General features: G+C 33.3%; 6 protein-coding genes across 7 annotated transcripts; 1 reads left to right on the top strand and 5 right to left on the bottom strand.

Annotated features, from left to right (window-relative positions):
- Positions 1–6,820: 6,820 nt before the first annotated feature.
- On the top strand, positions 6,821–7,404 carry LOC115986678 (pectinesterase inhibitor-like). Its single transcript, XM_031109913.1, has one exon. It carries the CDS (start codon positions 6,861–6,863, stop codon positions 7,398–7,400), a length of 540 nt encoding a protein of 179 aa, XP_030965773.1. The 5' UTR covers positions 6,821–6,860; the 3' UTR covers positions 7,401–7,404.
- A 23,916-nt stretch (positions 7,405–31,320) lies between these two features.
- Positions 31,321–32,829, bottom strand: LOC115985043 (UPF0481 protein At3g47200-like). Its single transcript, XM_031108018.1, has one exon. The coding sequence runs from the start codon at positions 32,827–32,829 to the stop codon at positions 31,321–31,323; it is 1,509 nt and encodes a 502-aa protein (XP_030963878.1).
- A 40,943-nt stretch (positions 32,830–73,772) lies between these two features.
- LOC115986581 (UPF0481 protein At3g47200-like) lies at positions 73,773–136,119 on the bottom strand. Of its 2 annotated transcripts, none has more exons than XM_031109726.1 (2): positions 136,024–136,119; positions 73,773–75,541 (listed from the first exon to the last, which is right to left on the bottom strand). In XM_031109726.1, exon 2 carries the CDS (start codon positions 75,410–75,412, stop codon positions 73,874–73,876), a length of 1,539 nt encoding a protein of 512 aa, XP_030965586.1. In that variant the 5' UTR covers positions 75,413–75,541; positions 136,024–136,119; the 3' UTR covers positions 73,773–73,873. The 2 variants fall into 2 exon arrangements, with proteins under 2 accessions (XP_030965586.1, XP_030965587.1); XM_031109727.1 differs by lacking the exon at positions 136,024–136,119 and adding an exon at positions 79,405–79,502.
- LOC115985042 lies at positions 114,785–116,533 on the bottom strand. Its single transcript, XM_031108017.1, has 6 exons — positions 116,369–116,533; positions 116,042–116,244; positions 115,846–115,924; positions 115,285–115,770; positions 115,063–115,209; positions 114,785–114,943 (listed from the first exon to the last, which is right to left on the bottom strand). The coding sequence occupies exons 1-6, from the start codon at positions 116,531–116,533 to the stop codon at positions 114,836–114,838; spliced, it is 1,188 nt and encodes a 395-aa protein (XP_030963877.1). The 3' UTR covers positions 114,785–114,835.
- Positions 121,808–125,769, bottom strand: LOC115985040 (probable E3 ubiquitin-protein ligase makorin-1). The gene is made up of 3 exons (XM_031108016.1): positions 125,705–125,769; positions 125,278–125,347; positions 121,808–123,185 (listed from the first exon to the last, which is right to left on the bottom strand). The coding sequence occupies exons 1-3, from the start codon at positions 125,767–125,769 to the stop codon at positions 122,877–122,879; spliced, it is 444 nt and encodes a 147-aa protein (XP_030963876.1). The 3' UTR covers positions 121,808–122,876.
- LOC115985039 lies at positions 129,882–132,269 on the bottom strand. The gene is made up of 4 exons (XM_031108015.1): positions 132,205–132,269; positions 131,517–131,950; positions 130,607–130,686; positions 129,882–130,547 (listed from the first exon to the last, which is right to left on the bottom strand). The coding sequence occupies exons 1-4, from the start codon at positions 132,267–132,269 to the stop codon at positions 129,882–129,884; spliced, it is 1,245 nt and encodes a 414-aa protein (XP_030963875.1).
- Positions 136,120–144,179: the final 8,060 nt, after the last annotated feature.

Raw genomic sequence — 144,179 nt, 5'->3', positions numbered from 1 at the left:
TCAGACCGAATAATACTGATGAAGAGATTACTATATTAATTGCTGATCTGACACAATCGGATAAAGCATGGAGTCAAATATTATGTATATGAGATTGTTTTGGTATTAGACAGATTCTTTTTCTTCTCTTTTAGTTTTATACTCTTGCATAGCCTGTTTGTTCTTCTTTTTTTGTTATTACTATTTTTTTTTTAATCTGAATGCAACCAAATGACCAATCTTGGGAACTCTGGCATATATATATATTTATATATGTTTTATTTAGTTATTAGGTGTCTATGTGTTGGTAGGAATTGGAGCATGACTATAAGAAGAAGAATGAAAAGCCACTTCAATCAGCATATTTTATAATTTTAATGAGAACCAAAATAGTCACAATGAATTTAAAAGGAGATATGCAAAACTTGAAATCTTTGACTTTCAATTCTTTTATTCATTTGTATATTATATGACTAAACATGTACCAAACATTGACTTTGTTATCATGTGATTGTTCATAATTGTTGGCTCATTCTAAGAATCACAATGTGTATCACTATTGAACTCTTTTCTTTGTAAAAAAAGGGGGGTATTTGGTATCAAATGCCAACTAGTAAAAATAAGCTGAGTGGATGTGTTTTATTTGATTAAATGATGGAGATTGCTAACAAATTGTTTCTTATGATTTGGTGTTTATTTGTGGCTTACACATTACAAATAGGTGTTGAATTTTGAAACTTTGCTTAGTTTTAATAGTTGAGGGATGGTAGAGAGGAAGGTGCTAAACAAATACTAAGCACCTATCTTCAACTTTGAGGATTTTGAGGGGTCAAGCACACATGATGCTCCCCATAAATAGATGTTATTGGTGACAATTATTTATTGAAGGTTTTGATTCTACATCAAATGTGCAGATGCTTTGCTGAGCTTACCATCAAGACTAATCCACAAAATTTCAACTATATTGTTAAGTCTGGTGCTACCAGAAATTTTGAACCTATGTGAAGAGGATGAGGTAAAATAAAATAAATAAAAATAAAAGTCTTGCAATCTTTTTCCCATATAACATGGTTTTTGACTAAATATTTTGATTATTCTTTTGATTCATTAGGTAGCAGAGACAATAACCATAAAAAAGAAGTTGGAGAGACGGAAGATGCAATGAAATCTTTAGACAACAAAAACCTTGGATTTACAAATAAAAATGGACATCATTACTACACTAGATGGGATGAAATTATGAAGGTATTATTTGCTTTCCCAATTCTATTTTTATTTATTAGGCTAGGGTATCTTCTCACAATGCCACAAATGGAGTCTTTAAGTCCCAAATAGCCTTTGTAAATTTTAAGATTGCATGATGATAGATCAAAGTAGAAGGTCATGAAGGTTGTCTCTGGCCTTTTAGGTATAGGTTTTTATTTTTTTGGGATGCTCTTCAAAGCATATACTTGGTTATGTGATGGCAATGTTGCTTTTAAATTTTCCTTCAAATTCACTCACTTTCTTAAAGTGATTTCTATTTTCTTTAGTTTATAATATCTGGGTCTTTATTTTTCGTTTAACTTTTATGGTTGTAGCTCTTTTTCTTGTATTTCATTGACTTAGTCGGCAGACAAGGTGTCCTCACATGGTACTACTCTTTCTTATAAATTTTCAGCTTCAATCTTCTTGGGTTTAATCCTTATTCAAATATGTTAAAACTTTTAAGTTTTTTTTTTTTTTGTTTTTTTTTTTTTTTTTTTTAAATTGGTGGTAGCTACGACTTGAGTGAGATTCTTGCAAAATATGCAAAAAGTTAGTAGTAGGGGATGATGGATTGGATTTGAGCTGCAAAAGACTTGGCTCTATCAGGTTTCCAAAATCTCAAAGTTGTTGTTGTTGTTTTGTTGTTATTGTTTTTTTTTTTTTTTTTTTTTTTTTTTAAATCATCACTCCCATGTCATAGGTAATTTAAAAGATGTTACCATATAATAATAATAGAAAGTTAAAACAAAAAAAAGGTTATTTAGAAGATGTTGAACCACTAGGGCAAGGTAGGTAAATGAGATCTATCAAGTATTTATCTTCCTATTTAATTTTTTTAATTGCAAGCATATAAAACAGGAAGTCATGAAGTTTTTGGTTGCAATAGTGAAACCTGGGATGGTATTTAACATTTTATGGCTTTTATAGAAATTATGAACTTGAAGCAAGGGAATCAATTTTGTAGCCAATTTGTGGTGGGTGTGATCTCTTATCCCTTAATTTTTATCAAAGACAACATTTCTTGTGGCTGGAATGTCAAAGTTTACTTCATGCCTTTTCATTTCATTTTTTACAATTTTGTGGAAATTTACAAGGTTGTTTTGGTGTTACAATGAAGAAGAAAGTTCTTGGGAATGATGAGTTTTTGTTGAAATTTGTTGAGACAAAGGGTAGGGGGAGTTTTGAGAGTTTGATGAAGTAAGAGGATGGTAGTTTAGGTAGTGCTTCTGAGATTGAATGGGAGAGTAGTGGAATTGAAGTTAAATAGGACGAAAGAAAGAATCTTTTTTATGGTGTGGCAGTGGTATCTTCTGCATCATCACAATTTGGCATGTTCCAACCTCTATGATTGGTGAGAGCATGTATTGGTAACTGTTTCTTCACTATGTTGGCGTGCTTGATATAGTAGTATGTAATGGAAATGTACGGTGCTCAGGACAACCCCAGAGCCACACTTCCTATTTTGAACTCATGATAGATGCTTCCAAGACACCTATAGCAATTAGGCTTGAGCTTGGTGGAGAAATGCATTTATTGTGTATGAAGATGTGTGTGTGGATCATGTATGATTCCTTCTAAAATTTGATGTTTAGCTGGCTTTAAGTTTGTTTGTCATGTTTTCTCTTATATTTTTCAGTTGTTCGTGGAAACAAATAGCATGGTAGAAACATAATTAGTGTGCTTTTGTTTAGCTTATAAGAACAATACAAGTAGCTTTTTTTTTCTCAAGATATGTATATTTTTGTTTTGTCTTATTAAAAGGTTTATTCTTAAATTTCATTTGAGATTAAAGTTAAAAATGATTGGCCTTTTTAATTTATCATTATCCTTTTATTGAATCAAATGTATTTATAACTAAGTGTACATTTTTTTTAAAGAAAGGAAAAAAAAAAAAAAAAAACTAATTGTACCAATGAAATTAAACTTATAAGGAAAAGTGGCCTATGAGTAAGTGGAGAAACGAATGGTGATTAGAAAACAAGTCCAAAGGGCTTAAAACATTATACATACTTGTGCTACACTTCTATTATTTGTATGGCACACACATTGCCTATATAAATTATAAAGACGACTAATTATAGACAATATTTTACAGGCTTTACATTTGATGCTTTGACCTTCTGATTTTTAATAACTAGTCTTTTCAACATAATTGGAATAACTTGTATACTCTCTGCATATTCAACAATCTTGGTGTAAATACCCAACAAAAAAATTGCCTAAAAAATTAGATATGTTCCAAAAGGGTAGCTATGTCAGTTTGGAAATAACTTATTTAACTTTTTAATATAAGTGTGCTAGAAAATTTGAAGGTTTAAAAAGCTGTAAATAAAAACTAAAAAGTTGAAAGTTGGTTTATAAGCTAGTAACAAGGACCTCGAGGAAACAAGGAGATGGAAGATTAACCACATTACAAGACATGGAAATATAGTTGGTCATAAGCTAGCCACATTGCAAGAAAAAAGGTCTATTACAACTGAAACAATCGTTACAATAATTACAAAGTTGTTGCAATAAGGTGTTATTGCAATGATGAAAAAGTTGTTGCAAGCCGTTGTAATATACTCTGAGGCAAAAGGTTTATACAACAAAAAAATCTCGTTATAATAAATCATAAATATTGCAACAAACAAGTTGATGCAATAACTTCTTTATTACAACAAATAACTTTATGGCAATAGCTTATTGCTTCAAAGGTTTTGTGAAAAATGTCATAGCTTACTACAACAAACAACCTTGTTGCAATAGGTTGAGGTTTTATTTTTATTTTTATTTTTTTTTATTACTCTATATATAATATAGACATTATATTTAGGAACTACAATTTAAAGATACAAATTAAATAAATGCAAACGTCAAAGTACTCCATCAAATTGATATGTCAAAGAACACAAATATATACATAACTTGTTGAATTTACAATCAAACACATAGTTTCAAAAGTAAATATACACAAATATATACATAACTTATAAGAAAAGTTCCTTTCAGAAAGTGATATCCATGCATGCTTCACAACCACTTCATTGGCCTCCACTCTATACAATTGAAAAAAAAAAAAAAAAAAAAAAAAAACATGTTTGCAATCTATATATGTCTCAATAGAAGCTAAAAAGAAGAAAATATTTAACCAATAGAAGAACATGAAAAAGTATGGAGATTTTGGGTGTGGCATGTTGTGGGTCTTTGGAGATTTCAGGGTGTGGCTAGCTAGACTTTGGAATTTGATGATTTTGCTTGTGTCTGAGAAAATATGGTCTTTGGGATTTATTATTTTGTATTTAAGCTGAATTTTTTGGGTCTGTTTTTGAAGAAAATTTATAGGTTTACGGGTTCATTGGAGATTGGTTTGTTTATTGGGTTTATGGGCTTGAAAGGGTGTCCACGGGTCGGTCTAGGTTGGTTTGGGTCGGGTTTGTGCCCAACCCATGATTGACCTGACAAAATCGAGTGGAGGAAGTTCAAACCTATCGCCGACTTATGAGGGAGTTGATCAGAGCGACTGGATTCGAGCTAGAAAGCGGTCGGTATAAATCGTCCACTGGAAAAATCTGGCCAAAATAGTTTTTTTCATACTAAATTTTGCCAGATTTGCTAGAGATCTCATTGAATTTGGTGAGATCTTGCTAGATACAATGAGATTTCCACCAAATCTGGCTGAGATCTCACTAGATTCGATGAGATATCCCTAAATCTATCATAAATCTCATTGAATCTAAAGTATTTTGACCAAAAACTCACCCAAAAAAGCTTGAATCGCCATATTTTGGTAAGGTTCCAGTCGAGTTGGTCGAGGCTTTTAGAGGAGAGAACTCGCCAACTGACCCACCGAAGTTGGTTTATGGGATTTGTAACCCACCGCCGATCGTTGGAGCGGGTTTTTGAGAACTGTAATCCATCGCTGATCGCCGGAGCTCTCGAGTCAGTTGAATATGTCTTGATTTGGGGAAGAGCAAGTTCTTATGTTTTTCCCAAAAATAAAATAATGAAAAGCAACAAAAAATATTTTATTAACTATTGATAATTTTAGATTACAAAAATTTAAACATTTTGTTGATGACTTAACAATTGATATTTGCTTTTCTGAAAATTTTGCAAGTATGAAAGATATAAAAAGAAAATGTAATCTAATGGTAGATTTGTCAAAATTCACCTCCAATAAAAAGCATATTGAGTGGAGTTGTAGTCTTAAATTACAACCACTCCTTTTTCTTTTTTTCATATATGTAAATATGAGATATGAAATTTTCTAATTATGATAGTTATTAATAGACATTTATTATGATTTTTTCTGTATACAAAATATTAAATATGCAATTAAATATTAATTATGATATTTATTAATAGATATTTATTATAATTTTGTCTTTATATGGAATATTAGATATGCAACTTGATAATAATTATGATAGCTATTAATAGAAATTTATTATAATTACTCCCTTCATTCTAATTTGTTTGTCCTGTTTGAAAAGTCAAACTTTTTAAAAGAACAATATTTATTATCTTGTCTGCCTTATAAAAATGTATAAATTTACAAAACTATCCTTAAATAAATTTATCAGCTTTTTTAAAAAGAGTTATTCTTAATGAAGCAACTAAAAGGTGCCCCAATTAAATTGATTTTTTTTTAAAAAAAAATATTAGTTAGTTTTCTTTTTAAATAGTTTTGAAAATAAAGTAGGGGTATAATAGGAATATTAGTAAACTAATAATTTTTATTTTTAAAAATAGGACAATATTTTGGGACATCCCAAAATGGAATAGAGGACAAACAAACTGGAATGAAGATAGTATATCTTTATACGGAATAATAAATATGCAATTTGATAATTATGAGAGTTATTAATAAATATTTATTATGATAGTGTTTTTGTTCAAAGAAAATATAATGGGGAATTATTTAATTGCGGATTTAAATAAAGAATAGAGTTTAAATTCAAATAGAAAATACACATATCATAATATTGACATGTAAAATTGTGAAACCATGAAAAATTATGTGGCAAAATAATATTCAATCAACCAAAAGCCAAACTTACTCAGTTTAGGCCGTGTTTGTAAACGTGGCTATAGGAAATGCAGGTCTATCCTATAGCCGCATTTTTGGGGTCTATAGCCGCGTTTCAAAAAAAGCGGCTATAGACCCCTTTTTTTGTAGTGGAGTAATGTATTTTCTTTTAGAGTTCGGTTAACTAATACTCTTAGAGCATTTGTTAATGGACCATTTTGAAAAGATTTTGATATCACTTTCATGAGAAATATAAAAATCTATCAAAAAAATTAATATATTTTTCCTTGTGCCATAAAAGTTTTTAAAAATATTTCCTAAACTAATACCTTAAGGCATCAGTTAACTTTTCCTTTGTTTTATTTTATAACTAATATGTTTCTTAGACTAATGATAAAAAATAATAATCTTGGAGTAGACTTCATTGGTCGGAATTCTATTGTATCTATATAATATTTTAACAAAAAAAAAAAAAAAATCATAGAGGTAAGGATGTAATTTTCACAAAGTAATGATAAATTGTGTCCGTTATCAAAAAAGATTAGTTTAAATGCTTCTATTGTTTTATTTCACAATACGTTCCTTTCAATAAATCAAACCCAACAATTGGTGTTAGTGAAGGATGACAGAAATGGCTCCTTCTTTTTGTGCCTCCTTCTTTTTCTCTCTTTCGCTAGCAATCCTGTGGATTTGCCCAACATATGCTCGGCTAAGTGTGAAGGTATCAGAAAATGAGCTTAAACTGATTTGCTCTTCTCACGAAGACCCTCCTTTCTGTTTGCAAGCCCTCAAATCTGATCCTCAGACACCCCTTGTCGATCTTGTTGGCCTTACCAATATTTCAATTCACTTGGTAGATGTTGCTGCTAATAAAACCCTTGCCCTTATTCGCTCACTCATCAAGACTGCAGACTCCGAATTGAAAAAGCATTTAGACGATTGCCTCGAAATGTATGATATTACTATTAGCGAAACAGAAGATGCAAAAACTGCGTTGAAAGCTCATGACTACGAAATGGTAAATGTTGCATCTGATAGTTGCATGACTAATGCTGAAACGTGTACCGATACAACAACTAGTGCACCGCCTCTCCAACAAGAGAACAAAAATATGCGTTATCTCTGTGAGACATTTGTGGTTGTTTCTAATCATCTTTTATGAGATTGTCTAGTTAAATATTTTTGTACGCGGGCCATGCAAAATAGTATATTTGATATTATCGGTCATTTTCTATTGAAAAAAAAATAAAAATTTTATCTTGGTTTTTGTTGATTCAAGTTGAGGACAGGTACAGATGAGGCATGATCTCCTCTTAGAAACAAGGGCATCTCCACGTTTAACTCAGTAGTCATAAGATCACCCTAACTTGCAAATATATATATATATATATATATATATATATTAAACCAATTTATTTTAACCATCCATATAAAATTATTAAACACCCTGACTTGAGAATCACAAGAATTTTAACTCAACAAAATTAAAAAAAAAATGTTACAATAAAATTTATTGTCAAAATATTATAGATGTAGTATTATTCTTATTACTAGATCATGGGTTTTGTGAGAACCCAAAGGACCCGTGGCACCATGAGAACACTCTTATAAAAGAGTAGTGGGCAAGAGCCCAACAATGAAAGAAGAAAAGAAAAAGCCTTGAATAAGGTGAGCAAGACCCAAGAAAATGGTACAAATGAAAATCTCCTCGAAGGGGATCCCAAAAACCCCAGCAAAAAGAGGAAGCAAGCCCATGGAAAGGAGAGAAAGAGGAGACATACAGATGGGTGTGAAGGCCCAAGGCGCTGGGCTGTTACAGTTCAAAGGAATAAAGTTGTGCATGTGCCCTTACCATCAGCTATAGCTTTTGGTCTAGTGGGTAAGCACTTGGTCCTAACAATTGGTATGGGTGAGACTGCCTAGGGCCAATCAAGCTTCAGCACAAAAAATTTGTGTTCATTGAGTTAGGCTTAACTATGAATATTGAAAAAGGAACATATCAAAAATAAATTTACCAATGGGAATTAAAATGGCAAATAAGATACTATGTAACATCATCCCTACAGATAACATCATCTCAATATACGGCACAATCAAAAAGGATAAATGTGTGATGTGCAAAGGTATCACATAATTATCAGTGAATAAGGTAAAAAAGATAAACACATAAATGAAGGTTGATGAACTTTCCCTGAGTTAGAATCCAAAAATATGAATATCTAAAATTCAGTTTGCGAAGAAAAGCCAAAAAATCTGATGAGCTAACACAACTGTGACACCATGTTCCCACAGTTATATAGGTAAGGATCAAAGAAAAAGAAAGAACTTACTAATTATAATCTAGCTAATTAGCTATAGGTCAACTGGCACTAACGGAAATAAAGTTTTTTTTTTTTTTTTTTTTTTTTTCACCATCACAATTTAGTGCAGAGGGTTCATTGTTGAACAAACAAATAAAGCTATTTAATACTTAAAAATAAAAAATAAAAAATCCCCCGAATGCCAAGGTAGCAGATGAGACCAAAACAGTATTGGTCATGGTCTAATGTCTCAGAGAGGTCCACTTGCCTCCACTACAATTTCAAGCCCTGAGTCTCCTAGATGGCCTAAGGTCGGGAAGTACAGATTAGATATTGCATATTCGGAGTCAGTTCACAGAGGATATTGATCTCTTCATCATTGCTGATGGTAAGATGGAATGTACAGTTCATGTTTCTTCCCCGCAGTTCTTGAAGTTCAAGAATCAAACATACCAGTTCTCTGACACAATTAGAAATAGAAACTAAGAGTGAGTCTTATTATTGTGTCCCTTTGGTTTTCACCCTATGGTACAAAAACTAAGAATGAGTGTTATTATTGTGCATTTTTTGTTTTTTGGCACAAAAATTAAAAAGTTGAATGCAACACACGGCAGAAAATTACCCCATAATTGAAACCTAATTGAAAATTTAATTGGATTTTCTATTAACTTTGGGTTTAAATATATACTAACTAGTTTATAACCCATGCATATATATAGATACACATAAAAATATATAATTAAATGCATAGTATAATTCCTAAATAATTTTTCTTTTTTGCTTTTTGAGAAAAAAATTCTTACGTGAGTTAAATGATATTTATTGTCATTATTTTATACACACACACACACATATATATATATATATATACATGATAGATATTTTTATATTTTGTTAACTCTTAAAAAAGCCTTGTAAGAATATTATTTAGTAGAAAATGCAGATTGTTCATGGTTGTTTATATATTTATTTTTTTATTTACAGTTTATTAATTACGGAATCTTTAGTTTTTATACTCAATACTCATGTAAATAGATATTTAATTATGATATGATACCACATTTGGCACAAAAATTAAGAAATAATTTAGATATATGGTGCAAAATTGGACTTTAACGGTAGAATCTAACTGGATAGGTAATTTTGTGACACGTATCCCATCTAAATTCTTTAATTTTTTTTTTTGCCAAAATGAATGATGCATTAACACTTGACACAAAATTCAAGAAGAGCACTATAATGACACTCGAACCTCTTAAAACCAGGTTTAAGATTCCAAATTAGATTTCAATTAAAGTCTAATTTAATGCCAAGTGTACAATTCAATTTCTTAATTTTAGTACAACTATTTAGAACACTATAAGAAATGAAAAATGAAATTAAAAAGGCAATAAGTACTTTTCAATTATACTATAATTTTGTATTAGTTAGATTTACACATAAATTTAGACATCTAAACTCAAATATCCAGATATAGTGTACAGTTGTAATTGTTCTTAATTTCTCATGTATATGCATGGGGTCACACACTAGTTATATATATAATCAGTATCCTCTACAATGCACAAAAAAGTTTAATAAAATATGATTTATCTAAAACTTTTACTTTTATTTTTACATAAAATTTAACTACAAACTTGGTTGTAGTCTAAGACTACAACCCTGTCTTAAAAAAATATCATAACTACATATTTTCAAAATGAAAATTTTGAATTGCATATTTTTTATGTTCTTAACAAGTTTATCAAATTTCATGCCAATCAGATATAATTTACTATTTGATCCATAAACTTATTTTTTATGTATTGTGGGGGCCAGTCGATCAACAGGCCCATTAAGGTCAGGATCGTTGGGCCTGTGGCCCATCTGAGGATGCATATTCGTCCGAGGAGGCCAGGTCAGGTCATAAGACAATTACCGAGGGGGGGTGGTAGTCAATATCATGAAAGTAGAGTTCCATATTCGTCCGAGGACACTATACTCCTCGGCAGTATGCGTCCAAGGACGATCAGGACGCGGTCTTGTTACAACTGGATCTCGGAATTATGTCACCACTGAAGATGGGATAACAGACCAAGGGTAAGAAAGAAAAGACAAACAAATATCTATAACTACAGCTGCTTCCGCATTGATTACCTCTCAACCAACTCTCTGGCCGCATTAATATGGAGATGATACCTGAACAGTAAGGAGGCAACCTTACAGCTGCCCATAGGAAGTTCCAGGAGGTGTTAGATGGGACAGAAAGAAATCTCCAGAACCCAACCTACACGTGTGTGGTGAGGATGGAACACAGAAGATGGTATATAAACTGAAAGAAGAACATGTAAGAAGGGGGATCAGAACATAAGAGAAAGAAAAAAAGTACAGACTGAGGAAGGAGAACAAAAGAGAAACAGAAGAACAATATCGATTGCGAAAACAAAAACGATCGTTGCGCCAACTCTAAGCCTTCTATATACGTGAGGGCGAATCTTTTCATTCCAAAAAAGTTAATCTAGTTCTTAACACTCACGCTCTACAAATCATATTATTTGGGCCTATTTACGTGCAAACCCAATATCGTTTTGGGCCGTTACAAATCGTGTCCTTACATGTATAATTTTAGATTTCAAAAACATAAAATTTAAACATATCGTTGATGATATAACTATTGATATTTGATTTTCTTAAAATTTTGCAAGCATGAAGGATATAAAAAGAAAATATATTTCAAATGTGAATTTGTCAAAATTTACATCCAATAAAAAAATATCGAGTGAAAATGTAACCTTAATTAAATTACAACAAAGTTTGATGCCAAATTTTGTCCTTTATTTTTTGTGTAAATATGAGATATGAAATTTTATAACTATGATAGTTATTAATAGACATTTTTTATGATTTTATCTATATATGAAATATTAAATATGCAATTAGATAATAATTATGATAGTTATTAATAGACATTTATTATAATTCTATATGGAAAACTGTTTATTCCTTTTTTTAACAAAAATATAATGCGGAAATATTTAATTGAGGATTTAAATAAAGAATAGAATTTAAATAAAAAGTATGCGTATCATAATATTGACGAGCAAAATTGTGAAACCCAAAAAATTATGTGGCAAAATATTGTTAACTCAACCAAAAGCCAAATGTATTCAATATTATATAGATTTTTTTTATGGAAATTTTATATAGGTTATAAATTATATATATATGACATTTTATTCACATTAATTACAAGTAATGTATTTTCTTTCAAGGTTCGATTTATTAGTGCTCTCAAGGCATTTGTTAATGAACCATTCTGAGAAAGTTTTGATATTACTTTCATGGAAAATATAAAAATCTGTAAAAAAAAAAAATTCAATTATTTTTTTCCTTATATTAAAAATGTTTCTAAAAATATTTCCTAAGGGAACTTTCCCTTTGTTTTATTTTATAACTGTGGGGGCCAACTATCTAGAAAGTAATATTAAAACTGTATGAATTGGGCCTATGGCCCGATCCAAGGATATCAACCAATCCGAGGATGGTTAAATAAGGTTACAATGGGAACGGTATAAGAAGAAGAAATAAAGATTATATGTGATAGTCCAAAATACGTCCGAGGAGAAAATTCATCTCGGAAACGAGGATCCGAGGTCGGTAAGAATGTCTTATCATCCCAGGCATCCTTCAAGGTTGCATCACAACTAAGAGTTGGGCATTGGATAAGGGATGAGTAAAGGGTGACAATAAATATCTTCAAAAGCTGCTACCTCCACATTAAATGCCTCCCCACTAGCTCTCTAGCCGCATTAATGTGGAGGCGATACCTAAACAGTGATCAAGCAGCCTTACAGTTACTAGTTAAAGGTTCTGGGAGGTGTTGAATGGGACAAGAAGGAGTTCCTAGAATCCAATTTAAACGTGTATGGTAAGGTTGATACCAAGATTGTAGTATATAGCATGGGAAGGTGGCCTAAAGGAAAAGGACCAGAAAAAATCAAGAAATCTTTCTAATAATATTGTGAACTCTTGTATCTTTGTTCATCAATGAAACATTATAATATAAGCACCTCAGGTCATTCTGATAACAAATTTCTTATCTTATTTGTATTTAATGCTCTTAAATCAGCAAAATTTAATTGTCTTTCTTCTGGATTAGATCTAGTTCTTTTATCTACACTCTACAAATTCATTGTTTGGGCTTGTTAAGCTGAAACCCAATCATGTACTAGGTCCAATCCAAATTCAGTCTTTACAATAACTAATTAATTTCTTAGCCTGATGATAAAATGTAATAATTTGAGAGTGGACATCATAAATCGAAATTTTATTGTGTCTATTTAATAATAAATTGTGCCCGTTATCAAAGATTGAGTTTAAATGCTTCCATTGTTTTATTTCACAATACGTTCCTTTCAAGAAATCAAACCCAACAATTGCCATTAGTGAAGGATGACAGAAATGGCCCCTTCTGCAGCGGAGCCATCGCCATCTCTGCGCTTGAATGGTTCTCCCTGGCCATGCAGCAAAGGAAAATTTCTTTCTCTAAATCGAGCTCGGGACATTCAATGAAAAAGGATGACCCGATGTTTTGCCCTTTCTCCCCCCAAAAAGGCCCGGATCCTCTATTTATTTATAGGAGAATTTGTCTGCCCCACTTTCCTCCCCCACGGAAAGAGCTCGTTCGCCAAGTCTGAACTCCCACTTTCTCCTCGATGACGGCTCTCCTCGATGCTAGCAACCGCGTTTGACCCTTTTCCGTGCTGGGGTTTGTTTTTCTCTCGTTCACATTGATATCCCGGGTTCAGTTCAAGTTGTTGCAAAAGAATTCGTGAAGGGGTGGAATGAGCTTACCTTTTAGAGAAAGGGGAAAGGGCTTTTTTTTTATCTGAGTAAGACTCTCCCCTTACCACTTACAAAATAGGGGGCTATGAGTCTAGATACTCTTCGCTTGAAAAGGCATGCCTTGCGCTTGTCTGGGCCACGCAGAGACTTGGACACTACATGCTAACCTACCAAGTCTGGCTTTTGTCCAGGATGGACCCATTGAAGTCTCTGTTCGAGAAGCCAGCACTATCAAGTGAAGGATGACAGAAATGGCCCCTTCTTTTTGTGCCTCCTTCTTTCTCTCTCTTTTGCTAGCAATCCTGTTGATTTGCCCAACAAATGCTCGGCTAATGTAAAGGTATTAGAGAATGTGCTTAAAGAAATTTGCTCTTCTCACGAAGACCCTCCTATCTGTTTGCAAGCCCTCAAATCTGATCCTCCTACACCTTTTGTCGATCTCGTTGGCCTTACCAATATTTCAATTCACTTGGTATATATTGCCGCTAATACTTGCCCTTATTCGCTTACTCATCAACAAGACTGCAGACCCCAAATTGAGAAAGCAATTAGATGATTGCCTCAAAATCTATGATATTTCTATTAGAGAAATAGAAGATGCAAAAACTGCGTTGAAAGCTCATGACTACCTAACAGTAAATGTTGCATCTGACAGTTGCATGACTAATGCTGAAACCTGTAGTGATACATTAGCAACTAGTGCACCCCCTCTCCCACAAGAGAATAAAAATATGTATTATCTTTGTGAGACATTTGTCGTTGTTTCTAATCATCTATTATGAGATTGTCTAGTTAAATATTTATGTACATATGGGCATGCAAAATAGTACATTTGATATTATCGGCCACTTTCTATATAATACAAATAAAAATTGTCTCCGTTTTTCTTGATTCGAGTTGTGGACAGGTGATAGATGTGGCATGATCTCCTCTTTGGAACAGGGGCCATAAAATCACCCTAACTTGGAAAAAAAATGTATATATTTATTTACAAAAAAATTATATATTAAATTAACTTATTTTGACCACCCTAATAAAAATATTGAACACCCAGACTTGAGAATCACAAGATTTTGAGTTCAACAAAAATAAGAATAATGCTACATTCACAATATTTTCACAATAATTTCACAAAAAAAATCATATGTGATATTCTAATTTGAGCTCAAATACATACATAATTTTTTTACCCAATAATAACAACTTGTTGCATAAGATTTGTTGTGAAAATATTATGGATGTAGTATTATTCTTATTACCAGATCATAGGCCTTATGAGAACCCAAAGGACGCATGGTTCTATGAGAACACTATTACAAAATGTACGTTTTTAGATCCTTTAAAATACAAGTTGTTTAACTGTGAGAGACCGTGCCCCCGGCCCGTTTTTATAGGATGTTGGGCCAAACCCGTGTGAATGGGTGGTGTCGTGTTATTGCCTCTCAAAATGGAGGTTCGACTAGTTATATTTTTCCCTTTATATTAAGGGTTTTACAATGGAGTCGTCACTTATTTAATTATTGGAAAAATAAGAAAACCATAAATGAAAATTTCCTCATTTTATTAATTTGAAATTGAATTTACAATGATTATAGGAAAATTACATGGCTTTGGTCCTAGATACAATCTAAGATAAAATACATGGCTTTGTTTCCTAGTTACAATCTAAAAATTGAAAATTACATGGATAAGCATTTGATCTACTAACCTTTGATCTAAGTTCGGAGGCTATGTTACAAGGTGGGAAGGTGTTAGGCACCCACCTTGCCCGGAAAAACCGGTCTTCTAGATTATGGTGGCCAACATTCATATCACATCATCCAATATGTCAATCAATTTACATGTTGAATTTAATGTGTGTGCATGTGATAAACCCTAATTCAATTTATTAAGCATTGCATTTGGATTAAAAAATAAATTCTAGTGAATGTGTGTGGATGGTGATAACCTAAATTCAAGGATTTAAAAGAATTATTAAACAAACATGTTTTTCATATTTTTGATGTGAATCTAAGATTAAATCTAGTGATATGTATGAACATATGATGAACAACCAAGAACATGTGAAGAACACATAAGAACAATTAAAAACATTCAAACATATTCAAGGGAATTATCATGCTTTAATCTTAAATTCTCATCATGGCAACATAAACAAATAGTTAGGGATGGGGATTATACCTTTATGCAAGATTCATATGGCAGAGAAGGGGACTCTTGATGGAAGTCCTAAGGGTGGAGGAAAAGAAGAGCTAGGAGAGGAAAAATGAGTCTCACTTAATACCTTGAGTTTCAGGAAGACCAAGATATGACAAGACTACTCAACTTCACTAGAACTCAAGAGAGGAGAAGAGAGGGGGGGTTTTTGTGTTTTGGAATGAAGGAGATGGGGGGTTTATATAGTAGTGGTGGAGGAAATATGAATAGAAGGCCATTTAATGAGGGTTGACAAAGAATCATAAACCTAGACCTCATTTTAGCATTGGGGGAAATTTGGTGCATTAAATGGAAAGATTGGTGGGAGTGAGGAGTAAGCCAAAATTCGGTTTTCCCGTAGCTGCTGTAACAGCCTATAGAGCCAACTTTGAAAAATCATATTTACCTCAATTCTGATCGGAATTGTCTCATTCTTATGCTCAAATTGAAGCCCCGGATGTCTAGTTTCTGGGAAAAAGAACCTCATTCACAGATTCAAAATATTCTGAGAGATATTGATGAAATGGTGAGCAGAGGTCATTTGTTAGAAAATAGTTTCAGCACAATTAACACCAATAGGTCCCCAAATTAGCTCCCAATTAACATTAAATGGCTCCAATCACTCCCATTTCAGACTTAATTGGTTCCAAATTTACTCTAATTAAAAGATAATTGAACAAATTACTCATTGAATAATTAATGTTTAACTAACTAGTTAATTAGGTGTGTGTAACCTTACTATAAAATGTAGTCCTAATCAACCAAATTATGACACATCATCGATCTCAAATTGATTATACTTATAACAAATTGAAATCAATTGTTCATAATCACATATAGTCAGACTCAATTTGTGATAGTGCATCTCAGCCATTAAAACTTGATTTGATGATAACTTTCAATCTAATGGTCCGATTAAGGCTCATGACCAGCCGATTTAATCGTTATAACATCAAGATCACTTTGGTGAAATGAGATTAAGGATCTGATGACTAGAATCAAGATGCATATTTCTAATGTAAAATTACCCTTTTATCCTCCATGTGAGGTTAAATGCAGGTTGCAAAATAGGGTGTCAACAGAATGCCCCTCATTGGTAGAGCTTGAAAAGCGAATGCCAATGTATGAAAGAGACACCTAACTTTGCAATCAATATTTAACAGTGGTGAATGTATGATGCATGAAAATAGAAATTCAGCTGGTTATGTTCTGGATCAAAATGTGGACTGAATCTCGAGGGAGATTGCCTACGTACCTCTTAGTGGGAGGATCAGGTCTAAACGTAGTTCATCCATGCAACCTTTTTTTTTTTTTTTTTTTTTGGAAAAGAAGAAAAAAAAATTTGAGTACAAGACATGCTTACCAGTGGTCTGATGGATTGAAGTTTGGACGTACTTCCTAGAGGTTCGTTGAAATTGAATTTGGACGTGCTTCTCGGAGGTCTGATGGATTGAAGTTTGGACGTGCTTCCCAGAGGTCCAATGGATTGAAGTTTTGGACGTGCTTCCCAGAGGTCCGATGGATTGGAATCTTGGACGTGCTTCCCAGAGATCCAAGGATTTGAGTTTTGGACGTGCTTCCCAGAGGCCCAATAGATTGAAGTTTGGACGTGCTTCCCAGAGGTCCGATGGATTGAAGTTTTGGACATGCTTCCCAGAGGTCCGATGGATTGAAGTTTTGGACATGCTTCCCAGAGGTCCGATAGATTGAAGTTTGGACGTGCTTCCTAGAGGTCCGATGGATTGAATTTGAACGTGCTTCCCAGAGGTCCGATGGTTTGAAGTTTGGACGTGCTTCCCAGAGGTCCAATGGATTTGAATTTGGACGTGCTTCCCAGAGATCCGATGGATTGAAGTTATGGACGTGCTTCCCAGAGGTCCAATGGTTTGAAGTTTGGATGTGCTTCCCAGAGGTCCTGGATTTGAATTTAGACGTGCTTCCCAGAGGTCTAATGGATTGAAGTTATGGATGTGCTTCCCAGAGGTCCATTGAAATTGAATTTTGGACGTGCTTCCCAGAGGTCCGATGGATTGAAGTTTGGACGTGCTTCCTAGAGGTCTGATGGATTGAAGTTATGGACGTGCTTCCCAGAGGTCCGATGGTTTAAAGTTTGGACGTGCTTCCCAGAGGTCCAATGGAATTGAAAGGTATTATTCATATCAATGTGTGTGGGCCTTTTACCCTAATACCTACAAAATAAATACTTTCAATTAGTAACAGAGTAATTCATTGAAAAGACTTTGGCATACCTGGTGAATGCCCCTAGTTTGGGACATATTCCATGCTTCGATGAATGCTGAGGGTGGACAATTGACTTGATGTTGCACCACTGGAGAATATGGAAGAGGATGATAGTTTTCTGTTCCTGAAGAAGAATTTAATGAAGATTTTTTTTTTGAATATGGAAAACTTGAATTTTCTTTCGAAGGAATTGAAAATTTTGATTGATGAAATTTTTTATTTTTTATTTTTTTTGAAAAATTTGGAAATCTTGAATTTTTTCAAGGAATTGAAAATTTTGATTGATGATTTTTTTTTTTTTTTTTTTTTTTTTTTTTTTTTTTTTTTTTTTTTTTTTTTTTTTTTGTGAACAACCTAAGAAGTATGAGCCCAATGCCCCTAGTCCTAAGGCCCCTTTTTGAAAATTTCTTTTTTTTTTTTTTTTTTTTTTTTTTTGGAAAGAATTAGAAAGAATTGATTCTTTTTTTTTTTTTTTTTTTTTTGAAATATGAAGATTTGTTCATTATCAAAAAGAAGGTGAAGATGAAGATGGAGTAAAAGTGATGAAGATTTATTCATGATGATTTTTTTTTTTTTTTTTTTTGAAAAACATATCCTTTGAATGCTAATAACTTTTGCTGGAAGTTGATGCAGATTGCTGGATAAGTCCTTGCTCAATTCCTACAAAAAGATGATTTCAATTAGCAACGGATTTATTCATTGAAATGAATTGGAAGTACTTACCCAATGCCCCTAGTTTTGGGCATATTCACTGCTTGGATTGAACCTGAGTTCATTTGATGTTGCGACCATTGGGGAACATGAAAGAAGATCATGGTCCGCCATCCTTGGTTCCTGCAAAAAGGCTTTCTTTCTCTAGCTTGTTAGAAACCAATTATCATGAAAACTTGCATACAATATAAATAGGCCAATGCTTTAAGTTTAAACATGTTTAATGCAAAACAAATGAACTTAGCCTAACATACACCCAAACAATTTTGTCACATTGTTTTGACTTTGTTCTCCAAGGTTGTTTGGGTGAATGGGACCGGGCATTTGAAAGGCTGCCTACGTACCTCTTTCATAGAGGGTCAGGTCAAGACGTAGTTCAAGAGAATTGGATTTTGAAAAAGAATGATTTTTTTTTTTTTAAATGAGATTTCTCTTTCTTTCTTCTTCTTCTTCTTCTTCCCTTTTTTATTTATTTTATTTTATTATGAACAAGAGATGATCCTTTGAACAACCATTTTGGCAAATCAAAGTATTTAAGAGTCAAACAAATCTCTTTGATTAGGAAGGATCAAGATCATTAAACTCATGTAATCAAATTTGCCTCTTCCTTTTGAACATCGTTAGATTAAGTCTCCAAAGGCAATTAAGAAATGAAATGTGATAATATTTATGAATCACATTGTTGGGTGCAAACAAGGGGAGTGCTCTAAGTTTGGAAGTCCTTTTGAGTCATTTTGAGGATTTGAGAATTTGAGAAATTTTGTCTTCGGACATATCATCCTGTGGGGTTTGACAATTTTAAGCATTTTTCCTTTTTAATTTAAGAGAAAGATATTATTATAGTTTAAGATGCGCCTACAACTAGCAAGACTTCAAGGAGGTCTTTACTCATGGGTTGTAATGTAGGCTGGGTTGGGGTTATGAAATGGAAGATATAAAAGGCTCAAAATTCCCTATGATGTTTCCCCCGAGTATGCATTACTCAAAAATCAAGTATTGGAGGAGTTTTCTCATTTCTTCTTTGTTATCTTCTCACTAGTCTTCATTGGTCACCTGTATCAACAATCATTTTTATGCTCATTCCTCCTGAATCATACCTCTAGACTTTCATTTTGTAAAATTCTTCTCTTTTTAGATTACATCTTCAAGTTTCCAATTTGCTAGGATTTTACCCTTTTTTTTTTTTCTTTTCTTTGGCCCTAACTTTTGCCTAGGCCTCCCTTTTGGGTTTTCAGCCTAGCGGGCTTTCTTTTCTTTTCTTTCCTTTTTTGCCCTAACTTTTGCCTAGACCGCCCTTTTGGGTTTTCAGCCTAGTGGGCTTCTTTTCTTTTTATTTTATTTTATTTTTTTTTTTTTTTTTTTTTTTTTTTTTTTTTTTTTTTTTTTTTTTTTTTTTTTTTTTTTGTTTGTTCTTTCATCTCTTGATTGAATGAACTTTTGGGGACCTTTTGGTCATTTTGATGCACTCTCTAGCCTCAATGCACTTGCACCTTTCTGTGCTTGATGAATCTTTTCCTTTTTTGATGAAATCTCTTTTGGATGAACCTTTTACTCTTCTTGGAACTTGATGCGCATTTTGTTTTCTCTCACATTGATGGAATTTCATTGCTCTTTCCTTGATTGAGTGAAAACTCCTTTTACTTTGATGATCTCTTATCTTTAGCTTAATGAATTCTCCACCTGTCTTTCATGTCTTCTAGGAGAGCTTTATCAATTAGCTTCAAAGCTACAAGATCGACTCCTCCTCAACATGAGATTTAAGCATGCATACTTTGAATTTTCCCACCCTAGGTTTAGATTTTAGTGGGTTCATGTGAAAAAGAGGCTAAGTGTTTAAAGGCTCAAATGGGCTAGCAATGGATAATGAACATTCTTGGTAATAGGAAATAATTTGGTTTAACCAAAGATGGCCTCCTATCCCTAGTAATGCTTGCTTATAGGCACAGTGACTCTTACTCTTTTAATATATTCATCTTAAAGAAATAGAACAAATGCTCTAATGTTTGTGAAACAAAAGAATTTTGAAAATTGGATCAAGTGCATGGATTCTTAGGATTTTCCAATGGATGGATTCTTTTTGATTGCCTTTTAAGACCATTTCTTTTTATATTCTTAGTCAAGTAGCAAAAGTTTTTACATGGATCGAATGAAATTAATCATTTCTTGGTACAAGTTGATTGCTTAAGCCTTTAAACATTAAGATTTAGAAAATGTTTTGTCAAAAGGATCCTCATGTACCATTTTGAAAAGGAGATTTTTTTTCTTTTTTTATTTTTTAACCTTGAAAGAAAAAATTAGGTCTTTTTGAAAAAGTCACTAGGAAGTTCAATGGTCCTAGTTCAAAGATTTTTTTTTTTTTTTAAATGACTTAAGGGCTCAATGACCCTAGTCCAAAGACATTTTTCATTTGAAAAATTCTCTTTTTTTTTTTTTTGGGAAAGATTTGGAAATCTTGATTTTTTTTTTTGAATTTTTTTGTTTTAAATATATATACACGAACAAAGCTCATTAGATGCTACACGAAATTTTTAAATTCAAAAAAAAAACATAGAAACAAACTTTAAGCTTAACCATGATGTTGGAAACCAAATGTGGAGTAAGGCAAAGTTAGGTCACTTGCTTCTTCTTGGTCCATTTAGGATGCTTGAGGCTTGGTGTACTTGAATCTTGATTATGATGAAATGGCTTGGGCTTGCACTTGAAAGGTTTGAACCATATGATCCTTTGGTATTTGCTTGAAATGGCTTGACCTTACACTTGGAAGACATGTATCTTGTGAACTTTTGGCCCTTGATGTTGATCATGTGAATACACCTTTGATGGGCTCAAGTGTTGGGCTTAGAATGATTCCAGAAACAATTTTGGGTTTTCATACCAAGTAGAGTTCAATTACAGGCCTTTGGGCTTGAGTTCATTCATAGCATACAAGGTTCAAACAATTATGATAGGCTCAAGCGTTGGACTTAGGCTAATCATGGTTCAAACAACGGCCAAACACATGCATAATGTAATGCAATTTACATGGACCGACCTAAAGGTAGGTTCTATGGGTCATTACAACATGGGTAGAAGGTAGGTTAAAGGTCCCCACAAGCTAGGACGTCGTACCTCCCAACTTGTGACATCAGGAGCGCCACGTTGGTCCGAACGGTACAGTTTGTGCCTATGAACCACCATGGCATAACCATGATGATCCTTGTCACGGTGGGTGGTAAGTTCACCGCTGGGTATGTGAGTCTCAGGAAGACCACAATCCACGGTTAATACTACCGGGCTTCCGGGCTAACACACAAATAAAATAAATTTCATTCAAGCAAATGATGCATGACATGCAAAATAATGACATATTAGACATATTATATACAAAAAAACAATAAAAAAAACAATGACATGGTTGGCCACCATAATCGAATTGAAGCTTAGCCCTCAATATCCCCAGTGGAGTCGCCACTGTGAGAGATCGCGCCCCCGGCCTGTTTTTATAGGATGTTGGCCAAACCTATGTGAATGGGTGGAGTCGTGTTATTGCCTCTCAAAATGGAGGTTCGACTAGTTATATTTTTCCCTTTAGATTAAGGGTTTTACAATGGAGTCGCCACTTATTTAATTATTGGAAAAATAAGAAAACCATAAATGAAAATTTTCTCATTTTATTAATGTGAAATTGAATTTACATTGATCATAGGAAAATTACATGGTTTTGGTCCTAGATACAATCTAAGATAAAATACAAGACTTTGTTTCCTAGTTACAATCTAAAAATTGAAAATTACATGGATAAGCATTTGATCTACTAACCCTTGATCTAAGCTCGGAGGCTATGTTACAAGGTGGGAAGGTGTTAGGCACCCACCTTATCCGGTGAAACCGGTCTTTTAGACTATGGTGTCCAACATTCATATCACATCATCCAATATGTCAATCAATTTACATGTTGAATTTAATGTGTGTGCATGTGATAAACCCTAATTCAATTTATTAAGTATTGCATTTGGATTAAAAAATAAATTCTAGTGAATGTGTGTGGATGGTGATAACCTAGATTCAAGGATTTGAAAGAATTATTAAACAAACATGTTTTTCATATTTTTGATGTGAATCTAAGATTAAATCTAGTGATATGTATGAACATGTGATGAACAACCAAGAACATGTGAAGAACACATATAAGAACAATTAAAAACATTCAAACATATTCAAGGGAATTATCATGCTTTAATCTTAAATTCTCATCATGGCAACATAAACAAACAGTTAGGGAAGGAGATTATACCTTCATGCAAGATTCATATGGCAGAGGAAGGGACTCTTGATGGAGGTCCTAAGGGTGGAGGAAAAGAAGAGCTAGGAGAGGAAGAATGAGTCTCACTCAATACCTTAAGTCTCAGGAAGGCTAAGATATGACAAGACTACTCAACTTCACTAGAACTCAAGAGAGGAGAAGAGAGGGGGGGTTTTTGTGTTTTGGAATGAAGGAGATGGGGGGTTTATATAGTAGTGGTGGAGGAAATATGAATGGAAGGCCATTTAATGAGGGCTGACAAAGAATCATGAACCTAGACCTCATTTTAGCCTTGGGGGAAATCTGGTGCATTAAATGGAAAGATTGGTGGGAGTGAGGAGCAAGCCAAAATTCGGTTTTCTCGTAGCTGCTGTAACAGCCTATAGAGCCAACTTTGAAAAATCATATCTACTTCAATTCTGATCGTAATTGTCTCATTCTTATGCTCAAATTGAAGCTCCAGATGTCTAGTTTCTGGGAAAAATAACCTCATTCACAGATTCAAAATATTATGGGAAATATCGATGAAATGGTGAGCAGAGGTCATTTGTTAGAAAATAGTTTCAGCACAATTAACACCAATAGTCCCCAAATTAGCTCCCAATTAACATTAAATGGCTCCAATCACTCTCATTTCAGACTTAATTCGTTCCAAATTTACTTTAATTAAAAGATAACTGAACAAATTACTCATTGAATAATTAATATTTAACTATCTAGTTAATTAGGTGTGTGCAACCTTACCATAAAATGTAGTCCTAACCAATCAAATTATGACACATCATCGATCTCAAATTGATTATACTTATAACCAATTGAAATCAATTGTTCATAATCACATATAGTCGGACTCAATTTGTGATAGTGCATCTCAGCCATTAAAACTTGATTTGATGATAACTTTCAATCTAATGGTCCGATTAGGGCTCATGACCAGCCGATTTAATTGTTACAACATCAAGATCACTTTGGTGAAATGAGATTAAGGATCTGATGACTAGAATCAAGATGCATATTTCCAATGTGAAATTACCCTTTTATCCTCCATGTGAGGTTAAATGCGGGTTGCAAAATAGGGTGTCAACATTAACCTAGTTATTTAGCCAAGTGATTACTTAGATAAATTATTCAGATCTAGGTTAACACTATAAAATCATATCATGTAAATAATGTGGAAATATAAAGAACACACGATATGATAACCCAAGAAAACCAAATTGGTAAAAAACTTGGGGAAGATTTAACCTAGCTATCCTTAAGGTAAAACAAATCCACTATGAAATAATTGAAGTTTGTACAATAGAACTTAGACTACTAACATCCTATTGCTACCTCAAGTAGAAAACTTACTACCACACCATGTGACAGCTCTGAATCCACAGATTACTTCTTTCTTTGATCCACTGCAACCACACGTTTTCCTACTTGTGACTTTGAGACTCCACTCAAAGATTTCAAATCTTCTTTAAGTTCCTTATGCAGCAATTGAAGTGATCACCAAGTTTTTGACATGAATCTTGATTTTGATAACCTAAGTGTGTATGAAGGTAAACACCTCTAGATCTCACAAGAGATTCAACACATAGCACTTCAAAGACTTCTAAAACGTAGTCAGGGTTTTTCCTTTTAAACTTGGAGTAAAAAATAAAACCTTACACGTCATATGAGCTTGGGCTGAATTGGAAATTCTGTAGAAATAATAATTTGCATGAGGTTCGATCGATCGAGTCTAATTTTCGATTGATCGAGCCTTACAGATTTAGTCCAATAAATTTTGCAATCACTCGATTCCAATTTTATAAATAAACATACTTTGAGCAAGTCTAAATCTAGACTAAATGTTTTGATCATGGTTTGCTAACACAATACAAATTGAAGTTTTAATACATTTAGTTTCTAAAGTCTTAGAACCTAACACAAAAGAGTTTAAAGGATCACAAAGAGTGGGCAAGAGCCCAACAGTGAAAGAAGAAAAGAGAAAACCATGTATAAGGTGAGCAAGACCCAAGAAAATGGTACAAATGAAATTGTCCTCAAAAGGGATCCCAAAAACCCCAGCAAAAAAGGAAGCAAACCCATGGAAAGGAAAGAAAGAGGAGACACAAATGGGTGTGAAGGCCCATAAATGAGTGTGAAAAAACCCACAAATGGAATTAGTTGTGCTCGTAAAGGACCCAAGAAGAGGAAGACAAAAAAATGAGTAAAAATAAGTCCTGAGACTCAATTCTGTAAGGTTGAATTTATTCAACCATCTAATTGGCTTTATTCCGTGCCAAATTTGCTTGTAATTCAGCATTTAGTAACCCTGTATTTAGGTGGGTTTGATGTAAGGGTAGTGAGTGAGATAGAGTGAAGTTTGCTCAAGAGTGTGCAAGAAAACAGAGACTCGCGGCTGGGACTCGCGGGTGAACTCGCGGCTGCAAGCCACCAGAAGCAGCACACGTGCCAAGCATGCTGGAAGATGACAGTCATGCTAGCTGGAGCACTACAGGACAAAACAGACACAACTGGCCATACGGTTATCTCGCGACTGGATCTCGCGACTTAGTCAAGCCGCGAGGTCAAGCCGCGAGCCACCCCTGTTTTGTAAAACCTGACGTTTCACATTCTTTCCACCTCCAGTATAAATACCCCTATTACCCACGATTGAAAGGGAGCTTCCAGAGAGAATTTTGAGAGAGAACCCTAAAGAAAACCAGATTGTTTCAACCCACAATCTCTACCTTAGATCTCTTCAAATTCCTCAACTCTCTTCCTCTCCATTGTCAAATCCTTGAGAGGCATTATACCAAACCAGGTTCTCACCATCTCATCATTGTGAGACTGCTGTTGGATTTCTGGGAAGCAGTTAGGAAGGAACCATCTTCATTGGTTGATGCTACGGTCTAGTAGCGGAATCCGGAAAGCTAGAAAAGAAAAAGGCTTCGGCGCAACCTCGTTGGAGCAAGAAACTTGGAGGGCTTAGGTGCACTGGGTAGATTAGGCTTGGAGGGTCTATTGCTGTCCTTGTATCCCAACTATATTTTCTAGTGGATTGATTACCGCTTGGAGGGCGGCGGAGAGGTTTTTCGCCGAGGGCTTCGGTTTCCTCTTCGATAACACATCGCGTGTTGTCTTTGTGTTTGCATCTTCCTTCCTCTATATCTTTGCCTTTTTATTTATCTGCTGTGGATTTTAATCTGTTATGGCTTAGATAGTATTTAATCAATTTCGTATGATAGCATATGTTAAGTTTCCGCACACTAGTTGTTTGACATATTGCTTGAATTGATTAAGTTGTTATTTGGGGGTCTAAACGTTCAAAGGTGTTTTTACACGTTTTTGAACTTTCAAATTCCATGAATGAAATTCCACAAAAACAGATCCACAAAAGTAGTTCCACCAAAGTAAACATCATGAGTTATGGAACTGAAAAAGACCAAACAAGGGCATCATCTCTCTAATTCGTGGTCCAAACCCATGGAAAATCTCAATTTTGCAATAAGGAAGAAGTGGTTTAGTTAGTGGGGGAGTGGTTTCCAGTGAATGGTGGAACTTGTAGTTTTTCCCTTAGTTAATGTGTTAGCTTGGAATGCATGAACCAATGATTTGACTTGGTTCCACCGCATGCATGTTATCTCTCTACTATTCCCTCTCAATTTTTCCTATCAATCAAGTTGTCATCTATTACATTAAATGCCCTACCTACTCCTTTGACTTTCGATTAAGGCATCTTCCTTTTGTAGCTAAAGCCAAATGCTCTTTCCAAGTTATAATTGTCAAAATAAGCTAAGTTTGCAGGCAACCCTCTGTCCAATGTAAGTCTACTGGACTACTTTAGATTCATGGCAGAAAGCCATAGTTTAGCCAGCAAACCAAAGGCATTTCTGTCTAGAGGAAACAAACCATATCTACTATAAAAAGAACACCAAAGAATAACAAAAGGGAGAAGAAGAGGGAAGAAGAAACGGGGAATTCCAAAAGAGGAGATGGCTTTATCCTACTTCTTCCAAATCTTCAAAAATATCACTTAGCCTCTAAAAGACCTTCTACAAAAACATGCACACATCAGTTCTCACTCTCTCCCATTCAAATAAAATCTTCTTCTTACTATGCATATTATTATATTTTACATTTCTTGGTGCTTCAGTAGAAGTTTCCATGGACTATGTTAACTTAAATGTTTTACAATAAGAGTTCTTTAGTAGAATATCATAATAATACCACACTACAACACCACTCTTGAGAAACTGCATCATCTCTCCCAAGGAACTACTGTAGAATATTAGAATAGTACCACACTAGAGTTTTGCAAAGGAACCACTACAACATCGCTCTAAAAGAACTACTACAAAATGTTAGAATAGTACCCCACTAGAGTTCTCTGGTGGAACCATAGCAACATTGTTCTCTGGAAACTGTAACATCACTCCCAAGGAACTGATAAAGAATGTCAAAACAATACCATATCAGAATTTTGTGAAGGAACTACCACAACATTGTTGCCGCGGAACCGCTAAAGAATGTCATATGGTACCATATCAAAGTTCAACAAAGGAGCTCCATTGCAAAATTATTTCACAATAAAATACAAGATTAGCCTTAAATATTCTATTTTTAATCTCCTTTCTATTGTGAATATTATAAAATATTGGTTTACTCATTTTATAGGGGGAAAAGTCATTTTACAACATTTAAACACTTACAAGGTTATTTTATTGCTTAGGAGAAAGCGTGGCCATAACATGCCAAAGGGTGACCTGTTGGCACAAGTTCCAATCTAGACTTCCTAAACAACCTTGGGTCTAATTGCCAACATATCGAAGTACAGCACATGTATTGGTTAAAAAACAAATCTCAACAAAAAGAACAAATAGGATTAGAAATAAACAAAGAAAAATCAGGATTAAGATGTAAGACTATTAATATAAATTTTTTTAATAATAAATTATATATACACATAATGCATTTAAAGGGAAGGAGAAAGTAGCTCCTAAGTCTTGAGACATGAACATTTGCAAATATAATCTAATGTTGTCCAACAATCATTTCGTGAATTCTAGTTAGTTCAGCTAGTAAAGTTTTTTTGTCGTCAAAGAAGGGATATGTGTTTGAATCCCTACTATAACAAAAACTAATTAATATCTTGACCTAATAATAAAGAGTGATTATCATGTAACAAATATCACAATGTACATATCTCATAAGAAAGTGTACAATCACTAATGTATAGAAACCAAAAAGAACTTAATTAATATACATACACACACACACACACACACACACATATATATATATATATATATATATATATAATTTGATTTGATTTGATTGGTTTTGTACAAATTCTCACATGAAGAAGAACAACAACAATTTTTTTTTTTTTTTTTTTTTAAGAAGTAGTAGCAACGTTCTTTTATTTTGTATTTTTCCTTCTAGATTAAAATACTACTTTATTTTCCCTTTTTTCTCCTTTGCTTTTATATTATTTTCAAAAGTAGTAGCAATGTTCTTTCTATTTTTTTTATTATAAAACTTGACCTACAGAAAGGATCGATAATCAATTATTTATACGGTAAGATATATTTACAACAAATATTATTACAAAAAACCAAATTTTATTATTAAAAAAATTTCAACAAAATTTTTTTTCCTGCATAGAATGGATTTTAGAGTTCCTCTCTATAAATTCGAGGAGCCTCTGATAAATTTAATAGTTTACGTTCATCTTTTTTCATTTTGTGTTGTCATTCTTTGCGTATGGAATATAATGATAGATCACCACATCCATACTTATCCATGTATTAATTGAAAATGTGGTTATTTCTCACTCTGTCATACTCAGAAAACAATACATGACCACATTTTCCAACCATGTCATCAATACCTAAAATGGACTCTCTCTCAAGTCACAATAATGCTCGACTGAAACGAAACGAAGACTTTTTTTTTTTTTTTTTTTTTTGAGAAACATGAAAAACGAAGACTTTGTTAAGATGCAAGGAAATAAATTATGTCTTCAAACGACACCGTGTCAGCTTAATGGAATAACAAAGATGCTCACATAACCGACTAGAGCACAGTCGTTCTACTAAAGTAACAAAGTTGTTCTACTAAAGTAAAGCACAGCCGTTTTGATTCAAGCAAAGGAACACAAAGATGCTCATATAACTGACTAGAGCACGTGTGAATATGAAACCAATCAGCTTTGGACACATGGCAGAAGTTAGTTACTACAAAGTTTGTATTTCCAGTTTTCCTGCTTAGTTGGATCATATTTATTTAGAGCATTTACATCAACTCATACAAGGCTTTATGTTTATTTTAACGTAAAAACTTTTTTTTTTCCTATTTTACATACTTACTTTTCAAAACATCTCCCATCAAATTATTTATTTTACACTACATTTCATTAAAATATTTTTTTTTTCTTGATTTTTTAAATCGTTTATATTTTTTCATACACAACAATCATCATCCACTCTCTTTCTTCTTACTTGAAATACGTAAAGAAAGAATAAACAATTAAGTACAAAATGAATAATATCAGTATAAATTTACTCAGTTATTATAACAAATTTATAAATTTACATAATCATACATAGATCGATGTAGGTTATTTTTAGGCAAAATTGTGTAAATTCTGCATATTCTTTTATTAAAGACAGATTAATGTAAATGCTCTTAATTAGTTCATCTTCTTCATTTTGATGCTTTTGTATATATATGAAAACAGAGCTTTACTTTTAATTATTCATTCTTACTGTTTGGTTAATAAGGGAATTGGTTATATTTAGTATTTACTTTGAATTTCCTTAGAGAGAGAAAGAGTGAGAAGCCCACACACAGAAACAACTCTTAAATGTAACAAGAAAGACCATTTCTAATGTGTGTTTTACTGCATACCAGAATGATCAGAGTGTCGCTCTCATCCTGGCTGGCGACACTCTCAACAGTTAAATGGGTCACAAGTGAAAGTAGGGTAGAAGCCAGAAATTTTTTCTAGACGGGACCAAGCTATATAAAATAAAGTTCTTAAGTTCAAAAAAAAAAAATTTAATTAATTAATTAAAGATTCATAATTAAAAAGTAAAAACAATGTTTTATTTCATAAATTTATTTTTAGACTCGGATTGTTTTAATTTTAATCCTAACTTCAATTTTATATGGCTCAACTTTGAAACGTTCACCGAGTCCATTAACGTGGATATTAGTTGTTGTAATTTAAGATCACATTTTAATGTATTTATTTAGGTTCACAACTTTGATCTTTCTAGGGGTTTCACGATCATAAGTTTCAGCATTTGAAATATAGAAATGAGTGATGGCCTCAAAATCCTGAACACTTTTTCTCTTCATATATGAATCTGTGAATGATTTTGCCATAAATTACTCCAACTACAAAATATAAATTAAAATTTATAATCTAGTTATATAGACTTAAAAAACATTGCAGAACTGAATATCTCTCTATAATAATTCCGCATACTAGTATCATTCCTATCAATATGATCAAATTTGGGATACAAATAAAATATAATAATGTTAGGGCCATATTTTTCATTAGTTGGCATATCCTTTGACAAAATATAATTTACTTGTATTTGGATAGTTCTAACTGGATTCTAAAATATCATGAAATATGTCTCACATACAAAACAAGGGGTATTATTAAAGATATGAAGATTGCACCAAGAAACAAGTGTGAAAAGTTGAAAAGAGTGAACCTCAACACAAGCTTGATACAAGTTTCTATCAAAGATTTAATGAACCTCGATACAAGCTCAATACTACTTGATCTATCGAGCTTCAAAGATCCAGAATTCCAATTTTTTTTTTTTTTTTTTTTGGCCCATGATGACTTGGAGTTCTAAGGTTTTAATTCATTCACTAAACTTCTAGATAATATAAACGGATTATTTTATAGCCGTCATCATACACAGAGACTCACATAGAGAATCTATACACTTATTGTGAAGCTACTATGTTTTATGTGCCTTTGAGTTTTGTGATCTAAGTGCTTCCTTCTATTCAAGTGTATTGAAGAACTTAGCATCTAAGAATAAGTTTCAAGTTGCTGGGAGTTAGTTACATATTGGATCCGTGCAAAAGGAATAAGTCTACAAAATCAAGACCAATTAAGGATTGGCATGAGAATTTTACTATAGCTATGTACTTTGAAAGGTTTTCTCCATTAATCAACAAATCACCGTGTCAATTTATTTTCCGCTAAATTCTAGATTATTTGGTTATTTATTCATGCCTCCATGATATTACATGTAATTTGACCTAATTAATCAACCTAGGTAACTAAATTAATTAATTGGGGTCAACCAATAACTCAACAAATAACCTCTTTTTTTTTTTTTTTTTTTTTTTTAAGGTAATGAACTTACTTCAGCACTTCAAAGAAAAACAGTTTCAATATGTATTAAAGTTTCAATACCTTACGTTGGTCAAAAAAAAAAAGTTTCAATACCTTACAAATTAGAACTTTCTAGAAAGGAAAGGATATCACAAACTAAACAGATTGACAATACCGAATACAATTACAAGCGATTGCCAATCTTCCAACTATTTGATAAAATCACAAAGAAAATTCTTAAATATTCTTGAGGACAAAAGGCCTTAAGAAATTCAAGAAAAGTTACAAGCAGGACTATGACCCCAATAAAAGTTGCAGTGCCTCTCCAAATATCACCAAAATATATTGTTCTCAAGGATCCCATATTACGGTTACAATCGTTGTCATAGTAGTCATTCAGCTCTTGAGCGAGTTCATAGTAACAGGATCTCTTTTGCTCTATTTGTAGGCCAAGTCTGTTCACCATAGTGGCAACTGCTTTATTGCTGCCTAACTTATTAACAATAATCCCTTTCTCAACAAGCAACTCCACATCATCTCTAGTGTTGATAAGAAAATCCAATAGCACTATATAATTGCATATGTAAGTTTTAAATGGATAATGACACAGCTCCAGTGCCATGAGGTTTCGGAAAATGCCTTCAGTTTCATCATGTACCGCCAAGCATGGGACTTCTAAGAAAGTTTGCGTATTCACCAAGCATAGAAAGTAGTCCAAGCACGGTAAGCAATGCAAGAGCCATGAGCAAGTGAAGCAAGGAAATATTTCCGTAAGCTTACTTTTCTTGAAATTTATGTCGAGTAACCGTCTTCTCTCTTCAGGCTTTTTGAATACCACTCCTGCCTCATCTAGCTTTTTTGCATTATGAAGAGTTTCAATAGGTGGTCCAGTATTTTCAAAATAGGTTGGATAGTAGAAATGTCTCATCAAATCAGTAAAATGTTTTACTTCTAATTCCTTCTCATCAATGATTGTTTCTTTCTCCTCGATATTGGGAAAAAGGTACTTACTTACAAGCATAAGAAAGGAACCATATTTGTTTTGTTCAGGATTGAAAAATTTTGCATATAACTCGTCAAGAATAAAAAATGGAAGTTGATTCTCAAGTAATAGCAAGTCTTGTGTTATGTGCTTCCTCAGCAATGGTGTACTCGTTATACAATCGTTTCTATCTTCTTTCCCATTGCTTCCAGCTTCTCCACTGGCGTTGCTTTCATTTTCTCTACACACAGTAGACTTCAAGAAGTGCTCAATGATAAATGCAGAATCCAATAGAACCATTTTCACGAAATCTTCGCTGCTAATATAAAAAATCTCATCATAACAACGACGGATCTTTAGTTCATTTGCTTCAATAACACTTGCAATATCCTTGTGGTCCTTGTGGTCTTTCCCAGTACGATAGCAAAATTCCCTGAGATATCTTAGTTTCAGCATTTCCATGGCACATAGTTCATTTTCACCGTGGTGAAGAGGGCCTATGGAAATTAACTTTGGAGTGTTGGCTTCTTTGTTTACCCTGCGAAGTTTCTTAGGGACTCTGTAGATGCTACATTCATTCCACTGGGCTGGCTCCATGACCAGTGGAATGTCAATGGCCAACTCTTCGCATCTCATTTCTTTTGCAGTTGTATCTAGAAACGAAAGAACTTCTTTTCTAAGTGAATCAGCAGCAGTAACAAGCTTGGCCATCTTTTCCAATAATCAACAAGTTGACTTTTCCTAGTGACAAATAAACAACAATCATCCCGTCAAAAAAATAAAAATAAAATAAACAACAATCATAATCACTAGAATAGAATCATTAATTCCAAAGCTTATTTCAATTAAAACACAAAAATAATAATGATGAACTCGTGAAGAGCCTTGTAGCTTGATATTTCCAACAGAGGTTCAAATTTCCCTCCCCTGTTATTGTAAGTTTGTAACAATCATATTATCAAACTCGTAGTCACCTGCCACCATTAAGGATGAAATTCTAATTGGGCTACAATATATATATATATACATATATGTATATATATATATATATATATATATATTAAAGGTAAAAGGTCAAAGATGAAAATAATCTCAGGGTTTAAGGCTCAAAAATGTACTTTGGTCTTATTAAAAGTTATCCAATTCGTAAATTTACATTTGACTATTTGAAAAAAAAAATGATTTTGTTATCGAATGTCTCAAGGGTATTAATTTGTTAGTGAACTATTTTAAGAAAGTTTTTATTAAAAAAAAAGAAAAAGAAAAAAGTAACTACTATTTTTTAGCCTTAAATAATGTGGTAGTGAGTTTTAATTTACACATTTTATTTAGTTAGTAGGTGATGTGGTAGTTTCTTTTTTTTTTTAAAAAAAGTTATTAAAGTACTGGAGGGAAAGCAAGCTCTTCCTATAAAAGTGGCATCAAAACTTTCCTAAAATAATTTATTAAAAAATTCCTTAAGGACCCCAGTTAACTAGACCCATAAAAAAATTATATATAAAAAAAAAAAAAAAAAACCTTTAAAGTTTGTTAAGATTCTGTAATAGAATGGTTTTAAGTTTTCATGTACGTATCACAATTGTCTATTAAGTAATACATGAGAAATTTATTGACAAATATGTTTATAATATGATGATATGAACATTATATTCAGCCAAGAAATGTAAAAGATACAAGAAATATTCAAAAAAAAAAATTTTCAATAAACTCACACGCCACAAGCAAAACTGCATGCGGCAGTTACTTGCACGGAGCGAGTTATAAGGAAAGAAATCTTCAAAAATTAACTTTACATTTCGAATGTACAAGTTCATGTTAGAGCAGGAGAATTGTTCACCTATTGGAGCTTTTTATGTAATAACAAATCAATAGTCTAGTATCAAATAAGTGAAGACATGAATAAATCAATATTAAGACAAAATGAAAACAAAAAAAAAAAAAAAAAAAAAAAAAAAAAAAAAAAAAAAAAAAAAGTCTTCTAATATTTGAGAGGATTTTTTTTTTTTTTTTTTTTGGAATAGTCAATTGTGAGTGGTGAAAAAATAATGGTAAATCCATGTAAAAAGTAGTGAACAAAAATTATTTACCACTCACAATCAACTATTTCAACATGTTATAAAATTAAATATCCCCAAATTTATTAATGTTTTTATTTTGGATGCCCCATATGAGTTGAAAATGACTTCTATTATTAAAATGACTTTTATGAGAGAGAAATGCTATGTTCACGTTAATTTTACAACAAATTCTAAGAGACAGGTTGTTATGAGTAATTATTAATTGATAAAAAGTAATTTTAGTGGAGGGTTCAAATTTGAACCAATAACAATTTACCACCTATAATTTATATTAAAGTGTTGTAAAAAATGTTATCCACTTAGCATTTCTATGTATGAAAAGGTGAATAGAAATAGCATCAATAAATCTTCTTTCTAATCACAAATTAAAAAAATAAATTGTATGAAGCTTTATTTTGACGAAAACTGTAACCTTAAATAAGCCGAGGTGATATATGGAGTTTTTATATAGTTTTTTAGATCAATTGAACAAAACTAATTTACAGTCACATCTATTTTTATCCATATATTGAGATAAAAGTTACTATATTTTATCCAAAACAATAATAATAATTATAATAATTTTGCCTCTTCTCTCCAATTATAATCTAATTATATACAATCTGTTTTCTTTTCATCTTTTTTTTCTTGGTGAATTTCTTTAATGTATTATTTTAGGACAAATTTTAATTACAAAATTGGTTAAAGCCTAAGACTACAACCTAATTCAATAAAATAAACATTATTACATATTTTGAAAATCTAACCGTTGAATTGCATGTTTTTTGTACTCTTAATACACATGTCAAATTGTGTGTCAATCAGATATTAATTACTATATGATTTATAAGTTTATATTTAATACATAATTTTAAATTACAAAAACTTGTAATTGAAACAATTTATTGATGACATAGCTATTGATATTTAATTTTTTAGAAATTTTGCAAGTACGGAGGAAATTACAAGAAGATATAATCTAATGATAAATTTGTCAAAATTCACCTCCTATAAAAAGATATTGAGTAAGGTAGTAGGTTTAGGTTACAACCAATTTTATAACTTAACTTTGTCATTTTAATTGAAATATTAATTTTTCTATGAAGAAGATAAGGTTTAAACAAAATGGGAAAAAAGAACATTATTATTACTATTATCTTTAAAAACTAATATAAAAAGCCTAATAGAAACTTAAATATTTTATATAATAATTTATTCTCCTTCATAAAATTTATACAATAAGCAATAAAAAAAATTGGGATAATTACATAGTAACATAAATTTACATTAGTAGGCTTGGTGTCTATATTATAACTATTAATAATATTCTCGTTCATAGGTGAAATTTTAACTTAAAAAGAAAAAAAAATCAAATTACAACTTATTCATGCAAAAAATCCTTTATAGGTAAACAAAATATAGTAAATCTGAGATTATATTGTTGGTTTTATTACATTCAAACATCACTTAATATTCACTTGGACTGCTTTTAGTTTTGGTATCAAGTATTATGTGCATGTTTGCATGTGTGCACATGAGCATATATGTTTATAAAAATTTTGCACCTTATGAAGTCTAATCTTGGCTCCGCCACCGTATGGTGTAACACATGTATTTAAGTAACTATGAATAATAATTTTATTTTATTATTATTATTATTATTATTATTATTTTTTGCAAATTAAAATCCTTTCAATTTTTTTGACCAAGATTTATGAAGCACCAAATGAATACCTAAAAACATTGAAAATTATCCGAAAAATATTGTACGCTACAAAACACGTACTGTCTTAATATAGTATACAAGCATTTAGAACCCAACTTATAAGGTAAATTTTTAGTAAAATTCCAAAGTACACGTTACTGAGTATGACCTCAATTGAATTAGTAAATGCTCAATTTTTGGCAAACTTTATATTGACTAACAAAAATAAAGTGAAAGGACGGACTAAAGAACCTGCAAATTTTCTTTAGAAGTGAATGCTTGTTAATTCGGAGGGACAACACAGTAGGCTAATTCGGAGGGACAACACAGTTGGCCAGAGACGATGCCTGATGAAGCAAGCTTTACTTCATTTTCTCTCCAGTCATAACTAAAACTCAATTATGAAAGAAAATATATTGTGCACTTGATGATTCCTTAATATCTTTTGTGCCCCTATTCATAAACTCTCTGCCCCCCCCCCCCCCCCCCCCTTCCCCAACCCACACCACCCCCCAAGACAAAGTTCCTCTCCAAACTTTAAATATATATATATATATATATATATTTGTGAATTTTGAAAATTTAACTGTTGAATTTCATGTTTCTTATGTTCTTAACATGCATATCAAATTTCGTTCAAATTGGATATTATTTACTATTCGATCAATAAAATTATTTTGTACACACAATTGATAAGATAACAATTGATTTTTGATTTTCTTGAAATTTTACATGCATGAAAAATATAATAAGAATACGTAATCTAACAGTTAGATTTTCAAAATTCACACTCAATATAGAAATATATGAGGAGTTTGTAGAGTTTCTCTCGAACCCCCCCCCCCCCACCCCCCTCTAAAAAAAACAAAAAAACCATTTCAAGTGGTTCATATTTATTTTTTAAGAAATAGTATAAGGACAAAGCAAAAAGTAGTAGGTTAATGTGTGAATGATTGTTAACCACTAACAACCACTTTAACAAATTGTGACAAATGGTGTGTTTCTTAAATAATTGATTTTTTGAATATAGACATGTACAAAATATCACATTATTTTAAAATTTTGGATAAATTCCACTAACATACCTTGAGATTTGGGTTAATACCAACTAGGTCCAAAACTTTTCAAAACTAGTCAATTTGGTTCCTAAAGCCAATTTAGTCCTTAAACAATTAGTTATTTTTTTCTCAACTATTTTAGGGATCAAATTAGTTAATTTTGAAAAGTCATGAATTTGGTTGATATTAGCCCAAACCTTAGGGGGTCTGAATGAAATGTACCCTAAAATTTTAAATGGTATGATATGCTATATACTTTTAAATTTGTCAAATTTAATCCAAATCATGAAATAGATTAAATGGGCATGACTCGAAACAGAGAAGATATTTCTTTTTTTTCTTTTTTTTTTTTTCCCTCTATCTCTCAGGAAAAGCACAGAACACACCATGCCATGATGAGGTCATTCACACAAATTTACAAAAGAACATACCAACATAATTCTCACCTTTTCCAGCTTTAAATTACAATTTATTTGCGAAAGCAAAATTCATGGAAGGTTTGTGAATAATACTGTGTTACTCTTATGCTGTGTAAACAAAGAATTGCACTATTTTTTATTTATTTTTTTTTTTTTAAAGAGAATGATTTACTTACATCTTATTCAAATACACATAAGATTTCTATACATGTCTACCATCAAGATGTAAAAATGAAGTCACCCTCACAAATGACATTTGCTCTCCCTCTGTCTCTGTCTCGTCACTCTCAGACTGATAATCATCATATAATTGGACTTCAGTTCAGTAATGAAACGATACACTTGCAGTAATGTCAGTTTCAAGCTACAATGCTAGACTGATGACCAATGCTAAAAAATCAAACTCTTGACCCCGCAGGGTGCAACCACTAATGAAACGATAAACTTGCAATTAATTCGTCCATTAAGGAAGCAGGATCATTGATAATGTCTTTTTATCAAACACAAATAATTCAGAAAGTGTAACCCTCTTCGTGACTGGCAACAAGAGATGAGTCGAGTGTCACACGTCAAAATCTTGCCATTGCTTGAATTGACTTACATGCCTATGTATAGGAATCCAATACAACAAATCAAATTACACATCCTAGTATGAGATCCACATGCCTATGCATTTGGATAAATATAGTTATAGGAAGAAAAAATAATGATTTAAAATTTTGGCCAAAATATAATAGTGCTTCTTGAGTGATCTCTCTCTCTCTCTCTCTCTCTCTCTCTCTCTCACAAACAGAACAAGCACAGCACACGTCATAACGACGACGTCATTCTGATGAACAGAAAAGTACCATATACTGGACCATTGCCAATGAAGAAGGCCCACGCCCCATGGCACGTCAAAATCTTTCAATTGCTGGGATTGACTTGCTTCGTGCCTTGACTTGCTTTTAGTCTTTTTGTGGCAAGAAGAGAGCCATGATCCATATTCACACACGACCTGAAATTTTTTTTTTTTTTGCTAACTTCACATGACATGATTTACTTGCATCTTATTCGTAGAAATAGATATTGAGTTATGCGGAGCTTAGTTATGACATCAATATTTGGGACCTGACCTGATTTGGAATCATAATGGTTTTAAATGTGAGATTTTGTGAGGCCTAGTCCCTAGAATGGAGCCTTGTATATTTAGCCCGTTTTGGATTTTTTGTCTCACTATCACTATTTCACAAATAAAAATTTGTCATGTGTCTACCTATTTCATTAAATGCTGACTTTTTTTTCTTTTTTATTTTAGTTTTCCAAAGAAAAAAAAAACAACTCAACAAATCAGATCTCCACCAGCCACTACCAATGGCCCACACCGCCAACACCTTGCTTGGCGTCACTAGAAGAGTTTGTTGACGTCACCAACGGATATCTGCCGCGACCAGTCCACAGTTAGCTGTCCAGTAACCAAAAATAAATAACAAAAAAAATCCATCAACGCCGCATCGCGATTTTGATGTCTTTGTTGGGTTGCAAGCGATGCAACTTGTGCAAAATAATATGGAAAGAAGTAAGTAACTTGGTAAACATTATCTATGTTGGAGATTTTTGAAAAACGAAAATAATAATAATAATAATAAATAGTCGTCAACCCGTGTAATGCACGGATAAACTATTAAATATGAGAAATTATAAATACCCTTTGCTCTCAAATTTAATAATAATAATAATGAGTTTGGTCAAAAGTATAAAATTTATCTCACAGTGCCATTTAAAAATACATTTTTCTCATCATAAATAATGTAATAAATACAATTAGAGAAAGATTACTAAATCTTGATTTCATTAAAAATAACATTTTGTAAATTATCTTCAGGCTTGGAAATGCTCTCAAAATGTTGAAGAACATAATATTCACTTCAATGACATGTTAACCCTTTTGAAGTAATGTAAAATTCTCAATATGCTGAATTTGCTTAATAGAGGATCACCAAATAGGAATGACACATAATTCTTGAAATTAAGCCATATATAAACCTGTGTCTAAAAATGAACAACAATTTCATATCAAAAGTTACAATATATGCACACTACAATAAGTACAAAGGAAATTGATCGTGCAAGAATACATATTTTGAATCAAGTTAGGCTCACGTTCCACTTAAAACTGAAACTTAACACAAATTCTGGTATTATGATTCTCCGAATGTCATAAAGACCAATACCAAACTAAATAGATGGATTGTAGAGAACCAAATTCTAGGTACACAAGCTATCCTACAATTATATTATGACTATTTGATAATCCTATTAGATCTCTAATGCTCATAATCCTCTGGTTTATTACATATAAGTAAAACAAATAAATTTAACAAAATCTAACTTTTTGGTCATATTCTTGCATAAGCTTCAATTCATTCTCTAATCTCTCTATTAATTCATTTGTAGAAATTTTTTATGAACAAACTTTATAAACTGATAGAGAACATTATACAAACATATAAAAACAAAACCCACAATGGTTTTTATGAATTTAATTAAGAAAAAATTATTGTTGAAAGTTGACAAAAGTACAGTCGTAAGTGATGTTTTTAAAAACTGCACATAAGCAAATAATCTAATAAACTAACAATCATTAACTACTAATTATTAAGATGGGATGAAGTTTGAAAAGGACAAATTTATTTGGAATCAAGTAATTGTAAACATCGCATATATGAATGCGAAAAGAAAAAGAAGAAGTACAAGTAGAAATCTATCTTGGGTTGCAACAATAATGGAAATGAGCAACCACATTTATTGTATAAATTCAAACCATAAATATTGCAATATATACATATAAATAGATATCAATAGTTATATAAATTGCATCATCAATGACATGTTTTTTCATGAGACATATCTTTTTTTTCTAGGACTCCAAAACTCATACTAAAATCTAGTCTAAAGGAATTAAGAATGTGGAAGACATGCATATAAAGGCCAAAAATTATTCAAGACAATCAATGTATCAGCTCTACTAATTCTTTGACTCCACAGAATTAGAAAGAATAGGTTGAGAGAAAATTTCAATTGAATCCAATACCATTCAAAGCTAATCTTTACCCCTTGGGAGTTATTAGCTTTGCCAAGATGGACTGTTTATGGTAAAGAAATTGTACGCTTCACTTGGCAAAATTAATTCCCAGTTTCCTAGCACTTGAAAAGGAAAATAAATAAATAAATATTACAATCAACAACCACAATGTCAAAAGGAAAATAAATATATATTACAATCAACAACCATAATGTGCTCGTGTCCATCATTGTTCACTTGAGCTAATGAGCTAACCAGAATAATACACATAGACTTAAAATTGGCAGGTCTTAGCTTGCTAAGATAATGCTCAAACCTAATTTTTTTTTTAGAGGATATGCATGCATTGTATCAATTAAACATAAAAATGATATAATATCATCTTTTATCTCCATTGATTTGTACCTTTATGATGTACTTTTATAACCAAATGGGATAATAGGGAAAAGAAGAAGAAGCTTGTTGCTAGATATTAGACTTTCATAACAAAACAACAATATAATAGTATGGTTCGATATCAATGGATTGAAATTATATTTAAGCTCATTGGTGGGCTAGCAAACATAAAGTAAAATAAAGAAAACCAAAGTGAATCTGAATATGAAATGGCAATGCTGTGCTCCATGAAATCCAACCTTCTGCATAGTAGCATAGGCTAGGTAGCAAAGGCCTTGCAATAGCACTAATCTTGGTTTTACAGATTGGCCCACAATTCTACCAACCTATGAAAACAATTATGATACAAAAATTCACAATCCAAATCCAATACCAAGGAATATTCATTCAAGAACTTCTTTTGATATTGTTTATGAAAAAAATGAGAAACTTACCTTAATAGAGAAATGAAGAGCTCCACTAACATTTTCTGGTACATGCTTATGCAAACCTGCAACAATAGTATAGTACTCAAACTTTAAAATTAGAATTCAGTTATTTATTAATTTAAGATATAGATATGTGGCTAAGTTTGAAATTATTCACTTTCAAAATTTAATTGATCTAATGCACATGGCTGAGTCTAAAATTATTCACTTCCAAAATTTAATTGATCTAATGCCCTCACATAAATTAAATCCCAGCCTGCTTGAATTGGTATTAAGTTTGTCTGGTTGTGAAAATACTTTGGAAGCTTTATATCAAACAGATGGTGTGCGTCTATGAAAAGTGAAACTATTTTGCTTGATTAGAAGAGAAAGATGAAGAATAAGAACAAAGAATTTATCGGCTACGAAATCAGAATGCATTTATCTTGATTTATATGAAATGTGAATAGAAGTTTTTGCATATGTTTATCTGCTAACAGATTCACTCTGCTAATTCAAAAACTTTCATCCAACCAAATCAAGACATCTATAGAATTCTTACCTTGGGTTTGGACTTCCTTTACAGAGGAGACTGGCTTCAGTTGCAGTTAAAGGCCAAAACCCAACACACCCGAGGGTTAGGAAGTAAAAATCCCTAAAATGATAGAAAAACCTAATTAAAGACAAAATCCCTAAATTGACAGAAAAATCTAATTAAAGACAATAGGAAAAGATATTATTCATAGATTAATTGAGAAATACAGAGAGAATGGTCTAATACGGAGAAAGGGTTTGGCCGACCTGTATCTACAATTATAGTGAATCACTTCAGAGGCATTTTGGACGACAGAGAAGGGGAATGGGATCGGGTTTTGTTAGAGCTAATATGGGTCTGGGTTTTGGAAGATGGAGAAGGGCTTTGGCCGTAGGGTCTATTTTGGACGACGGAGAATGTTTTGGATGACGGGGAAGGTTTGACTGTGAGGCGTGTATTGGATGACAAAGAAGTGGAATGGGGAAGGAGAAGGGGAACGGGAGATAGAAAATCAGAATTTAGTCTTTTTTGTATTATTAGGTTTGATGTATTATCGGGTTTTTAAAAATTAGAATTTTTTTTAAAAAAAAATAATGCTGACATGGAAAATTGTGGGAACTTCAAAAGCTTCGGTTTTATATATATATAGATAATAATGGCACTTTGTTCACTAAATCGTGGTGTTTGATGTCTTTACAATTAGACTTGGAACAATCACAATGAAATCCTGACCTCCAGCAATTTTAAATGGGTGCGGGCCAATGAAGGTAGTGGTGGTGGCTAGTGTAGATCTTATTTGTTGGTTTTTTTTATAATTTATTTTTGGAAACTAAAATAAGAATGCAGTAAATTAGAATTGAATGGAATAGGTAAACATGTGACAAGTTTTTATTTGTGGAGTATGAAGTGATGGAGTAGGAAGAGTGAGATAGAAGATTAAGACTAAATTTTACTAGGATAGAATATGCTTAGGCTAGGTTTTTCTATAAACATCATCTCATGTATAGTTTATGATGTGAATATCAATTCATTTTTTTTTTTTAACTTTTTTTTAATTGCTTAGAAAAGGTTGTGAAAGCTCAATATTACTAATGATAGAGCTAGTTTAGATCCCAAATTCTTAATTGCAGCTTGATTAATTTTAGACTTAATACACTTAATGCGGAATATACGTGATTAGCAAATTAATTAATCAAAACATTCAACAATTTCATGGATGAACAAATAGATGCAATGCTAAAATGTAAAAGGTAGTAGGAAAATGAATAGTAAACCCAAGATAACACGGCGATGTGTTATCGAAAAGGAAAATCAAAGAACTCGGCGTAAAAACCACTCATGGCCCTCCAAGCCGAAATAATCCTCTAGTGAATAAATTGGAGTACAAGGATATCAAGAAGACCCTCTAAACCTAATCTACCTAAAGTACTTGAGCTCTCCAAGCCCCAACTACTAACAGACTTCACGGAGTCTTGTCTTCACTAGCTTCCTGGATTTCGAAATACCGCTCGATTGCACCACCAAGCTTCACTGGCTTATTTTGGCAAAGATCTAATGCTTCCTAAGCTCTAAAACACTCTTTATACTTTGAATTGGTGTGAGTTGTGCTTGGGTATGTGGTGGGCCTTTTTGTGTTGTTGAGTTTGGTCTCTTCTGTTGTACTGCAGCCCATGATTTTGAGATAGGAGAGTTGGGTCTAACCTAAGTGAAACACACCTTAGGCTAGTTAGCGCACAAGTTGGGCCATCCTGGTATAGACGCGTCTTGGTAGGAGTACTGAGTGTACGGCATGCCCACGACTGGAATAACTATTACAAGCGTTATAGCAAGAATACAGTATGGTAGAATAACTATGACATTGGACAAATAACATTAACACCTAAATAAAGGGAAAGAGAGACCTAATGAGGTTATGGCAGAATAGTACAACAACAAACAGTTCAATAATGGAATAATAGGCTAATCATTCATCAATCATAAAAGAAAGACTCATATGTTAGGGGAATGGGCTTAGTTTCTCAACAAACGCAAGTCCAAGAAGGAAACTAATCTACAATGTGAGTAACCTCAAAGAAGGCTTCTACTATAAAAGTTACGCACTTTGAAAAAATGACCTAAATGGCTTAACCCTTAATTTCTCAGAGAGTGGGTTTGTTAAGAGGGAGAGAAATGGGTAGTCTATTGATGTAATGCTTCTAATCCTATCACTCATGCCTTTTTTTTATTTGTGTTTTCATTTCTTTTCTCTCTTTTCCTTCCTTGCTCTATGTCTTCTTCTTTTTGCCCCCTTTTACTGTTCACAGCTACCACCTTTTATACCGTTTGACATGACGATAGTTGTCATCTTTACCCCTCAACTACTTTTGGCTCCTTCTGGGTGTCCTTCTAAGACTGCTCACTGGCCTGCCAGTTGCTCAGCCACTACCCTTACTCTGAATATTTTGGTTGCACCACTCCCCATTCCCAGACAAAAATGGCTTATCTTATTTCTTACCTCTCTTTGTTTTCACTACTCTTATCTGGATAACGATTATGTCGTTCCCTCACCTACCTCTATGGCATGCATCAAGTACTCCTAGCTCATAGTTACTTCTTTTTGGTGAGATGTCATCCTAGTAGAACCTTTCTCCCTAAAGAAGTTTGAGTGAGAACCCTAATATAGACCCCCTTCTTTCTCCCCACCACTAGACCACACCCTCTAATACCCTGGTCCACCTCCCATGTATTAGCTAGGTACAACTAGGTGGTGCCTTGGCCCTTTGTGTATGCTCCACTTCTATTTTAATAGGCCAAAAATGAATTGACCCCTTATGATAGATTAATTGATTAATTAGCCAAGTTTATTAATTAATCAAATTAACATGCAAACACGTGGTAGCATAAACAAATCACCAATAAACTAAGTATGTAGTGGAAAATAAATTAATATGGTGATTTTTTTACAAATAGGGAAAACCTACAGGGTAAAAGTCTCACCAGGTGATTTTAAGGTCACCACTCCCGAAATTCTACTATTATCACAATAAGCAGTTACAAGTAAAGGAATCTCAGTATCTTATACCAACCTATAGTTGAACCCTTACCCCAATACCCAATTGGACTTGTTCTGTAGTGACAATTTCTCCTTTTGATGCACAACTCCTAATATGTGATTAACCAATTGCGCGAATCTCAATACACGACTTCAAACACCAACTAGAGAGGGTTGTTGGCTGCAAAGTTTTTTAGTTCATCCCAACGATGAAGATCAAGAAGATGATTGGTCACAAAACCCTCTGGTGTACAAACACAGCAATTTCTTCACAAGAATATGAACTAGGGCAAAATTGTGTCTCTGGTTACATATTGCTTGAACAAACTTTACTCAGCACTTGTGCAACTTGTGTTCACTTTGATGACCCTTAGAATAATCCTTTTATATGTCTAGAATTGTGAGAAAATAAAGCCTAAACACATAATCACGAATTAGAGTCAAAATAGAACTGAAATTCTGTTTTTCATAAACCTTGACACAGGGCTGGAACAGCTCTTCAAGCTTGATAGATTGCTCGCTGTCGAGCTTTAAGGACAAGCACTTTTTAGACTTGAATCTTGGACAGACTTGTGTGGTTTCAACACTTGATCTTGAAACACAGTTTCTTGAAGTATTAGACACATCAAAATCTACTCAAATACGAGTAAAGTGCATTTTTTCAAAAGATTAGTCAATTACATAAAATAGTGACATATGTTCCTAACAAGTGAATCACATATGTCCTAACATATTTGAATCGGTGTCTTTCTGGCCTTCATGCCATTTCTATTGCTTTTGTGTTTGTCTAATTTTGTTGTACATTCTAGTTGGTGTTTAACTCTTGCTGCGTGAAGGACGTATGGGCTCTTGGGCTTATGTTCCTTGCCTTTCATCTCTTCTTTGGACTGGGTATTACTTGGATAAGAGTCATCATCTTCCTACCAAGCCCATATTTTTCTTTCTTGCGTCTGTGGGCCTCTTGCCTATTGCTCCTGCCATATCATTCCATCATGCCTACTATGGTTTTACCCTTCTTTCGCTTCGTGTTATATCATGGACTTGTGGGCTGTCATGTCAGCCCACTTTCTTGTCAATTGTCCGCTCAAGGCTTCCCAAGCCTGCTTTTCACATCTTTACCTCTTTTGGATTTTGTTGGCCAACATTCCTACTGTATCAGCTCATTTTTGTTAGGACATATGTGATTCAATGATAGGAACATATGTCACTATTCTATGTAATTGACTAATTTTTTTACAAAATGCACTTTACTTGTAATTGGATAGATTTAGGATGTGTTTAATGCTTCAAGAAACAAGGTTTCAAGTTCAAGTGTTAAAGCCATGCAAGTCTATCCAAGAATCAAGTGAGAAAGTGCAGGATTGTAAAACTAGACAACTAGCATCTATTGAGGTTTAAAAACTACTGAAGCTCGTGGCTCGACAGCTAGCTCAATTGATGGCTATCTATTGAGGTTTATGAAGTTCAGATTTTCCGTTCTGATTTTCATCCAATCCATGAATGTATGTTTAGGCTTTCTTTTCTCACAACCCTAAAAATATATAAAGATTATTTTAAGGGCCGTAAAAGGTGATACAAGTTTCATAAGAGCACAATTCCACAAGTGTGAAAAAGAGTGTAATCGGAAACCTAGCTTACCCTAGTTCTTGAAGAGGTTACTGTGTTTTGTACAACTTAGGGTTTTGTGACCAAGCAATTTCATGATCTTCATCGTGTGATGAACAGAAGAACTTTGCAGCTAACATCCTTCTTAAGTTGGTGATCAAGTCGCGTACTGGCATCCATGTGATTGGTGAGTCACGTACTGGGAGCCGTGCATTGAAAGGAGAGATTGTCACTACAGAACAAATCCAATTAGGTATTGGGGTAAGGGTTCAATTATAGGTTGGTATAAAGTATTGGGATTTTTTTATTTGTAACCGCTTGTTTTGATAATAGTAGATTCTCGGGAGTGATGACCTTAAAATTACCCGGTGGGGTTTTTGCCATGTAGGTTTTCCCCATTCGTAAAAAAATCATCGTGTCAATTTATTTTCCGTTGCATACTTTAGTTAATTGGTGATTTGTTTGTGCTGCCACGTACAATTGCATGTTAATTTGATTAATTAATAAACTTGGCTAATTAATCAATTAATTCATCATAAAGGGTCAATACATTTTTGGCCTATCAATTTCATCATCTTATTCTTTGGGCTTCCTTGGCCCATTTACTTCCTCTTTACTTCTTTTACTCCCATGAGCTTTTTGATAAATCCTTTGGGCTTCCTCAACCCAATTGCCACATCTTTACTTCTCATTACTACTTAGGCTTATTAGCTTTTAGGCCGACCTATTGAGTTTGCTAACTCATTTCCTAGGCTTCATTGGCCTCTTTAGTCTTTTTCTCTCTCTACCTCTTATTATTCTCATGGACTTACTACTTCATTCCTTAGGCTTCCTCCAGCCATTTACTTCCTCTTTACCTCTTTTTATTCCTGTGGACTTACTGGCCATCAATTCTACCATTCTACCATTTTGGCTTGCTGTGCTTGCTTTACTATTTTCTCTTCTCACTTTCTTCATATTGTTAGGCTTCTTCTACTACTGGGCCCTTTGTCAAAAGTAGGCATCAACATTCAACCCCCAGAGCATATGGATTGCTCTTGCAATTCATATGTGAATGTTTGTTATTATTTAATTATTATTATCTTCTTCTTTTTTTGCGGGTTTTTTAAACAGTGGACCTTGTCTTATTTCTCTTCCTGCCATGAGCAGACTTGTCTCTTTGAATTCTCCAATTTAGCAGTTATTCTAGAACACTACTTTTGCTTCATTAATACGGTGCTTCTTTTGACGGTTGACCTGTTGCTTTTTTTCACGACACTTTTGTTGTCCTTAATCCCTTTATTCTTATTTTCCTCATCGTTCTCTCGTAACCTTCTCTCTTCCTAAAGCCTCATTACCCATTACCTTCTCCGTTCAAGCCATATACCATGTCGCTAGCAAAAGGTGATAGTTCTTCCTGCCATAAAGAGAAAGAGGTTGCTGCCGATGACCCGCCTGCCAAACCGTGGGTGAAGAGGCTCCCCATTTGGAATTGGATCGTTCTGAGGAGGAGGAAGGGGGTCGCGATCTGGGTAGTCAAATGCTACCTATAGATAAAAATGCCTTCGGCTATGCAACGTCACATGAATTTCATATTTGAATATTTACTTTTATGTAATTACAATAATTACAGGTCTATTTTTTTGCAAAATCTATTAAATATAAACCCATATTTGTAATGTAACCAAGACATTGGTTGGCCTAGTGGTAAGGGCTTGAGACAACATGATTTAGGCATGGATTCGAGTTCCCTCAATAGCAGTTATTAAATTTCAAAATTAATACTTTGTCCCTTTTTTTTTTTTTGAGAAAGAATACTTTGTCCCTTAGATGAACTGACCTACTTAAAAGCTAACACGTCATCATTGCATTCCACACATTAAGAACTAAAAAGTGATCATTCTAAATTTTTTAGGGACTGAAAATGATCATTTCAACTTTGTCATGTCAAGGACTAACCGTTAGATAACTTTAAAATTCCAAAGACTAAAATCGATTAGGAGCCAAAGTTTAGGACCAAAAGTGGTCTCTCTCTCTTTCTTTCTTTTTTTCTTTATTTATTTAAAGAGTGTAGCACTATTTAAAATAAGATTTAACCCTTTCATATTCTATCATTAAAGAAAAATAACATTTATTTGTTTTGCCAGAACTTAAAATGTTAGTTGATCATGTTTTCAAGTACATATATAAAATATTTATCCATGTCTACCATCAAGATGTAAAATAAAGTCAACCTCACAATTGACATTTACTTTCCCTTTGTCCGTGTCTCTTCTCTCATTCTCAGACTGATAATTATTATGCAATTGGACTTCACTTTTGTAGTGTTAGTTTCAAGCAACAATTAATGCTAGACTGATGACCAATGCTAAAAAATCAAACTCTTGACCCCGCAGGGTGCAACCACTAATGAATCGATACACTTGCAATTAATTTGTTCATTAATGAAGTAGGACCATCGATATTGTCTTTTTATCAAAAACAAAAATAATTCAGAAAGTGTCACCCTCATCCTGACTGGCAAAAAGGGATCACTCTATGCATAGGAATCCAATACAACAAATCAAATTACACATCCTATTATAATATCCACTTCCTTGGATCTGATTGATTGCATTTGGATAAATATAGTTATAGGAAGAAAAAATAACGATTTAAAATTTTGGCCAAAATATAATAGTGTAATATATAATACTGTAAGATTATTATATCAAAATCTTTTAGGAATATAATTTTTATTAACACTAAAAAATATTAACAAGCTAAACACCTTATTGAGAATCTAAAGGTCATTTTTTATCTTTAGTTTTTCTTATTTTTATGAAAGACCATAAGTCCATAAGATTCATAAAAACTAAATATTAGTATATAACAAAACCAGACTCTATTTACAACTACGAGAAATGATATTCATAGAAATTAACTATAGATTAAAGCTTTTCGTAGGCCTCTGTCTATCGTGGCAGTTACTAAAACTGCCGTAATAAATGACCTATAAAGGTGGTTTTTGAAAACACGGGTATAGGAACGTTAGCTTTAACAATCATTTGCATCACATGTGGCTTTTAGAAATGAGATGAAAAAATTACCCTTATGCTTATATTATTAAACTCACGACCCCTAAAGGCCTATATACACAATCTGAAAAATGATTAGACACAGTAACACTACAATCAAAGAACTTAGGTTGAAGGCCAACATGAAACTAGTAAAACTAGAGCACTACCTACAATGGGTAATTTAGAGATTTTATGGGTATTTTTTGTTATTTTAGAGTTAAAAGAAGCATTTTTTTGGTCATTTTGATAATCTGGACTCTAAATTTTCATTTTACTTATTGAAGGTCTTTTTAAAGGCACCACAAAACTTATTTTTCAAATAAAAATATTCCTAAACATACTCAAATTGATTCAGTACTGTAATTGGATTCTATTTTGACTAACAATTAAACCCTTAAAAACACCTAAAATCGAGGGGGAAAAAATCCTATACTAAAAATGAAACTCATATATTGTCTTATATCACACCCCTCTACTTGAATGAAACTTGGCCTCAAGTTCTTGTTGAAAACTGAATCCGTCCACTCCAAATAAATCGATAATTCGAGTACTTGTCCATATTCAAATCTTGCTTAAAATGATTTCCCACAATTTGCATAACCCAAAATTTCTTCTTGCACTCTTCAATTGAATAATTTGCAATGTCATCCAATAAAGGATTAGCGAATACATTAAGCTTTGCAACTCCAAGAAAATTAATAGCTTGTTCTGAGTCTTCAACAGATCAATTGAATCTTATGAATTGTGAGTTATGGTCTTACCATCCATAGTACTCCCACAAATAAATTCATCTCATGATTTTCAGCATTTTCCTCAATCAACTTGATCTTCTTCTCTATAACCTCTTCAAGCTTTGATTCCTCTGCTTGTTGTAAGACTTGATATTTTTTTTCATTATTTCTAGATTTTCTTGATAATTTGTCTCTATGTTGTTGATCACCAATGTTATACACTCTTTTAATGGTTAAATGTAGAGTTCATCAATATAATTTATAGAGTAACTATTTATTTTGGCAATAATTTTATTTTGTATAGGCCAATATTACATCATAATCAAAAAGGAAAAAAGAATTCAGTTACAAGCATATTTTTCTCATTTTTTCCCATGAACGTATTTTGTCTTTAGCTCATTAGATTCTATAAAATTTATTTTGTTCCTACCAATCTAAGGCAAACTTTAATTAACAACACCCAACTTATCTTATAAGAAATGCACATGGAAAATGTGAATAATATTGTGTACCATAGGTGGTTACACACCTCATTTTTGTACTTAAGATTGTGACTTCACATGTAATAGAACTAGCCTTTATAACTACTAGCTTCCCTGTTCACCACTGTTGGCTAAATCCAAACTCTATATAAGCCAGCTGGCTTTATTTTGTGCTAATACCTTATGATCAATGCATGTTTATTCGGTATAAAAGATATATATATGTAAGGTTAAATTTAATCAACCATTTTGTTAGCTTTATTCCGTGCCAAATTTGCTTGTATTTCAGCATTTAGTAACCCTGTATTTAGGTGGTTTTATTGTAAGGGTAGTGAGTGAGATAGAGTGTTGAATGCTCAAGAGTGTGCAAGAAAACAGAGACTCACGGCTTGATCTCGCGGGTGACTTGCGGCTACAAGCCACCAGATGCAGCACACATGCTAAGCATGCCAGAAGGTGAACAGTCATGCTAGCTGGAGCACTACAGGACAAAACAGGACAACTGTCCATACGGTTATCTCGCGACTCAGTTAAGTCACGAGGCCAAGCTATGAGCCACCCCTGTTTTGAAAAACCTGACGTTTCACATTCTCTTCTCACCCCAATATAAATACCCTTTATACCCACAAATGAAAGAGAGCTTCCAAAGAGAATTTTGAGAGAGAAAACCTAGAGTAAAACAAGATTGATTCATCTACAATCTATACATTAGAGTCTATTCAAATTCCTCAACTTTCTTCCTCTCCATTGCAAAATCCTTGAGAGACATTTTTACCAAAACCTTTTCCTCACCATTTCCAATACTGTGAGAGGGTTGTTTGGTGTTCTGGGAAGCAGTTAGAAAGAAACCAATTTACATTGGTTGATGCTATGGTCAAGTAGCGGAATCCGAGAAGCTAAAAAAGAAAAAGGTTCAGTGTAACCTCATTGGAGTAAGAAGCTTAGAGGGCTTAGGTGCACTGGGTAAATTAGGCTTGAAGGGTCTATTGTTGTCCATGTATCCCAACTACATTTTCCAGTGGATTGTTTACCGCTTGGAGGGCGGCGGAGAGGTTTTACACTGAGGGCTTCGGTTTCCTCTTCGATAACACATTGCGTGTTGTCTTTGTGTTTGCATCTTCCTTCCCTTTTATCTTTGCCTTTTATTTTCTGCTGTGGGTTGTGATTTTTATTTGGCTTAGATTGTTTACCAATTCTGTTTTATAACTTTTGTTCATTTTCCGTACACTAGTTGTTTGACATAAAGCTTGAATTGTTTAATTTGTAAATTGGGGGTCTAAACGTTCAAGGGTGTTTTTACACTATTTGAACTTTCAATTGGTATCAGAACAGTTACACTTCTAGTGGTTTTATTACCATAGTGTGATCCTTGACTCCCTATTGAGATGGATCGGTCTCAATCTCTAAATGCACCTCCATATTTTGATGGTAGTAATTATGCTTTTTGGAAGGTTCGCATGAGAGTATTTCTATGTTCCATTGATGAATCAGTTTGGGATGCTTTTGATATAGGTTGGAACAGGCCTAAGGAAGCCAAATCCACATGGGATAAGGTAGCACTCGCTGCATCTAATGCTAATAGTAAAGCACTCAATGTTATTTTCTGTGGTGTGTCTCCAGATGAATTTCACAGGATCTCTCACATTACTATTGTAAAAGAAGCATGGAAGATATTGGAGACCACTTATGAAGGCACGAAGAAAGTAAAAGATACCAAGCTGCAGATGCTAACTACTCGGTTTGAGGAGTTAAAAATGAGTGAGGATGAGTCCTTTGACTCTTTCTATAGCAAGCTGAATGAGGTGAATGTAGGCAAGTTCAATTTGGGAGAGAAAATAGAGGATTCTAAAATTATAAGAAAAATCCTTCAAGCATTGCCGGAAAGTTTTCGTGCCAAAGTGATAGCGATTGAAGAGAGCAAAGACCTTGATGATATCAAAGTCCAGAAGCTGGTTGGTTCTCTTCAGACTTATGAAATGTCGCTGCACAATCAACGAAAGAGAAAATCTCTTGCTCTTAAGACCATTAATGAGAAGGTGGAAGACCATGACTCATCGGGAGAAGATGTGATTGACAAAGATGTTGCATACCTTGTAAAAAATTTTCGAAAATTCTTGAAATTCAAGAATAATGGCAAATTTGGTGATAAAGAAAAATTCCAAAGTTCAGGAAGGGAGAAAAGAGAATTCAAAAAGAAAGATAGAAAAGAATCCCAATCTATACAAGGTGTCACTTGTTTCAAATGTAACAAGCATGGACACTTTAAAAAAGAATGTCTGAATTATTTAAAATCGAAAGGCAAAGTGTATGCCATGACCTTGAGTGACTCAGATTCATCCGACTCAGATTCTGAGGAAAGCTATGATGGAGAAGGAAATTATTCAACTTTTATGACTATTGCCCATGTTAAGTCTTTAGACGAGTTGAATCTGCTTGAACAAGAGCTTGGAGTACATAGTGATGAAGAATCATTTGGAGCTGTTGAGGAATCAGATGCAGAAGAAGATGAAAACACAGCCAATCTTCAAGACAATTATAACTCACTCCTAGAGAGGTCGGGTGAGTACACAAGGTTGGCAAAGGCAGTTGTGAGAAAGATGAAGAAGGCAGAGGAGGACTATAAAAGTATCCTAATTCGCTATAAGAAGGTCAAATGTGAGATAGAAACACTGAACGGTGAGCTGTTAGAAACTTACAAAAAAGTGAGATTTCTTGAGCAAGAGGTTGTGCAAGCAAATGCTAAAATAGAGAGGGTCACCACCAAGAAGCTAGATGATTTTATTTCATCTCAAAAGAGCTTTTCAGAAAAATCCAGATTGGGATATACCGGAGGAAGCAACTCATCTGGAAATGTCACTAAAGAAGTGAAGTTTATAAAGGCCAAAGAAGTAGCTGATGTTGGCCCTACTACTGAGAAGCCCAAGATAGAGGAGATGAGGAATGTAGGGAATGAACAGTTGTTAAAATCACGCAATCAATCTGTGGAAAGGTCTGAATCTCGAGCCAAGTCTCATCCATGACCACAAAGAGGTCCTAGATCAAATTATGTGTGTCATCATTGCAGACTTCAAGGGCATAATCGACCAAATTGTCAAAAGCTGAGAGCAATGAATAGTGCAACTCCTCAAAGGTCACAAGGACCTAGAAATGATAGGAGCAATTAGGCTGATGAAACATCAAGAGATCAAAATGGTGATCCCAGAATGATGAACGTGATGAAGATGATTGGTGTATTCACCAACTGCTTGGAAAGTTTCACACGAAGGTTTGAAAGCCCTAACTCCCGTACCCAATCCTATAAGGAAATCACCCCGAACGCAAGTGATGTGTGGGTGAAAAAGGGTACTCATGCATAAGCATTACAACATGTCCATGCATTAATACTTCCTATGCTTTGTGATGGTGTTTGATTGTTTGCTTATTGTTTATGTTGATGGTTGTTTGTTTGTCTATTTGTGCATACTTTTGGTTTTTTTTTTATCAATCGTTTTCTTCTTGTGTCAAAAATCCAAAAATCACATTCAAATAGAAAATCAAAAAGTTTGATCGACATTGTTGAGTTTTGTTTCAAAACTTGTTTTGCCTTGTACCTTTGTGCTAATGACTTTGTGCATTTTCGAGCGTAGCTTGTCTCATTGCACTCTTATCACTGTGGGAGAAATCTTAAAATCTATGTGATTGTCGTAAATAGATCTTCAAACTTGTCACGAATGATTAGTGAATGGTTATGTTGATCTTTAGACATGCATAGACTTGTGTCTATATATCTTCCCACTCTTTATTTTTGTTTTGCTAAAAAGAGCTCACCAAATGTAAATCTCCAAATGAAAAGAGATATTGAACTGCAAAAGCCTGTCACACATACTAGTATTCGACTAGGAAAAAGGGAAAGCGACCAAAAATTAAAGTGAATGTTTATTGAAAAAGCCAAAGGCTATCTCATCAAAGTGAAATATCAAACATCACTCTCACAATGAGAGGTGATTGTCTCAAAAAGATCAAAAAGATCAAATGGTATGATTGAAAGTGGAGTCAAATGTAAAGTTCCAAATTATGTTATCAAGTCTTGTGGGAGGTCATATATGCATACTTCTATAATTGAGATAGGTCATATGATCTAGTGTTAATTATGTATGCCTTGGTTAAATTGATCATAGAAACTTCACATTAGACCAAGAACTATCTCATTGTTGATATCCACACATAACATACAAGTTTATGTTCAATAAATGCCATATTCATTTGTGTGATTGTACTTGATGAAATATGTTTTCACATGCTCAATTTTTGTTGATTCAAGCACAAAAATATTTTTAAGTGTTTTAAGTGTTTTTGGAAAGTATTTTGTTCTTAAAATTTGAATATTTCAAAAATCATTTTTGCCCTGTTTTGGTGACTCAGTCGTGGGTAAGTCAAGTCGCAGGCCTCAGTCGCGAGTTCGCGGGTCATTTTTGGCAACTTGTTCATGAGTGGAAGGTCCAGTCATGAGGGTTACACAGAAATTTTCGTGGCTCAGCTCGCGACTCCCTCGCGGGTAGACCTTCCATATGCGAAAAACACTTAGAAAATTTTTCAAAATTTTGTCTTTGAATGTTTTGGCGGCTTGACCTGGCGACTCGTTGGCGACTCACTTAAGTCACGAAAAACACATGTTTGGCAAAAACAGGGGCAGTTTTTAAATCTTTTTCAGTTTTGCCTCGAACTTTTTGTGACTATTCATCTTCTCACTCAACTGCCTCCTTCCCAAACGCTCCATGTAACCCATTCTAAACTCCATTGTTACTTCCTTTCAACTCAAAATCTTCAAGTAACATGTATGGGTTTTCTTTCTCGAACTCTGTTTTACTTGATTTTGTGTTTTTCCCTCTTGAATATTCGCATCTGTGTCTGTTTTGAGATGGGTTTTTGTTTCGGCTGTTGCTCTTTGTTCATGCTTAGCTAGTGGAGGCCATTGATTTAGTTTGAACTTGATTAAGTTGTTGGTTTTGTTCTTCATCATGTGCTTAGCTAGGGTTTGCTCTTTGTTGGTTACTCATCTTGTCTGATCTTATGTTGATATGTTGATTCAAAATGTTCCTGTTACTATGTTGAATATGTGCCTGTTCATCTAGTGTGTGCATCTATCTTTTATTCTCTAGGTCTTTTCATACTCATCAAAATGTATGTCTCATTGACATATATTTGTATTTTTGGTGTTTTCAATCTCTGCTGCTGTAATACTCCCATGCATTATACCAGTTGTTCTTGTGTATCCAACTTTAGGTTTGTTCATCTGTGTGGTTGATTTAAGTTGCATGAGGATTAAGTGTTTTAAGTTCATCTGTGTGGTTGCATTTTTGTCTTTGTTACTAACAAAGTACTGATTTGTTCTACACATATATTGTACTATGTTGTTGTGGCCTCTTCTGATTGTTCACAGATGGCTCCTTCATCCCCAAAGAAGAAAACTCCTGCAAAGAAAGCAGATAAGAGAATGAAAATGGACCCTAATCTGTTCAGGTCTATTTCCCATTTTGAGAGATACAAGAACTTCTTCTTAAAGGCAGGAATTATTGAAGAAAGGTTTGTGGATTTGGAGGATTTAAGAGACACTTTTATCCCCAGCTATTCTGAAGGGAAAGGATGGGAAAAACTTTTGTATGATCTCCTAGTTGTGTGTGAACCCCTGATTAGGGAGTTTTATTCTAATGCTGTGATAAGGGAGGATGAATTAAGCTGCTGGGTTAGAGGTAAATAGTTCACTTTAGATGCACATGACATTGATGATGTACTAGGTCTTGAGGGGTTAGAAGATCAAGAGTTTGTCAACTACAAAGATAGGATTTTGTTTATTGAAACTATACAACAGAGGATAGGTGGACAGAGAGAAGGGAAGTGTCTGAATACCACAGCTTTTCCAGTGGACATGAGGTGTCTCACTATAATCATGATGTTTAACCTATATCCCATAAGGAAGTTAACTACAATCAACAATGCAAGAGCAATTTTCCTGATGGACCTCAAGGAAAAGGCATTCATTGACATAAGTTCCCACATATTTGACACTATTGTAGATGAGACTAGAACCACTTCTAGGCCTAAACTGATCTTCCCTAGTCTGCTCATGAGGATCTTTAGAAAGAAAGGTGTTCCAATCCCTCGAGACATTAGTACCATGTCCACACCTTCTGCAATTAACAAGCTAACCTTCAAAAGAATAAGTGTTTGGCTTCCAGGTGAAGAAGATGAAGGTGATGAAGGAGAGGGTGTCCCAATGGAGACTGAGACAGAGGTAGCAGGGCAGACATCAAGCTTAACACCCAGGAGGAGTGGCAAGAGGACTAATGCATCAACTTCTTCAGATACACCTCCAAATGCATTTCAGATCATTCTGGAACGACTTAATGGAATCAGAGGAGTCCAAACTGAGCACTCTGAGAGGATAGCAGCCATGCAGGACTAGATTGATATTTTGTCAGCAAAACTTGACAGCTTCACCACCCAGCATGGACAGTAACCCTTTGGCCATTCCAGTCAAAAAGGGGGAGATTTTGTTGAGAAGCAGTGAAACAGCTCTTAAGGGGGAGTAATATATTGAGGCAACTCTTAAGGGGAGGGGAAGCATCAAAAAACAGACAGTGTCCATCTTGTTATATTGTTATCTTTGTTTATGTTTTCGGATATTTTATGGTTGATATGGGTTTGATACAATTGGTTTTAGTGTATGTTTGTTTCTAACTCATAACTATTAAACTTGGTTTACTCTTTATATATATATATATATATATATATATATATATTGTTGATGTTATTCAGTATATATTGTGTTTTTGTACCCATGTTGTTTATGTAAGCTTTTAGGGTTATGTTTTTATGCATGTTTGTAGGCTTTATGGTTCGTACCATGCTCTATGCAGCTTTTTATGCTTTGGTCAAATCAGTACTTCTATCTAAATGTCTTGCATTTTCTTTTAAGTACTGTCACTCTTGTGCCTTTGTAGGATTGTTCCTAGATGCATATACTTAGTGTATTATGTATTGGTTGAGTGTTGGGCATACAAGTAATTTGCTTTGTTCTTGTTAACTTGTATGTTAAAGTGTTCATTTCAAGTATGAATGAGCACTGTGATCACTACCTTGTAGTGATTACTTGTTTGATCAAGCCATGATTTGGTTCTTAACTTCATCTTTGCTTGATCACTTTAAGCCTGTTTCATATGCATTCCATGTTTTTCTGCATACAATGATCATGGTGTATTGTTCTGTTTTAGGAGTTTCATGTTCTTATGATTCAAGTGCCTCACAGCTTCTAGAGTTAGGTGTGAGTGAGTTTTGCTTAACTGTTCCCAACTCACATGTTAAGTCTAGAGTCTGTTTTAGGGTTTTGTCACGGAATATTCAAAGGGGGAGATTGTAAGGTTGAATTTAATTAACCATTTTGTTGGCTTTATTCTGTGCCAAATTTGCTTGTATTTCAGCATTTAGTAATCCTGTATTTAGGTGGGTTTGTTATAAGGGTAGTGAGTGAGATAGAATGTTGAATGCTCAAGAGTATGTAAGAATACAGAGACTCACGACTTGATCTAGAGGGTGACTCACGGCTGCAAGCTGCCAGATGCAGCACATGTGCCAAGCATGCCAGAAGGTGAACAGTCATGCTAGCTAGAGCACTACAGGACAAAACAGGACAACTGGCCATACGGTTATCTCACGACTGGATCTAGCGACTTAGTCAAGTCGCGAGGCCAAGCCGCGAGCCACCCCTGTTTTGAAAAACCTGATATTTTACATTCTCTTCTCACTCCAGTATAAATACCCTTTATAGCCACAAATGAAAGAGAGCTTCCCAAGAGAATTTTGAGAGAGAAACCCTAGAGTAAAACAAGATTGATTTATCTACAATCTATACATAGGAGTCTCTTCAAATTCCTCAACTCTCTTCCTCTCCATTGCAAAATCCTTGAGAGTCATTTTTACCAAAACCTTTTCCTTACCATTTCCAATACTGTGAAAGGGTTGTTTGGTGTTCTGGGAAGCAGTTAGGAAGGAACCAATTTACATTGGTTGATGCTATGGTCAAGTAGCGGAATCTGGGAAGCTAGAAAAGAAAAAGGTTCGGCGTAACCTCATTGGAGCAAGAAGCTTGGAGGGCTTAGGTGCACTGGGTAGATTAGGCTTGGAGGGTCTATTGCTGTCCATGTATCCCAACTACATTTTCTAGTGGATTGTTTACCGCTTGGAGGACGGCGGAGAGATTTTACGCCGAGGGCTTCGGTTTCCTCTTCGATAACACATCGTGTGTTGTCTTTGTGTTTGCATCTTCCTTCCCTTTTATCTTTGCCTTTTATTATCTGCTGTGGGTTGTGATTTTAATTTGGCTTAGATTGTTTACCAATTCTGTTTTATAGCTTTTGTTCATTTTCCACACACTAGTTGTTTGACATAGAACTTGAATTGGTTAATTTGTAAATTAGTGGTCTAAACGTTCAAGGGTGTTTTTACACTATTTGAACTTTCAATATATATATATATATATATATATATCGTAAATAACATTAATTGGGATAATGGTAATTAGGTGTATTCTTTATCATAGAATTAACGTGAATACATATCGTAGTCACAGTAGTTGAGATCCATGTCCATGGGGTTGTTAAGATGCTACCTATAGATATCACAGGTCACAGCCAGTCAAATGGTAAAATCACCTCTACTAGAATTCAGGTCTTTGGCTATGCAACCGTCGCATAAACTTTAATGTAACTAGTCACTGATCCGTGCTATGCACGAGAACTTACCTATTTGTGAGGTAGACTGAAATAATTTTATAAAAAATTTAAGAAACTACACAACTGCATGATTTGCTCTTGTATGACTTCAATTTGTGTTATAATTTGATGAAGAAGCCATTGCTTGAAAACTTTTGCAAAAAAATACAACATTGAATATTAAAACTTCAACATTGAATATTGATACTGCAAAAAAATAACTTAAAAATTCAGATATTAAAACTTCTGAAAGACCAAAAAAATATTAAAGAATCAGATGATTCACTACTTAAAAATTATTGAAACAAAACAAAATATATATGACTATACAATAGAAAAATATAAGAGAAATACGGGTTACATTGAAAATAATAATTTCAATTATAGCAAGCTTTTTTATCTTGTAAAAAATGGCTAAATAGAGTTTGGTGGTTCATAAACGAAAATTTCTTTTAAAAAAATACATGAAAAACCATAATATATATATATATATATATATATATATCAATATATATATTGGGGTTTGCTTTACTTTTATAGTGTTCATGATTAACTTAGCAAATTTGGAGATAAATTATCAATGTTTGAGTTTGAGTTTAAGTTGGACTTGTTAGAGAGATAGAGTTCTACTCCTTGTTAAGTTTGGATTAAACAAAAATAATTTTGTTTAAAAAAAAATGATAATGATGAGTTTGAGTTTAAGTTAGACTTGTTAGAGAGACAGAGTTTCACCCCTTGTTATGTTTGAACTAAATAAAAATAATTTTATTTAAATAAAATGATAATTGTGGAAAATATTTGCTTTTTTTTAAAAAAAAAAAATATATATATATATATATATATAAGGCAATAAGTTTTACTAGTGTAAACTCTAAACAACAAAAACAATCACAAGCACAAAATCAAATACCAGAAAGTGATTTTATATAAACTCATTAAAAGAGTAATGAGAATAATAAAATAATAATAATAATAATAATGTAGATGACCAAAAAAAAAAAAAGTACCAAGCTTAAGATGTGAGACTTGAGGCAAAGAGTAATTCATTACCATAGCATCTAAAACAACTAAATTAAACCATGAAAAAAGAATACTGTTAGGACATATGTGTTTCACATGTTAAGAACATATGTCATGATTTTATATAATTGACCTATCTTTTGACAAAACTCACTTTACTTGTATTTGAGTAGATTTATGATGTCTTTAAATACTTCAAAAAACCATGTTTCAAGATCAAGTATTGAAGCCTTCAACTCTGTTCAAAAAAACAAGTTCAGAGTGCAAAATCATTAAAGCTCAATAGTTGGCTCGACAGCTACATCTATCGAGCTTAAGGAAGTTGTTCTACATTTGGTGTGCTTGACACCTTCTCAACAGCTTCTCAACACCTGCTATCTGTCGAGGTTTAAGATTTTCAGAATTTCAATATGATTTTCTTGGAATCCGTGAATGTATCTTTGGGCTTTCTTTTCTCCTAACCCTAGACATATAAAAGGATCATTTTAAGGGCTGTCAAAGAGTTCACAAGTTACACAAGATTTAAGCAAACTCTGTTCAAGCAAATTGTGACTGGAGATGAAGTTCTTGTCCTAGTTCATCTCTTTCTCTTGAAGAAGTTGTTGTGTATGTGCACCGTAGGGTTTTGTGACCAAGCATCTTCTTGGTCTTCATCGTGTGGATGAACTAAAAAATTTTGCAATCAACAACCTTCTTAGTTGGTGATTGAAGTCGCGTACTAGGATCCGCACAATTGGTTAGTCACGTACTTGGAAGTCGTGCATCGAAAGGGAAACTATCACTACAGAATAAGTCCAATTGGGTATTGGGGTAAGGGTTCAACTGTAGGTTGGTATAGTACTTGGATTCCTTTACTTGTAACTGCTTGTTGTGATAATAGTGGAGTTTCGGGAGTGATGACTTGAAAATCACCCGGTGGGGTTTTTGTCGTTAGGTTTCCCTATTCTTAAACAAATCATTGTGTTATTTATTTTCCGCTGCATATTTAGTTTATTGGTGACTTGTTTGTACTATCACGCGTTTGCATGATAAATTAATTAATTAATAACTTAGCTAATTAATTAATTAATTTCTATCACAAGGGGTCATTCAGTTTGTGGCCTATCAAGTACCATAGTTGTTATATGGTTGCATGGAGCCATGCTTGAGCTTTGAGCATGTTAGCAATAGCCAACCACACCAACTTCATTGTATGTCTAATTCTATTAGCAGTAGTAAAAGCAAAAGCCAAAAATAAAAATCCTAAATATAGCTCTTTCCATTATCATGGCTCTTCATTCTTTTTCAACTTGTACATTGTTATATATATATATATATATATATATATATTTATAGTTGTAGGACGGTGGATAATTTGTTGAGTTGTAATCAATTTTCAACTATACTTTGGTTAACCAATTAGTTTCCAACTATTTTTATGCAACATATGGGAATAATTTTTGGTTTCCAACTTTCTTTAGGCAACGTATGGGGTAAGTAAAAGTTAAATAATTTTGTTTTAAAAAAAATAATAATGATATGACAAGTTCTGAAGAGGTAAACAAAAATAATTTTATTTAAACATTGTGCTGATGTGGAAAATTGTAAAAATTTCAGAAGTTTCAGTTATATATATATATATATATATATATATATATATATATATTAAGAATGCAACAGGATCTTTGTTTGCAAAGAACCAAATGTATAGACAATATCAAAACTGCGGGTGTAGGCTTTATTTATTGTTGTTATTATTATTATTATTTATAGAGTTTCAACATATTATATTTGATTTATTTATTTTTATTAGAGTTTCAACATATAATATTTGGTGATTGTACTATTTATAATCAAATCAAGACACTAATTGGCTATTGGTGTAGGCAGAGATTGAATCCCAGATTTATTATTTAATTAGTAGAAACTTTATCAATTGAGCTAATAGGAAACCATTGAATATAGACTTTAAGTGTCGAACCATGTTCAAATTCAAATAGGGTTTATAAATTATAATATGAATAGGCTACAATTAAGTGTTGAATAGGGTTAGGCTAAGTTTTTCCATAAATTAATGAGTAAATTATGCAACGAATGATAAATTTCAATAAAATATAATATTTGGGCTTCTAGTTACTTTACTAGTTAGCTTAACTAATAAAGTTTTTTTTCATTGAATAAGATATTTGAGGTTCCAACTCCTACATGTACCAAAATCGATTGCTATCTTAGCATGATAATAAAGAGCAATTATCATAAAATGGACATTATAAGTTAAATTCTATTGTACTTCTTAATATATATGTTTGAAAAAGTTAATGTATGCTCTGACAATATTGGTTTAGGAAATAATTTAAAAACTTTTTATGAGAAAAGAAAAAATTAACTAACTTTTTTGGCAATTTTTCATATTTCTCATAAAAGTGGTAATAAAACTTTCCTAAAATTATTCATTAAAACTTCTACAGAATCTGATTTCTGTGATTCTCAATCGATCGAGTCTAATTTCTCGATTGGTCGAGCAAGGGAGAAAGTTACTCCCTTTTACTACAATCAACTTGAACTTGAAGCTTGAAACCAATGCCTTTAAGCATTGCCTAACACATAGAATAGACATGTTTTATTCTCGGTTTGCCAACACAAATAAAATATGATCCTAAACATTTAAACCTAATTCTTTAGAACCTAATAGACACAATATCGTAAATAGCATTAGTTGGGATGATGGAAGTTAGATGCATTCTTTATCACAAAATTTGACATCAATTCAAGTCTATCGTAGTCACAGTAGTTGAGATCCTTGTCCATGAGGTTGTTAAAATTTATAGTTCTGGCTGAAAGTTAGCATCAACTTTTTGATAGAGAAAAGTTTTGAGGTCAAAGTTCATGTTTGTGTTAGGCTACTGGATAAATATTCTTTAAGGTTAAGGAAGGCTCTTCACAGTAAGTCTTTATCACAAAATTTAACATTAATACGAGTCTATCGTAGTCACAGTGGTCGAGATCCTTGTCCATGAGGTTGTTAAAATTTATAGTTCTGGCTGAAAGTTAGCATCAACTTTTTGATAGAGAAAAGTTTGAGGTCAAAGTTCATGTTTGTGTTAGGCTACTGGATAAATACTCTATTTAAGGTTAAGGAAGGCTCTTCATAGTAAGTCAAATGCTACCTATAGAAAAAAATGCCTTCGGCTACGCAACCGTTACATGAACTTCATATTTTGAATGTTTACTTATGTAATTACAATAATGACAGGTCTATTTGTTTGCAAAATCTGTTGAATATAAACCCATATTTGTAATGTAACTTGGCCTAGTGGTAAGGGCTTAAGACAACATGCTCTAGGCATGGTTTTGAGTTCCCCAATTAGCAGTTATTAAATTTCAAAACTAATACTTTGCCCCTCAAATGATATGGCTACCTTAAAAGCTAACATGTCATCACTCCATTTAACGCAATAAGAACTAAAAAGTGATAATTCTAAGTTTTTTGAATTTCAAAATTAATACTTTGTCCCTCAGATGACGTGACCAACTTAAAAGCTAACATGTCATCACTCTATTCAACACATTAAGAACTAAAATGTGATCATCCTAAGTTTTTTAAGGGACAATCAATCATTTAAATTTTTTAAGGACTGAAAATGATCCTTTAACTTTGTCATGTCAATGACTAACAGTCAGATAACTTTAAAATTCCAAAGACTAAAATCAATTACAAGCTAAAGTTTAGGACCAAAAGTGTAGTCTTTTTTTTTTTTTTTAATGGCCAACAACGTATTCTAGTTTATAGTTAATAAGATCCACTTCCTCGTATCTGATTGGTTGCATTTGGATAAATATAGTTATAGGAAGAAAAAATAATGATTTAAAATTTTGGCCAAAATATAATAGTGTTTGTTGTGAAGCCAAACTAAACACGACCTGATACTTACCTCTTATCCGCTCAAAAACCACAAAAGCAGGACTCAAGTGACAGGACTCAAGTGACAAGTCTATTCGGCTATCTATAGTACTTATCGCACTCAAGGGTTGAGCTAATAATTCTTTTTGGGATAAAACTATCATATTGATTTGTAATTCAAGAACAACTCAAACCATACTGTATACATGCATGTCTTCATGCATTATTATTATTTTTTTTTTTTTTAAATCTTAAATCCAAAGTCATAACTCATATATAATACTGCAAGATTATTATATCGAAATCTTTTAGGAATATAATTTTTATTAACACTAAAAAATATTAACAAGCTAAACACCTTATTGAGCATCTAAAGGTCATTTTTTATCTTGAGTTTTTCTTATTTTTATGAAAGACCATAAGTCCATAAGATTCATAGAAACTAAATATCAGTACATAACAAAACTAGGCTATATTTACACCTAAGAGAAATGATAATCATAGAAATTAACTATAGATATAAAGCTTTCCGTAGGCGTTTGTCTATCGTGGCAGTTACTAAAACTGCCATAATAAATGACCTATAAAGGTTGTTTTTGAAAACACCAGTATAGGAACATTAGCTTTAACGATCATTTGCATTGCATGTGGCTTTTGGAAATGAGATGAAAAAATTACCCTTATGCTTAGATTATTAAACTCATGACCCCCAAAGGCCTATATACACAATCTGAAAAACGATCAAACACAGTCCCACTATAATCAACGAGCTTAGGTTGGAGGCCAACATGAAATTGGTAAAACTAGAGCACTACCTACAATGGGTAATTTAGAGATTTTATGGGTATTTTTTTGTTATTTTAGAGTTAAAAGAAGTATTTTAAAGGTTTGTGGGCATTTTGATCATTTTTAGATTTTATGAGCATCTTGGTTAGTTTGAAGGTTAGGATTTTACTTTGGTCATTTTGGAGAGTTTAGATATCTTTTGCCATCTAAGAGATTTTCGGGTATTTTGGTCAATTTAGATGTATTGGTGGAATTTTGAACATTTTGGAGGTTTTGTGAGGCATTTTGGTCATTTTAAATATTTTTGAATATTTTAATTATTTTGAAGATTTTAAGCACGTAAATTCTAGTCATATAAGAGACTTTAGGGGCATTTTGATCAGCTTGGAAGATTTCGTGTATTTTGTTCATTTGGGGTTTTCAATGGTATTATGGGTAATTTTTGAAGGTTTAAAGGGTATTATGGTCATTTTCATGATTTGGAGGGGCATTTTAGTTAATATGGAGAGTTAAGAGGTATTTTTTTGTCAATTTAGAGATTTTGGGAATTTTTCTCATTTTAAAGTTATTAAGGATATTCAGTAATTAAAGTGGTTTCAGGGGTATTTTGGAGGTTTCGAAGGTAATTTTGGTGGTTTTGGAAACAACTATGACATTTTGGTCACCGAAGAGATTTTAGTAGTATTTTTTTTTTGTCATTTTAATTATTATTGGGTTGGGTCATTTCCAAGATATATTAAAGGTATTTTGGTTTAGAAATATTTTGATTATCTTTCAATGTTTTGGGGTGTATTTATGTTATTGGACAATGTTTATTACACATTTGTGTATATCCACACAACGTATAATAACACTAAAATTGTGAGTCTAACTCACGATTTCAAAATTGAAAATGTGAGTTAAACTCACGATCTTAGTATACTTTAACACTTGGGTGTATACATGCTAGTGTGTAATAAGTTTTACCCTTATGTCATTTTGTTTAATGATAATTTTATAATTTTACAGGTTTTTGACTATTTTATACCTACAAACAAACAACTGAAAATAGAAAAACGTTTTCCGTAAAATCTTTTATTTAAAAAAAAAACTGAGTGTATATGTTATAACATGAACATTTTTTTAGTTAAATAATTTACTACATTGTATAAGATTATCATAGTCTCATAAGTAAAGCACATTATAATAAAATTATTATTGTAATGTGAATCTCTTGGTAATCTTATATTCCCGAAATTTTATGTACATATAAACGAACCAAACCCTGTAATATGTCACATATATTTAATGCTATGGTAATGGTCGCAACATTCCACGAGCCAAAACGACATCAAAAACGAATATTAGCTTACATGTCATTGGATTGGATTTGATTTCATTGTAATAACATAACATAGCTTTATTTGCTGAAATACGGACTCTTCTTCTGTCCATACTGCGGAAACGACATCACAAACTTACAACATGAATACATTTGGTATACTAGAAGCAAAGCATTATTACAAAGTTCAGATGCAACTAAAGCAACCAGAAGCAAAGCACTCCCAACTCCAAGTCTTCAACAAACACTGAACCAACCACAAATGTTTAACGGTGAATGATAGAAGAGATAACGAAATTCCATAAAGTGAAAAACAGGACCACAATTGCAAAAAGAGTTGTGGTGCCTCTCCAAAAATCACGGAAATATTCATGTGTTAAAGTTGCCATGAGTTTGCTCCAACAGCTGCTATAGTGCCTGCGAATTTTTTCGCTGATTTCATCGTAACAGGATCGATTGCCTTCCACAATTTGGTGGCCAAGTTTGTTGATCAGATTTGCCACTGCCTCATTGTTTCCTAGCCAGTTAACGAGAACCTTTTTCTCAACAAGTAGATCCACATCTTCTGCAGTGTTAATAAGATGATCTAATAGCACAATATAATTACAGATTAGAGCTTCCTGTGGATAATGACACTGCTCAAAGGCCATGAGGTTTCTGATAACACATTCAGTTGCATCCCCTACTATTAATGAATGGAGTTCCAAGACAGGTTTCATGTTCTGCAAGCATTTGAAGCATGGAAAGCAACTCAAGATTGCCCATGACAAACTTAACCATGGACATTTTCCTAGTAACCAATTTTTCCGAAATCTAATGTCAAGCAAGCGTCTATCTTTGACTTCTCTGAATTCCACTCCTGCCTCAGCTAACTTTGTTGCACAAGGTAGACGTTTAATACCTTTTTCAAATTTCCATTTAGGCGGAAGAAGAAAATATCTTAGGAAATCAGTTAAATGTTTTTGGGACAGATCTCAGTTGAATCATTCTCAGACCTCATTAATTTGGGTCTGGCTATATATGCAATCAATCTATCCAAGTTGGGCCAAACGGTTTATGAAGGACAAGGAAAAGATAAGATTAAAAAAAAAAGAAAAAAAAAAAAAGAAGAAGAAGAAAAAAGGAACAAAGGACCAGAACAAGGTCTAGAAAGCTTTGGTTGCTACTCTGCTGTCTGCATCTCTCTACCTGATGACCTGCAAGAAAACTCATTTCTCCGCAGAGCACTGAAAAACTGCGGTAAACTGCAATCTAATGGATAACTTAGTCTAATTCAAGGCGACTACCCTCCTAGAAATTATAGGGAAAGAGAGAGATATCTGGGATTAAAGTTCTGCTTTCCTCTTATTTCACTTCATGCTCTTAAATACAAGATGGATTGGAATTCAAATACAAGAGATAACCCAAATCCTATCTAACAGAGCCTATCGCAAGATAGCTCCTTATCCTAATTCATAATTCAATCACAATCCTAATTCAAATAACAATCAATAATAATTCAAACGATAGCATCTAAACTGGAGGCAATATCCTTATCTTCTTATAATTCTTATCTCTAGCCACTTTCTGCAACTATTTCACCACTTGACTGCACGTGATTCCCATTGGGCTCCACGTGATCTTGAGACTTAACAAAAACCCTCATAACCTCCATGAAAATTCTAGAGACGAATTATGCCTTAGTTTTTACCCCAGCAGGCCAGCAATGGTTCGGTGATTGTAGTCATGAGGCATGGTGGTGATGTGGGTCTAATTTGGTGGGTTTCATAGGCTGATTTGGTGGGTCTCGGTGGTGATTGTGGTCCGGCGGTTCGTGGGTTTGATTTGGTGGGTGAGTGGGTAGGTGCTAGTAGGTCTTGGGTGTTTGTGTCAGAGGTGCCTCGGTGATGGTGATGATGAGTCTTGGTGGTGTTATTGATAGGTTAGTGGCATGGTGGTTGTTGATAGGTTGCTGAGAAGTGGAAGAGGAAATAGGGCAATAGTGGAGGTATTTTTGTTTTGTTTTGTTTTTTTTTTTGGTTGGGGTTGGATTGTTGATGGATTGTTGGGTTTGATTGTTGGGGCGATGGTGTTGTGGGTTTTTTTTTTTTTTTTTTTTTGTTTTGCTACTATGGTTTGTGGTTGTGGCCGATGGTGGTTCAAACTCAGGCCGCGAGATTGGTGGGTTGTGTTGAGCTTTGAAGCTCCGGCCATGGAGGTTGTGGGTTTGATTCAAAGATGGGGAGATCAGGTGAGGAGAGGAGAAAGAGAGGGAGAGAGGCTTAAGGCTTAATTTTTTGCTAAAAGAAAAAAATGGTGACATAGCGGGTCAGGATGTTTTACGCCAGTTCGTGACTTAATGTTTTCTCTAATAATAAATATGTCGTCAGTAGAGTACAAGTATCAAGCAATGATAATGTTCCTTCTTTTTTTGGTAGAAAAGGAATATATTAAAACTAAACAACAGCCAACAAAACCGGACAAAGTCTGTTTACAGAAACACCACAGACATCATCCTCCAAAAAAGAAAGCAGATCCACAGGAGGATTAGAAAAAGTAACAAAATCATTCTGAAGGCCCGTGCCTATTTTAGCTAAGAGGTCTGCACATCTATTGGCTTCTCGGTACACATGTCTGACTCTCGTTTGGGGGATTTGATTAACCAGGTGCCTGCAATCTTCCATGATAGAGTAGATAACAGTATTAGTGCAGCTATGAGAGCTTAAGGCATCAACTACTGCTTTCGCATCTAATTCAATACAAACAGCCTGTGCTTGAATTTGAAGACAGAGGCGAAGGCCGTCCCGGAGAGCCCAAAGCTCCGCCAAGAAACTGGTAGCAGTCCCGATCTTCCTTGCAAAACCTGTTACCCAGGAGCCATTGCCATCTCTAATTAAACCACCTCCTCCAGCCAACCCACCACTTCCAGTTAACGAACCATCAGTGTTGAGAGTCAACCACCCCTCACTAGGCTTCTCCCATCTTATACTCTTCAAGATCCTCCTTTTGGTAGCTGAATGATTGCAAGCGCAGAAAACAAACTCCACGGCACGGTCCAAGATTATTTTGTCCAGATTTGGGTTCAGACTTTTATTCCTAAACACGTGTTGGTTCCTATCTTTCCAAATCATCCATATAGCAAAGAGAAAAACCTGAGACCATGGAACGGAACCAGAGCTGCGATGTTGACCAGAATTTGCATTTGATCTAAGCCACTCCTGCAGGTTTTGGATAGAGAAAAAAGAATCTGTAACTTGCCTACCCAGCTGCTGCCAAATCCTTTTACTAGTAGGGCAATCACGCAGGGCATGAAGGATGGATTCTGCTTCAATGTGGCAGCGGGGGCAGTAGGCATCTACCTGAATTCCTCTCTTCATTAAACATTGCTTTACTCCGATGCTATTGTGCATACACTTCCAAACAAAGGCTTGAATTCTCGGCAAGGTGCTCAATTTCCAAATCCATTTTCCGTTAAAAGGAGCATCCCCTCTATGGTCTATGGATAAAAGATATGCACTCTTGAGGTCAAAACCTCCTCTTGGAGAGTACTTCCAAGCTAGTCTATCTTCTACTTGGGCAAAAAGGGGGGTAGGCGTAGCTTTAAGCTCACTAATGACCTCACTAGGTAACACCATTTGAAGAATACTCCAATTCCAAGTGCCTGCATAATCTACAACATCCTTAAACTGTAACTTCGAAGCTTCCCAAGTCAAAGGACCATGAATAACATTCCTCAAAGGTCCGAGAGTAGACCAACTATCATACCAGAAATCAAGCTTACTTTCTGAACCAGGCAGCCATCTGATTCCCTTTCTAAAAGTCTCTTCCCCTTGCTTTAAGCCTTTCCAAGTTATGGAACTCGGCAGACCATTAGCATTCCTGGAACTAAGCCTTTGAGGATTGCAGTACTTCAACCTAAGAACTTTAGCCCAAGGGGCCTTTGTCTCAGTGTGAAATCTCCAATTCAACTTTGCCAAGAGTGCTGTGTTCCTACCTTTTGCAGTTTGAAGACCCAAGCCCCCTTCTTCCTTTGGTCTGGTTACCTTCTGCCAACCCACCCAGTGCATTTTTCCCTTACTCTCATCTGAACCCCATAAAAAGTTTCTATTCACCCTATCAATGCCTTCCAAAACTCTAGCAGGCAGCTGGTTGCTTTGCATAACATAGGCTGGAATTGAAGACGATGAAGCTTGAACTAGAACCATCCTTCCGGCCATGGAGAGTAGGTTAGCCTTCCACCCCGCCAACTTACTCTTTACTCTATCCAAAACAAAGTTAAAATCCTGCCTGCTGCCCCCTTTGTGCTTGATGGGGAATCCTAAGTATTTTCCCAAATTCTCCGTCTGTTGAAAGCCAAGAATGTCACTAAGAGCCTCTTTGTCACTAGAATTAATGTTAGGGGAAAAATAGATCCTAGACTTTGCTTCACTCACTGTTTGCCCAGAAAGACTACAAAAATTGTCAAGAACCTCCCTAATGGCTACGCAATTTTCTGCATTAGCCTTAGCAAAAAGCATCAAATCATCCGCAAAAAACAAGTGAGAGAAGGGGGGGCCACTCCTAGTCAATATCCAAGTTGGGAACTTTTTTTTTTTTTTTTTTTTTTTTCGCACTAAAATTATAGCAAATCAATACTTGAAACTGGAAAATATAGTCCATCTTTGGCAGTGACTCACTTAATTAAATACACTTTCCTATCTCAATCCTAAATCCAAAATAAAAGAAAGCCAACAAATTCAAACTATTCTAAGTCTGAATTAAAAGCAATGAAAACAGGGCTGAAGTCTAGAACTCTTGACAAAGTGACACTCCTCAAAAATCTTAAATGTTTACATCTAAGCAGCAACCCAATGCATGGGCTAGAACACAATTTCTAAAAATCATACACTCGAAACTAGTCCTTGCAGTAATAAAAATCTGATAGTGAAAGCTCATTGGAAAATTATATATTGGTAAGGGAAAAATCCTAAAATTAAAGTAAAAATATCACTAACCATTCTTTAAAGAGACAAAACCCAGGTAGATTTTGATCTTCTATGGATTAGGAATTGAAATCCCTAATTGAAGACAATTGAATCAAACCCAAACTCGAATTTCTCTACAAACTCACCCCAAACTCAAATTAGCTACCAAAAATAAAAATAAAAATTCGATAGGTAGAAACCCAACGACAAACCCAGGTGGTTTTTCAATGTTTTCAGCTAAACAAACCCAACGGCAGAAACCCAGTGGTAGAACCCAGAAGGGTGTAGAAATCCAATGGCAGAAATCGAGATCGGCACCCAAAAACCATCTCAAAACCCATATTGGGGAGTAAAAAAGAAACAGATCTGTTGTGAGATTGGCGGACTCGATTGGTAGTGCGAACTGAGAAATAGAACCTGAGAAGAACCAGTTGTGTTGACGACGATTAATCCGGTGATGAGTGGCGCCAATAGATGGAGGGTGATGAGCGGACTGGGTTGTGGGAGAGTAGAACTGAGGGTGAGAAACTATCATGAGTGAGAGATGAGTGGCGCCTATAAAGGTGGAGTAGTTGAGTTATGGGAGAGAAGGACCGATGGTGGTCTGCGTTGTGGAGAGAGAGTTGATAGTGGAGAGGTGTAGAATATCGGGTTTGAGAGAGAGGAGCAAGCGTAAAAGGTTAGATTTAAAAACAAAAAAAAAAAAAAAAAAATACTGATGTTTAAAACTGTAGAGCTAGTAAATCTGACGTGACAAAATATGGAAAGGTCTATCAAAAGTTAGAAGTTTCAATTTTATAGTATATAAATTAAAAACCTTGATTTTGAATTAAAAATTTTGGTTTAATTTAGGGATATGTCTTTTATATATATATATATATATATATGATTTTTTAAAATATTAAAAAAGAAATTTAAATTATTTGAGTATGTGGTTAGATGAGTGACCCACTAGTTGAACCGGTAACTGATCATGTCAATGTCTAAACCGATGATAACTATGAATTGACATTTAGTCTTTTTTTTTTTTCTTTTTCTCATATTTTATCATTTTCATTTATAAAGAATTTGGGTGTACAGAAGGATATTCTTCAAGCCAAAAATGAGAGTCCTTCACCCAGAGCTTGAGCTACCTAATTACATGTTTAGAAATGGTATGCTTAGAAATGCTTCTGGTGGAAGACCCAAAAGATCGAATAGGCTCCAGCAAATCCGAAATCTCCAATAGGCAAGGTTCCTTTGTGTTAAGCAGTGCAAGAAGCAATGAGTTTGTGAACTCGACAACTGGGTCCACAATTCCAATATCTCGACTGAAGTTCAAGGCTTTCGGTAATGCGTAGGCTGCCGTCCAAGTTGATCACCCTGACGATGAGGCTGTTCACTGCAATTTATAATTATACAAATGAACACTAAGACAACCATTTTTGTTTAATTTCGCAAACACCTTGCCCTCCATACCCGTACTGATCCAAGCTGAGTACATCTCAAAAAACTTGGCCCAATTTGAACAGGCGTCACAAAAATGGATTCCAATTCACCCGACCATTAATCACCTCCATATATTCAAACATCACAGCATCTTTATCTGGAACTAACCTAGGATAGCTTAAGAAATAAAGGAGTCAAATGACTAATACCACTCCAAGCATCATGCCAAAACCAATCCTAAGTCCAACAAAACTAAACAAAGAGTGGCACCATACTTATAAAAATGTATTTAGTATCAAGTAATACTATGTCAAGCGTATTAACATCCAATAATTAAAAGACGTGGGTAAAATAACCATATCAGCATTCTACCACTACTTAAGAGTATTAGTAGATAATTATTTTTTGCATATATATTTCTCATTTATTGAATTTTGATATGATTGACGTAGTAATGTGGTATTATTTGATACTAAATAATTTTTTCACTTATGGTAAACATATGGTTTTATATTCTGTAATGTAATACAAACATATATAAACAAGGGTTTTGCTAGCGAGTGCCCTTAGAGCACTCATTAATAATCTACTTTAGGAAATTTTTAATACCATTTTTATGGAAAATGAAAAAAGTTGTCACAATATTAATTACTTTTTTTTTTCATTTTCCATAAAAACTTTTTTTATATGGATTATTAATCAGTGCCTTAAGGGCACTCGTTAGCATTTTCCTATAAACAAACCGTACGTCACATATGTGTGTAATGTTGTAATGGTCGCAATATTTTTGCAAATGAAACTGCCCAACAAAGTGGTTATATATAAAATTCCAAGGGGGAAATAAAATATTTTTGGAGCAAAACAAGAATAATGATATTTGCGTAGATGCATGTTGCGATCGCAAGATTCATTAACATAGCATATAGCTTTATTTGCTAAAATACAGACTCACCACACCAGTTTATAGATGTGGAAACATCACAAACTTACAACAAAACATTTGTTAAGCTAGAAGCAAAGCATTATTACAAAGTTCAGAATGCATCTAAATAAGCAGAAGCAAAGCACCAAGTCTCCAACAAACACTGAAGCACACAGATGTTCAAGTGTGAAAGACAAAAGGCCTAAGGAAATTCCAGAAAGCGAAAAGCAGGACCATGATTCCAACAACAGTTGCTGTCCCTCTCCAAAAATCTTTGAAATATAGATTTGTTAAGGATGCCATGAGTTTGCTCCAACGGCTGTTATAGTGATCTTTAATCTTTTCACTGAGTTCAAAGTAACAGGAATGATTACCTTCTATAATTTGTAGGCAAAGGCCGTTGATCAGAGTTGCGACTGCCTTATTGTTGCCTAGCCAGTTAACGATAACGTTTTTCTCAACAAGTAGATCCACATCTGCTGCAGTGTTGATAAGATGATCCAACAATACAATATAATTACATACGTAAGCTTCCCGTGGATAATGACACTGCTCTAAGGCCATGAGGTTTCGAACAACAGATTCAGTTTCATCCCCTATTATAAAGGATTTGAGTTCCAAGACAGGTTGCATGATCTCCAAGCATTTGAGGCAAGGAAAGCAACTCAAGAGCCATGAAAAGTCTAAAAATGGACAAATTTCCAATAAGGCACTCTTTCGAAATTGAATGTCAAGTAAGCGTCCATTCTCGGATTTGCTGGCTTTGAATTCCACTCCTGCCTCAGACAGCTTGGTTGCACAAGGTACACGTTCAAAACTACGTCCACATGCTGGATTATGTGGAAGGAGAAAATATCTTAGGAAATCAGTAAAATGTTTGACTTCCTTCTTCTTACTAGCGAATATCTTCTCGTAATCAGAATCGCGAACAAAACCGGATATTTCCCAGAAATGGAAAAGGTATTCATGGACATGCCTACGAAAGGAATTATCTTCATTTTGCGGGTACATAAAAAGGTCACTGTAGGCAAACTCGTATAAATCCTCCAGAACAAAAAATGGAACCTGATTTTCTAGTAATAGCAAGTCCTGCATTATGTTATAGCTTCGCCATGGGTTTTCCTTTTCATGGTTTTTCTTTTCTGGATTGTCTTCTTTTCTTTCTTTTTGGAAATTTATTACACATGCACCCCACATCCTCCACTCACACTTTTGGGAAATGGTAGTCATTGCTGGTGGGCTCATTGGCGGGTTTTCATTAGTCCTCCACAACTCTTCAATGATAAAAATAGAATCCAAAAGAATCATTGTCATGAAATCTTCCTTCTTCATCATGTGACTGTCATCTGCATAACAATGAAGGATCTTCTGGTAGTCGAGTTTTTGGATGCGTCCTGAAAGATCCTCCGGGCTCTTGTTCGTCCGATCACAGGCATCCCAGAAATATCTTCTTTTTAAGTCTTCCATTTTCTTCAAATTTTTTCTTTTGTGATGATAAGGGCCAATTGAAATTAGCTTTGGAGTGTAGGCATCTTCATTTACTCTGCGGAGTTTCAGGGGAACTTTGTAGATACAACACTCGCGCCGCTTTTCAGGTTCCACTTGCTGGGCTGGTGGTGGAATTTCTATACTATACTCTTTGCCTCCACGTTGTTCTGACGGCGTTATTTGAATTTCCATGCCCGGGAAATTGTTTGAATTTCCACGTTGTTCTGCCATAGAAACTCTTTGCACGGACCGCTTGTGAGGTCGAAGGTCAATAATCAACTCTTTGCACGGACCGATTGAATCACTAATATATGGAAATGCTACCCTTCCGGCTTTTCCACCTGTCGTGATCCTTTTTTCCTAGCCGCAAAAACAACATTAACAAGCAGGGGTAAGTCTCACCTCTCAATGGGCAAAAACTTGTTGCATATACATTAATATATTAATACGCACAAAAAAAAAAAAAAAAAGAAAAAGAAAAAAACAAAACAAAACAAAACAAAACAAACAAACAAATGAAATGGTAACAAGAACAAAGTTTAATTACAAATTAATCAAGTTGGAGGACATGCCATCTCACCCAACCTTCTTAAGTCATTTAACGAACCCATTCAAAACTTAAGTCGTTACTGTCCCGTCCGTCTCTCTCTCTCTCTCTCTCAACCACTTTCTCTCACTCCATTGGCACCCCCCAATCCCCTGTCTTTCTTTGCCATTCCCTATCCCCACTCCCTTTCACCTCCATAGTGTCACCACATCACTGAATCAATATCATTTTTCAAAGCCGTCAACTACATCCAATTTGACCCAAGTTCATGTCAACTGATCTCAATAACTCAACCTAAACCCATGAGTAGAATCACCCACACAAAATCCGATTACTCCCTTACCTAATTAGCCACCAATTGCCAATCAAATAACTAACCACCACCCATATCTATCTAAGACCCACTCAACCATGCCCCTCATAACATACCATAATGGGTCCATTAAATGAGTTAAGGTCATCATGTGAGATTCACATGACAGGATACTTGTTCAATTTAGGTGGATGTCACCTCTCATTCAATTAAGTTTGTAATTAAACTTTGTCTGTGTGAGAAAGGATTTCTTAAATAAAATAGGAAATAACACCGAAAGCTTTTGATGCGAGAGACTAAGAAAGGTAAAAGAACAAAGAAGCCCTTGGCTTTCTGAGCAATGACTTAAAAGACTTCATAAAGATGTAATAAAGGTTAATCATCATTTTAATTAATTTGAATACCATTAGACAAAATAAAGCTTAATCATCCTTTTAACTTATATGGTTCTCAATAATCCAAAAAGGTGTTCGAAAAAAGGGGGAAAAAGAGTTTAAAGAGGGAATAAGGAAATCTGACCAAATCAGCAAAACCTAGAAAGCTTTACACAAGAGGAGATAAGAGACAAAAAGAAAAGAAAAAGGAAGAGGGATAATAAATCCAAGGATTGTAAAGACACCCACCCCAGCAAAAAAAGACCTGAAGTAATATTAAGAGGTTTTTTTTTTTTTTTTTGGCTAAGGGGAGTACATAGAGCCTTTGGAGATTTGAGCACCTCACTATTCTCTCAAATGAGTGTAATTCCTTGCCTCACATATACTAGGTTAGTGGCAAAGCCAACAATGTTTTCCAGTAGGGCCAAGCAAAATATATCTATAATTCATACCCACACATATCAATTTATGCTTAAAACATGTCTACTAGATGATTGAGTGTGCCTATATATATATATATATATATATATATATATATTATTTTTATTTATATATAAAAATTTGATCAAGTCAATTTTATACAATTTAAGAGAATTTTTGTTTTTCACTAAGTTGTGTAGTTATCCTTTAAATTAATTATAATTAATACTTTGAATATTTTAAATAATTTTTTGTGTTGAATAAATTGAAGATTACACATTAATGTATAATAATAGTTTTAGAAAACATGAAATGTATAAAATAAATTAATTCAAATACATTAATTAATAAATATTACTTTTATATGCCTTAAATTCATAGTGGGACCTACCATTCATGTGAGATGAGGGAGTACACATTTATGGTACTCCGGGAGTACCTAATAATTTTCCTTAAAAAAGTGGGGTGGTGTGCGGGGAGAGGGGTGGGTTTGGGTCCTCTCCCTACACCACTGCACCTAGTAATTACTAGAATGATCCGTTGAGATGGCCTAAAAATGTTTGTTAGAAATTTCAAGCCTAGATTCACATTAATTTCATGATTGACCCTTGGTAGTCCTTCTTCTAACTCACCACCAAAGTGGGAAAACACAGGCACATGCACCAGCTATTTGTATGTATGTAATAATTGTATTAGTATTGCAAAATCTAAAGGTCGGCAACAGTAGTACCTCATCCTTTGCTTTTTTTGGTAGTAAAACCCATATACAAACCCTTAAAAGAAATTTTGTATAGAAAGGGAAAAAAATAAAGAAAAAATAAATTGATTGTCTCATATATATATATATATATATATAATTAAAATAAAGCTTCATGCTTACTAACTTATTCATAAATACATTATTATGTATAAGCATAATTTGACAAATAGTCAAACTTGAAATTAGATTAAATGTTTGTTTGTTTGCTAAAAGACATTAATATAAATTTGGTTGTTTCTTATCATGAATATAAATTATTTATGAACATTTAAAGAAAAATCATCTAGTGGGTTCCAATAAGCTTAACTAGTAAAGTTCTTGTTGTCGAATAAGAAATTTAAGATTCAAACCTCGCCTATAAAAAAAACTAATTGGTGTCTTGCCCAATAATATAACGCAATTATCAAGGAGCAGTCACAATAAATTAAATTTCTATTATATCTATATAGAAAATGAAAAGAAAAGAAAAGAAAAAGTATCCACATATGTTTTCATATACGGCCATGGTGCATGGCTTTTTTTTTATATTCTTTTTTCCAGTCGAGATAATATTTATATGTTCATTAGTGATGTTGTAACATATATAGTAGCACTTCTCTTTCTTCAATAAAACTATTATTCTATATTCATAATAATATGGAATATGTGTTGCCCCATTTCTTTGATTTGAATTTCATCTCCTTTTTCTCCACTACCTACCAATCTCTTCTTCTCTTTCATAAGTTGTACATAGATCATATTAGAATATCTCTTATCAAACCTGTTATTGTTGAGGAATATTGTTTCAAAAATATCAAGTAATTACTCATTTAAAATATTTTTTTATTAATCAATAGTATGTTTGAAAGTTTGAACTCTAGAGCAACTAGAAAGTAGAGAAGATGAGAGAAGAGGGGAGATGAATGGTTATCTTTTTCCTTGTTTGGATGTTTTAGAAATTAATTACTAGAGGGTATGAGAATAAATATCTATCTCCTATATTTAAATGTTTTAAAAATTAAAATGGGACAAGTATGCATCTTTTTTATGTTATGTCTTTATGTTAGAATCTCATTCCTTTTCCTCAGTGTGTGTGTGTGCGTGCTTGTTTTTCAAAAATAAAATAAAATAAAATGGGAAAGAAAGAAAATGATAAGAGAAGTATATATAACTCTTTTATGTTCAATTATAAGTGTAAAATCGATAATTTAATATATATTTTTTAATATAAGTGAAACCTCTACTCTTCCCCAATTTTTGAGATTAAAAATAAAGGGTTTGGCTCCAAATCTCTTCCCTATTTATTTAAGGAATATATATATATATATATATATATATATATATATATAAAGGTTAATTTAAACATCCCTACATCCTATCCCCTTGCCTCTATCCCAATTCCCAACACAACAAATTTTCCAAAAAAGAATAGGACAAGATTTTTTTCTTAACTAGTTTGGATAAAAACCCTTCAAACTCCTTATAAATATTTGTATTAGATATAACTTTTAAAAACCTAACCATTTGATTGCATTTACTTTATTTTTTTTAACACGCATGCCAAATTTTGTTCAAATCGAATGTTATTTACTATTTGATCAATAACTTATTTTTTAAATTTAAATATTTGATTGATAATATAACTATTGATATTTGATCTTGTTCTTATTGAAATTTTACAAACATAGAGAATATAATAAAAATATATAATCTAACGATTAAATTTTTAAAATCCACATTCAAGAAAAATATATAGAAAACGTGGTTACTCTCTAAATAAATCTCTTCCAAAAGAATATATAGTAAGTACTGAAATGAGAAGGTAAGAACCTGCAAACTTCACTGGAAAGAAATGTTTGTACTTCTTGAGATTCCTCCTCTAAAATACCATCACACTCATTTGTAGTCTGTCTCTTTTTGTTGATTACGTGCCCTGATCTCTTCCGCTTGCACTCTTATATATAGTTGGCGTGGTCTGTCCAGACTGTCCCAATCCCAAACGCTAATATCCTTTTTTCCCCTAGTCAGCCGCAATAATGTTTAGTAACGTCGGGCAACAGTGCACGATAGGGGACCAATAATGTTGCCATATATGTATTGTTTTATTTTACTCTAAAAAAGGCCAAAAGAAGACTTGGAATTAATTTCTTCTTGTTAAAAAAAAAAAAAACTTGCTATTAATTTGTTCATTAGTCATTCATTAAGGACCATTACCATTGTCCTTCCTTATTGTTGTAACTATTGATATATATATATATATATATATATATATATATATTTTAAATTGCTACATAATGTTTACAAGCTAACAAGACAATAAATCAATGTGATTAATTTTACATCAGCAACATAATAAATAAATGAAAAAGTTAACGAATACTTTAAGGACATTAGTTTAGAAAATATTTTTAGAAACTTTTTATGGGAAAATAAAAAAGAAACTAACTTTTTCAATTTTTTTTATATTTATCATAAAAGTTGTATTAAAACTTTCCTAAAATGATCTATTAACAAATGCTCTAAGTGCACCTGTTAACCAGACATATAAATAAATTTCTTAATTACTTTTTAGTTGTGTTTTATAAAGTGATACATCAGTTTATAAGAGCATTCACGTTAATCATATCAAATACTAATAAACCTAAGTATGTTATACGTGTTGTAGCAATAGGATATTAGTTGTCTAAGTCTTATTGTAAACTTCAATTCTTTCGAGTGGAATTTCTTTTTACCTTGAGGATATCTAGGTTAAATAATCCCCAGGTTTTTTTACCAATTTGGTTTTCCTAGGTCATCATATCGTTGTATTATTTACTTTTCCGTTGCTTTGCATGATATGATTGTTTTGTTTTAACCTAGATCTGAATAATAAATCTAAGTATTCACTTGGTTAATTAATTAGGTTAAACAATTTAGTTTACAGGAATCTAAAATCTAACAGTTTAGAGTCCAATAATTAGTTCTGATGGTCTATTACTTTGATAATTAATTTTTTTAGGTTCTAAAAGTTTAGAACAATTGACAAACTGTGAATACAAATTTGTCTAGATATAGATTCCTATGTCTATAGGCTTGATTGGACAATGCTTAAGGTGTTACAAGACACAAGAACAAGAAAGCTACGGGTTCAGGAAATTAGAAACTCGCCAGGTTCAATTGATCGAGAGAACAGGTTCGATTGATCGAGATGCATTTCTACAGAATTTAGTTAAAGACCAACAGCTCGTTAAGCCCATTAGTGATTAGGGTTTCAGATCTAATTCTCCTAGTATTTAAAGGAAATCTTAAGGCACATTTTGAAGAGACTTTGGAGGTTCTTTTGTGAGATCTAAAAGATATTGTGTCTTCTCCCTTCAAAGTCACTACCAGAATTCCATTTACACATTATTAGAATTGGTAGATATGAAGTTGCCGCTGCAAGATCATACATAGCTGATGATTTAAAGTTTTGAATGGGATCTCAAAGTCATAAATGTGAGTGTTTGTGTGCGACAAATTCAAATAGAAGAGTCCATGGATTCAAAACTGTATGTGGTCGTCTGAGTAAGTATTACAAGAAGTAGCTTTACAATTAGGGAAAAATCTATTGTAAAGCTTCCATTCTATCATAGTAAATTTGTTGTCTTGAGGATAGATTAGGTTAAATCCTCCTTAAGTTTTTACCTTGAAATTGTTGGTTTCATTGGTTTTCTTGGATAATCATATTGCTTGTCTTCTTTAATTTTCCGAATTAAGTGATATGCTTGTATATGTTTAACTTAGATTTGAATAATAAACATAAGTATTAACTTGGTTAATTAATTAGGTTAAACAATCTAAGTTTACAAGGTCTTAAAAAACTAACAAATTTCACAAAAGAAGGAAAAAAAAAAAAAATTATACATGTTATACATGAAACTTAAAAAAAAAAAAAAAAAAAGAAAAAGAAAAAAAGATAAGATTAATATCACCTCTAAAAGTAAGTGTGCTTTTGAATTAGCTTCTTTGTTGAAAGCATGCAAAATTATAGTTGTACTTACAAAATAATTGAAATTAAAAAAAAAAAAAAAACTGTACATATATAAGCAAATAAACTATGAAAAGCGAGAAAAAAAAAAAAAAAAAAAAAAAAAAAAAAAAAAAAAAAAAAAAAAAAAAAAAACCAAACTTATACTCTCTCTCTATATATATATAACTCTAAGAACAACAATAACATGTTAGGTAAAGAACGTAAAATTGGAGGAAAATATAAAATGAACTTATGAAAAAAATGGAAAAAAAGAAAAAGAAAAGAAACTACCTAGGTTAGTAGTAGATCCAATGGTTAAAACATTTTATGTATGAGAACTACTTGTCAAATTGACAAGTGATATCATTTGTATTTTCATCTACAACATAAAAATTTATTATGCAAACATTTATTGAAAATGAGTCAATTAAAAATAAGTTTAACTTTATTGCTAAAGGCTTGACCTATTTTGCTAGGTCTACATATGGGGTCAGAAGAGAGAAGAGCAGGTCTTGACTTATTTGTGGCAGTGTGTGGTGGTCTATTGTTCCTTGGTGAAGCTCTATTGTGGTGGTGGACAGTGTCACAGACATAGTATAAAAACATTTAGAACCCAACTTATAAGGTAAATTTTTAGTAAAATTCCGAAGTACACGTTACCAAATATGAACTCAATTAAATTAGTAAATGCTCAATTTTTGGCAAACTTTATATTGAAGAATAAAAATAAAGTGAAGGGATGGACTAAAGAACCTGTGAATTTTCTTTTGAAGAGAATGCTTGTTAATTCCAAGGGACAGCACAGTTGGCTAGAGATGGTGCTTGATGAAGCAAGCTTCAATTCATTTTCTCTTCGCTCATAACTAAAACTCAATTGTAAAAGAAAATATATTGTGCACTTGATGCCCCCCAGCCATTTCAAGTGGTTCAGATTTTATTTTTCAAGAAATAGTGTAAGGACAAAGCAAAAAGTAGTGGGTTAATGTGTGAGCGATTGTTAACCACTCACAACTACTTTAGCAAATTGTGACAAATAGTGTGTTTCTAAAATAATTGACTTTTCAAATCTAGAAATTTACAAACTATCACCTCATTTTAAAATTTTGGGTAAATTCCACTAACATACCTTGAGATTTGGGCTAATACTAACTAGGTTCAAGACTTTTCAAAATTAGCCAATTTGGTTTCTAAAACCAACTTTTTTTTTAGGATAAACGGCAGAGTCTCTAAAGCCAACTTAGTCCTTAAACAGTTAGTTATTTTTTTCTCAACTATTTTAGGGACTAAATTGGTTTTAGGGATCAAATTGGTTAGTTTTGAAAAATCTTAGATCTAGTTGGTATTAGCCCAAACCTCAGAGGATGTGAATATAATTTACCCTAAAATTTAAAATGGTATGATACTCTATATACTTTTAAATTTGTCAAATTTAATCTAAATCATAAAATAAATTAAATGGGCATGACTCGAAACAGAGAAAATCTTTTTTTTTTTCCCTCTCTCTCTCTCTCTCAAGAAAAGCACAGAACACACCCTGCTATGCTGACGTCATTCACACAAATTTAGAAAAGAACATACCAACTTAATTCTCACCTTTTCCAGCTTTAAATTTACAATTGATTTGCGAAAGCAAAATTTATGGAAGGTTTGTGAATAATACTTAGTATTATTCTTATGGTGTGTAAAACGAAGACTTGCACTATTGTGTTCTTTTTCTTTCTTTTTCTCCTTTTTTATTTATTTATTTATTTTTAAATAGAATGATTTACTTACATCTTATTCACACAGAGTGATAGAATCAGAAACGAAATTCTGTCCCATAAAAATTATCAGTCTTTGTGTCAGTGGTAAATAATCACCTATCATGTAATTGTTACAAAGAGGTTGTGAATAAATTTGAGATTCTAGAACAACTGTAGTATCGCTGGCATGTGACATCATCAATGTTGTAAGCAGATGATGTCAGCAAGTGGCATTAGTAGTGACAAGCGACTTTTACTCACTATAGACTATTGAGATGTTTGAGGTGTTTGCATAGAATTTGAATTTGCCATTCATTTCTACGTTAGAGTATTATTATAAATGAATCAAAATGACAACACACAGTCATTCTCTTTGATTCTTGTTGGATATAAACTACAATCAATGGACATATCTAAGAAAAGTAATAGAAGAATTCAAAACTTGATTTTATGACTTATGTCCATTTTAAAATATTTATAGAATTTAAGTCTGATTGCTAATATAATTAACCAATTGATATAGATAGATAAACAACATAACAATCCCAATCAACAATCAAGCACCCATGAGAACCAAAAAAGTGTTTACAAAAAGAAAAACGGAAGAACCAAGTTAAAAAAAATTCCCCAATGGCTATAACACCAAAAAAAAAAAAAAAAATCCACTAATCAGGAATAGATGCAATACATATTACCCATGGTTTTAAGAATTGGACCAGATTGATCGGTTTTCTTGGTTCAATCGGGAACTGAACATGGAATTGTTATTGTAAAAATTGGAAAAAACGATGGTTCAACCATAAAACCAGCGGTTCAATTGGTAAAAACCAAAAACTTTACCCATTTTCGATTCTTTGGCCGTTCCAATTTTAAAACCAGGATATTACCTACAAATCCCCTTAAACTAAGTAATTACTATTTATGTAAGCTTACAATTCCCCCCCCCCCCCCAAAAAAAAAAAAATCACTAATCAAGAATAGTAGCAATATATTTTGCCTACAAAACACCCTAAGCTAAGTAATGACTATGTACTTAAGTTATCAATTCTGGCTAGCAACTAATTCCTAGAATCATTTCTTCTTGATAGCCACTCGATCCACAAGTTAAGCCACCAACCACACATTCAAGTCTCCTTGGTCACTTTAAGACCACTTGAAGATTTGAGATTATTCTCTAATGAGTCCCATGCTCCAAACAACACCAAAAATATTGAAGGCTTATTTCTGTGTGATGGTTTTAATTGACAATTGGGGAGGTAAAAGATAGAGAAAACAAGTGGGTTTTTGCTCTCTAGTCTTCAACTCTTCAATTTGGTAATTCTTTCTTAAATAAATGTAAGATTTTCGACTAAAGTACACTTTTGCTCCATCGAGTTTGATGTTGATTTCATTTTGGTCCTTTATGTTTCAAATTTTCATTTTGACATTGTGTGTTTGATTTCAATTTTATACTGCCTCTTAAATCCATTTCTGTTAGTAATATAATTTCTAGAGTAATTTTTTTTTTTTTATGAAAAAAAAAAAAAAAATCAATTGCTAGCATATTTTTCTCATTCTTGACCATGAACGTATTTTGTTTTTAACTTGTATGATTCTATAAATTTATTTTGTTCCAACCACTCTAAGGCAAACTTTAACAACACCCAACTTATCTTATAAGAGATGCATATGGCAAATGTGAATAATATTGTGTATCATAGGTGGACCCAATATCGTTAATAGCATTAGTTGGGATAATGGAAGTTTTTTTTATTTTTTTTTATTTTTTATTATTTATTTATTTTTATTTTTTTATATTGAGAAAAGGGATAATGGAAGTTAGGTGTATTATTTATCACAGAATTTAACGTGAATACAAGTCTGTCATAGTCACAGTAGTGGAGATCCTTGTCCATGAGGTTGTTAAAATTTATAGTTCTGGTTGAAAGTTAGCATCAACTTAATTTTTGAGAGAGAAAAGTTTGTGGTCAAAGGTCATGTTTGTTTTAGGCTACTGGATAAAAGACTACGGATAAATATTCTATTTAAGGTTAAGGAAGACTCTTCACAGTAAGGCAAATGCTGCCTATAGATATCACAGCAAGTCAAATGCTAAAATGCCTTTGGCTACGCAACCGTCCCATGAACATCACATTTTGAATATTTACATTTATGTAATTACAATAATGACCGGTCAATTTGTTTGCAAAACCTTTTAAATATAAACCCATATGTGTAATGTAACCAACACATTGGTTGGCCTACTGGTAAGGGCTTGAGCCAACATGCTCTAGGCATGGGATTGAGTTCTTCTACTAGCAGCGTGTTACGGCTCCTTATAGCCCTACCTGTAGGCTGTTCATCTAGCTCATCAATGACTATGGTGTTGGGTTTTAGCTTAAAAGCGGTTAGAGTGCTATTATAATCATACTCAAGTGGGAAAGCCACACTAGTCAAAATTAACCGGTGTTTTGACCTAATGATAAAAAGAAAGTGTAGAAGTTATTAAATTTCAAAATTAATACTTTGTCCTTTAGATGATGTGGCCAACTTAAAAGCTGACATGTCATCACTTCATTCAACACATTAAGAATTAAAAAGTGATCATTCTAAGTTTTTTACAGGATGATTGATTATTTAAATTTTTTTAGGGATTGAAAATGATCACTTTAACTTTGTTATGTCAAGTAATAACAATGAGATAACTTTAAAATTCCAAAAACTAAAATCGATTATGAGCAAGTTTAGGATCAACAGTGAAGTCCCTTCTTTTTTTTATTTTTTAAATAATGGCCAACAACGTATTCTAGTTTATAGTTAATAAGAGTGTGGCACTATTTAAAATAAGATTTAACCCTTTCATATTCTATCATAAAAAAAAAAAAAAAAAAAAAAAAAAAAAAAAAAAAAATCATATTTCTTTGTTTTTCCACAAATTAAAATGTTAGTTGATCACATTTTCAAATACATATAAGATTTTTATACATGTCTACCATCAAGATGTAAAAATGAAGTCACCCTCACAGATGACATTTGCTCTCCCTCTGTCTCTCTCTCACTCTCAGACTGATAATCATCATGTAATTGGATTTCAGTTCAATAATGTCAGTTTGAAGCTACAATGCTAAAAAATCAAACTCTTGACCCGGCAGGTTGCAATCACTAATGAAACGATACACTTGCAATTAATTCGTTCATTAAGGAAGCAGGACCATTGATAATGTCTTTTTATCAAACACAAAAATAATTCAGAAAGTGTAACCCTCATTATGACTGGCAAAAAGAGATGAGTCGCGGGTCACACAACAAATCAAATACAACAAAAAGAGATTAATCTTGCCATTACTTGAATTGACTTGCCTATGCATAGGAATCCAATACAACAAATCAAATTACACATCCTATTATAAGATCCTCTTCCTCGTATCTGATTGATTGCATTTGGATAAATTTAGATAATTCGAATACTTGTCCATCTTTGAAACTAGTTTAAAATAATTTTCCCAAAATTTGCATAACCTAAAATTTCTTCTTTGCACTTTTCAATTGATTCACAATATCATCCAATTGTGTATGTTACGGTCTCACCGTCCATAGTATTTCCAAAAATTTTCATATCATTATTTTCGCTATTTTCCTCAATCAACTTGATCTTCTTCTCCATAACATCTTCAAGCTTTAATTTATTTGCTTGTTGTAAGACTAGATATTTTTTTCATCAATTCTAGATTTTCTTGATAATTTGCCTCTATGTTATTGATCACCAATGTTATATCCTCTTTTGTACGTTTTTAGACCCCTTAAAACCACAATCAGATTAACCTAGGTAATTAGCCAAGTGATTACTTAGTCAAATTAACAAAACTAGGTTAACACAAATATATCATATCAATGTATAGCAGCGGAAAATAAAAAAACACAACGATATGATAATCCAGGAAAACCAAATCAGTAAAAAACCTGGGGAGGATTTAACCTAACTATTCTCAAGGTAAAAAGCAAATCCACTAGAAAGAATCGAAGTGTTACAATAGCGACTTAGACCACTAACATCCTATTACTACCTACCAGTAGAAACTTACTGACACGACCACGTGCAAGCTTCGAGACCACAGACTCCTTCTTTCTTTGGCCGTTGCAAAACACAAACACCCACGTTTATGACTTTGAGATCTCACTCAAAGGTTTAGCAACACAAACTCTCCTGTTTGTGACTCTAAGACCACCCTTGAAGGTTTAGATCACCAGCACCTTTGATGACTAGAGAAGGCAGTAATTTCTACAATACCGGATCTTGAGATTCTTCAAGTAATAACACTGGTAGAAGATATGAGAGAGCTTTTTAGGAACAAAACCCTAAATACAAAAGAGGCACTCTCTTCTCTCTCTAAAAAGTCTTATAAAAACATGCTTAGGGTTTCCTTTATATATTGGGAGAAGTAGATCTGAAACCCTAATCCTTAATAGGCTTGAACTACTGTTTAGGCTTAATTAAAATTTTGCAGATACGACTTTCGATCGATCGAGTTTGTCTTTTGATCGATCGAACTAGATAGATTATGAAATTTTCTTCTTGCAGCTTGTATATTCTTAATTCTTGACTTGAATCACCTTGAGCATTGTCTAATAATACCTATAGACTCTAAGATCTATATCTAGACAAGTTTGTGTTTACGATTTGCCAATTGTTCTAAACTTCTAGAACCTAACATCTTTTAATGGTTAAATGTAGAGTCATCAATATAATTTCTAGAGTAAATTTTTTTGGCAATAATCTTGTTTTGTATAAGACAATATTAAATCATAATCAAATGAAAAAAAAAAAAAATCAATTGCTAGCATATTTTTATCATTCTTTACCATGATCATATTTTGTTTTTACCTTGTAAGATTCTATAAAATTGATTTTTGTTCTAGCCACTCTAAGGCAATCTTTAACAACACCCAACTTAGCTCATAAGAGCATTTCTTTCTCTCACACACCTAGGCAAGGTAATGCTTTTCTTTCTCCCACGCACATAGCACAGAGAGCAAGACTATTCTCTCTTGTTATGATCTGGATGGAGGATGTTCCTCCAAATCTTTATAACTGCTTTGCACTGGATTCTTCAGTTATTAAATAGAGTGCCCCAGTTGGCCGGTTGTTCCTCAAAAAAAAAAAAAAAAAATATATATATATATATATATCTTATATGCATATGGCAAATGTGGATTTAGATCCTCTAGATTTCTTTGGGTACTCTATCAGTAGATTTCTTTAAATCCTAACCACTATTTTATAATTTAAGGGCCTAGATTCTACCATGTTAGAATTTTACTAACAATATTCTTAAAATAATAAAATAATGTTGCAAACAAAACAATTGAAAGTATTGTTAGTGAGAGTTTAGACTCGTAAATCATAAAAGAGTAGTTAGAATTTAATAAATTTACTGATGAAGTATCCTAGAAAATCTTTAGAGGATTTGGATCCAACAAATGTGAATAATATTGTGTATCCTCGGTGGACCCAATATTGTAAATAGCATTAGTTGGGATAACGGAAATTAGATGTATTCTTTATCACAGAATTTAACGTGAATACAAGTCTATCATAGTCACAGTAGTTGAGATCCTTGTCCATGAGGTTGTTAAAATTTATAGTTCTGGCTGAAAGTTAGCATCAACTTTTTGAGAAAGAAAAGTTTGAGCTCAAAGTTCATGTTTGTGTTAGGCTACTGGATCAATATTCTATTTAAGGTTAAGGAAGGCTCTTCACAGTATGTCAAATGCTACCTATAGATAGAAATGCCTTTGGCTACGCAACCGTCACATGAACTTCATATTTTGAATTACAATAATGGGGTCTATTTGTTTGCAAAATCAATTGAATATAAACATTGGTTGTGTAATGTAACCAACACATTGGTTGGTCAAGTGGTAGGGGCTTACGTCATCACTGCATTCCACACGTTAAGAACTAAAAAGTGACCATTCTAAATTTTTTAAGGGACAATTGATCATTTATATTTTTTAGGGACTGAAAACAATCACTTCAACTTTGTCATGTCAAGGACTAATGGTTAGATAACTTTAAAATTTTAAAGACTAAAAGTGTAGTCTTTTTTTTTTTTTTTTAAATTTTTAAATGGCCAACAACGTATTCTAATTTATAGTTAATAAGAGTGTAGCACTATTTAAATTAAGAATTAACCTTTCATATTCTATCATTAAAAAAAAATCACATTTATTTGTTTTGCCAGACTGATGATCATCATGTACTTGCACTTCAAACTAACAATTAATGCTAGACTGATGACCAATGCTAAAAAATCAAATTCTAGACCCTGCAGGGTGCAATCACTAACGAATCGATACACTTGCGATTAATTCGTTCATTAATGAAGTAGGACCATTGATATTGTCTTTTTATCGAAAACAAAAATAATTCAGAAAGTGTCACCCTAGCCTCATCCTGACTGGCAAAAAGAGATCAGTCTATGCATAGGAATCCAATACAACAAATCAAATTACACATCCTATTATAAGATCCACTTCCTCATATCCGATTGGCTGCATTTGGATAAATATAGTTATAGGAAGAAAAAATAGTGATTTAAAATTTTGGCCAAAATATAATAGTGTTTGTTGTGAAGTCAAATAGAACACGACCTGATACTTACCTCTTATTCGCTCAAAAACCTCAAAAGCAGGACTCAAGTGAAAAGCCTATTCGGCTATCCATACTTATCGCACTCATGGCGGGAGCTAATAATTTTTTATTATTATTTTTTTTTTGGGGTAAAACTATTATATTTATTTGTAGTTTAAGAAAAACTCAAACCATACTATATACATGCATGTCTTCATGCATTAGTGAGGCATTTTTGTCAATTTAGATGTATTGGTGGTTTTTGGGACATTTTGGAGGTTTTGTGAGGCATTTTGGTCATTTTGAATATTTTTGAATATTTTGATTATTTTGGAGATTTTAAGCACATTCTAGTCCTATCAGAGACTTTAGGGGTATTTTGATCAACTTGGAAGATTTCTTGTGTATTTTGTTCATTTGGGGTTTTCAATGGTATTATGGGTAATTTTTGAAGGCCTAAAGGGTATTATGGTCATTTTCTTGATTTGGAGGGTCATTTTAGTCAATATGGAGAGTTAAGAGGTCTTTTTTTTTTGGGGTCAATTTAGAGATTTTGGGAATTTTTCTAATTTTAAAGTTATTAAGGATATTCAGTAATTAAAGTGGTTTTAAGGGTATTTTGGAGGTTTCAATGGTAATTTTGGTGATTTTGGAAACAACTATGATATTTTGGTCACTTAAGAGATTTTAGTAGTATTTTTTTTTTGTCATTTTAATTTTTATTGGGTTGGGTCATTTTAAAGATATATATTGAAGGTATTTTGATTATTTTGGAGGTTTTAAAAGTATTTTGATTATCTTTCGATGTTTTGGGGTGTATTTATGTCATTGGACAATATTTATTATAAATTTGTGTATATCCACACAATGTGTAATAACACTAAAATTGTGAGTCTAACTTATGATTTCAAAATTGAAATTGTGAGTTAAACTCACGATTTTAGTAAACCTTAACACTTGAGTGTATACACACTAGTGTGTAATAAGTTTTACCCTTATGTCATTTTGTTCAATGATAATTTTGTAATTTTATAGATTTGACTATATTATACCTGTAAACAAACAACTAAAAATGGAAAAACATTTTCCGTAAAATATTTTATTAAAAAAAAAAAAACGGAGTGTATATGTCATAACATGAACATTTTTTTTTAGTTTAATAATTTACTACATTGTATAGGATTATCACAGTCTCATAAGATAATCACATGATAATAAAATTATTATTATAATGTGAATCTCTTGGTAATCTTATATTCCTGTAATTTTATGTACATATAAACGAACCAAACCCTGTAATATGTCACATATATTTAATGTTATGGTAATGGTCGCAACATTCCACGAGCCAAACAGCTCGACAAAGTTTTGGAGCAATACAGGAAATGAATATTAGTTTACATGTCATTGGATTGGATTTCATTGTGATAACATAACATAACATAGAGCTTTATTTGCTAAAATAGGGACTCTTCTCCTGTCCATACGGCGGAAACGACATCACAAACTTACAACATGAATACATTTGGTATACTAGAAGCAAAGCATTATTACTAAGCTCAGACGCAACTAAAGCAACCAGAAGCAAAGCACTCCAACTCCGAGTCTCCAACAAACACTGAACCAACCACAAATGTTTAACGGTGAATGATAGAAGAGATAACGAAATTCCAGAAAGTGAAAACAGGACCACAATTGCAACAAGAGTTGTGGTGCCTCTCCAAAAATCACGGAAATATTCATGTCTTAAAGTTGCCATGAGTTTGCTCCAACAGCTGCTATAGTGCCCGCGAAATTTTTCACCGAGTTCATAGTAACAGGATTGATTGCCTTCCACAATTTGGTGCCCAAGTTTGTTGATCAGAGTTGCCACTGCGTCATTGTTTCCTAGCAAGTTAACGACAACCTTTTTCTCAACAAGTAGATCCACACCTTCTTGATTGTCTTCTTCTCGGTTTCTCCGTACTTTTTTGCAATTAAACAGACATAAATCCTGCACCCACCATGTACATTCGAAGTAGGTAGTGCCATTTGAGGGCGAACTCCTTCATGATTTTTCCTTAGTCCTCAACAAGTGCTCAATGATAAAAATAGAATCCAAAAGAATCATTTTTATGAATTCTTTACTGTTGATGTTGTGGAATATCTCTGCATAACAATGACGGATAAGTACTTCATTTTCTACAATGTATTTTGCAAGATCCTTCTGGTCCTTTTTAGTCCGATATAAGGCTTCCTTGAAATATCTCAATTTCAACTGTTCCATCTTCTTCAACTTTTTTTCATGGTGATGAAAAGGGCCTATTGAAATCAGCATTGGAGTGTAGGCATCTTTATTTACTTTGTGGAGTTTTTCGGGAACCCTGTAGATACAACAATCGAGCTGCTCATCAGGGTCCAGGTCTAAGGCTAATGGTACGTCTACAATAATATCATCACACTCTTCAATCTCGACCTCGATGCAGGGTTTCATGAGTTCCATCTTTATACGGCAGCACAAACACAAAGTAGCTACCTTCCAACAACAATAAATATACTAAGATTTAAAACTAAATTAGTATAATTAGTATCTATTTAAAGAAATTAAAGAAATTAAAGAAGAAAATCTTACGGACATAAATGAACATAATATTGTAAAAGAATTTTCTAATTTCATGATAGACCCCTTTGATCCTCCTACAAATAAAATTAATGTTTCAAACAATATTAATAAATTTGATAGACAGAATTTCTTAAGTTTAATTGACAGAGTAATTCTCCAAAAATGGCATACAGATATTACTAAACGGTTTTCTATGACAGAAATTGCTTTGACAGATTTAGGTGTTGATATGAATTGTATACAAGAAAGAGTAATTCAGGCCAATAGAGAAAAACTGATAATTAATTATAAGATACCTCATGATCATATATGCCATGATAGAATATATTTTACAGCTTTTGTTTTAATTAAAGACTTTCCTTTTAAAATTATTTTAGGGACTCCTTTTATAACTTTAGTTTATCCTTTTTTAATGACAGATAAAGAAATTAAAACTAATGCGTTAGGGAAAGATATATTCTTTAAATTCATTGTACCACTTGTCTTGACAGAAATACACTCTTCCAAAAAGGTTACTATTTTAACAGATATCAACGTTAGAGAAATCTATAGAACTGAAAGAAGTTTGGCAGAAATGCTATTTGTTAATCAATTGATAGAAAATGACAAAAAGAAAGATAAACAAGACAAAGAGACAGAGATATGTTTTTATTCTCCCTTCTTACAAAAAGTCCAATCTACAGAAGAATGCATAAAAGACGAAGATATGAATATAGTCTTTTGTAATCAATATGCATGGACTAATAGTATATGGACTGACAGATGGCAATTTGAGACTATTGCCCCCACACAGAATATAGATGGTAAAATTATTATTTCTAATAATGACAGACATATTGATAGACTGATAGAAGTACTAAATGACAGATGTACACCCTTTATAGCATTTTTAAATATTCATATAACAGATATTTTAATAAAAGAAGTTTTGACAGACTCTTCTTTATTGATCATTAAAGAAAATATTAATTGTGGTAATCTCTTGAATAATGACAGATTTAATCTCTCCATAGACAGAATTAATCCCCTGATAGATTGTCCTAGTAATGAAAGACTTTACGAAGGGATATATAGTAGTACATGCATACTAGCTATTAAAAATATTCTGAAAATCACTTATCCTGATAGATCCCATCATTACTACTCTAATATTATTGATACTCAGCAAGAGCACAAAAGTGTACAAAGAAAAGTTTGTTTTATAAATGTTATTTGTTTTGTAAATGCTTTTATTACTTTTCTTATAAAATATTTCAAAAGAATTTCACAGAAAGACATTGACAGAATAATTTCAAAAGAAATTTTTATTTATTCCAAATATAATCCTTTTCCAAAAACCCAATTGCAGACCACCATGAGTAAAAGATTCTCTCAGACAGACAAGGGCAAGGCACCAGCGGTGCAACCCAGAGGTTTCCGAAAACCCTCAGTCAAAATTTCGGATATGCATGAAGGCGTCCAATCTTCAGAAAGACTTTAGCTTTCCTTTCCCTTTCCCCGAAAGACTTTTGTACTCTCCCTTTAGAAAGACTTTTGTACTTTACTTTCTTTTGTAATCTTGTAACCTTACCTTTCCAGACAGACAATCTTGTAACCCTTTACAGATTTTACTTTGTAATCTTGTAGCTCTTCAGACAGCTCTTATTTTCAAAGCTTGTAAGAAAGACAGTTTGTTTTCAAGTTTAATCAAAGACAGAAGTATTTTCAAGTAAGATTTTATTTGTTTCAGTTTTATATTCCGTACCCTGTTTTAATCTATTTTGACTATATCTATTTTGCTATCTTCTTCTTTATCAACTATTTTATCATTGTTTATGCTTCTATATTACTGCTGTGCTCACTCCTGGGTAGTCAATGGTATCAGAGCCATGGATGGTAGGTGTATGAGTTTTATTTCTTTGCAATTAAGCAGTTACTAGGAACTTATATTACTACATAGCCACTACTTGCTCCTTGTTAGCGTTGGTCAGCCTAGAGACTCGTTGGCAAACCATAGTTTCGCGTTGGTCAGCCCCTTTGTTGTAGCCGACGGACAGGCGTGTGTTTGGGTGGTCCCGCAATGGAGTTTCCCGAGGAGGTGGTCCCGATAGCAAGGATACCAGTGGTTAGTAATAATTCCGCCAGTACTTATTAATTGCTTAGAAAGAGAATAAATACATTTATCAGATCATCATCTGTTTGCTTGTTCACACTTAGGCTAGGCACACACTAATTTGAAACATGGACTATGATGATATAGTTTATGATGAAGGCTATAGCATGACAGATATAGATGATAATTGGTCAAATAGTGATATGGATTATGAAACTGATTCTGACAGTGAAATGGATAATTATTATAATGGTAACACAAATAATTGGAGTAATTTAACAGGAGATAAAATCAACCGACAGACTAATAACCACAATAATAGTTTTTTAGACAGAGTTAATAGAAAATTGGAGTCCTTGGAAAATATTGACAGATTTGCTATATATACTAAAATTGAAAAGAAAAATGATAGCTTTTTGGACCTCTATGAAAGAATGAAAGTTTTAAATTCACATTTTGAAAAAGAAATAGAATTTGAACCCCATCAAAGATCATCTTTTACAGAAACTATGGCAGATAATTGGTATATAAATAGTAATTCAAAAGAAGTTGAGGAGAATTTACAGACATTAAAAGCAACTAACAGATTAGAAATTGGCCCTATTAAGGAAAGAGTAACACGTATAAGAGATAGAAGTACTATAGAAAATGACAGACTAAAAGAAATTTCTAGTTCAGTACTAGACACTGATAGACAAAGAAGCCTAATAGGGACAGACAAGTTGATAGATAATGAGAAAGAAATAATAAAAAAAGGAATGGTAAAAGAGATGAAAGAAATATTTGAAAGACAGAATAGTAAAGATGTAGGGAAAGTGATAAAAGGACAAAGAAGCCTAATAGAGACAAATGATAGAAGAAGAATTGAAAGACATAAAGATGAAGGTGTTATAGATGAAGATGTTATACGTAGAAAGCTAGAAAAAGAAATAGTGATAGATGATAGTTTTAGAAATAATGATGATAGTTTGAAAGAATTGCATGAAAAACAAAATAGGAAAGATGTAGGGAAAGTAAAGGACATGCAAAAACCAAAACCAAATAGTAGTGAAGAATCCCTACGTAGGAAGATAGAAATAGAAGAAAAGATAAGACATGAAAGAGAAAAAGTCAAAGTCCACAATAGTAGGCAAAATAATTATGGTAATAGTGATAGTGTAGTAAAAGTAAAGATGGAAGTAAAAGACAAAAAGAGTAATAGTTTTAAAGAAGAAATTGGTGAGAGACTTAAAACAATTGATAGAACTGAAAATAACAGTTTAATAGAATTGGCTAAAAAGATAGAACTTTTAAGTTTACCTTTAGAAATAGACAGATTAAGAGACATAACAGTTTTAAATATTACAGAACTATCAGATAATGAGAAAACTGACAGACATGTTAATAGTACTATTTATCATAAATGTAAAAGATATGGACATACTAAAAAACAATGTGACAGACATAATAGAATTATCAAACAAATTAGTAAATTAGAATTTAAGAAAGACATAACAATTGGATTAATGAAAATATTTAATGTTAATCAAAAAGAAATAGATCAAGTAAAGAAAGAATTAAAATCAACCAACCCACTTAAAATTAATAAAAGAAAAAGAAAACAAAAAGACATAATAATGAAACTGATAGAAAATCTACCAAATCACTATAAAGACAAGAAAGAATATTTATTAAAGTTGAAAGACACTATAGAAATACCTATTGCTTGCATTAGGTGCAGGAAATATGGTCACCATGTTACGAATTGTAGAAAGAAAGAAAAAGACAAGAAAGAAAAGGTAAAAATGAAATTAAAACAAGATGATGTAGAGATAAAACCAATAACTCTACTGACAGAAGAAAAAATGGTAAAAAAGGAAATTAAAGAAATTAAAGAAGAAAATCTTACGGACATAAATGAACATAATATTGTAAAAGAATTTTCTAATTTCATGATAGACCCCTTTGATCCTCCTACAAATAAAATTAATGTTTCAAACAATATTAATAAATTTGATAGACAGAATTTCTTAAGTTTAATTGACAGAGTAATTCTCCAAAAATGGCATACAGATATTACTAAACGGTTTTCTATGACAGAAATTGCTTTGACAGATTTAGGTGTTGATATGAATTGTATACAAGAAAGAGTAATTCAGGCCAATAGAGAAAAACTGATAATTAATTATAAGATACCTCATGATCATATATGCCATGATAGAATATATTTTACAGCTTTTGTTTTAATTAAAGACTTTCCTTTTAAAATTATTCTAGGAACTTCTTTTATGAATTTAATTTATCCCTTTTTAGTGACAGATAAAGGAATTAAAACTAACGTATTGAAAGAAATGCACTTTTCCAAAAAGGTTACTATTTTAACAGATATCAACGATAGAGGAATCTATAGAATTGAAAGAAGTTTGTCATCTTTACAGACAGAAATGCTACTTGTTAATCAATTGACAGAAAATGACAAAAAGAAAGACAAAGAGACAGAGATATGTTTTCATTCTCCTTTCTTACAAAAAGTCCAATCTACAGACGAATGCATAAAAGACGAAGATATGAATATAGTCTTTTGTAATCAATATGCATGGACTAATAGTATATGGACTGACAGATGGCAATTTGAGACTATTGCCCCCACACAGACTATAGATGGTAAAATTATTATTTCTTTTAATAATAATGACAGACATACTGATAGACTGATAGAAGTACTAAATGACAAATGTACACCCTTTATAGCATTTTTAAATATTCATATAACAGATATTTTAATAAAAGAATCTTTGACAGACTCTTCTTTATTAATCATTAAAGAAAATATTATTTGTGATAATTTCTTGAATAATGACAGATTCAATTTCCTAACAGACAGAATTAATCCCCTGATAGATTGTCCTATTAATAAAAGACATTACGAAGAGATATATAGTAGTACATGCATGGACAGAATCATACTAGATTTAAGGAATATTCTAAATCCCATTTACCTTGACAGATCCCATCATGACTACTCTAATAGTATTGCTACTCAGAAAGAGCACAAAAGTGAACAACGAAAAGTTTGTTTTATAAATTTTATTTGTTTTATAAATGTTTTTATTGTTTTCCTTATAGAATATTTCAAAAGAATTTCACAGAAAGACATTGACAGAAGAATTTCGAAAGAAGATTTTATTTGTTCCAAATATAATCCTTTTCCAAAAACCCAATTGCAGACTACCATGAGTAAAAGATTCTCTCAGAAAGACAAGGGCAAAGCACCAGCGGTGCAACCCAAAGGTACCCGAAAACCTTCAGTAAAAATTTCGGAAATGCATGAAGGCGTCTCGAAAGAGACAATATCCCTTCAGGATACACTGCTAACAAAGGCAATGTATTCATGTGGTGATAAAAGTGTAATTTTGCAGAAAGTGCCCGACAGTGAATTTATGTTTCAAGACGGAGAATTTACAGACCTTCCTTTTCATATTAAACTACTTCTTGATAATTTACAGGCAGCCTTTACCCTCAGACAGAAACCCTTATTCCAAATGACCCTTCAGGCTTTGGAATTACATCTTGTTAACACTGGTGCAGTTATTGAAGCACTTAGTTGTCAACTCCTTGGCAAGGAGGATGGAGATTCAAGCTCCACAATGACAGAATCACAGTCTCTAAAAAGCTATCTTATGGGAACAAGCTTTTCAAGGCTCCACCCTAAGATTCAGCAAAATACGAGACTTGCCATCACAGCTTTACTTCCTGAAATTCAACAGAAAATATTGACTCATAAAGCCCTAACAAGTTCTTATGACAGATGGATTCATCTTTTCACAGTATTAGTTTCTACAGCAATTATCAGGACAGACGATATGACAGACGATACATGGCTATCTCATAAAGCTACATGGTATGAAAGTTTTGGAAATACAGACAGAGTTTATGAAGGACTAGGAGACAGATACAATCCTTACCCGGGATTACTTATCAATACAGAGACAGAAGATCCAGTAATTTGTGATCCTTTTTGGCTATCTGAAATGCTAGAAGCTGGGTTTATCAGCAAATTAACCATAACTTCTGCAGATCAGATCAGTTTATTTCCTAATGTCATCCGAAAAGCAGCCATGCAGATTGGAGGACTTAATTATATGAAATTACTAATCTGGAGTACTCTTCCAGCCTGGAATAATAGCTATTATATGGAAGTTCAACCAGCCCACATTTTAGTTCTTATCCATGATTGGGGTTGTATCCCTGAACATAATTGGTATACAGGAGATACTTATTTATCACTTGATGATCCAGGTACTCTGGCTCAAGAATGGTCCAATTTCATGAGTAACAAGATTAATGATGTACAGAAAGAATTAGACAGAGAAGGCTTCCACTTATATGGCTACACCAACAGGATAGCTGTATATGGTCCAAGACCTTCAGCAAGAAAGCTTATTGGGCAAAGAAAGATTGTTAAAGATCCCAGATTGATGACAGCAAAGGATCGTGGTCCTATTTACCGTCTTATTTCATATTGTGCCCTATGTAATAGTTATGGAGTGTACCACGAGCATGATGAGGACAACTCTGATCTGCTAGATTATGATAACTACGCAGATACAGATTGATAGACAGAAGGCACAGACAGACAAAATACTCTTCCGATAGACAACGGCGACAGATTACTATTCACCGGCGACAGATCACTATTCACCAACGACAGATCACTATTCACCGACATGCATGAATAGCTTCCAGGAAGATCCATTACAGTCTAGACAGATACAGAAAGATCCAGAAAGATATTTTGAAAGATATTTTGACAGAATATTATTCACATGCAGACAGACTATTCAAGATTTGACTTTTACTGTTCAAGATTCTACCGACAGATTAACTTGAGTTCACTTCACTTAACTCAGGTTACTTTTGAAGACTTACCATGGTTCACTTCATCTATAAATAGACAGACTTCGAAGACAGAAGTCAGGTCCAATTCGAAGGTTCAAATTTCAGGTCCAATTCCAAGGTCCAATCTTCAGAAAGACTTTAGCTTTCCTTTCCCTTTCCCCGAAAGACTTTTGTACTCTCCCTTTAGAAAGACTTTTGTACTTTACTTTCTTTTGTAATCTTGTAACCTTACCTTTCCAGACAGACAATCTTGTAACCCTTTACAGATTTTACTTTGTAATCTTGTAACTCTTCAGACAGCTCTTATTTTCAAAGCTTGTAAGAAAGACAGTTTGTTTTCAAGTTTAATCAAAGACAGAAGTATTTTCAAGTAAGATTTTATTTGTTTCAGTTTTCATATTCCATACTCTGTTTTAATCTATTTTGACTATATCTATTTTGCTATCTTCTTCTTTATCAACTATTTTATCATTGTTTATGCTTCTATATTACTGCTGTGCTTACTCCTGGGTAGTCAATGGTTTTGGAGCAATACAGGAAATGAATATTAGTTTACATGTCATTGGATTGGATTTCATTGTGATAACATAACATAACATAGAGCTTTATTTGCTAAAATAGGGACTCTTCTCCTGTCCATACGGCGGAAACGACATCACAAACTTACAACATGAATACATTTGGTATACTAGAAGCAAAGCATTATTACTAAGCTCAGACGCAACTAAAGCAACCAGAAGCAAAGCACTCCAACTCCGAGTCTCCAACAAACACTGAACTAACCACAAATGTTTAACGGTGAATGATAGAAGAGATAACGAAATTCCAGAAAGTGAAAACAGGACCACAATTGCAACAAGAGTTGTGGTGCCTCTCCAAAAATCACGGAAATATTCATGTCTTAAAGTTGCCATGAGTTTGCTCCAACAGCTGCTATAGTGCCCGCGAAATTTTTCACCGAGTTCATAGTAACAGGATTGATTGCCTTCCACAATTTGGTGCCCAAGTTTGTTGATCAGAGTTGCCACTGCGTCATTGTTTCCTAGCAAGTTAACGACAACCTTTTTCTCAACAAGTAGATCCACACCTTCTTGATTGTCTTCTTCTCGGTTTCTCCGTACTTTTTTGCAATTAAACAGACATAAATCCTGCACCCACCATGTACATTCGAAGTAGGTAGTGCCATTTGAGGGCGAACTCCTTCATGATTTTTCCTTAGTCCTCAACAAGTGCTCAATGATAAAAATAGAATCCAAAAGAATCATTTTTATGAATTCTTTACTGTTGATGTTGTGGAATATCTCTGCATAACAATGACGGATAAGTACTTCATTTTCTACAATGTATTTTGCAAGATCCTTCTGGTCCTTTTTAGTCCGATATAAGGCTTCCTTGAAATATCTCAATTTCAACTGTTCCATCTTCTTCAACTTTTTTTCATGGTGATGAAAAGGGCCTATTGAAATCAGCATTGGAGTGTAGGCATCTTTATTTACTTTGTGGAGTTTTTCGGGAACCCTGTAGATACAACAATCGAGCTGCTCATCAGGGTCCAGGTCTAAGGCTAATGGTACGTCTACAATAATATCATCACACTCTTCAATCTCGACCTCGATGCAGGGTTTCATGAGTTCCATCTTTGTACGGCAGCACAAACACAAAGTAGCTACCTTCCAACAACAATAAATATACTAAGATTTAAAACTAAATTAGTATAATTAGTATCTATTTAGTATTGATACAAAATAATAATTTCTCAATACATTTCAACTCAATCACCTAGTAAAATAGAGCTTGACGTTATTTTGAATCCCAAGAATTATTTATAATCGATTGGGTTATAAAATTTCCTTCAATTCCTCTTTCATTGTACCTAATTAAAAAAATTTATTAAAAAATTATATTCTATTTTGTCATGAAGCCTAATTTAAAAAATATTCATGATCGGAAAAGTCAAAACTATAGTTAAGTATTTAAGTCTTAATTTTTAATTTCTGTTAGATTTATTACACTTATGTGCAACTTTAGGGAAAAAAAATTCAAATAAAACTTCTAAGAAACTAAATCTATATGCTTTTCAAATCCTAAAATTCTAACATTCAAAATTTGAAGTTTTTGAAAATGCTATAAACATGGTATTTCTCTTGTTTAGATACTAAACCATGCTTGAACAAAATAGGCTAGGCTTGATATGTTCCTGAACACTAAAATAATGCTTTTAATAATAATTATGTGAAACGGCATAGTTTAATTTTTTTTTGTAAATATCATCAGAAATATAAATCAATAAGAGTAAAATTGAGATTTGATAACTAATGTGCTTAAGCATTGATTTTTTTTTTATTAATCTTAAATAAAAGTAGATTATAGACCCCTCATTCGTATAGGATTTTTTTTTTAAATGAACTGTATAGGTGTTTTTATATAAGAATAATGAAATAATATTTTTTTAGTCCAATAATGAAATTTTTATTTCCAAATTTATTACTATCTATATTCGTGTTTAGAATTTTTCTAATTTTTTTATAGAAAAAAAAAAAATTCTACGGATAACATTTGATAGAATATGATTAAAATACCATTAAACTACCAAATTAACAAAAAAAGGACCACCAAAAAAAAAAAAAAAACCCATTAAAATGATGGAATATACCTCCAACAACCTCCAAAATGGCCAAGATATATCTCAAAATTTCACAAATTGCCCCCCAAAACTTTTAAAATCTACACAAAAAATAAAAATAAAAATAAAAATAAAATTTCAATTTTCATTTTGGAAGTTTCAAGTGTAAGCTATTATCCATCTGAATGTGTAAGTTTGATCGATAGTTTTTGTTATTTGTTTTAATTTTTCCTTTGTACTTCTTTTTTATTGTGCTAAATAGTAAATTTTTCAATAATTTATTTTGATTGTGATTATTTTTAAGTTGGTATAAGTTTTTCAATATTAGTATTTAAAGTGATTATTTAAGTTGTTATTTAATATCTATATAAAAATATAGGAAATTTTTTGCACACATATGAAGACTATAAAATGACGAAAATGGGCCAAGATTTTGAGCAAAATTAAGACAACGGCGAACAGAATTGATAGCTACACTATGTGCACTAAGAAATTCGCCCTCACATGATCTAAAAAAAAAAAAGGTTTATGCTCTGTTTACTTTGATGTAAAAATATTTTTTTATTTAAAATACATTTTAAATTGAAAATATATATATATATATATATATATTTCCTAAGAAAACTACTTCTTCTTCTTTTATTTATTTATTTATTTTTTTTATGTGGAAGGATCCTTAACATTTTTTGCTTTGTAGCAAACAGATTTCCTGGTAATCTGAAAATAATTTATGTTTGATTGGGATCGATTTTATGTCGCACCAAATGTCTGCAATAGTTTTCAGAAAATATTTTACACTCGTCAAACCCAAATCTTTTTTGTTTTAAATGTCAAATTGATACAGTATTTGAAGTTTCTATATAGTTCTTTTTAAGTATTTTTCCTTGGGTACCACATGCTTACCCTACAAAAAGTAACATTTTTCTTCTCATAAATCCTTTTTTATCGCGTAAATAAAATTCAATCCGAAATTTCTAGTTTATCTAGCTGATAATAAGGGATTTTACTAAATAATCGAAGTGACTCTAAACTAACTGTAACTGATACTCACTCATCCACTTTTTAATGGGGAAAAAAACACACCAATTAAATATAATGGGCGGCCTAAGAGAATTTCCATAAGGTGTTTTATAAAAATGTCATTTTGACACATTAAAAAGTCACTTTATTAATTTTAATACACCATTTTACAATACATCATACATCACATGTTCTATTCTTTAATTCTATATATTAAAATAATATATACAATACATTAAAATAATATTTATGAGAAATATAAAAATATGTCAACCAAATTAATTGATTTATTATTTTTTTATAAAATATTTATAAAAATGGTTCATAACACAATGCCCTTAAAGCATTTGTTAACATTTCCTTTTTCATTATTACACACTTCATAAAAAATTCTTAAAATCTTCTTGCACTAGCTCCTATTTATCGAGTGATCCCAGATCACTCTCTCTCAAACAAGTAAAGCATAAAACACGTAATAGCGATTGCGTCATTCTCACAATCACAAACATACAACTATCTCAGCAACTTGCCATTAATTAGTTCATTAGCATCAAAGACTGAATACTTTTTCTGTGTCTGTTTTTTCCTGAAGAGCCAGTGAAAAGAGTTAAGATATGAAGGGCCACACGTCAAAATCTTGCAGTTGTTAGGATTGACTTGCTTCGTGTCTTCACCTTCTTTCTGTCTTTATGTGATAAGAAGAGAAATAGGACTTGAGTCTGTCCCATAAGAGAAATTCTTGCCACACATGATAGGTTCTATTGTGAATGAACGTGTATCATAGGTGTGGCCTTCCCCTCCTCCACTATATCTTTTTATTATTTAAAAAAAAAAAAGTAATTAACTACCCAATTTATTGTAAGGACAAGGTTTTTTTTTTTAATAATACAATTGTAATAATAATGGAGAGTCAATTTGAACAATTATTCTCTTAATAAAAGAGAACAAATTGTACTACTAAGTTAATTACACACCACTTGGCTATGAGTCTCTCTTTGTTTACAGTAGTTAACACATTTGTTTATGGGGTTTGTTAAAATTAATAGTCCTTGGTAAAAGTTAGAACCTAGGAAAACAGGATGAGAAAAATTATAAAACAAGAATGATAACTTATAGAAGTCATAAATGGATAATTTAATCAAAGACAAAAGGCAGTTTTTTTTTTGGTAATAGATAATATAATTTTTTTTATGTAATTACCTAAGAGGTCCAACTTAATGTAAAGTCTATCTTTTGCTAAATCATCTCAAGATGTTCTAGGGCATGCTCAAACTTTGTTAGAGGGTCAAAAGGCGATACAAGGTTGATTTTAATTAGAGGATCGATCGACCTCCTTACCCTTATCTAGATGAGCCAAAGGGGCCAAGGAGCTAGAAGGCAATGGGGCCAACCTAAGGGGTAGGAAGTAGATCATTGGCCTAAGGGATGAACTTGGTTAAATCAACATTTTGATATTCTTGGACACAGAATAAAAAAGAGAGAATATAATGAACAAGGAAATTATAAGAACAAGATGTAAGGTACTCGTACTTTTTTAGTGTTGTAATTTATGGTCCATGATCTTTTGAGTAGGCTTAGGATGTGGTAAGTGTTGTAAAAAAAAATGGTTAGACCGCAATTTAGTTTAATTAGCCAAGTTGTTAATTAATCCAATTGAACTGGTCCAATTAATAATGTGTTATATGTAGTATAACTTGTCACATCCTCCCTTAAAAGTTATCATAGCTTTTGAGTGGAATTGTGATGTGCATTTGTATTAGAACCAATTTTCTTTTCTCTCTTGTGTGTGTTTTCTTCTCTCTTGTGTGTGTTTGTTTCTCAAAAAAAAAAAAACAATTTGTCAAATCTAAGGTATAGCGAAAAGTAAATTTAAACACAAAGATTTAGTCAATGGAGAAAATTCTAACGAGATATTACTTTGTAATAAGTGTGATTAACATGTTTGGATGTTAGTATGATTGAATTGATTTTCTATTTGGAATAAGCGTATAATTACATGCTTGGATGCATTGGTTATGAATGAGATTCTTTCCATGTTACATACATATACATATATATATATATATATATATATAGATTTATATTTATATGCATGTGGAATTTATAATGTTGGCTACTTGATATGATTCTCATTTTTTAGATCAATGTTTACTAGTATGTTGTTATTACCTTTGTTATTTTTGTTATTATCTTGTAATGGGTTTTTTTAACTAGTATTTTAAATCCCATTTTCCTACGTCAAATGGCTTAATTCACATTCTCTTTCGAAAACATTTTTTGAAATAATTTCCAAAAACATTCTCATAAATTAAAACAAGTTTTACAAGTAGTTTTCAAAATTAGTTTTCCAACTTCTTTTCAAAAACAAATTTTCAAATAAGTGTGAGTTTTAGACCATTTTCCGAAAATTCCTTTTTTTTCTCCGAAGTATCATTTCCACTAAAAAAGTTTTATCATTATTTGGGTCCCTTTTGAAAATATCATCTCAAAGAGAAAAATTCATACGATTTTTAAAATATCTAAAGAGAATACTCTGTCCTTCAAATATTTGAATAATAATTTCCTTTTTCAAACACCCAACTTCCTTTTTAAAATTCAAAAGTGACACTTTTGGAAAACTTCACAAGTTTTCCTTTTCAAAATATGTCTTCAAAAATCATTTTTTATGGTTTAACGAATTATATTTGATTATTTATATGAAATAAACATTAGTTTGGCTAGTGTTAAGTCATTAAGTTATTTATTTAATATAACAAATTAGCATTGATTTTGTTAGTATTCAATAATTTATTGTTCTTTTTAGATGATAAATATCATTGGATCACCAAATATCACCAATAATTCTCACTTGTCGCTTGAAAAGAACTATTAGGATTAGAAATAAACAAAGAACAATTAGGATTAAGATGTAAGACTATTAATATAATTTTTTTATTAACAAATTATATACACACATAATGCATTTAAAGGGAAGGTGAAAGTGCCTTTTGATATCTTAACCTAATGATAAAGAGTAATCATTATGTAGTAGATATCACAACATATATATATATATATATATATATATATAGTATCACATTGGTTTCAAAGAAAATATATAATCGCATAAGAAAGTGTACAATCACTAATGTATAGAAACCGAAAAGAACTAAATTAATAAACATATATATATATATATATATATATATATATTATATTATATTCTAATTTAATTTAATTTTTTTTGTATAAATTCTCACTTGAAGAAGAACAAGAACAAAGTTTTTTATTTTTCAAAAGTAGTGGCAATGTTCTTTTATTTATTTATTTGTATTTTTCCTTTTAGATTAAAAATACTACTTTATTTTCCTTTTGCCCCCTTCTTTTTTTATTTATTAATATATATATATATATATATTATGTTTGGAATTGAAAGTTCAAAAACGTGTATAAACACCTTTGAACGTTTAGACCCCAAAATTACAACTTAACCAATTCAAGCAATATGTCAAACAACTAGTGTGCGGAAACTTAACATAAGCTATAATATAGAATTGGTAAACACTATCTAAGCCGAAACAAAACACAATCCACAGCAGATAATAAAAAGGCAAAGATAGAGAGGAAGGAAGATGCAAACACAAGGACAACACGCGATGTGTTATCGAAGAGGAAATCGAAGCTCTCAGCGTAAAACCTCTCCGCCGCCCTCCAAGCGGTAAACAATCCACTAGAAAATGTAGTTGGGATACAAGGACAGCAATAGACCCTCCAAGCCTAATCTACCCAGTGCACCTAAGCCCTCCAAGCTTCTTGCTCCAACGAGGTTGCGCCGAACCTTTTTCTTTTCTAGCTTCTCGGATTCCGCTACTAGACCGTAGCATCAACCAATGAAGATTGGTTCCTTCCTAACTGCTTCCCAGAAATCCAAACAGCTCTCTCACAGTAGTGGTAATGGTGAGAATCAGGTTTGGTATAATGCCTCTCAAGGATTTGACAATGAAGAGGAAGAGAGTTGAGGAATTTGAAGAGACTCTAATGTATAGATTGTGGGTGAATCAATCTTGTTTTTCTTTAGGGTTTCTCTCTCAAAATTCTCTCTGGAAACTCTCTTACAATCGTGGGTAAAATGGGTATTTATACTGAAGTGGAAGAGGAATGTGAAACGTCAGGTTTTACAAAACAGGGGTGGCTCGCGGCTTGACCTCGCAGCTTGACTAAGTCGCGAGATAACCGTATGGCCAGTTGTTCTGTTTTGTCCTGTAGTGCTCTAACTTGCATGACTGTTCACCTTTCAGCATGCTTGGCACGTGTGCTGCGTCTGGCGGCTTGAAGCCGCGAGTCACCCGCGAGGCCCAGCCGCGAGTCTCTGTTTTCTTGCACACTCTTGAGTAATCTTCACTCTATCTCACTCACTACCCTTACATCAAACCCACCTAAATACAGGGTTACTAAGTGCTGAATTACAAGCAAATTTAGCACGGAATAAAGCCAATTAGATGGTTGAATAAATTCAACCTTACAGGAATCATAAAAGACATTGATAAAATATAATATATATATATATATATATATATTTAATTTATAAAACTTGATCCACATAAAGGATCAATAATAATCAATTGGTACGTTACACACTAAAATATATCAAAAAGCAAATATTATTAAACAAAAACTAAATTTTATTATTAAAAAATTTCAACTAAAATTTTTTCCTGCATATAATGGATTTCAGTGTTCCTCTCTACAAATTCAAGCAACCGATAAATTTAATAGTTTACTTTCATCTTTTTCATTTTGTGATATCATTCTATGCATATGGAAGATAATGATACATCATCACATCAACATGTGTATTAATTGGAACTATGGTGATTTATGATTCTGTCATACTCAGAAAACGATACATGACCACATTTTACAATCGAGTCTCCCTCAAAAATGAGATATGCTCTCTCACTCTCTCTCATACAATTATTCATGACAAGTCACAACATGCAATGCTCAACTGAAATGAAATGAAGAATTGGCCCTGTAGCCTGCTGATTGCAACAACTCTTACATAAACCCTAAGGGATCATTGCTAATGTCATTTATTGAATACGAGAATGATTCGATTGTCACCCTCATCTTGGCTGGCGAAAAGAGTTAATATGAAAGGGCACGTCAAAATTTTAGTCATTACTCTGAGGAATATAAAGAAATTAAATCATATACTACCACATATACCCCCCATTGAGATGGTAGGATCATTGGCTTAAAGAATGACATAGACTCGAAGGTTTTAGTTTCAAACCACAGAGTATTACTTTATGCGATTTTCTGAATGTCTTATCCACAAGAGGGGAAATAATATAGCCAACGGCTGGAACAGTAAGACGCCACTTCCACAATAAAAATTGGGTTTTAAAAGATATCATTCCTTTAAATGTGGCAACACTATTTTTGCATCAAGTGGTTAAACTTCATTAAAAAGTTTGGTAAATTATATAATTTTCATATAATTTATAGTGATTTCAATTTAAACCTTAAATTTTAAAAAGCTTTAGTTAGACTCGTGAACATTTTAAATCTTTTGAATATACAACATCAATGAGTTACTATTAATTAAAAATAATAGAAAATTTCAAAAATTGTAACCAAACTTATTAAATATATATATATATATATATATATATATATTTTAAAAGCATCCCACATGAAAGTATAAAGACTTTGGTATAGTATCTCAATCATTTAGTTATTGTCATAAAAATATATACAATTTAATTTTATATAAGCTCAAGTCATGATCAATTCATACTATATTATATACTATACAGTAATAATTGTCAAGAGCCTTGTATTATTATTATTTGAGAAGAAAAACTATGCTTTCATTAATAAAAATCAGCCAAAATCAGCTACAAGTACATCATTAAGTTGTGGTGGAACATCTTTCATCCACACTACCAAACTATTAACTTATCTTGCATATCTAGCAAGGTTGTGAGCTATAGAGTTCCTTTGCTGACAAATATGAGAAAAACTAATTCTTTGAAAGGTCTTTAAAAGAGTTTTGCAATTCAACTGGTACCTCCCAATCTTTTCAACATAGACGTCTAGGGTTAAAATTCCTCGTCTCTTATAAAAAAATATAGTAAAAATTATATCATACACATTGTGGTTGTATCCAGTTGATGTTCTCTCCTTTTGTTTTTATTCATTAAAAAAATTGTAAAACTTTATGACGGAAATGAAGAATTTTTTTAAAAATACTACCCTGATTAAAATTCTAATAACAAGAGTTTTTAGAAATTTCCTATATAATTTTATATTGTTTTAATGATCTAATAAGAAGCACTCTAAATTGTCAAAACTACACTTCTGCTCAAAACCTCTAGATTTTTAATTTTTTGGAGTTGTTTTTCACTACAAACTTTTATCAAGATGATCAAGAGAGTAAACATGAGCTCAAATACTCTAAGATAGAGGGATGAAATGGAAAATTAGATTTTCAAAGAATTTTTTGCTATAAAATTAAAAGGAAATCATCATATTAGCATTCGGAAAATTAGTGAGAAGGAGAACGACCTAGCATAGAGAATTTAGGTTATTTTTATGCAACACTACTCTCAATAAGGAGCATGACCAAAGGCTGAGAGAATCTGAATTTCTACATTCTAACCATCTTTTCCACATCACACACAAGCTTCCATTCTTGAACTAGATCCATCGTACTTGCTCAGGCTTTAAACAAATCAACGTCCTTAGGATCAATCCCTTTGGTTCCCTAGTCACTAACTTGCAATGAAACCAAGTTGTAGTTTTGTAATCGAACTCAACTCGCACAAAGTTCATGTATATCACTAGAGTTGCTAATGGCTCGATGTTAGTGAGAATAAATCATTATTGATGATTCAACACAATTACAACATTTTTTTGCCAAACAATTTAGGGTTTTAATTGGGTTGAGTTTTGAAAGTTCAAATAGTGTATAAAACACCTTGAACGTTTAGACTCCCAAATTACAAATTACCAATTCAAGCTTAATATCAAATAATTAATGTGCGGAAAATGAACGTAAGCTTAATACAGAATTGATAAACAATCTAAACCAAATAAATTTACATCCACAGCAGAAATTAAGTGGAAAAGATTAAGGGAAGAGAGATGCAAATACAAGGACAACACTCGATGTGTTATCGAAGAGGAAACTGAACCCCTCGGCGTAAAACCTCTCCGCTGCCCTCCAAGCAGTAAACAATCTATTAAAGAATATAGTTGGGATACATGAACAGCAGAAGACCCTCCAAGCCTAATCTACCCAATGTACCTAAGCCCTCCAGGCTCCTACTCTAACGAGGTTATGCCAAACCTATTTCTTCTTTAGCTTGCCGGATTCCGCTACATGACCATAGCATCTACCAATATGAAATTGGCCCTTTCTTAACTGCTTCCCAAACACCAAATGGTCTCCTCACAGATATGGGTATGGTGAGAAAAAGTTTTGGTAATGTATCTCTCAAGGATTTGACAATGGAGGGGAAGAGAGTAGAGGAATTTGAAAGTCTCTATGTGAAGATTGTGGATGAATCAATCTTGTTTTTCTCTAAGGTTTCTCTCTCAAAATTCTCTCTGAAAGCTCTCTCAATATCGTGGGTATAAGGGTATATATATAGTAGGGTGAGAAGGAATGTGAAAAGTCAGGTTTTTCCTAAACAGGGTGTTCTGGAAACTTGACCTCGCGACTGGGTTGAGTTGCGAATTCAAGCCGCGAGCTAACGGCCTGGCCAGCCTGGGACTTTCGTCCTGTAGTGCAACAGCTAGTGCGACTCTTCAGCTTCTGGCATGCTTGACACGTGTGCACCTTTTTGGAGGCTTGCAAGCCGCGAGCCACCCGCGAGATCCAATTGCGAGCCCTTACTTCTTTGCACAATCTTGAGCATTTCTTCACTCTCACACACACTACCCTTACATGATTCCCACCTAAATACAGGGTTACTAATTGCTAAAATACAAGCAAATTTGACACGGAATAAAGCCAATAAGATGGTTGATAAAATTCAACCTTACAAATTTCTATTTTTCAAATATTTTGGAGGGTTTTTTTTTTTTTTTTTTTGGTGGTGAGAAAAAACCCAAAATCTTATGATATAAGGCTGTCTTTTTTTTTCTTTTTCATTTTAGGGGGGGGGGGGAGTTAGTAATGTGAACCTTAGGCCAAGACCTTGAGCCAGAATTGAAGAGATGTATACTTTTCACACATCGTAGCACATGCGTGCCACATCATCGGCTTCAATGTGAATGAATTTTGATTATAGGAGAATTATCTACAGCTGTTGAGATGATAGTAATAAAGTGAGAGAGAATTTAGAAACAATGATAAGGAATATAAAAAATGGATAGTGAGTGACAGAGAGAGCAATGAATGATAACTGTTGCAATTGTGCCAAGCCTCCGAGAAGAGCATAGTTGATTGTGAATCTCATTGCCACAGTATCTCTCTCAGTACCAATTTTTTGGAAAAAAGAAATTATGGATTATGTTTATTGAATGCATTGAATGAGTTATGAATCTAAATGAGCTTATGAATGGGTTGAAGGGTTTTATTTTTTGTTTTTCAATGAGCTTTTTGTTAACATTTTTGTTTATTTGTTGTTATTTGACCTAATTTTATTGTTGTTTAGTCTATTTTTGCTATCATTTGGGCTAATTTTATTTGGCACTTTATTTATTTATTTTGTTTAAGTGGTTAAGGATTATGTTTAGGGGGCCAAGATTATTTCTATGAAACCCAAATTCTTGGAATTCTCTTGTTAGGAAATTTAATATTTAGGAGAGTTTTAATATTACTTTTATGGGAAAAAAAAAAAATGATGTGAAAAAAGTTAGTTACTTTTTAATTTTCACATAAAATTTTTTAAAAATATTTCTTAAATTAATCTTCTTAAGGGTTTTTTTTTTTTTTTTTTTTTTTTTTTTTTAATTTTTCCCTATCATAAATACTAGTAGTTGGGATTATCAAAGGTAGGTCCTACTCGTTAACACAAAACTTAATGGGACTTCAAGTCTTTCCTAGTCATAGTAGTTAAGATCCTCTATCACGTGGTTGTTAAAATTTAGGCGAAACTATAATATTGGTCCCTCAAGTTTACTCTGTGTGTGCAATTGGTCCTTCAAGTTTGAACCGAGCACAATTAGTCCTTTAAGTTTTAAAATTGAGTTGTATTGATCCTTTTACTAATTTTTGTTAACGGTGTTACTTATGTGGCAACATAATAATGACTTGTCAATTTTTTTTAATGATGTGGCATGTTTTTAATTAAAAAATTACAAACTAAATTTGCACACACACGTGAGAAAAAATATTCTGGTACCAAATTAAAAAAATTATTTTCTACCTACTGGAAACCCACAACGAGAGAGAAGGGGAGAGAGGGAAGAAACCAACCCCTACCCACTGCCTGAAATCCTATGCCCTAGCCGCCGCCGGCAGTAGCCCACGCCGTAGCTACCTCTGGCGAAAGCACAAGCCCTAGCAGCCGGCAGCGGCAGCCATTGCCCTAACAGCTGCCGGCGACAGCCACTAACCCGCCTCCCTCCTCTCACACAACCACTGACCACCTTCGTCCTCCCATCTCAAGTGTTACACTTTTTCCTATGGTATCTCACCTCAATCAAGATCAATGTAAGATTTATTTTTTCCCCTGTGTTTGTATATGTTTTGGCTAAGATTATGTTTATGATTCGAGTACTTCTATGTGTTTCCCAAAATAATTTGTGGGTATACATTGGATTTTGGTTATGATGGAGAATGCATAAATTTAATTGCAAATTGTAGGCAACTCGTAGTGAACAATATCTATCGATATGTTGATAACTTCTTGATTTTGAAATTATGTATCACATTCTTTGTTTTCCTCTTAAGTTCTGGAAAATTCTTAGCTTGTGTTCTGGAAAATAATTCCATATTTGAACTTTTTTATTGTTATTAGTTTCTCCCATTTATTAGAAAATTCTTAGCTGGTGTTTTGGATTTTGGCAGCTGGTTGTGTTTATGTAAATTCAGAAGTCATGGCTTTGATCTAAAGAGAAAACATGGCTTCAGAACATGCCATCTATTATAGGAAGACATTGTTTCAGTGGGTGACTTATACTACATTAATTGGGTGCCACACACATAAAGGGTTAATAGCAAAGCTCATCAATACACTCTCTGAGCATATGCTACTGCAGATATGCATAGATGTAGTTGTTCAAAGACTTGGAGATGCTACTGCTGCAGGGATGTACAAGCTACTTTCTAGCACTCTTGATGGGAGAACATCAACTGTCTCAATATATGCCTTAACCTTTATGTGTATAAAAATCAGCTTTCAAAGCTACAGACTTCCTCCACTTCCTAAAATGTTGTAAAAATTTAATGTACATTAGTTGTGGGATATAGAATGCAAATATAAAATTTATAGTTTTGGAATGTTCTACAAGCAGATTCATAGACGTAATCTTCTTTTCTTTAAATTCTTTGCACTGGAAATAATGATGGTCCATTAATTCATCATCGATCTAGTACATAATTGTGATTTGTTTTGATAGATAGATATATAATTGTGATTTGTCAGTATTAATAAATTTTTAATGTTCATGTGGAAAATTGTAAAGCCTCCAAAGCAAGGTGATAAAATTTTATGAAGTCCAAAAAAGCTCAAACGTCTTTGGCTTCTATAGATTATATAGATAATATTGGTAACATGACCAAAATGACAAAAGCTGCTGCAACTACTAAACCCCCAGCACCATCTTGGCAGCTCAATTTTATTTGCTTCTTAGATATATTATTTGAAACATACATACACAATTGAGGCTAGAAAAGAGCTTTGGGTGCAGCCATGAAATTGCCCCTGCACCCACTCTATGCTTCATAATCTTGCTATTTATCATTGTTAAGATTACTGGAATTTCCAATGGCATGAAAACCTGTAAGCATAAACATTGTATCGAAAATATCAATACGGTGTGAAACTTAGGCCAAGCACGCAATCTATATCAAATCAGTTTCATGTAACATTCTAAACTTCAACTCAGCCTCAAAAGAGTCAAAACTAAGTTGCTATAAATGTAGAAAGTGCTGTATTTTCCAGAGCATGTGAAGGAAAGAACATAGAGAAATTGCATGAATCTTTCAAGAAAAAGGTATGACAATGTACAAAAGAGTTAAAGACTCACATTCATCCCACAAAACCAGAACATGTAAGAGTAATGCAATTACTCAAAGTCTTTTGCCTACAATTCATAGACATGTACAGTAACACAATTACTCAAAACACCATAGGTCTCTCAAATCTCAATGTGATTGATTAATCAATTTATTTATGGTTTCCACCAATACTAAAGAAAAAACTTAACAAATCATTTATCCCAAAGAATTTCCAGTTTTGAGCATAATCTTTCTCCAAATTTCTGATTCTATAAGCAATACTAAAATCTCCATAATTTGACAAGGTTTCCAATAAATGACCACAAAAAATCTTGTTCACTTCTGCCCATTTATCCTCAAAAAATCTTGTTCACTTCTGTAATTGTGCATTCATATAAAACTTTGTAATTCTTCTAGATGTCTCACTTGCAGCAGCCATTGTCTCTGTTAACACTCCAAAATTGTAACTTCTTGTAACTTCTTTGTGTCTAACCTGAGAAAGTGCACAAGGATATTAATCTAGTAGAAACAATATAGGCAATTTGATTTTAACATATAAATGTAATGATCATAACCTGAGATGCTGGTTGAATTCGATGCACTCTTTCACATTGGGATGCTTGCTGACTTTGTGTTGTGGCTTTTCCTTTCCTAAACTGAAATATGTAATAACTTTGTGTTGTATTAAATTCCATAGAAATATGTGGTTTCTTGTTTTCATATGAGACTAACTAATATGAATATGTATTTGTTTTCATTTGAGGCAATAACTCACAGGTAGTTTTTCATTATGTTGATTTGCATGTGCTTCATGGCTTGTTTGTGATGGATGTGCTGCCTCATTAGTAGGTTCTACATGGCTTAAAGATGCCCCATGATCTTGGTCTTCCAAACTCTGAGTTGTTACATTTGGCTCTCTTACCTGTAAATGTTATATCACAACTAAGTAGTGCATTATCAACAAGGGAAAAAAAATTCTAACTATTACAAGCCTTACTCTTTGTTGTTTGCTAGCTTGAGTTGCTGATTTATTCGTAGCAGGATTACACCTCCTCTTGTTATGGCCTACTTTCCCACATTGGCTGCATTTAACATGGCCAATTCTCCTCTTCATCTTATATGGATTATTTAGCTCACCAGGTTCCTTCTTTCTCTTCTTTTTAGGCCTACCCCCTTGTCTTATTTTTTTAGGAGGGAGTATGGTTTCTCTGCCACTTTGTGGCCACAACTTGGGACCATTAATAGGGTATACACATGACTCGTATGTCTGGGCTAAGGACTCCATACTATAGCAATGATGCACATAATCCTCAATCGTGTGACCCATATATCCCAATGCAGCTATAGAATGTGCACAAGGAATCCCAGTTAGGTCCCATGATCCACATGAGCATGTACGCTGCTTTATGTCAACTACATACTTGTCAGGCAATTTTGATACTTCAAACTTTGACTCATTGCAATCCCCACACCAAACTGGAACCTAATTTGTACTATTAATTTTTTCAGTCTCTAACTTGTTCTGGATTCTAGGACATATAGGACCATGATACCTTGCCATTTTCTCCTTCTTCTTAATATAATAAGCCATCAAATGCAATCTAATCTCCTCCAACATGGTGATTATTGGTTTATCCCTATACTCCAATATTTGAGAATTAAAATTTTCACATCCATTGTTGGTTAGTGCATCACACCTGGGATACCTTCTAAAAGCTGCTCTTGTCCAAAACCTAGGTTCCTTTCCTACCAACCATTCCCATGCCTTTGTGTTTAACTTCTTGATCTTCCCCATTTCAAACTGAAACTCAGACATGTTAGTGTCCCTAGCAGCTGCCCACATGCGATCCTTTAGTAGCTTACCTTTATAATCCTTACTAAAGTTATTATATAGATGTCGAACACAAAATCGATGGTCCACACCTGGCATGAGCTCATCAAACATTTGTGTTAATCCCTACAACAAAGACATAAAATACAAAATTATTTGATGTATTAGAATACAATTAATTTGGTGTGAATTTACAGCAAATTACGTCATCCAAATTTAAAGAATAAAATAAAATGGAAGTTCAATTCACCTTTTGCTGGTCAGACATGAAGGTCCACCCTTCATCCCTTAAACTTCCAATATCATCAAGCAACCTTTTCATGAACCATATCCATGAGTCCTTTGTTTCTGCCTCAACCACGGCAAATGCAATTGGGTAAACACCATTATTGCCATCCTTGCCAACTGCTGTCATGATCTATCCTGGATATTCACCCTTCAAATGACATCCATCAACACCAATGAAAGGCCTACAAGCAGCTAAAAAGCCTCTCTTACAAGCATCCAAACATACATATAATCTTTCAAATTTTGGTTGCAAGTGTGGTTGAGGTCTATTGGTAGAGATTAGTATAGTAGACCCAGGGTTGCTTCTCAACAATTCTTCACAGTAATCCCCTAACTGGGCATATTGTTCTGTAAAAGTTCCGTTCACTAATTCTTTAGCCTTACCTTTTGCTCTAGATGCTTGATACCTACTAATATGAACCTTAAACTTATTTACAACTTGGTCTTTGATAATAGACATCTTCACATTTGGGTCACTCCTCACATCATCCACCAGATGCTTCCCAAGCCAATTTGAAGATGCAAATCTATTCTTAAATCGCCTCCCACAATTATGTTCTGGGTTCAATTTCTTCACTATCCAAGTATCTTCATCTTTCATCTTTCCACAATACAACTCAAAAGGACAACTATCTGTGCACTTTACTCTTACCCTTACTTTGTCATTTTTTTTAAACTTTACTGGAACCCCTTTGAAAATAGAGTAGAGTTTGATAGCATCCATTACATCCTTTTTGGTGGCAAACTGCATCTCAAGTTCAAAGTGCACCTCAGAGAAGGATTCTGGTGGATGGTATTGAGGATACCTAGGCCTAGTTTCATCATCAGATGAACTAACCAAACTTGCAGATGTCTCTGACTCCCACTTATCTTCATTCCTATCAGCTCCAAATGCAACAAGCGCACTTGCACTAGGATTAACCCCACTTGCATCAACCCATGTAGGATCAACACCTCTTGCATTAATCCCACTAGGACGAACACCACTTGCACCAACCTCACTCTGACCAATACCACTAGGATCAACCCCATTGCCACCAACCCTACTAGGACTAACCCCACATGCACTAGCCTTTCCCTTTCTCCCCTCTTTGAGTTTCACCTGCTTATCTTTTCTAAGACACAAGGTCTCATCAGGTAAGCCTTTTACTTTGGAGGCTATTTCACCATTGCTAATATACTGTGCAAACATATCATCGTCATCACTTTCACTGCATCCAAAATGAACCCTATGAGCACTATCCTCTTCACTAACAACTCCATCTACTTTATCTCCCTCATCAAGATTACCCCCCTCATTATCACCATCTTCCCCATCTCCCTCATTACCAAAGGCATTCTGATAATCATCTAAAAACATAGCGTATACTTCCACTTCATTATAACCCCTAATACACTTCACCATGTTCATTACATCAACATCATTCTCCAAAGGTTTTAAACCACCTGCAAATGGCATAGTAGGCACTCTATACATAAATACATCATTTTCACCATACCCAAAATTTTTGGCCTTATTCCATATCTCAACAAGTGACATTTCATCAGAATTATTATCTTCATATATCTTTTTCTCCCCTCCTTCATATCTGTATGGACTATTCCTAATCTTCCCCCAATAGTAAAGGGTGATTGTGAAGTCAAAGTCATCCATCCCTACAACAAGAGCAAGGAATTTACCATTAAAAATAGACATAGCAAAAGGCTGGATTATTTTTAAAAAGTTACTCTACAATTTGAATACAAATTAAACAATAAAATAAAGAATCATCATTTGAGCAGTAAAGTTATTTTTATGTATGTAGGCCATTCTGTTGGATACTTTATGGGATAAAAATTGAACCAAATTAAAATTTGCCTCTTAAGTCCTAATATTCACAACTGATAATACTTAGACAAAACCAAATTAGATTTGCCAAGTTATATAGGTATTACTCAAACAAAACCAAAAGGTAATATTCTTCTATTAAATTTAACAAGTAAAAATTTTCCTCATGTGCACAATACATTTATACTCAGACAATAAACAATATGTGGTCCTTCTCCTTGTGTGATATTATTTGACTTACCGACACAAATGGGTCCACCATTACTGAGATGTGGTACTGATATGTATATATTTATTCAAAAATAAACTTTTCTGACCTACGCAACACATATAATCACATAAAATAATCTGACACTTTATAATTTCAAAATAAAGAGGAAAAAATATAAAAATGTATGCACTTGGTGATAATTTTGTTTGACAACAGACAAACACGTGAAGTTTCATATATGGCCTAAATGGGTTGCACAACCACATTTACAAACACATAAGTTTTATAATTTGGTGATAATTATGCATCCTACATCATAACCAAATTTGTTTCTCATACCATATAATTTCGTATTCTGAATCTAACACAGATACAAACACAGGGGGGAAAAAAATCTTACATGGACCTTAATTGAAAAAGTGTAACACCTGAGATGGGAGGATGAAGGCGGGTCAGTGGTTGTGCGAGAGGAGGGAGGCGGGTCAGTGGCTGTCGCCGGCGGCTTCTAGGGCAGTGGCTATCGCCGGTGGCTGCTAGGGCAGTGGCTATCGCCGGCGGCTGCTAAGGCTCATGCTGTCGCCGACGGCAATTACGGTTTGGGCTATTGCTGGTGGCTAGGGGTTGGTTTCTTCCCTCTCTCCCCTTCTCTCTCGTTGTGGGTTTCCAGTAGGTTCTCTCTCGTTGTGGTTTCCAGAAGATAGAAAATAATTTTTTTAATTTGGTACCAGTGAATATTTTTTCTCACGTGTGTGCAAATTTAGTTTGTAATTTTTAATTAAAAACATGCCACGTCATTAAAAAAAATGCTAAGTCATTGTTCTGTTAGCCACATAATTAACACCGTTAACAGAAGTTAGTAAAAGAACCAATACAACTCAGTTTTAAAACTTAAGGGACTAATTGTGCTCGGTTCAAACTTGAAGGACCAATTGTGCACACAGGGTAATCTTTAGGGACCAATATTGTAGTTTCGCCTAAAATTTATGATCCTTGCAAAGGTTAGCATAAAAAATTTGTAAGGATGTTAAAACTTTGTAGCTCACGATCCATGTTTGTTGTGGGATAGTAAATGATTATGATAATGGAAAATGCTAACGAATGCCTTTAGGGCATTGGTTAATAATCTATTTAAAAAAAGTTTTATGAGAAAAGAAAAGAAAAATTAATGTTTTGACAGTTTTTTTCATTTCTCATAAAAGTTGTGTTAAAACTTTTCTAAAATGGATTGTTAACTAATGCCCTTAAAGCACTCATTAGCATGACCTTATGATAATTTATTCTAACAACTTCTTCCAAGGAAAAAAAAAAAAAATTCTTTTGAGATTTATTTCATGCAATTAAAATTCCCAATGAAATAAGATTCATGTCCCTAATCCTATTCTTTCTTTGCATTTGCTCAAAGAGTAATGCTATGAACTTAGCAAAAAGTTAAAAAAAAATTTACAACATTTCTAGATTAGTATGTTATATCATTAAAAAAAATTCAATAGAAGATTACTACAATTTTTTTTTAAAGATTAATATATATAGTTGGCTCATGTATGAGTTGTCATGGTAATTTAAGAATATTGTGAAATTGTTATGATTTTTTTATTATGTATCTACCGTTACTCTTGCTCAAACTGTTTCCAATAGATGCAAGTCCGGCTTAGATTGAAAATGTTGAGTATCTGAGTGGAGGTCACTGACTCACTAACAGTCTTAAATGTTCAAAATGTGTGTAAAACACCCTTGAACGTTTAGACCCTCAAATTACAAATAACCAATTCAAACTTATCAACAAACAATGTACATGCGGAAAATGTAAATAAGCTAAAACAGAATTGATAACATAATCTAAACCAAATAAAATCACATCTACAGCAGAAATTAAATGACAAAGATTAAGGGAAGAGAGATGCAAACACAAAGACAACACAGCGATGTGTTATCGAAGAGGAAATCGAAGTCCTCAGCGTAAAACCTCTTCACTGCCCTCAAAGCGGTCAAAAATCCACTAAAGAATGAAGTTGGGATACATGAACAGCAGAAGACCCTCCAAGCCTAATCTACCTAGTGTACCTAAACCCTCCAAGCTCCTACTCCAATGAGATTACGCCGAATCTTTGTCTTCTCTACCTTATCGGATTCCACTATAGCCCATAGCATCAACCAATATCAATTAGTCCCTTCCTAACTGCTTCCCAAGCACCAAAAAGCCTTCTTACAGATATGAGTATGGTGAGAAAAGGATTTGGCTAATGAACCTCTCAAGGATGTAACAATGGAGAGGGTGAGAGTTAAGGAATTTGGAGAATTAATATGTAAAGATTGTGAATGAGTCAATCTTGTTTTTCTCTAGGGTTTCTTTCTCAAAATTCTTTCTAGAAGCTCTTTATATTTTGTGGGTATAAGAGGTATTTATACTTGTGTGAGAATGGAATGCAAAGAGTCAGTTTTTCAAAACAGAGTGGACTGGCGACTTGGCCTCATGACTTGACTGAGTCGCGAGTCCAATCCGAGAGTTAACTGAATGGCCAGTCTAGACTTTTTGTCCTATAGTGCTACAGCTGGCATGATGGTTTAACTTCTCTGCATGCTTCACTCGTGTGCATCCTCTAGTGGCTTGCCAGTCACGAGTCACCCACGAGATCCAGTCATGAGTTCCTACTTTAGTGCACAGTCTTGAGCATTTCTTCACACTTTCTTACACATTATCCTTACATGATTCCCACCTAAATATAGGGTTTCTAAATGCTGAATGACAAGAAAATTTGGCACGGAATAAAGCTAACAAGATGATTGATTAAATTCAACCTTACAATCTCCCCCTTCGACTATTCCGTGACAAAACCCTAAAACAAACTTTAGACTTAACATGTGAGTTAGGAATAGTTGAACAAAACTCACTCACACCTAACTCTAGAATTTGTGAAGCTCTTGAACCATAATAACAAGTATCTCCTGAAACACAACAACATAATATGATCATTGTATGCAAAAAACTTGTAATACATATGAAGCAAGCACAATGTGATCAAGCAAAATGGACCTAAGTAATAAACCATGGCTTGACCAAAAACGATCAATCGCTATAAACAGTGACCACAATGCTTATTCACACACGAAATGAACATCCGGACATGCAAACTAATAAGCTTAATGCAAAGTATTATTTGCATGTCCAATACTCAACCGATACATAAACACTAGGTAAATGCATCAAGGATAAAAATCCAATAAGGGCATAAGAGTGATGTACTTAAAGAAAATGCAAAACATTTAACAACAAGTACTAAGCTACAAAGCATAGGTACAAAACCCAAAGTACATAGTAAACTTAAACTGAATATAAACTTACATATATATAAACCAATGTACCAACAGCTTTTAAAACATACTCACAAAAGCACTGTAACCATGACCAGAAGTATATATAAACTATAAGCAGATAACTGTACTAAAAGAAAACTGAATTAGCCAAATGTTAGGCTATCCAAAAGTATGTGTGAGTTTATGTATCAGCTTCCTCTTCTTAAGCATACAACTCCCCCTTTCACTATGCACTTTTCGCTTTGTGTTGCTCTCCCCCTTTCACTGTGCTCTCCCCTTTTTTGACACAAATAGCTAAAGACTGTCCTCTAGCTTTTGTTGAATAGCATCTAGCTGTGTCTCCATTGTCATGAGACACATTTGGACCTGATTGTTGGAAGAGTAAAGAACTTTTTCAAGCTTGACAATACGCTGATGTAGACTCACAAACAAAATACCCAACCTGTCACCGTGATGGTTGGATTGTTCATGCTAAGTGTTAGTTGTCTGTAGCACAGGAGTAATGGGAGAAGTAGTCTCGGTATGCACAGGTGTAGCAAAGCCATGACCGGATGAAGTGGCATGAAGGAAAGGTTCACTCTTAGGTGCTTTGGAAGAGTGACTTTTGCTGGCTTGAAAAGAAATCATGGACAGTGGACGAAGACGATCCATTTTCTTCCCATCTGTTGGTGGACTTACTCCTTTAAGAACCATGATCTTTATAACAAGACTACAAAAAGGAATGCATGTTCGTGTTACTGATCAAGCCGTTGTTTCCCCAATGATTTGAAAGATGTGAGCACATATGTCAATTGGAGCTCCAGTGATCAGATCACATAGGAACTGAGCTCTTCCAAGGTTGATGAATGCAGTGTTTGAGAGTGGATACAGGTTGAAGAACATGATCAATTTGAGAGTATTCAGTTCAGGTGCAAACTTTGTAGTGCCTATGGATGTGCCTTTGCTCGAGACTTCATGATCAGGCCCGAGGACTTGAAGAATGTCTTGTATCTAAGGCTGTCTATCATCATATGGAGTAAGGTCTACATCTGGTCTAGTGATGTGAAGAACCTTTGCAATGTAGTCAGGATTGATGGTGAACTCTTTTCCACAAACCCAACACTTCAACTCAACTCCAATTTACCTAACATTTGAATAGAATTTCTTGACCAATTCATCAATCAGGTCCTCAAAGTTCTCGAACAGATCAGCCCAATCTTTTGCTTCAAATATCCTAGGAATAAATGTAGTTACCAAGGTTTCAAATTTGACCACTTGTTCCACCACAATAGGAGCTTTCTGAAAAATGCGAGAGTGTGTTTGTGAATCAAGAGGAGTCCTGAATCTTTCACTATTTGACTCTTGAGATGAACAGCGAGTCCGTTTTGAAACAGGGGATGATGGAACATCAATTACAATGTCTTTTCCTCGAGAGGAACAACGAGACATCTGCAAAAGAACAGACACACAACAGAGAACCAAGTGCAAAAACCACAAGACACAAACATTAACTTGATTAGATTCAAGTTAGTCAATGAAATAAGTGCACAATGAAATATAGAAAGAGATAGCACACAAATGTGGTAAATGGATCAAGAATGCAACATTTAAGCACGAGAAACATTGGTGTGTGTGGTGTGTAGGCACAACTAGGCACAAAGTAGTCTATGAAAGCCCTAGAAACACAAGTAATTGTCTTTGAGACAGATTACTACAAGTAGGGGTGTTCATGGTGCGGTGCAGTGCGGTTTTAGGCCATTTTTAGCACTGCACTTTGTAATGTGGTTTAGCTAAAATTATAACTACACCGCACCTTATTTTTGCTATCACATGTGTGGTGCGGTGGTACGGTGTGGTTTAAAGTTTAGCCAAAATCATAACTGCACCGTACCTCATTTTTGTGGTCACATATGCGGTGCGGTGTATAAGATGTGGTTTGAATGATTTAAAGTTGGTATATTTTTCAAATTTTGGGCTTTTTCTACCCAGCCCAAAAATTATTTTTCCCTTTGTTTTGGTCCAAGTTTTAAACTATTGAGCTAGTTTTTCTATTTTGGGTTGGCTTTCCTAATCAACACTTGCTAGGGTTATCAAACTATTTTTTTTTTTTGGAAAACTAGGGTTATTAAACTATTAATAATATATTTAATATTAAAAATAATTAAATATATTAATATATAAAGAGGGTGCGGTGCAGTGCGGTTTTCTTATTATAAAACCGCAAACTGCACTGCACCATGCAATGTAGTGCGGTGCGGTGCACTATTACTTGCGGTGTGGTTATGCCATTTTGTGGGCGGTTTTGGTGCGGTTTGTGCGGTTTATGCGATTTGGTGAACACCCCTAACTACAAGCATGAAATGCACAGCACAACATAAGTTAGAACAGTTAACATGCTCAAAACAAAGACATAATCAAGGAAACAAGTATATCAAGCATCATTCAATCAAACCCCACAAAACCCAATCAAACAAACTCAACAAAATAAACCAACCCATGGCCGAAACACCATATATCACAATACTCAATAACAACTCACAAATCAAGAAATCCAAGGCAAAGAACATGAAATTTATAGTGAGAATAAGAAAACCCATACCTTTTTCTTGAAGATTGAGGTTGTAATGATGAACAAATGGAGGTTTTTCGAGAGTGACTCGGTGAGTTTGAGAGGGGTAAAAATGGGGAAGACAATGAACAGTCACAAAAATTCGAGGGAAAACTCAAAAAGGTTTTAAAAACTGACCTATTTGCGCAAAACACGCGTTTTTCGTGACTGAGTCAAGTCGCGTTCAAGTCACCAAGGCAAGTCGCCAGAACACTTAAAACAAAAATTTTTGGTGACAGTTTTGGCTACCATTTTATTCAATGACTTTACTCTTGGTGACAGTTTTGTTTATTCTTCATTAGTTCTTTAAGCTACTCATACCTCTTGGTATCCAATTCTCCATCAAATTCCTTAGCTGATAAGATGTTCAGCATGGGGAAAAGAAATCAATATCTGACTTTATACTTGGCCTCTTGTTTATTCTTGAGTCTGAGTTACAGGTTACAATATTGTTATATACCAGCCAGTTGGCTCATGTCATCTGTGTATAAAGTTGAAATATTAGTTTTCAATCTAAAGTATATCTCAACGAAAGCATAACTTATCTTATATCTTGTGTAAAACACCATAGTGTTCAATTAAGCAACAGAGCATGCAGTCAACTACTCAAAAGATAATTAAAAGAAAACCACAAAGAAAAAACAAGTCATCAACCAACAAAATGCAAAATACAACAATTATAGAAAACCACCACATCTTCACTGCAAAATCCCAGAAGATCAAGAATCAATGAGACATAAATCTTTACTAACACAGAATAATAAATTTCCAGGTAGTAAAGGATGCTTACAATAACCATTACACTAAAGAGAATCAAATTTGATTATATGTATAGCATACAAGTAAAACCGTTGCACTTAAGATTAGTTAAACCAGAAACCATTGAAAAATGAAAATCGCAATAACTATTTATCTTATTAACATTCACGTTACCTTATAAAAGCAACTACTCCCAAATGGGCAGTTTCCATTCCCAAAATCGAAGTGCTTGCAATCAATGGACCTGCAAGAAAGACAATAACAAACTACAAAACTGAGAACAACAATATGCGTTCACAATACTTCAATTGTTAGTTATCTAAATTGTTTATCAGTTTCTTGAATTTACTACCAACACTTTCAGGAAAATTGACTAAACAGTATCTGAAAGTTGCGAGTTCTCAAAAACTTTCTGATAGAATTTTCTCAACTAAACAAGAGAGTAGTAGTAGATGACTCCGTGTTACTAGAAAGTTAGCGAATTACAACTCTAGTAGAATTATTTAAAGGGGGACACAAATCAAATTTGAAAATCAAAAACCAGAAACAGGATCACAAGTAACATGAAGGTCTATTGTCTAGACAAGAGTTAAGAAATTACTTGAGCTTTGCCTTGTAGCTATCAACAATGTCTTGCTTCTCTTCAACAAAATTGATCAAAGCCATAACAGGACGGAAAGTATCTTCATAGCCTTCTAAAGGAAAATCTAGGGAATACTCAATTACGCCACACACTGACCAATGTGGTAATCCCAACCTTTGACATCAGGCAACTCCAGCCAGCCATTTTCTCCAGCTATGAGGTTTTGAAATTAATCCAAGTTTCTAACTTAACTTTACCTGAAATTAATCCAGACTAATGAGAAGGAATTAAAACTCCACATAAATAAAAAAGAACTAACATATATTTGTATCCATGCCTTAATTAGGTGAAGAACCATGCACACTTTGATGCCTTACTTTCAGATATATGCATTGGAACCTCAGCTGCCCCAACATTAGGCAATAACCCCTGACTCTGCTTCCTCCCAAACAAGCCCTTCTCATCCTTCTACCTCTGCTGCTACCCAAAACAAATGATCATAATATTATACGTCACAGTACATGGCTTATGTGGCACTGTGCACGGCTTAAGGTGATAGCAATTTTATTGAATCGCTGCCATTAGGAACTGTGCCTCCTATGTTTCCCACACATCTTCTGAATTTGTTAAGAAGTAAGAGTTTGATGCAGCTACAGCTAGCATCTGTATAAACTGCAAGTCATATGTACATCAGTCAAAACACAACAGCTACAGCGGGTAATGTTAAAAGTTCACGTAAGAGGCACATGTCAGATTAAGTGTGCTAGCCACGTGTTTTTATCTGATTAGCAGCTAGATTTGGATTAGTTACAGAAAGAGTTAGAATAGTTCTCTCTCTGTTAATTCTAATCAAAGTAAGTATACCGATAGAATTCCTATCAGTTTATTGAGAGTTTCTCTTTTAGCGATGATAGTCACTCCACAAGTACAAACTCTTTCCCCTCTTCCATTGAGTAAAACATTGTCCTGTTCTTCAAATTTTTCCCTACTATAATCTCTCAACAGGTTATACTTTTATGTGACAAACTTCCCCTTGCCCATCTCCACAGTAATAAATAAAATGGCCAACAAGAACAATAGAGTGCAATTGGTATGGAGTCTAAAGTTATTCTTCTTTATTTCCCTTTCCTCCTTTTTTGTGCGTGTGTTTGTAGGATCCTAGATGATGGCTTTAATGACTGCACACATATTCTTGGAGGAAAAACATTCTAAGGTGTGCAAGCCTCAGAGTCAGTTATTGACAATTCAATCTTTAGGCTAACAATTTCAAACGTGTTATTTTTCATCCAAAATCCAAATAGCAAAATCAACCAACAATTTAAGCTCAAATCAAATCAGAATGTACAAATCAATCCCAAAATCCTCTCCAATACATCATTCTTTTCCTACAATTTTTAGACACCCAAACAGATTCTCGAATGAATCAAAGAAATTTAATAGAACTCAAATTTCAACACAAGTTAATGGTTAGGGATTCGAGCTAGAAAATTTACCAATTGAAAACACCAACAATAAAATTATAAAAAAAAAATAATAATAAAAACTAAAAATTAAAAAAAAAAAAAAATCTCAACAAAACCGATAGAATACAAACTCATTTATTTTTCTACGATTTCTCACCAACCAAACAGATTCTAAATGAGTCCAAATAAATTTAATTGAGCTCAAATTCCACCACAAAGCTAATGAATTGAGCTAGAATTTCAAAGCAATTGAAATAAATATAACTGTTAAAATAAATAAAAACTCAAACAAAGCCTATTCATTTCAAACAATTTCTCCAAATATAGATGTAAACACAAATTTTTTCCAATTGTAGAAAATTAAACAATTGAAAAGAAATATGGTTTGCAAATAATAATTTGTATTGATGAATAACAAATACAATCTCTATTTCAATTCTTTTACAAAAGAATACCCTCTGATTCTATCTTCATTGAACTTGACTCGAATAAGGAATCTTCTTGACTTTAGTTGAAAGATGGATTGAACGGTCTCCACAACAAATCTCTAGCTTCAAGCTTATTAGAGATTTATTGTCTTTGAATATGAAGACTTTTAGGTTGAAGTTCTTTGGGGCGTTAGAGGCTTGATCCGTTGAGCTTCAAGGATTTGAGGTTTGTTGAAGTTTATGGAGGCTTTTTCAGCTTAATTCCAATAGAACTTCAAAGAACTTATTTGAATGTTCTTCGTGTGTTCTTGAGACAGTTTCTCCAGAGATTTGACGTCTTCAAAACTTGGTCTTGAAAATGAGAAGGGATGTCCTCTATTTATAGTGATTTCAGAGGATAAGCTCCACTATGAATTAATATGTTTGAAAGTATGTAGCAGACTTTTGATTGGTCCAAATTCTTCTTAGAGATAATTATCTCTATTTATCTATTTTGATAAAGATCATATTTTGATAAAGATAATAATCAACAAAGATAAATAATTATCTCTATTTAATTTATTTAATAAAGATAATTATCTACCAATTTTGAATAGACAATTTATCTTTATTTTATTTATTTATTTATTTATTTTAATAAAGATAATTTACCCATAAATTTTGAATAGGAAATTTATCTTTATCTTGTGGGCCAAATGACACGTGGCAAATTTTGATATGCCAATGTGATGCCAATTTGGATGACACATGTCATTATCTAATTTAATTAATTTAATGACATTAATTTAGAATTTGCCACTAAACTTGATGTGGCATTTTATAATTGGCTTAAAATTTTGCCTCTTACAATAGAATCCAAGTAAATCTATAGAAATGCAATGAAATGAAAAGCTGTAGAAGATCGTACCTAGTAGAATCGGATATAAGTGTAATTTCCATAATTTCTCGGGAAATAAGCAGAGAGAGACAGACCTATAATCGGAAAATGGGGTGGCGAAGAGTGCTCAGTCTATCAACAGCTCGCTTCTATCTTGTAGATGAGATAGGTGACCACCACAAATCAACTCGTCGGAGATGAGATGAGCTCCGATCTTTTGGTCTTTTGAGATGAGTTCAGGTCAATTTTGAGAGAATTTTCTGAATAGCTCTTATCTTTAGGTCTTTTGAGATGAGTTCAGATCAATTTTGAGAGAATTTTCTGAATGTGTGAGCGGTTTCTGAGTGTGGAGTGTGAAAAAAATGAGTTTTCCTTTTGTATTTTAATTTTGGACTTTATTTCAAGGGTTGGAAATTTTGAGATATCTTCTATCAAAGGTTGCCATAGGATGCGTTGAAAAATGCTTAAATTTTGAGGTAAAATTAGCGCTGGAGTGTAAAAACTAGCCCACCTAATTTTAATATATTATTCCGAGGGTTGTATAGGTTTATTTCAAGGATTTTAATAACCCTCGGAATAAAGCTAATCAAACTTAGCCATACGCCCCAATTTTTAGTGATGGTTTCGGCACTTTTTAGTCAACCCTTGAGAAAAGTGGGTTGAAACAAGTCAAGTTTGTTCTAGCGAAAGGACTAATACCACTCCAAGCATCATGCAAAAACCAATCCTAAGTCCAACAAAACTAATCAAAGAGTGGCACTATACTTATAAAAAGGTATTTAGTATTAAATAATACAACGTCAAGCATATTAAAATCTAATAATTGAAAGATGTGTATAAAATAACCATATCAACACCACTACTTCAGGGTGTTAGTGAGAAATTATTTTTTGTATATATGTTTCTCATTTATTAGATTTTAATATGACTGACATAGTATTATTTGATACTAAATACTTTTTTCATCCCCATAAAAAAAAAAAAAAAAAAAAATTACTTTTTTCATTGATGGTAAACATATGGTTTTATATTTTGTAATGTAATATGTACATGCATAAATGAACCGTACATCACATTTGTGTAATGTTGTAATGGTCGCAATATTTTTGCAAACCAAACTGCCCAACAAAGTGGCTATATATAAAACCTAAGGGGAAAAATCAGCGAAAGAAATCGTTAGATGTGAAAGAAAATATTTTTGGAGCAAAACAAGAAGAATGATATTTGCGTAGATGCAGCATGTCGCGAGATTCATTAACATAGCATATAGCTTTATTTGCTAAAATACAGACTCACCAGTCCACAGATGTGGAAACATCACAAACTTACAACAAAACACTAAAGCTATTATTACAAAGTTCAGAATGCATCTAAATAAGCAGAAGCAAAGCACTAAGTCTCCAACAAACACTGAAGCACGTAGATGTTCAAGTGGGAAAGACAAAAGGCTTAAGGAAACTCCAGAAACTGAAAAACAGGGCCATGATTCCAACAACAGTTGCTGTCCCTCTCCAAAAATCTTTGAAATATAGAGTTGTAAAGGATGCCATGACTTTGCTCCAAACGTTGTCATAGTGACCTTGAATGTTTTTACTGAGTTCCCCATAGCAGGAATGATTAGCTTCTACAATTTGTTCGCGAAGTTTGTTGATCAGAGTTGCCACTGCCTTATTGTCGCCTAGCCAGTTAACAATAACTTTTTTCTCAACAAGTAGATCCACATCTGCTTCAGTGTTAATAAGATTATCCAACAATATAATATAATTACATATGTAAGCTTCCCGTGGATAATGGCACTGCTCTAAGGCCATGAGGTTTCGAACAGCACATTCAGTTTCATACCCTATTATAAAGGATTTGAGTTCCAAGACAGGATGCATGTTCTCCAGGCATTTGAAGCGAGGAAAGCAAGGAAAGCAACTCAAGAACCATGACATATTTAAAAATGGACAAATTTTCAATAAGTTACTCTTTCGAAATTGAATGTCAAGAAGGCGTCTAGTCTTGGATTTGCTGACTTTGAATTCCACTCCTGCCTCAGACAGCTTGGTTGCACAAGGTACACGTTCAAAAGTTTTTCCACATTTTAGATTCTGTGGATGGAGAAAATATCTTAGGAAATCAGTAAAATGTTTGACTTCCTTCTTCTTACCAGAGAATATCTTCTCGTAATCAGAATCGAGAACAAAACCGGAACTTTTCCAGAATTGGAAAAAGTATTCATGGAGAAGCCTATGAAAGGAATTATCTTCATTTTGCGGTTACATAAAAAGTTCGTTGTAGGCAAACTCGTATAATTCTCCAGAACAAAAAATGGAACCTGATTTTCTAGTAATATCAAGTCCAGCCTAGAAAGCACGGACGCGGCTGGGAGGGTGGCGCACCCGAGTCCGACGCGGCGCGACGCGGGACGCGGCGTCCGACGCGGTTGACCGCGAGTCCGGCCGCGTCTGAGTTTTTTTTTTTTTTTCTCGGATTCGAGCCGAATCGGCTGGATTCGCGCCGACGCGGCTCGATTCGCGCCGAATCGGGCCGATTTCGGCCAGAATCGGGCCGTATCGGCAATATCGGGTCGTATCGGCCGGCGACCGATACGGCCGATACGGCCGAAATCGGCCGAAATAGACCGAAACAGGCCGAAATCGGCCGAAATTGGCCTTAAAACTCGCCGGAGAAGCCGAAATTCTGACCTCAGATGTGTTTTTTTGCCTTCTTTTTTCTTTGTTTTATGAATCAAGTATATTAATGTGTTTTTTAAGAATATTTTAATAGTAAAAATATATAGAAAATATAAATAAAAATATTTTTAATAATTTTTTAATCGCCGAGTCCCGCCGCACCCGCACCCTACTTTTTCAAAAATTGCCGAGTCCCGCACCCGCACCCGCACCCGCACCCGAGTCCCGAAACACACCCGTGCTTCATAGAGTCCAGCATTATGTTATAGCTTCGCCATGGGTTTTCCTTTTCATGGTTTGCTTTTGGGTTTTTCCTTTCTGGGTCGTCTTCTTCTCTCTTTTTTTGGAAATTTATTACACATGCATCCCACATCCTCCACTCACACTTTTCAGAAATGGTAGTCATTGCTGGTGGGTCCATTGGCGGGTTTTCTACAGTCCTCCACAACTGTTCAATGATAAAAATAGAATCCAAAAGAATCATTGTCATGAATTCATCTTCTTTGACGTCAGTGTCCTCTAGATCTGCATAACAATAAAAGATCTTCTCGTATTTGATTTCCTTGATGCGTCCTACAAGTTCCGCCTTTTTCTTATTCGTCCGATCACAGGCATCCCTGAAATATCTATATTTTAACTCTTCCATTTTCTTCAAATTTTCATTGCAGTGATGAAAAGGGCCTATTGAAATTAGCTTTGGAGTGTAGGCATCACCATTTACGTCACGGAGTTTCTGGGGAACCTTGTAGATACAATACTCATGCCGCTTCTCAGGTTCCACTTCCGGAATTTCTACAATATAACCGCTTACTGACTGCCTATTGTTGCATATACATTAATATATTAATACGCACAGAAGAAAAACAAAAAATAAAAAACAAAAAACAAAAAACAAAAACAAAACAAATGAAATGGTAACAAGAACAAAGTTTAATTACAAATTAACCAAGTTGGATGACATGCCATCTCACCCAACCTTCTTAAGTCATTTAACGAACCCATTCAAAACTTAAGTTGTTACTCTCCCGTCCCTCTCTCTCTCTCTCTCTCTCTCTCAACCACTCTCTCTCACTCCATCGGCACCCCGATCCCTTGTCTTTCCTCGTCATTCCCTATCCCCACTCCCTTCACCTCCATAGTGTCACCACATCACTGAATCAATATCATTTTTCAAAGCCACCAACTACATCCAATTTGACCCAAGTTTGTGTCAAATGAGCTCAATAACTCAACCTAAACCCATGACCAGAATCACCCACACAAAATCCGATTACTCCCTTACCTAATTAGCCACCAATTGCCAGTCAAATAACCAACCACCACCCATATCTAGCTAAGACCCACTCAACCATGCCCTTCATAACATACCATAATGGGTCCATTAAATGACTTAAGGTCATCATGTGAGATTCACATGACAGGACACTTATTTAATTTAGGTGAATGTCACCTCTCGTCCAATTAAGTTAGTAACTAAACTTTTATCTGTATAAGAAAGGATTTCTTAAAGAAAATAGGAAATAACACTGAAAGCTTTTGATGCAAGAGACTAAGAAAGGTAAAAGAACAAAGAAACCCTTGACTTTCTGAGCAATGACCTAAAAGACTTCATAAAGATGTAATAAAGGTTAATCATCATTTTAATTAATTTGAATACCATTAGACAAAAGAAAGCTTAATCATCTTTTTAACTCATATGGTTCTCAATAATCCAAAAAGGTGTTCAAAAAAGGGGGAAAAAAGAGTTTAAAGAGGGAATAAGGAAATCTGACCAAATAAGCAAAACCTAGAAAGCTTTACACAAGAGGAGATAAGAGACAAAAAGAAAAGAAAAGAAAAAGGAAGAGGGATAATAAATCCAAGGATTGTAAAGACACCCACCCCAGCAAAAAAAGACCCGAAGTAGTACTAAGAGGTAGGTGTTTTTTTTTTTTTTTTTTTTTTTTTTTTTAATGATCGACCCCCTCCCACCTTTTCTTTTGTTTTTTCCCCTCCTTTTTTTTTTTTTTGGCTAACGGGAGTACATAGAGCCCTTTGAGATTTGAGCACCTCACTATTCTCTCAAATGAGTGTAATTCCTTGTCTCACATATACTAGGTTAGTGGCAAAGCCAACAATGTTTTCCAGTAGGGCCAAGCAAAATATATCTATAATTTATACCCACACATATCAATTTATGCTTAAAACGTGTCTATTAGATGATTGAGTGTGTCTATATATATATATATATATTATTTTTATGTATATATAAAAATTTGATCAAGTCAATTTTATACAATTTAAGAGAATTTTTGTTTTCACTAAGTTGTGTAGTTATCCTTTAAATTAATTATAATTAATACTTTGAATATTTTAAATAATTTTTTGTGTTGAATAAATTAAAGATTACACATTAATGTATAATAATAGTTTTAGAAAACGTGAAATGTATAAAATAAATTAATTCAAATATATTAATTAATAAATATTACTTTTATATGCCTTAACATATACAATATAATAATAATAAAAAATTAAATTAAATATAAAAAAAATATTTTACTTTTTTTTATGGATGAAAAAAATATAACCTATCCTAAAATTTTAATTGTAAAAATCATAGTATCATTTCTTTTAATGGAAAATGAAAAAAAAAAAAAAACAAAATCAATGCATTGTTGTATCCTCAATATTTATTTAAATACAAAATGAAAAGGAGTTTGCTTTTAAAAAATACAGAGAATCAATGAGTTATATTTGGTAAAAACCGTATAATAATAAATACTAAAATAAAAAAGAGATATTGTACTTCAAATTAATATTTGTATAAAATTTTAAAAATATGAGAGGCCATTAAGGAAAATTAGACATAATAAAATATATTTTAAAAAAGTGGGGTGGCGTGGGGGGAGAGGGGTGGGTTTGGGTCCTCTCCCTACACCACTGCACCTGGTAATTACTAGAATGATCCTTTGAGATGGCCTGAAAATGTTTGTTAGGAATTTCAAACCTAGATTCTCATAATCTCATGATTGACCCTTGGTAGTCCTTTTTCTAACTCACCACCAAAGAGGGAAAACACAGGCACATGCACCAGCTGTTTGTATGTATGTAGTAATTGTATTAGTATTGCAAAATCTAAAGGTCGGCAACAGAAGTACCTCATCCTTTGCTTTTTTTGGTAGTAAAACCCATAATACAAACCCATAAAAGAAATTTTGTATAGAAGGGGTAAAAATAAAGAGAAAAGAAATTGATTATCTCATATATATAATTAAAATGAAGCTTCATGCTTACTAACTTATTCATTAATACGTACATTATTATGTATAAGCATAACTTGACAAATAATCAAACTTGAAATTAGATTAAATGTTTGTTTGTTTGCTAAAGACAGTAATATAAATTAGGTTGTTTCTTATAATGAATATAAATTGTTTATGAACATTTAAAAAAAAAAAAGCATCTTGTGGGTTCCAATAAAATTAACTAGTAAAGTTCTTGTTGTCGAATAAGAAATTTTAGATTCAAACCTCGTCTATACAAAAAACTAATTGGTATCTTGTCTAATAATAAAATGCAATTATCAAGGAGCAGTCACAATAAATTAAATTTCTATTATATCTATATAGAAAATGAAAAGAAAAGAAAAAGTATCCACATATGTTTTCATATATGGCCATGGTGCATGGCTTTTTTTTTTTTTTTTCAGTCGAGATAATATTTATATGTTCATTAGTGATGTTGTAACATAGTAGCACTTCTCTTTCTTCAATAAAACTATTATTCTCTATTCATAATAATATGGAATATGTGTTGCCCCATTTCTTTGATTTGAATTTCATCTCCTTTTTCTCTTTCATAAGTTGTACGTAGATCATATTAGAATATCTCTTATCAAACCTGTTATTGTTGAGGAATATTGTTTCCAAAATATCAAGTAATTACTCATTTAAATTTTTTTTTAATTATTAATTAATAGTATGTTTTAAAGTTTGAACTCTAGAGCAACTAGAAAGTAGAGAAGATGAGAGAAGAGGGGAGATGAATAGTTATCTTTTCCCTTGTTTGGATGTTTTAGAAATTAATTACTAGAGGGTAGGAGAATAAATATCTATCTCCTATATTTAGATGTTTTAAAAATTAAAATGGAACAAGTATGTATCTTTTTTATGTTATGTCTTTGTCTTTGTATTAGAATCTCATTCCTTTTCCTCAGTGTGTGTGTGCGCGTGCTTGTTTTTCAAAAATAAAATAAAATAAAATGGAAAAGAAAGAATATGAAAAGAGAAGAATATATAACTCTTTTATTTTTTAATATAAGTGAAACCTCTACTCTTCCCCAATTTTTGAGATTAAAAATAAAGGGTTTGGCTCCAAATCTCTTCCCTATTTATTTAAGGATATATATATATATATATATATATATAAGGTTAATTTAAACATCCCTACATCCTATCCCCTTGCCTCTATCCCAATTCCCAACACCACAAATTTTCCAAAAAAGAATAGGACAAGATTTTTCTCTTAAGTAGTTTGGATAAAAACCCTTCAAACTCCTTATAAATGTTTTTAGTAGATATAACTTTTAAAAACCTAACCATTTGATTGCATTTACTTTATTTTTTTAACACGCATGCCAAATTTTGTTCAAATTGAATGTTATTTACTATTTGATCAATAACTTTTTTTTTTTGAAATTTAAATATTTGATTGATAATATAACTATTAATATTTGATCTTATTTTTATTGAAATTTTACAAGCATAGAAAATATAATAAAAATATACAATCTAACGATTAAATTTTTAAAATTCACATTCAATAAAAATATATAGGAAATGTGGTTTTTCTCTAAATAAATCTTTTCCAAAAGAATATATAGTAAGTACTGAAATGAGAAGGTAAGAACCTGCAAACTTCACTGGAAAGAAATGCTTGTATGTCTTGAGATACCTCCTCTAAAATCACACTCATTTGTAGTCTATCTTTTTGTTGATTATGTGCCCTGATCTCTTCCGCTTGCACTCTTATATATAGTTGGCGTAGTCTGTCCAGACCGTCCCAATCCCAAACACTAAACTCCTTTTCTTTCCAAATCAGTCGCAATAATGTTTAGTCACGTCGGGCAACGGTGCACGATAGGGGACCAATGTTGCCATATATGTATTGTTTTATTTTACTCTAAAAACGGCCAAAACAGTGCACGACAGGTGACCAATGTTGCCACATATGTATTGTTTTATTTTACTCTAAAAAAGGCCAAAAGAGATATATATATATTCTAAATTTTATCTCAAAAAAAAAAAAAAAAAAAAAAAAAAGCTAAAAGAAGACTTGGTATTCTTGTTAAAAAAAAAAAAACTTGCTATTAATTTGTTCATTAGTCATTCATTAAGGACCATTGCCATTGCCCTTCCTAATTGTTGTAAATTGCTACATAATGTTTACAAGCTAACAAGACAATAAATTAATGTGATTAATTTTACATCAGCAATATAATAAATAAATAGAAAAATTAACGAATGCTTTAAGAACTTCAGTTTAGAAAATATTTTTAGAAACTTTTTATAGGAAAATAAAAAAGAAACTAACTTTTTCAATATTTTTTTATATTTCTCGTAAAAGTTGTATTAAAATTTTCCTAAAATTGTCTATTAACAAATGCCTTAAGAGCACCCGTTAACTGGATACATAAATAAATTTCTTAATTACATTTTAGTTGTGTTTTATAAAGTGATACATCAGTTTATAAGAGCATTCACATCAGTCTCAGCAAAATTTTAGTTAAACAATGGAATGTGACTATGGTAGTTCCCTATTTATTGAATAACCAATGTTTGAGAAATATATACAAAATGTTTATTATTTATTAATATTTGATATTTATAAACATTTTTTGGATTTTTAGGTTTCGTTTACTCATATTTAATTGTTTTTAGTTTTTATTTAAGTTAAAATAAGATTCTAATATAGTAGTATATTTAGGATATATATTCTTAGGAATATTTTTACTTATGAATTAAGTTTGGGTAAAATACATTTTTGTTCCTTATTTTTTACACTGTATTTTAATTTAGTCTCTAACTTTTCAATTATGTAAATTTGGTCCTTAACCTTTCAATACCATGTCAATTTATTCTCTGCTGTTATCTTTTGGATGGAAATTATTTACGTGGCTAACAACTAAAATAAAATTTTAGTTTCCGTTGATATGTGATGTAGAATAGACAGCACATGCCTTCCTAGAGCAATAGGGGCACTGGAAGTCACAACGTAAGATCAAAGAGGGGTGCCAGTAGAGGCCATCGGGGCGACAATGTCGAAATTGCATGAAATTCGGTAGGTTGAAGGGAAATGGAATTCTGATCCAAATACGAGTTAACTTGAGTGTCACCTAAATTTAGGCAAATTCCTTCGTTAAGGCCCCGAAAACAGTATTTTTGCTATTTATAGTAATATTTGTTTTTCCTTAATAACTTTTAGTTTAAAAGTCAGAATAAGTTCTCATCTATTTCAAGACGTCTCTTAGAGACAATATTTTCAATTTCCGCAATTATCTCAATTTTTCTATTTTTGACAAAAGTCACTATTTTGCCACCTAATTACGTGATTAGCACAAATTAGAGTTTCTAGGCATTGCCCTAGCCGCCCTAGGGTTTCTTTTACTATTTAAACAAACTATAGCCTCTAGGGAAATTTAGTTTTAAGATTTATAAAATAGAGACTTTGTCTATTTTTCTTTGGTGGGTTAATTCCTGATTTATCACTTTGTGGATTCAAGAAACCCCTCATGAATTTGAGGTTTACTACCCAGGAACTAATAGTTTATTTTTTGTCCATCAAAGAGAGTATCGTGTGTGCTTTCTTCAAACTTTCATGACATCAATGTGGCAATAAACTAGTTTTTTATTTTGGCTATTTGCCATGTCAGCAATTTCTGTCCAAGAGATAATGGAAAGGACTAAATTGACATGACATTGAAAGTTTAGGGACCAAATTAATACAATTGAAAGGTTAAGGACCAAATTCAAATATGGCGTAAACGATAGGAACAAAATACATAGTTTACCCATTAAGTTTATATAATATATAAGTTGGTCATAAGCTTAAAAACGAAAATTGAAATTTTTGTATCAATAAATTTTTCAACTATTTTTTTTTCCTTTCATAAGGTAGATTTTATCGTAAAATTCTTCTTTTGAGTATTCAAGAGAATCCTTCATGACTCTAGGTCAAAATTTTCCTTCACATGAATATTAAACAAGTCATATGAATATTAAAATTCTTCTATGTGTATTATTTAAACAAGTTACATGAATATTAAAAAAATGTTATATGACTAAAAGCACACGCAAATTCTCTTTTCAACCACCACATAGATAGACGGGTCGGCTCCATTTTCAATTAGTAAAGCCTCTTGTGATCAAATATGAGATATAGGGTTCAAACTCCACCTTCTTGACCTCATGATAAAAAAACATGCATTATAAGTTGAAACTTTATTTTATTTGTTAATTTTTATAAAAAAATAAAAAAACCTCTATCTGGTTGGAGAAATTTTCTTCCTAACCGATTTCACACATTTCTTTTTAAGCTGAACTAAAATAGTAAAATGGTAGATCACATTTTCAAATACATATGTAAAACTTTTATACGTGTAGTTATGTACCATGTAGTCTCCCTCACAAATTAATGAAATTTGCTCACACCTCCCTGTGTCAATTTGTTTCATTAAATGCTAGCATGTCACAATTTGTTTCATCTATTAAGGGACCTTTTGTCATTTTTGTTGGAACGATGGGGAAATGCTCCTTTCACAAAACGTGACTTTTTATACTTTCTATGAAAGGAGGCTTCATCTGATCTTGAAAGAGATAAGATAAGGGGCCACGTGTCAATATTTTACAATTGCAAAGATTGACTTCTTTTTTTTTGTGAACATAAAACTTTGTTTGGTTGGACGGAAAGCATGTAAAAATATTTTTTTAAAGAAAATATTGTGCGTGTTTCTGAAAAAGCTCCGAAAAATATTTTCATTTGATTGATTGAGTTCCTAAAAATGTTATAGAAAACATATTTTTACTAAAAATTTTATGAATTTTTAGGTTTTGTTTACCCATTTTTAATTGTTTTTTAGTTTTTATTTAAGTTAAAATAAGGTTCTTATATTGTATTATATTTAAGATATATATTCTTAGGAATAGTTTTACTTATGAATTAAGTTTATATAACATATAAGTTGGTCATAATCTTAAAAACGAAAATTGAAATTTTCATATCAATAAAATTTTCAACTTTTTTTTTCTTTTCATATGATAGATTTTATAGTTAAATTCTTCTTTTGTGTATTTGAGAGAATCCTTCATGACTCTAGATTAAATCTTTCCTTCACATGAGTATTAAACAAGTCATATGAATATCAAAAAAATATTAAAATTCTTTTACATGTATTATTTAAACAAGTCACATGAATATTAAAAAAATGTTATATGACTAAAAGAACACGCAGATTGTCTTTTCAACCACCACATAGAGGGGTGGACTTTATTTAGTTTAACTGATAAAACCTTTTGTTATCAAATAAGAGATCTATGTTTCGAATCCCGCTTTCTTGACCTAATGATAGAGAACAATCATCATGGAACGAGCATTATAAGTTGAAATTCTATCTTATCTGTTAAAAAAAGAAAAAGAAATAAAAAATAAAACCTTTATTTGGTTGAAGGAATTTTCCTGCCAACCAATTTCACACATTTCATTCTAGCCTGAACAATAATAGAAAAATGATAGATCATATGTATACTGACTACAACTGCAACAATGTGAAATGAAGACTTCCAGTTTTGGTCATGAATTAAGGGACCTTTGACATTGTCATTTGATCGAAGGGGAAACACTCCTTTCACAAAATGTGACTTACGTTTTATGAAAGGAGCGATTCATGTCTTAAAAGAGATAAGATAAAGGGTCACGCGTCAATATTTTGCAATTGCAAGGATTGACTTCTTTGCTTTTGTGAACATAAAACTTTGTTTGGTTGGATAGAAAACATGTTAAATTTTTTTTTTAAAGAAAACATTTTGTGCGGTTTTGATGCTCCGAAAAATATTTTTATTAGTTTGGTTGAGTTCTTAAAAATGTTATAAAAAACATATTTTTTACTACTTTTTCGTATTGTCTCATCTTCCAAGCATGTTCGTGGGGATGGTGATTGCGTGACTAATAATGACGATTGGGGGTGGAGGATTAGTTGAGAACAATGGTTCATGAAAGTTCAAAAACGTGTAAAAACACCTTTGAACGTTTAGACCCCCAAAATACAACTTAACCAATTCAAGCAATATGTCAAACAACTAGTGTGCGGAAACTTAACATATGCTATAATATGAAATTGGTTAAAAACTATCTAAGCCATAACAAAATAAAATCCACAGCAGATAATAAAAAGGCAAAGATAGAGAGGAAGGAAGATGCAAACACAAAGATAACACGCGATGTGTTATCGAAGAGGAAACCGAAGCCCTCGGCGTAAAACCTCTCCGCCGCCCTCCAAGCGGTAAAAAATCCACTAGAAAATACAGTTGGGATACAAGGACAGCAATAGACCCTCCAAGCCTAATCTACCCAGTGCACCTAAGCCCTCCAAGCTTCTTGCTCCAACGAGGTTGCACCGAACCTTTTTCTTTTCTAGCTTCCCGGATTCTGCTACTAGACCGTAGCATCAACCAATGAAGATTGGTTCCTTCCTAACTGCTTCCCAGAAATCCAAACAACTGTCTCACAGTGATGATGATGGTGAGAACCAGGTTTGGTATAATGCCTCTCAAGGATTTGACAATGGAGAGGAAGAGAGTTGAGGAATTTGAAGAGACTCTAAGGTATAGATTGTGGGTGAAACAATCTTGTTTTTCTTTAGGGTTTCTCTCTCAAAATTCTCTCTGGAAGCTCTCTTTCAATCGTGGGTAAAAAGGGTATTTATACTGGAGTGGGAGAGGAATGTGAAACGTCAGGTTTTACAAAACAGGGGTGGCTCGCGGCTTGACTCGCGGCTTGACTAAGTCGCGAGATCCAGTCGCGAGATAACCGTATGGCCAGTTGTCCTCACAGTGATGATGATGGTGAGAACCAGGTTTGGTATAATGCCTCTCAAGGATTTGACAATGGAGAGGAAGAGAGTTGAGGAATTTGAAGAGACTCTAAGGTATAGATTGTGGGTGAAACAACCTGGTTTTTCTTTAGGGTTTCTCTCTCAAAATTCTCTCTGGAAGCTCTCTTTCAATCGTGGGTAAAAGGGGTATTTATACTGGAGTGGGAGAGGAATGTGAAACGTCAGGTTTTACAAAACAGGGGTGGCTCGCGGCTTGACCTCGCGGCTTGACTAAGTCGCGAGATCCAGTCGCGAGATAACCGTATGGCCAGTTGTCTTGTTTTGTCCTGTAGTGCTCCAGCTAGCATGACTGTTCATCTTCCAGCATGCTTGGCACGTGTGTGCTGCGTCTGGCGGCTTGCAGCCGCGAGTCACCCGCGAGTCCAGCCGCGAGTCTCTGTTTTCTTGCACACTCTTGAGCAATCTTCACTCTATCTCACTCACTACCCTTACATCAAACCCACCTAAATACAGGGTTACTAAATGCTGAATTACAAGCAAATTTGGCACGGAATAAAGCCAATTAGATGTTTGAATAAATTCAACCTTACAATCTCCCCCTTTGGCTATTCCGTGACAAAACCCTAAAACAGACTCTAGACTTAACATGTGAGTTGGGAACAGTTGAACAAAACTCACTCACACCTAACTCTAGAAGCTGTGAAGCACTTGAATCATATGAACATAATACTCCTGAAACACAACAATACACCATGATCATTGTAAGCAGAAAATCTTAGAATGCATATGAAACATGCAATATGTGATCAAGCATAGATGGAGTTAAGAAACAAACCATGGCTTGATCAACCAAGTGAACACCACAAGGTAGTGATCACAGTGCTCATTCACACTTGGAATGAACACAAGGACATACAAGTTGACAAGCACAAGGCAAGACACTTGTATGTTCAACACTCAACCAATGCATAGTACACAAGGTATATGCATCTAGGAACAATCCTACAAGGGCACAAGAGTGACAGTACATAAACCAAAATGCAGAACATTTAGATTAAAGTACTGATTTCAACATAGCATAAAGACTGCATAAGCAAGGTACATACCATAAAGCCTACAAACTATGCATAAAACATTAACCCCAAAAGCTTACAAAAGCACATGGGTACAAACACAAAACATCCTGAATAACATCATCAAAATATATTAAAGTTTAAGCCAAGAGTATAGGTTAAGAGTTAAAAACAACTATACACCAAAACACAGTGTATCAAACCCATAAAAGCATTAAATAGTATCCAAAACATAAACATATATAAACAAAGTCTGATTTAGACAACTCCCCCTCAACACATTACTCCCCCTTAAGAGCTGCTTTTCTGCTTCTCAATCATCAATGACATTATCAACAGAAACTTCTCCCCCTTTTTGACAGGAATGGCCAAATAGTCACTGTTCAGGCTGAGTGGTGAAGCTGTCAAGTTTTGCAGACAAGACATCAATCTGGTCCTGCATGGCTCTCATCCTCTTAGAGTGCTCAGTCTGGATTTCTCTGATCCCATCAAGTCTTCCCAGAATGATTTGGAAAGCATCTGGAGGTGTATCTGAAGAAGTTGATGCTCTGGGTCTTTTGCCACTTCTCCTGGGTGTTGAGGTTGATGCATGCCCTGCTGCCTCTGCTTCAATCTCCATTGGAATACCTTCTCCTTCATCACCTTCATCTTCTTCTCCTGGAAGCCTAACACTTATCCTTTTGCAGGTAAGCTTGTTAATTGCAGAAGGTGTGGACATAGGACTGATGTCTTGAGGGATAGGAACACCCTTCCTTCTAAAAATCCTCATTAGCAAACTGGGAAAGATCAATTTTGGCCTAGAGGTTGTTCTAGTCTCATCCACAATGGTGTCATATATGTGGGAGCTTATGTCTATGAAATTCTTTTCTTTGAGATCCATCAGAAAGATTGCTCTAGCATAATTGATTGTAGTCAACTTCTTAATGGGATAGAGGTTAAACATCATGATGATTGTTAGACACCTCATGTCCACTGGAAAGGCAGTGGTATTCAAACATTTTCCTTCTCTCTGCCCCCCTATCCTTTGTTGAACTGTTTCAATAGAAACACTCCTATCCTTGTAATTGATAAATTCCTGATCTTCTAATCCTTCAAGCCCTAGCACATCATCAATGACATGTGCATCCAAGATGAATTCTTTACCTCTAACCCAGCAACTTAACTCATTCTCTTTTATCACAGCATTTGAATAAAATTCCCTAATCAGGGGTTCACACACTACAGGGAAATCACTCAAAAGCTTTTCCCATCCTCTTTCTTCAAAACAGCTGGGGATAAAGGTTTGCCTTAAGTCCTCCAAATCTACAAATCTTTCTTGAATAATTCCCGCTTTCATGAAGTTATCCCTGTATCTCTCAAAATGATGAACTGACCTAAATAGTTTAGAATCTATTTTCAATCTTTTGTCAGCCTTCTTTGCAGTAGATTTCTTCTTCGGAGGTGAGGGAGCCATCTGTGAACAATCAGAAAAGGCCACAACAGCATAGAATAGTACATGTGCAGAACCAGTCAGTACCATGTAATTAACAAAGAGATATCATCCATACCAATGAACTTTGAACACTTACACAATAAGCTACCTAGATCAATCACATGGATAAACCAAGCCTAAGGTAGGAAAGACATGAACAACATGGAGAGACTATCCTAAAGGCAGATATATGACAATGAGACAGATAATGTAAAATGATAAGGCTCATAAACAGCATTGTGAAACTAACAGATGCACCCAATGGATTTACACAATAGAGCATGCACATTCATCACAGTAAAACTCACAACCTCAAACGGAACAATTTGAAACAATTCAACAGCTCAAGTTCAGATAAAATAAAGGAAACACTTAGCTAAGCACAAGATGAAGAGCAAAAAGGAAACAACTAA

The sequence above is a fragment of the Quercus lobata genome, chromosome 4, assembly GCF_001633185.2.
Source record: "Quercus lobata isolate SW786 chromosome 4, ValleyOak3.0 Primary Assembly, whole genome shotgun sequence".
Taxonomy (NCBI): domain Eukaryota; kingdom Viridiplantae; phylum Streptophyta; class Magnoliopsida; order Fagales; family Fagaceae; genus Quercus; species Quercus lobata.
This window is presented reverse-complemented; position numbering and strand designations above follow the sequence as displayed.

What these genes read in the sequence shown, in the direction of transcription:
- LOC115986678 (XM_031109913.1), top strand. Translation starts at nt 6,861, where the DNA reads ATGACAGAAATGGCTCCTTCTTTTTGTGCCTCCTTCTTTTTCTCTCTT.
- LOC115985043 (XM_031108018.1), bottom strand. Translation starts at nt 32,829, where the DNA reads ATGGCCAAGCTTGTTACTGCTGCTGATTCACTTAGAAAAGAAGTTCTT.
- LOC115986581 (XM_031109726.1), bottom strand. Translation starts at nt 75,412, where the DNA reads ATGGCAGAACAACGTGGAAATTCAAACAATTTCCCGGGCATGGAAATT.
- LOC115985042 (XM_031108017.1), bottom strand. Translation starts at nt 116,533, where the DNA reads ATGACAGCAGTTGGCAAGGATGGCAATAATGGTGTTTACCCAATTGCA. An exon ending in TCATGTCTGACCAGCAAAAG is followed by an intron (nt 116,245 to 116,368) that starts GTGAATTGAACT and finishes TCTTTGTTGTAG; the next exon opens with GGATTAACACAAATGTTTGA. An exon ending in TTAAGAAGAAGGAGAAAATG is followed by an intron (nt 115,771 to 115,845) that starts GCAAGGTATCAT and finishes AGTACAAATTAG; the next exon opens with GTTCCAGTTTGGTGTGGGGA.
- LOC115985040 (XM_031108016.1), bottom strand. Translation starts at nt 125,769, where the DNA reads ATGGCTTTGATCAATTTTGTTGAAGAGAAGCAAGACATTGTTGATAGC. An exon ending in AGCTACAAGGCAAAGCTCAA is followed by an intron (nt 125,348 to 125,704) that starts GTAATTTCTTAA and finishes TCTTTCTTGCAG; the next exon opens with GTCCATTGATTGCAAGCACT. An exon ending in GGAGTAGTTGCTTTTATAAG is followed by an intron (nt 123,186 to 125,277) that starts GTAACGTGAATG and finishes GTTCTTTTGCAG; the next exon opens with ATGTCTCGTTGTTCCTCTCG.
- LOC115985039 (XM_031108015.1), bottom strand. Translation starts at nt 132,269, where the DNA reads ATGGAGGTGAAGGGAGTGGGGATAGGGAATGACGAGGAAAGACAAGGG. An exon ending in GACTACCATTTCTGAAAAGT is followed by an intron (nt 130,687 to 131,516) that starts GTGAGTGGAGGA and finishes TTCCTTTCATAG; the next exon opens with GCTTCTCCATGAATACTTTT. An exon ending in TTACGAGAAGATATTCTCTG is followed by an intron (nt 130,548 to 130,606) that starts GTAAGAAGAAGG and finishes CTCCATCCACAG; the next exon opens with AATCTAAAATGTGGAAAAAC.